The 144,179-nt window shown below is 38.2% G+C and overlaps 1 protein-coding gene and 2 long non-coding RNA genes across 4 annotated transcripts in view; 2 read left to right on the top strand and 1 right to left on the bottom strand.

Moving 5' to 3' along the window:
- Positions 1-3,284, bottom strand: part of LOC137854298 (uncharacterized) — a 7,048-nt gene extending 3,764 nt beyond the window's left edge. The window contains exon 1 of one of the 2 annotated variants that reach the window (XR_011095076.1): positions 1,651-3,284. This is a non-coding gene — a long non-coding RNA (uncharacterized lncRNA). The remainder of the gene's footprint in view (positions 1-1,650) is intronic. The other variant, XR_011095075.1, reaches the window with a different exon arrangement.
- An 11-nt stretch (positions 3,285-3,295) lies between these two features.
- LOC137854299 (uncharacterized) lies at positions 3,296-6,306 on the top strand. Its single transcript, XR_011095077.1, has 3 exons — positions 3,296-3,476; positions 3,572-3,664; positions 6,136-6,306. It is a non-coding gene; the product is annotated as an uncharacterized lncRNA (long non-coding RNA).
- Positions 6,307-48,096: 41,790 nt separating this feature from the next.
- On the top strand, positions 48,097-103,727 carry CLVS2 (clavesin 2). Its single transcript, XM_068677568.1, has 5 exons — positions 48,097-49,184; positions 58,122-58,296; positions 89,566-89,676; positions 92,778-92,998; positions 97,635-103,727. The coding sequence occupies exons 1-5, from the start codon at positions 48,796-48,798 to the stop codon at positions 97,720-97,722; spliced, it is 984 nt and encodes a 327-aa protein (XP_068533669.1). The 5' UTR covers positions 48,097-48,795; the 3' UTR covers positions 97,723-103,727.
- The last annotated feature ends 40,452 nt before the right edge of the window (positions 103,728-144,179 follow it).

The following is a 144,179-nucleotide window of genomic DNA, read 5'->3' as shown; positions in this document are numbered from 1 at the left end:
GAAATCTGAATCATGGGTATTATTATCTTTTATGATTCCAGGTGAAAGTGGGAAAGGTTAACCAAAATCTTCCAGCAGATGACTGCAATCCATTCTAATGCATTGAATACTGCTGATTTCTAAGTGTGCAAATACCTTGGTGTTGTGAGTTACAAATTAGATCCCTCAAGACATATGGGAGCAGACATATTTCCATTTGTAGGTTCTTAGGTTATCTCACTTCTACAATCTATTTGACTTTTTAGCAGAAAAGAATGGTTTCAAACTGCAGTTGGTTTATTTTGACAAAATACTTCTTAACTTTCTTTTATGGCAAAGAGTGTTTTTGACTTGTCAGCCTGCAGCCCGAGGCAGGAAATTTCACACAGGATCTTAAACAAAACTAATTTAATGGTGTTCCAGTAGTGGCTGTGAAAGGGTGAGGCTTTATCAGTTATGAGATTTCTCTGCTTTGCAATACTTTCTAGAGAAGAGATAGTATTTTTGAACCACCTGCTTGGAAAAAAAAAACAACAGTCTTCATTCCACAAGGCAGAAGCTCCGAATGATCTCTGCTGACATTCGGATTAAAGCTTGCCTTCAAGTTTGGTCTATTTTCTGCCCATCGCTTCTTGTCGGTGCTCTTGGCATCAGCTGAAATTACCAGCTCTTTGGGATGCTCAGCTGCTCTTTCTTCAACCTCAAAAAGGTGCAGAGCCTAACACTACTAACTCTACTTCAGCCTTCCTTTTCTTCTAGGAAAGAAAGCCCTCTATCAGGTGACACTACTTCTTGTCCCAGGTTGTTGACTAGTGATATATTCAAAAACATAAATGCAATCAAAGAAATAGTTCAAGCAAATAGGATTATGTTGCAGCCTTTGAACTGGAGTATATTTTGCTCAGTGAAATGCAGAGAATTCCCCTCCCCCAAGCATTTATTCTTAATTATTCAAAGTTATATACCACAGTTTTTTTTTTTTTTTTTTTTTTTTCCAGAAGATACTGGTTGGATTTTGTCTAGCATGCTGTGAAGATAGAGTAATTCAAATTTTCAAAATGAAAATTAAACATACTGCAAAAATAATTTACTGAAACTCAATATGTCATATAATAAGAAAATGTCATTGCTGTGAGTAATCTAATTCACTGACCAAACTGTTTATAAAACTAAATTACATTTCAGATTGCATATTACCTAGCTGTGTATTAGTTTACATGTAACTGTGCTTTTGTTTTATGACTGCTAATTCTTCTAGTTTGAGAAAGAACCTGATGATATTTCTGTATTAAGGTAATGCTTCCTTTAGTAGTAAATGTTGCGCACCTGAGGTAAAAGCAGATATAAGTGTTTCAGATATAAAGTTTTATTCAGATGCTATGTTAGAGATATAAGCAATTTATTCTGTTCAAAGCAGCAAAAGTTAACGAGGGGTAAGAATTACGTGTGAAGAGAGATCTATTTTTTACACATGTAAACCAATGACAGCCTCAGGTTATCTATTACAATGTCATTAAATATATCTGAAATTTATTTTCATTATGTATGTTTAGCTTATGTGATTCATTATAAATTATTTAGAAACAAAATTATGTGTCATGGGAATGTTGTGCAAAATCATGAAGGATCTTTTAGTGGTTCTCCTTCAGCATTTCTCTAAAGAAGTCTTACCTTTCTGCAGCACAGCACCAGACCACGAAAGTATTTACAATAGTCTGATACCAAATCAAATAATCCACTGTCAGCTCCTGCAAGTACAAAGAATATATTTTAATAGTAGAGTGGTCAATAACTGGTAGGGGGTACAACTGGGACAGCTCACCTGAAGTAGCATAAAAAAAAAAAAAAAAAAAAAAAAAGGATATTGCATGATGGAATGCCGTGTTGAGCCATATAAAGGGGGGTAGAGGAAGAAGGGGTGGGGTTTTTGGCTGACTGACTTGTATCAGGTGGTAAGTGGCTGCCTTTATGTGGTATGTTTTTTCCCCCCTAATTCCTTGTCTAATAAACTGTCTTTCTCTCCACCCATAAAGTTTCTCAGTTTTGCTCTTCCTCTTCTCTCTACTGTCCTGCTGAGGAGGGAGGGGGGAGTGAACAAGCAGCAGTGTAGGTTCTTGGCTGCTGGCTGAGGTCAGTTCAAACAAGGTCCCATGTAAACTTCGAGTACCTTTCAGCTAGAGACAGCAACTAGAACTGTTCCCCTGGATGCAGGTAGGACGTATTTTGACTTTTGCAGCTTGAGGTGTAATCAGTTTGGGAGCAAGGGCAGAGCTGGAACAGAGTCCTGGGTCATGGGCAGGGGTGGGGAGGCTGGGCACGGCCTATGTGCCCTTACAGAAATGGCTAGTGTATTTGTGAGATGTAGCAAGGTGAAATCACTTTACCGCAATGCAACTCACAGCTATTGCCAAATCGCAAAAGGAATAAACTGCAAACCATCCTTTTGGCACAAAAACGTCAGTAATCTTTCTGCCTTAAGAATATCTGTGCTGTGAGAGGTATCTGAAGCTACCTAGTCATATGTATAGGGCTTTGTTAATTCTGTCACTTTTTGCCTCAGACCGTAAGGTATTTTTTTCTAGCAGATTCCTTATCTCTTAACAGTAGATTGCTACTTTGTTCTCTTCTGATTACATCTTCTGTTTCCTGTAGCTGATGTTTTTCATCATTATCAAGTTATTGCCTTTGAGAGTGATGCTTTGTGTCTTTCAAACAGTTAATTTCCTTGATGTATTTTACTTTATGTTGCACTTTTGTCTAGCATTTATTGGGTTTGCTGAATTTTTTTTTTCTCGGCTATAGTTAGCAGCATACTGTTATGTATTCTTTTATCTTCCTCTGCCTCTTTTGTTCTAAATTTGTCCATAAAACTTCATTATTCTTCCTTTAGAGCCTCCTTTTCTGTTTCCCTATTCCTTCTCCCAATCAGCTGATCAAGCTTTCTTGAGATCTTTGAAGCTTTTGTTCCACTGGAAGTCCCTTGCTGAACTCAACAGCTTTGACCTAGTGATTAATTTACTTCACAATTACACGTCTTTTCTTTTTGTTAGTTTAACTCTGGCCACTTATTCTTCTCTTCAACTTCTTTCAAACACCATTTCTCAAAAGCCTGGCAACCTTGCCTCTGAGGAGATTGGACCATCTGCTGGTAAGCTCACAAGATCCTTCAACCCTATGCCATAGAAGACCACTTGGTTTCTTTGCTTTGGAGTCAGGCTAGGGGATCATGTTCTTCACGGCTAATAACATTAAAATAAATTGCTGTGATTTAAATCAGCTGAAGCTCTTTTTAATCTCAGCATGTGTACTAAGCAGCACAATTAGAAGTATTAATCTACCCTGGATGTTATGAAGATGTAGATTGCTGTGACTAAGTCTTTAATCAATAATTAAGAGGCACACACTGCCTTCTCAGAGACAGTTTACTCATAACTTCCGAAGGAAAGAAGCTGAGTTTTTTCAGTCCCATAGATGACTTTTAACTGATTTTAGCAACAGTGAGTGCTTTATATTTATTTTCAATAGTATTGTAGAGTTTTAGTCAGTTTGTTGTACTCTCTGATGATCATCTTATTGTATATATTTCATTCAGTTGATAATTTTTATTACCATTTTCAATGTAAGTTCTATTTCATGGCCAAGAAGTCTCCATCTGATATCTTCTTAAACCTATCTTGAACATTCAGTGAGTACTGCATACTCTCATTGAAGGTTTGACTTGTTTTCTTATGTAATACTTCATTCTTTAAAATTTGACTCAGAAATTTATTTCAATGCTCTGATACAGTTATTTTGTATATGCAGTTTCTTTGAACATGAAAGTAACTCCCTAAACCCTTCAATGATCACTAGTGCAAACTTATCACCCAACTTTGTGTATATCTGCTGCTCTTCTGTACTACAACAGATAGAATGTCTTGTAATAACAAGTGTTGTTACCTTCCTTTAAAGTGACAGAGATAATTCTGTCTAGGGATTGTTATTTTAGCAGTTGCTAAGCATATACTTCAGAGCAGAAAGCACATGGAAAATGATGCAGATGAAAGCAGATGGCCTTCTCAAACTATTTGTCTGTGAACTTATAAAATGACTTATGAAAATGCAATGTATGGAGATAAATTACAGAAGGACCAGTTGTGTTGTATGTAGAAACCATGCCTGGGGGAACAAAGGCAAGAAGACACAATTCTACTAACCAAAATACTATAAGCATGCTGAAAATTTGAGTGCCTTTATACTAAAACATTCTGGTATATGAAATTAATTCTGGAAAAAAATCTTTTGATTGAAAGCCTTAAAAAAAAAAGTTTCCTAAGGACCTGTTAAAAAAAACAAAAACAAACAACAACAACAAAAATCTACTTTGTCCCAGTTTTACAGATGATGAAATTCAAAAGACAAATAGGAGCATTTTGTGAGAAAGCAGAAAAGCTCCTCTGCCTCTTTCTTTAGCTATGGTATACACTCACTAGTGTTTCCAGATATTTAAGCCAGAGTCTGTATGCTGTATCCTTTCAGCAAATTTATGACCCTACATAAACTATGCAAGAACATGATATGAAGGTGGTATTATTAACAGTAATTATATAACTTGTATCATAGTAATGTTCATTAAAGCAAATAAGTGGCCCTCTGTTGCCTATTTAAACCCTTAGAGTATAAAGGGAAATGGCTTTATGCTAGTGATCAAAATGTACTTTTAAAATTTCATTAAAATGGTGTCTTTGTAGTCTTTTTTTATGTGGACATGGTGTCAGATTTTTGAGATGCAGGATAATTGCTGCAGTCAGCCATAGAATCAGTATTTAGGTACCTGAATACTAAAATAACTGCATACATAGAGTAGCAGTACAAACAAAAGCCATATTTTATGGTATTTTACTCCTTGTACCTGGGATAGACATGTGACTAGGGAAATCTAGTTTTCCTCTCACCTGCCCACAAGTTGTAGCCATTCAAATAAACTAATCACTAAGTAGTAGCAGTAATATATAGCTATGAGAGCTAGAAGAGAAGTAGCTATTGTTTTCCATTGTCGTTGCTTCTTATTCCTGCAGTTTAGCTACAACCCTTGTCTGATCATGTTATGTGTTGGAGGATCTGAAGTAGAGATCCATGGTTCATACTTTAGGTTGCATTTAACTAGTCGTAAAATGTAATTACCAAAACCAGGCCACAGTAAGAATACATCTTTCATGATATTGTTGGATATAGACAGTGAAGTTTAAGGAGATAAATAGATTAAAAACACCAAAATAAATCTTTTATTTTCTTGAGGAAATAAGTATATGAAACAATTAGAGAAACATGAGAAATGCTGTAGGTGGAAGGTTTCTAACCTTCTGACCAGGATAGAAGTTCAGGGTGTATTGCTTGTGTCACATGCAGTAAACAACAGATAACTGCAAGCATAGAGGAAGAAAATAAATATTTGACAACATGATATTAAAACTAAACAGACCATTTCTTCAGCTTGTATTGAAAAGTGTCCATCTATTGATTCTCATAGAGGTTTGCTGGTTTACATGTGGCTTGTCCTGAGAAAATGTTTCTTTGATTATCCCTGGGTGGTCAGAGATACTACGCATAGAGAATGAGCTAATCAACAGAATAAATATTTAGCCTGCCTCACGATACTTGCAGCTTGGATGTTGGTTCAACTTGTGCCAGAGAAGAGCTAGTTTTAGTGTTCATATCCTGAGAAGTTTGAGTATAGACGAACTGGTATGGTGGTAGACACTTGCAAGCTATCCTCTGTTATCTTATCTGCCGAAAGGGGAGCTGTTTACCAGGGCAAAGCTTTTACCCCTTGACAGTATAGAGATATGAACTGTGATAACAAATACTTGTATTGATAATGCTTATATTTGTTTTAATTAAAATGCCCCCAGCTGATCAAAATGTTACAAGAGAAGATTGAAGGGTTTATGAAGCAGCAATGCCTGTTTTCTTGTCTGAGTAAGTCAGACCACATGAAGTTTGCCACCGTACCCACGTTTTTCCCATTAAAGCTGCTCCATGGAAGCAGGAAGCATTCTTGAGGGAGTCCAGTAGGGTGCACTAGGAGGCTACTACACATGCAACTGCTGGGAAAATGCACTAAGATCAAACAACGTGAGGATTAATTTGTTTCTGCTGTCTTTTTTTCTTTTAAAGGTGACTACATTAAATTGGAAAACAACAGTACCATTTAAGAATGATCAAAGCTGTCATGTAAGAAATTGCAGGGAATTTTAACATATTCAAGACTATATCACCATGCTGGATTGGACTGCTTTCCTCAGAGAAGTGTTTTAAATACAATTTCATTTTGTGAGCACTCTACAATTGCAGCAGAATCATTCATAACGTGATTGAGGTCAGCGATTTTGTCTCAAAGTAGGTCCCACTAATCACTCGGCTTCATGTGTTATTGGTTGTGAGGAAGACTCTAATTACATTTCTACCCTGCAAAGGGGCTGGTTAACACAAAGAAATCTCATCTCCTTTTATGATGTGTTCAGCCCAGCAGTTACTTTTGTTCTAAATTGGGCCTGGCAGCCTCCAGGGTGAATGATTGACGTGTCAGTGTGCTAACAGAAGCCAGAACCAATTCTCTTGTCTGACACCTCCTTTCCTCCTCTGAATATTAATGATGAGTGACCCAGCTGAATGAATGAAAAGTGCATGCATCCCTCGTGGCTCTGTGCAGATGCTCAGAGATGACAGCAGGCCTTGCCCAGGAGAGGACACAAAACCATAAAGCCATCTGGTATTATGTAGTGAGCTTAATCTGTTCACTGACTTGGTCAAATGCTTGGTAAATCAAACGTTGACAGGAGAGGATTCATAATATTTATGCTTAAAAAATATAGTCAAAACATTGCAGGGAAAACTAGCAATCTTAGATGAACTCATGTAACAACACAGAGTATAGCTCAGATTTCGTTCTGGAAGGACAGGCAAGAAGAATATAAAATTGTTTTAGATAAGAGCAATAAGCCATTAATTTGCTTTAATAGTGTCTTCAGTTACACCAGAACTGGTTTCAAACAGCACAAGGTACTGATGATCACCACAGACTCTTATAGCACTTAATCACAATTTCCTAAAACGTCCAGAGAGCCAGTCTTGGAAGCCATTACAATCACTTGACATTTACTAGTTGATAATTAAGATTTGGTTGAATCAAATCTTCTGTCTATTCTTAGCCTGTATTCGTTGTTATATTACAGACTGATAGTAGTAAAGATATTGTATAACTGTTTGGACTAGGAGATATAATGCATAATCAGTGAGCAGATTTCTTTATTTGATCGTGTCAGTTGTATTTATTCATTCAATAAAATAGACTCCCTTTGGTATCATACTATTGAAGATTTCCTGCTTAAATGTTTTTAGTATCTCACTCAGAAATTCTGGCACAATAGACAACCAGAAAAAAATCCATACAAACATGCAATAGATTATTTCTCATTGTGACATCTACATTCAGCTCAAAGACAAAGCATCTTTTCTCACCACTTTTTGCATATTATCTCTTTTATTTCCTGGGCAGTAAAAATACAACCTCTTTCCACCTTCAGTGCCTTTCTCATCTTTTGTATATTCTGTGCTGAATACCCTTTGTGTTTTCACAGTATCCCAAAGAGCGGTGATTCTTTTGCATCCCTACATGAGACTCCTGTATTCATGCACTGAGCAACTTCAACTGTTACGAACTTTCCCCCTAGATAGCTTTTCTATTTCCTTTTCTATTTTCCTTCTTATATACCACATGACAGGCCAGTCAGACTTACCTGGTTGCTGCAAAATCATTTTGCCCTGCACTTCAAATCCTTTTGTGTGGCCCCATTTGATTACCTCATTTGGTTCTTTCCCATCTTCCATATTCTTTCCCATTTCCCCTTCCACCTCCCTTTTATTTCTCAGCAGCTGATGTCACTTACTTTGGCTGACCCTTTTTCACTTTGCTTGGCATACATCTCACCTAACTTAGATAGCTCCTAACTCTAGGAGATAAATATCCAGTCTAAACCAGGTAGTGGAGAGAAAGGACACCTTCACATTTATTTCATCCCAGTCAAATACAGGTATCTAAGCTAAGTGAGATGAATTGCCCTCTGGGTATTCTCTCCATATACAGGGAGACACCTAGTTACACCTAGTTTTTGTCTTACAAAGCAGGTAAAATGGATCTCAGTTTTAAATAGAGCCTAGAGTTTTCCCAAGGACCATATTCCCTTCTGCTTCAACAGCTTATTTCCTACTACCTTATATTTTCACCCTTGGGATCCATCCATCTACTATTATTTTCTCTAATTATATGTGCTTTAAAATCTATGTCTTCAAGAAAATATATAAACTTTGACTGTAAACATGCTTAAAAAAATAAATTAAGAAAAAGGTTTTTGTTAACAAACTTTTGCAGACAGAATGTTTGTTTCTAGGGCATTGTCTTGTTTCTCTGAGAGAGTGCCTTTTTGCTCTTGTTGCAAGTAGAGGTTATTAAGGCAAGGCTGTTCAAGTTTACAAATTAAAACAACAACTTACAGCAGACACCTGAATAATACCTGTTACATCAGCCCCATGAAGACAGGATTTGGCTGATGGCCAGGCCTGTGGTATACAGAGTGATGATTCAGGCCTGAATTTGTCTATGAGTTATTCAGAAGCAGCATGGGAAATGTTTTTTTTGTTTATATTGTTATCTGTTTGAACAGAAGTCTTTCACTACATTACAGTAATAAAATCAAAAAAATGGCCTGTAAAATTTGTTTTTCTGTTATTTTAGAACAAAATATCCATCAGAATATTTTAAGCTGGTAAGAATGATTTCCATCATTCCTTCCTTCTTTCTTTCCTTTTCTATGTATATACAAAGCTAAATCATAGTTGTGCCACAGGAACATTTGTCAGAGTAACATAAAGAATGTAGAGCTGCACTTCAGAGATTTATGGCAATTCATTGATCAGTCTTGCTGAAAAACAAGGAAGGTTTTTTTTTTTTTTAGCTGTTGTTTGCTGTCTAATGATGTGTCCCTTCCAGCTTAAGCAAGATGAGATGATGAAATCTTTAACTGCTAAAATATTTGATAAATGTCTTTGTTACTGTATGTACTTTTTCCAGATTTTAAAATATATCATAATTATCTTATTCCAGTGGACAAAGGCATTAACTCATTTCAGTAAAAAAAATTCCTTTCTCTTGGACTAGATGATCTTCAGAGGTCCCTTCCAACCTTGGCCATTCTGTGATTCTGTGTACCAAATTCAGCTTTGAAAATCCTAGAAAGGGCATAATTTCTCTCTTTATAAAGAGAATGTAATAGCCTTGCCTCAGCTGACTAGACTCCCAGATAACTCTCTGCTCTTCCACGATAGTGTTCCAAACAAACCTCTGGAGAAAACAACAGATAGGTCTCCAGGGCCTGGATCCAGGAAGGCAGCTAGTTGCACTTTGCATTTAGAGTATTGTGTTTCTGCAAAACCATTTTACTAGACTATTCTGTAAAAAAAAAAAAAAAAAGTCATTTAATCTTTTAAATGCTTTATTTTTTATTTTTATTATTTTTTTATTTTTTAATGGATGACAGCCAGTGGGTTATTTTGTAGTCTGTGCCTCCACAGTTTTCAGCCAAGGCAGTACTGACGCTGGAAACCTAATAGCAAAACAAGATTTTCTCACACTCATGCATATAAATCCTGTCTGTGAAAAATCATAGTATGTGTGTGCACCTATCAATTCTTCTGGCTAGGCCACGCTCCAAAAGGAAAACCAAACAACAACAAAAACAACAAAAAACTGGCAGGAGAACAAAGTTCAATCAGTGAAAGCTTTTATTACAACAGAAATGCCAGGCGCCTCCAACAAAGAGAGATGGTATTAAATCAGAGCCAAATTATTGAAGGCCTGGCTGCATCATTCCCCTATTGAATGCTTGTCGTGGTTTAACCCGGCCGGCAGCTAAACACCACGCAGCCGTTCGCTCACCCTCCCCCCTCCCTCTCTGGGACGGGGGAGAGAAATGGAAAGTGAAGCCCGTGAGTTGAGATAAAGACAGTTTAATAAGACAGGAAAATAATAATAACAAAATAATAATAAAATAATAACAATAATAATACAATGGTGATAATAGGAAAGTAATAATAGTATGTACAAACAAGTGATGCACAATGCAATTGCTCACCACTCGCTGACCGATGCCCAGCCTAACCCCGAGCAGTCCGGCCCCCCCCCCCCGGCTAGCCACCCCTATATATTGTTTAGCATGACGTCAGATGGTATGGAATACCCCTTTGGCTAGTTTGGGTCACCTGTCCTGGGTCTGTCCCCTCCCAGCTCTTACTGCACCCCCAGCCTGCCCGTTGGCAGGACAGAGCAAAAGGCTGAGATGTCCTTGGCTTAGTATAAGCACTGCTCTGCAACAATTAAAGCATCGGGGTGTTATCAGCACTCTTCTCATCCTAAGCCAAAACACAGCGTTCCACCAGCTACTAGGAAGAAAATTAATTCTGTGCTAACTGAAACCAGGACATCTATCCACCCCTTATTCCATACCATTTATGTCATGCTCAGGTTACACTTTTTTCCATACATTCTAATTAGTCACCTATAGTAATCATGGTAGTGATAACATACAGTATAATATACTATTTAACATGGTACAATTCAGTTCATGGGCTATTCTCACCCAGTATTAAATCTCCTTGAGGTACACACCGGACCTCTCCGTTCTTTTGCATCACCCACCAAGTGTATCCAGGTCCCTGAGCGAAAACAATTCCACGAATAGGTTTGCCTTTTCCTGAGGCAGGAGTAGCCCAGACTGTTTTACCCAGCATATTTTTTACACGCACTACAGGAACTTTATCCCCATCTACAGTACGTAACAGGTTTGATTGGGCAGGTCCAGCTTGGTTGGTAGATCCCCTAGTATTGACTAACCAGGTGGCCTTTGCCAAATGCGTATCCCAGTTTTTGAACGTCCCAGCACCCATTGCTTTCAAGGTAGTCTTTAACAGGCCATTGTATCGTTCAACTTTCCCGGAGGCTGGTGCATGATAGGGGATGTGATACACCCATTCAATACCATGTTCTTTGGCCCAAGTGTCTATAAGGTTGTTTCGGAAGTGAGTCCCATTGTCTGATTCTATTCTTTCTGGGGTGCCATGTCGCCATAGGACTTGCTTTTCAAGGCCCAGGATGGTGTTCCGGGCGGTGGCATGAGGCACAGGATATGTTTCCAGCCATCCGGTGGTTGCTTCCACCATTGTAAGTACGTGGCGCTTGCCATTGCGAGTTTGAGGGAGTGTGATGTAATCAATCTGCCAGGCCTCTCCATATTTATATTTCAGCCATCGTCCTCCATACCAAAGAGGCTTTGACCGTTTGGCTTGCTTGATTGCAGCACATGTTTCACAGTCATGAATAACCTGTGCTATAGCGTCCATGGTCAGGTCCACCCCTCGATCACGAGCCCATCTGTATGTTGCATCTCTACCTTGATGGCCTGAAGTGTCATGGGCCCATCGGGCTATAAATAATTCACCTTTATGCTGCCAATCTAGGTCCACCTGAGCTACTTCAATCTTAGCAGCCTGATCCACCTGCTGGTTGTTTTGATGTTCTTCAGTAGCCCGATTCTTGGGCACATGAGCATCTACGTGGCGTACTTTCACAGCCAGGTTCTCTACCCGAGCAGCAATATCTTGCCACAATGCAGCAGCCCAGATGGGTTTGCCCCTACGCTGCCAGTTGTTTTGCTTCCATTGCTGTAACCATCCCCACAGGGCATTTGCTACCATCCATGAATCGGTGTAGAGATAGAGAACTGGCCATTTTTCTCGTTCAGCAATGTCTAAAGCCAGCTGAATGGCTTTCACTTCTGCAAACTGACTCGATTCACCTTCTCCCTCAGCAGCTTCTGCAACTCGTCGCGTAGGACTCCATACAGCAGCCTTCCATCTCCGATGCTTCCCCACAATACGACAGGACCCATCAGTGAACAGGGCATATTTCTTTTCATTCTCTGGCAACTGGTTGTACAGTGGGGCTTCTTCAGCACGACCCACCTCCTCCTCTGATGATATCCCAAAGTATTTGCCTTCTGGCCAGTCCATGATCACTTCCAATATTCCTGGGCGACTGGGGTTTCCTATTCGAGCCCGCTGAGTAATCAGTGCAACCCACTTGCTCCATGTAGCATCAGTTGCATGATGCGTAGAGGGGACCCTTCCCTTGAACATCCAGCCTAGTACCGGCAATCGGGGTGCTAGGAGGAGCTGCGCTTCAGTACCGACCACCTCCGAAGCAGATCGAACTCCTTCATATGCTGCCAATATCTCCTTTTCAGTTGGAGTATAGCGGGCCTCAGATCCTCTGTATCCCCGACTCCAAAACCCCAGGGGCCGACCTCGAGTTTCCCCAGGTTCTTTCTGCCAGAGGCTCCAGGTGGGGCCGTTCTCCCCGGCTGCAGTGTAGAGCACATTCTTTACATCTGGTCCTGTTCGAACTGGCCCAAGGGCTACTGCATGGACTATTTCCTGCTTGATTTGTTCAAAGGCTTGTCGTTGTTCAGGGCCCCATTCAAACTCATTCTTCTTACGGGTTACTTGGTAGAGCGGGTTTACAATCAGACTGTAATTTGGGATGTGCATTCTCCAAAACCCCACAACACCTAGGAAAGTCTGTGTTTCTTTTTTGTTAGTTGGTGGAGACATAGCTGTTATTTTGTTGATCACATCCATTGGGATTTGACGACGTCCATCTTGCCATTTTATTCCTAAAAACTGGATCTCTCGTGCAGGTCCTTTGACTTTATTCTGTTTTATGGCAAAACCGGCTTTCAGCAGGATTTGGACTATTTTCTTCCCTTTCTCGAAAACTTCCTCTGCTGTGTCACCCCACACAATAATGTCATCGATGTACTGCAGGTGTTCAGGAGCTTCCCCCTGCTCTAGCGCAGACTGGATCAGCCCATGGCAAATGGTAGGGCTGTGTTTCCACCCCTGGGGCAGCCTATTCCAAGTATATTGGACTCCCCTCCAAGTGAAGGCAAATTGTGGCCTGCACTCTGCTGCTAGAGGGATGGAGAAAAATGCATTAGCGATATCAATTGTGGCGTACCACTTGGCTGCCCTCGATTCAAGTTCATACTGAAGTTCCAGCATGTCCGGCACTGCAGCACTCAGTGGTGGCGTGACTTCGTTCAGGCCACGATAGTCCACTGTTAGTCTCCACTCACCATTAGACTTTCGCACTGGCCATATGGGGCTATTGAAAGGTGAATGGGTCTTGCTGATCACTCCTTGGCTCTCCAATTGACGAATTAGCTTATGGATGGGAATCAGGGAGTCTCGGTTAGTGCGATATTGCCGCCGGTGCACAGTTGTGGTAGCAATTGGCACTTGCTGTTCTTCGACCCTCAGCAACCCCACAACAGAGGGGTCCTCTGAGAGACCAGGCAAGGTAGATAATTGTTTAATGCCCTCTGTCTCTAAGGCAGCTATACCAAAAGCCCACCGGAACCCTTTTGGGTCCTTGCAATATCCTCTTCTAAGATAGTCTATGCCAAGGATACATGGAGCATCCGGGCCAGTCACAATGCGGTGCTTTTCCCACTCATTCCCAGTCAGACTTACTTCAGCCTCCAATACAGTCAACTGCTGAGATCCTCCTGTCACTCCACAAATATAGATGGGCTCTGGTCCTTTATAGCTCGATGGCATTATAGTACATTGTGCACCGGTGTCTACTAAAGCCTTATACTTCTGTGCGCGTGATGTGCCAGGCCATCGAATCCACACAGTCCAATAAACTCGATTGTCCCTTTCCTCCCCCTGGCTGGAGGCAGGGCCCCCCTAATCCTGGTCAGAATCTTCTTCGTTTCTGTGTTTGAAGGATTGTCTGCTGGAAGTTGGAGCAGCAAACTTTTCGGAGAATCCTTTTTTCCTGATTGTTTTCTTTTGCAACTCACGTACCCGTGCCTCTAGGGTCGCGGTAGATTTTCCATCCCATTTTCTCATGTCCTCTCCATGGTCTCGTAAGTAAAACCACAGGGTGGCACGGGGTGAGTACCCACTATATCGTCTTCCTTGTGTGGGTGAACGCCTACCCCTGATAGCTGAGACACTGCTTTGTACAGGTGCGGAGGAGAATAATCTCTCTTCAAGTTGGTGAACCTTTTCAGAAAGTTTCTCCCAGGTGTTCTCTTTCGGTCGTTGGACACTGGTTGGTTCAGGTTGGGGGGAAGATAGATTCTCTTTAAGTTGGTGGACCTCTTCAGACAGTTTCTCCACAGCTGAGACGCAGGCCTGTAAGGAAGAGGAGAGACTTTCTTCGTACTGCCGGAGTTGTTTAGCCGCTTCATCCACTGTGGGTTCCTCATCCTCTTTCCAGGCCATTACTGCCAATGAGCTGGCATATGATGATGGTGCACTCCGTACAAACTTCCGCCACATGGGTCGTGTACACTTGACTGCATCTGGATCTTTGGATGTTTGTGTCTGGTCTGGATCCTCATAAATCACTTCCCGTACGGCTAATTCCCTCAGGTACTGGATTCCCTTCTCCATAGTGGTCCACTTGCCTGGTACACATAAAATATCTTCCTTGAAGGGATACCTTTCCCTCACAGCTGAGAGGAGACGCCTCCAGAGGCTGGTGGGTCGTGCTCCATCTGCAATTGCTTTGTCAATGCCGGCGTCTCGAGCAAGGGATCCCAACCGTCTGGCTTCCCTGCCGTCTAATTCCACACAATTGGCTCCAGAGTCCCAGCACCGGAGCAGCCAGGTGACAAGCTGCTCACCTATACAGCGACCAAAATCTTTTCGCACATCTCGTAGCTCGCGCTCGTTTAGGCTTCGGGTAGTTACTGTTGCTCTTTCGGCATCCTCATCTTCCTCCTCCTGAATCCTTGATGGCCCAGCGTCGTCATCATCTTCATCATCTCTATACTTAGTTTTGGCAGAAGCTTTACCTGGATTGGCAGAAGACTCTCTGCGTTCTAAACGACTTGAATTTCTGTACCATATTTTCACCTTCTCTACAGGGGCAGCTTGCACTGCTACTGCTCGTTTCTCTGACTTTGTTACAGGGTCTGCCACAGGGGTTGGAATGCCCTCTGCAGGGGCAGCTTGCACTGCTACAGCTCGTTTCTCTGACCCCGTTACAGGGGTTGGAATACCCTCTGCAGGGTCAACTTGCACTGCTACAGCTCGTTTCTCTGACACGGCCACAGGAGCTGGAGCGGCTGCAGGAGCTGGAGCAGTTGCAGGAACCAGAGCTGTAGCGGCTACAGGAGCTGGAGCTGGAGCAGTTGCAGGAGCTGGGACTGGAGCAGCAGTAGGAGCTGGAGCTGGAGCGGCTTCAGGAGCTGGAGCTGGAGCAGCTTCAGGAGCTGGAGCTGGAGCAGTTGCAGGATCTGGGACTGGAGTAGCGGCCGGAGCTGGAACTGGAGCGGCTGCAGGAACTGGGACTGGAGCGGCTGCAGGAACTGGGACTGGAGCGGCTGCAGGAGCTGGAACTGGAGCGGCTGCAGGAGCTGGAACTGGAGCGGCTGCAGGAGCTGGGACTGGAGCAGCTGCAGGAGCTGGGACTGGAGTGGCTGCAGGAACCGGATCTGGAGTGGCTGCAGGAACCGGATCTGGAGTGGCTGCAGGAGCTGGGACTGGAGCAGCTGCAGAGTCCACCGTAGGGGTCACAGTGGCCGTTGGATCTGTCACAGGGCTTGGAGTGGCCGCAGGGTCTGTCACTAAGTTGATAGCAGTATCAATGGCAGCTCGATAGGCATGAGCCAGGCCCCAGCACGTTACAATGATTTGTGTTACTTTAGAACTGCCAGAATCATGACACCTTTTTTTCAAGCATTCTGCCAGTTTTTGAGGATTTTGCCATTGTTCAGGGGTGAATTTCCAACACACTAGGGGTGCCAACTGCTCTAGATGCCTGCCCATATCCACCCATACTCCCTGCCACCCACAACTATCCTGCCTCCGGGCACATCTCCGGATGAGCTTCATAAGTAGTTGTTTAACTATAAGCAGAATCTGAAGTGCATTCATGAGGCAGAACAACAAGACTATGGTACTCTGAGTATTCCAGAAATATTCAATATCTTGGAGAGCTATTGTGACAAGCTCAGGGGATAAGAGGGTGGTGAAGGAGGAAGGCAGAGTGACCCAGGAGGATACAGGGGTGGTGAAGGAGAAAGGGAGAGTAAGCAAGTAAGGAAAAATATCCTCCCCTTTCCCCTCCACAGATTGACTCCATAATGGAAAAAAACAATAGGTATAATTACTAATAGTTTCCAAGATACAGTTTCCAAAGTACAGAGTCGACGATGTTACTGAATACAAATAACAAGTTAGAGTCATGACCACATATTTCATCGTCTCATAAGCCATTGCTACAACACACAGCACCATAATGATCTGAAACCAGGGCCCGGAGAGAATAAACAACACGACAGAGAGCAAATACGGAAAATAATGTACTATAATACTCAATTTGGAAAACAGGCGCAGCAGAGTTGAGATTAAAGCAATCAGCATTATGACAAGTGACTATTAAGCAGGTCTAATCCTTACACCAATTTTAGTTTAACACACTCTGATCAGATCTGCCGTTATCTCAACCTTTCGGGCCCCACGTTGGGCGCCAAAAAGGCTGTCGTGGTTTAACCCGGCCGGCAGCTAAACACCATGCAGCCGTTCGCTCACCCTCCCCCCTCCCTCTCTGGGACGGGGGAGAGAAATGGAAAGTGAAGCCCGTGAGTTGAGATAAAGACAGTTTAATAAGACAGGAAAATAATAATAACAAAATAATAATAAAATAATAACAATAATAATACAATGGTGATAATAGGAAAGTAATAATAGTATGTACAAACAAGTGATGCACAATGCAATTGCTCACCACTCGCTGACCGATGCCCAGCCTAACCCCGAGCAGTCCGGCCCCCCCCCCCCCCGGCTAGCCACCCCTATATATTGTTTAGCATGACGTCAGATGGTATGGAATACCCCTTTGGCTAGTTTGGGTCACCTGTCCTGGGTCTGTCCCCTCCCAGCTCTTACTGCACCCCCAGCCTGCCCGCTGGCAGGACAGAGCAAAAGGCTGAGATGTCCTTGGCTTAGTATAAGCACTGCTCTGCAACAATTAAAGCATCGGGGTGTTATCAGCACTCTTCTCATCCCAAGCCAAAACACAGCATTCCACCAGCTACTAGGAAGAAAATTAATTCTGTGCTAACTGAAACCAGGACAATGCTAAAAGAATTTTTCCTATTAGGATTAGATTTAGGGGGATGGGGGTGGGGAGAGGCCAAGTTTCCATCTGCTAGGGCCAAATCAGAGAAACTGTACAGATGGGATAGGTCTCAGCTGAATGGTAGAGGGCATGTAGATCTGTGATGGATGCATTTACACCATAGGATGCAATCCACTTAGTCTGCATCTCTAGGGTGCTTAAGATGGGATGTTAAGACATTTTCACTGTCCACTGCCAAGGGAGAAAAAAAATAAATCAGTGGCAGTAATTCAGGGGCGTGCCCTCAAAAAGGACTTAGCTCAGTTTCAAATGGTCTGAACCACTGGAGAACAAATTCGTCTTCTACTAAACTAATTTTAGCTTGAATTATTTGGTCTACTAAATGACACCCTCAAACATGACGGTGGGACCAGCAGGAGCAGTACAGGAGTGAAGTGTGGGTCATGGCTCTTTGTATCTGCTCACACTGAACTTCCAGACCCTTGGGAAACCTCATACCACCACTGTGCTTGTGGCTTTTGGGAGGATGCTACTCAGTGACATATGCAGGGGAATAGGGATCTCTGTGTGCCATGCCTCAAGAAAAGGCAGTCATGGCAGATCCACTCAAATATGGGTAAAAAACAGGAAAAAAAAATCCTTTTAAAAAAAAGGAAATGCAGAAAGAACAAGTATGCATTGGTTATGGTTAGGGTTATGATTAGGATTAGGGTTTGCGTTAGGGTCAGGGTTAGCGTTAGGGTTAGGGTGAGGTTTAGGGTTAGGGTTTGGGTTAGGGTAAGGGTTACAGTTAGGCGTTAAGGTCAGGTTTTGGGTTAGGTTTAGGTTTAGGATTAGGTTTAGTGTTACTGTTTGGGGTATGTTTAGGGTTAGGCTTAGGGTTACGGTTAGGTTTAGGGTTAGGATTTGTGTTACTGTTAGTGTTGGAGTTAGATTTAGTGTTACAGGAAATTTTAGGGTTAGCATTACTGTTAGCTTTATGGTTAGGTTTAGGGTTATTTTAGGGGTTAAGTTTATGGTTATGGTTAGTGTTTAGGTTAGGGTTAAGGGTACAGTTACCATTAGGGTTAGTTTTATGTTTAGATTTAGTGTTAAGGTTGCAGTTTGTGTTAGGGTTAGGGTTATGGTTACAGTTAGGTTTAAAGCGAAATGCTTTCTTCCACACAATTTTCTTTATCTTAGGAACTATTAATTAGGTTTTTCTGTCTGTTTGGGGCCCTTTCAGGATTCAAATGAATACATTAGCTATTGTCAGCTCTGAAGGGTGTATTTAGAGTTACAAATGAAAATAATTTATTTACTGGCATGATGAAGTCTGGAAACCTTCAATGAAAGACAGCAATTAAGGGACACAGTACTAAAACCAATCAGGAGGGGAGGAAAGAAAAAACAGTGCTGGAAAAAAAAAAAAAAAGATTAAAGAGGGTTGTTATTCTATTTTTAAAAGGGGTGGACACACATGATGAAAAGTCCAGTGTGGATTTAAGGCTGGGGATGGGAGGGAGATAAGGAGCTTAAGCCCTTTGCATTAGCACCAACTGGTGTTGTGCACGCACACTTGTGATATCAGCTGTGGAGCTGCACATCCTTCCTGCTGTGGCTGGGCCAGGTGCCAGGGAGGGAGGGGGAGCAGTCAGTTTGTCAGGTGGGCACACCACAAACTCTGGCTTTCAAGCTTGCCCTACAGGTTAAGTAAAACTAATTAGATCCTACCAGTGACTGGAGTAGCTCTGAAGTGCCATCCTTTTCCTGGCAGAATTATCCCTTCTGCTGGGGAAGGGGTCCTACCTGAAATAACTCATGGGGGTTGCTTTTGATTGCTGCTACATTAAAATCAGCACAAGGAGCACTGGGAATATTCTTACTCAGCTGGACAGCAGGTTATTTCAAATATTTATTTTCTGTTTATTTCTAAATAAAAGAAGCCATATTCCAATCAAACCTCACAAAATCATCAATCAAACCTCACAAAATTAAACAAGAAATCCCTACATAAGCAGTTGACAAAAAATGTTAAAAAGGTATTCTTTAGGTTAAACTAATGCAATTGAGAGAACAGAAAGGGTATCATTCAAGATAGAGATGTCTCAATATTTAGTGTCCTCATGCTCGCAAAATTCTTAATAAATTCCTAAGAATAAGATTTCTGCTTGAGTAAAGATTATAGGAGTAGGATCTGGGTCTTTCTGCTGACTGTGCTAACAGGAGTGTCAGCTTTGATTTTGGTTCTTGTGATATGGTTTAGATCCAAGCTGAATTTGATTTTTTTCCAAGTCAGTTATGAATTATCTGAGAACCAAAGCAGCCAAATGAAATTGCTCTGAACTTGAAAAAGAAATTAAATCACCTGTATATTTAAGAAAGAAGAGAAATTTGTAATTTTTAGGAGGTGGGAAACATATTTATTTTGTGGTTCTAGTTATTGATAAGAAGATATTCAGATATTATGGTGAAAAAGGGTCAGTTAGATAAATAGAAATTAAAGCAGAGGGGAAAAAAATAAGCAATTGAAACTTTTCATAGGCCAGTTATTGTGTAGCATTTCAAGTCATGTTACTTTATGAAAAAAAAAAAAAAGCCAACCACACAAAAAAAGAAAGAAACAAACAAAAACAACAAAAAAAAACCCTGTGCTGCTCTGAAAATGATACCTTGGGGCCTTGAAATATGAAAGAGATGAGTAGCTTGGGTTTGTTGTAGAAATACAACTGAACTTCTGAGTCTTTCCTAGTCATAATCTAGGGGGTAGCGTCTCTGCCAGAAGAAGCAGTGTTGGAACTAGCTGATCTTTTTAGTCCCTTTCAACCCAAGCCACTTCATTCCATTCTATGTTAATTTCTTTCTTCACTCTGCTTTCCTACACTTGGGGTTCACAGTCAGTAAAACTGGAAAAAATAATATATAAGGCAAATGTTAACAGATTCTAAACACGTGCATCTTTAACTAAATAATTTTAACCTCATCTAGTTACATCAGTAGAATGAGATGAAACAAAAATAGGCCTTCTTCCGATCTACAGTACAACTTTCACCATCTGCAGCAGTGATGCTGCAAAGCAGGTGAATTATGGTACAGTACTTGTTATTCTGAACATAGGCTAAGTGGCTGAAAAATGTATTGTGAGATTAGTAGATGAATTATATCCTGTTCATTTTTTTTTTTTTTTTTACATCCACAAAGATAAAGATCCAATTTTAGCAAGAGCTGAGAATGCTGAGAATAACAGATGATCTATCCCAGCTGAAGTTAGTGATAAACTGTCCTTTGGCTTCAGCAGGGTAACATTTTTACCTTAGATGTTTTTAAAGAATTTGTAAAGTTTATGTTTTGTTTTTATTCTTTCATTGGAAACAAAAATACAAAGGAAACAGATAAATTATATTCCATTTGTAATTCCATCCATGAACCCATTGCATCTACTGCATCTTCATTTTATTTCCTTCATATGATACACATAAGGAGAGTTTTATTGATCTCCTTTTTATCATTCTCTTTGTATTTTCCTGGGAATAGATCTACTTCTAAATGAGGCAGATATTGCAACTGTCATCAAATATTTAATGATTTTTCCAATCCTCATGTCTTGAAATAATACTAAAAAAAGATTTATTTGTCCATTAGTACAGTATTGTTTGTTCAGTGGTAGAGGTAAAGTTTAAATAATGCAACTGTAGCAGAATTTTAAGAGATTTCAAAGCTGTAATTTGTCACAAGTTGAATTACTAAAATATAACTTTATAAGCCATATTTATTATAATTTTTCCACACCTCCTTATATATTGGACTATGACGCGTATTTTTTTCCTCCGTCAACAAAGTTTATTACTATTTAATTTTTTCATCTTTTATCATAAAGAAAATACAACTCTATTTCCCTTCAATTTCTATATAACCGTGTTTTACCCATCAGATTTACCATGGAAACATTCCCTAGTATTAAAATAAAGAGATTTTCAGATATCGATCAGTTTATGTCACATGAAATTGATAGAAAATACAGTTCAGGAAGGCTGCATTAAACTAAATCACCCCTGTCCACAGTATGCTTCCTACTAATAGCTACTCATTTACAAATTCATGCTCTGCATTGAAGAAGAACTAATTATGCCGGTAATATCCAGGTAAATGTGCCAAGTTTATGGCAGTGATCATGCTATTAGTAGTGGGGGAGGCAGTGCACTCCAGTAGCAAAATTGATTTATGTGCAGATACCAACTTTCTCTTCAGCACACAGTAGAGAAAAGCCAGTTTTCACAGCCCCAAAGCCAGCCAGTTCTATCATTGAAAGGTATTTTATGTCTCTGTCTTTTGAGACACCCCTTTGTGTTTTTTGAGGTTTACAGATAAAATATTATCTCATTTCAGAACTCAGGAAATTTTGCATAGACCAAAAAGATGAGAAATCTACATGAGGTAGGATTGAATCCTTACAATTTGTGGATTATTCCAATTTTGAATAAGATCAGAGTCCATAAATAAGGATGGATTCCTGTTGGGACAAACTTTTGATTAGATCTTTAATGTCATCATTTCATAGACTCTTATCATGAGAGCTTTTGAGGGAAAATGAGACATTTCTGTTTGTCTGTTCCTCCATGTCCACGGCTGCTGACCAACTTTGGTTTGCTGTGACCAGATTTGTTTCTCCTAATAACAGCAGTGAAGATGATTTGGTAGTAACATTCGTTTTGAAGGAAAAAAAAATTGTTGGTGTGCCATAGGAATCCTCGTGCTTCTAATATATTGGTTTTGGAGGTAATGAACTTTGCAGCATACCTTGTAAGTTTTTCAAGTCCCTCAGTCCTAGTTATAAGATCATCAGTTTATGGAATCTGAGAAGACCGCACATGGACTTGTGCTGTTTAGTCCTACTGAGATATTTGTGTGATGATTTTCAGCTGAACTTGTTCAGTGAACAACTTTTATACGCAGGCTGTAGGTCACAGAGTACGTGCTCTGCTCTTCCAAACAGGAAGACTGAAAGGAACCACAAAGGTACCCAGAAGAAGCAGACAAAGGCCATGCCTGGCAATCTTGTCTAAGATTTATGGGGGATGACGTAAACAACATTCGGAGTCAAAAGATCCCACTATAATAATTGTTTGGCTCTGACGGTAAGCATTAAAAGTCCTGCACAAAAAACAGTCTGTCATTGCCAATCAAGAGGAACCCAGGGGACATAGTGAGGGCTCTGTAGCTGTTGTCACTTGCCCTCTGGGCTGCACACAAGGAATCCTGGACAGGCAGCTTGGACACATGCATCTTGCTGCCTGTAAGTGTGCTGGTTTGGGAAGACAATCCAGAGGAACCTTCAGAGAGAATATCACCTCTCCATCCATAAGATCTGACCCTGCATCTTGTTACATTAATCTCCCATTTCAACACTAGCCAATGGGACTAAAGGTACTCAGTAACCCCATTCTCCATAGCATCTATAATTGTTTCAAGAAATGCTGCCAAGATGTTTGTGAACATAATCAAAGCAAACATCCCATGGAGAAGCAATCATGAGTAGGTCTGGCTTCAAATCCAAGGCATTGCTTAAATCAATTTTGTGTTTTTCCCTTAATCGTTGTTTCTAGAACTGGTTTCATAAAAGCAACCCTCAAGCAGAAAAGAAACAATAAGAAAATAAATGGGGAGGGCTAAAACTTGGCAAAGTTAGAAGCAACTGTTCCAAATATTGAGCTTTATTAATGCTTCATTAATGACTACTTTCACTAGTAGGCAATGAAAGATTCTTGTTAGCTCATTTTCATGAGAACTCTGTGGCTTTAAATTTGGTTCCAAAATTTTCTTCTCAACTGCCACTCATATTTTTGGGCAGCACTGTACTCAACAAGATCCTGTACAGAACTACCTTTATAACTGACTAGACTGTATGCATTCACTTGTTGAACATTAATTTAAGTATCCCAAAATAGATCAAAATCAAAAGTTAGTAATGGTATGTCCTTCCTAATTAAAAAGTTTTTGTTGTAATTTAGCCTGAACTTATGGAAAATAAGTTCACAGCAGGAATTGTGGTGTTGTGCAATGTAAAACTTCCTTAGATTATGTAACACTTAATCAATAAGTTAAAGCAGCAACAACAACAACAACAAACTGGCAAAATATATTCCTAGCCATACAATATGCATACCTTTCTAAAAAAAGTATATGGTATAAGAATCAGCACCTCCATGCTGTTAACTAAGCTACTGATACTGTTTCTAATTTATTATCATTAAACTGTCAGGAATCTACAAAGCATGAAAATGAATGCTATCAAAGATGTCTGTAAATGCACTTCAAATGCTGATAATGCTGTATATAGAGGTCTTTGTTCATCACAAAATGCAGTTTTTGTGGGCTGTGCTCCACAGAAATTCTCTGTCTCAGCAGCTAAGTCTACTTTGTGTCAGCAACCAAAAAATCCATTTCACTGACTACAGTGAAGAAAATTTCCAAAGATGGGACATAACTTGATTTACATTCTTCCCATTCTTCCCAGTGACGCATACTTTCTTTAGGGGGAATTGTCAAAGATCTGTATATTTACATTCTGTTTTTTTTTTTTTTTTTTTTTTTTTTTTTTTTTTTTCCTCTTCATCACATTTGCCTGTTAGGGTATGAATCTCTAGAAGTTCAAAGAGCTCTTGAGAGATCTCAAAACCATGGTCTAGCCACAGCATCACAATATGAACACAGAGGGGTGACAGAGAGACTGAAGGAAAAGAAAAGAGGGAGGAAGGGAGGGAGGGAGGAAGGATAGAGGGAGGGTAGGAAGCAGGAAGGAAGGAGGGAAGGAAGGAAGAGACCAACATTTTTTTCTTAATCTCCCAGGAAAGAACAAAGCATATCTTTTTTCTGCCCTTTTCTGTCTGTTAGACTTTTTAACGGTTTCTTTTAATGGTCTCCAGTTTCTTTTTCAGTCAATTCTTTTTGCTTCATTCCACCCCCCCCTCCTGCCCACAAGAATGCATGTTTACCCGAAATTCTACATTTCTTATTGCTTATTTGCTGTGTGAAGCCCTATTTCCAAATGCAAGATTTACTTTCCCTCCCTGTCAGACAGTCTTGATTACCGAGTTAGAGAAATTGATTCATGAGGAAAGGTTAGGGAGCTAAATACAAATAACTTGGCTGCACAATGACGAAGACAGATGGGAACATCATAATAGGCTTCAGACCACTATTGGGCTGAGAAGGAAGGGCCTCAAGGGAAAGGCATAAAACATAATCTGGCTCATTTTGAACCTTCCAATTGTCACCAGAAACATTATGGTGAAAAGGGAAGCAGGTGGCCACTTTATGCACTCTTTTGAATTTAAACAAGTCTCAGCAGAAGCACTTTGTCAGTTATGGGTTATCATAAGAGTGCAACACTTGCCCTGCTCCTCTAGATGAAAGCTCTATCCAGCTGCGAATCCTGCCTCCTGCAAAGCTGTGTAGCAGTTGTTGTGGAGCTGAGAAAATGTGCAGTGTTCCTTCCAGTCTTCTTCCAGGTCTTTTTCCAGTCCCCAGCTTACGGTTTTCTTTAGGTTTTATGATGGCCGTGAGTTTAATAAGCACAAATTAATTTAACCCTCCATTATTTGCCTACTTTTGGACCTATTAATAATTTTGGCATTGGGAGTGATTTTCCCAGTTTAGTTATGTGTGGAGTACAACTGTTTTCTAACCAGGAGGCTGTGTGTTCTGGTCTGTTGTGTTGAAAGATTGTCGTCTTTCCAGTTGTTCAGACCCTTTTTTTTAGGTTTTCTTTCATTTTCTCTTTTCCAAATCAAGTAATAATGGTCTATGTGATCTTTTCTCTAAACTTTTAGTATAAATAACCATTCCACACTTTTCATTATCTTTATTGCAATCTTTTTTGTTTGTAGATTTTTGCCTATTGCTGAGCAAGGATGACTTATTCACAGTGCCATAGTGTGACCCAGGATGTCTTGCCTACATAGCAGTAGTAAATCATACTGTGTTTGTATTGATGTTGTTTTGTCCCAGGTGTCTTTACCACTAGATGTTGAAAATGTTATCCTCTGTCCCAGTTTAATATTTGTGCATGTGCAGCAGGGAGAGATTTTACTTCACTCCCACCGAGTACAAGGAAAAAGTTTTTTCTTTCCTCCTCCAAAAATGAAGTTACATGGAGATGGTGAGTTTCAAAATGGTAATTATTGCCTTGCGCAGGAGCTACAGCTACTGGAAAGCTGAACAAACAAGAATTCTTATTTTCTGCATTCCTTCTGTGTCTGAAACAGCTTGCTGCTTTCAGCAGCAGTTGTAACATGAGGAAGAGGAGAGTGGAGTATTTACATAGGTGGAAGAGAGGGAAAGATGTAGTGGAGGAAGATGGCAAGACAAAGCAGCTCACTGCAGCAATGCTTTTGGTGAAATACCCACAGGTTGGTTTAGACTGTAGAATGCATACATTGATATGGTTAGAAGCTATTCAGCACAGATATAAAAGCAAAGTTCAGTTAACCCCCTGTGCACATTGCCCGAGTTTGCTGAGAGCTTTGTCAGTAAATACACAGACCTTTCTTTTGTAATGAATATGACTTTAACCCAGGGAGTGGCAAATGTATATTATATCTAAAGTCTCTCTGAAAAAGCTGCTTTAGAACTGAAAGGACTTCAAACTCAATTTATGTCAATACCTTCCTAAACAAGGAGAATCTGTAGAAGAACATGTTCTCTCTAAAAATATTTTTTCCCCCAAAGATATTGGCAAGATTAGAAGAAAAAGAAATCCGAGAAAAAATGCATTAGTATACATACATAGTTGTGCTTTTCAAAAGCTGTCATATTATATTTAAAAGCTGATGTTCAAGCAATTAACATACCAATACTAACATCTCAAACTATAATTTAACTGGGGCTTTATGACTGAGACATAATAAAGATAAGAGAATGTCAAGCAATCGCTGTTCCTTAGAAAATGCAAAAGGGGGATGCAACTTGAAAATGTCATAATGCTCATTTCAATTAATAATATTCCAGTCGCTTTCCAGAAAAATCTCAAATATCAGTATTTCAATCCTTACATATGTACAAGAACATCTCCTATTGATATCTTTGTGAGATGCAAAACCCTAGTTGTGTGGAAAAGTTTCCTCAAAATTTTCCTATACCAAATCATTGCATAAAGTAACAATATGTAAAATTGTTCAGGAAAATCACGTTTCACATTAAATCCTAAATATAAATTATGAACTTAAACAGTCTCGATACATATATAAGTACTCATGCAAACAAAATTGTGAGCTTACATTGATAGCGTTACAGTGGGCATTGAAACATTTTCAAAAATTATTGACAAATGACTTTGGGTCATTTTGTAAAAACTACTTTTCCTGATAGAAACGCACCTTAGCATTCATGAAGTATGTTATACTTTTTTATTTTACTTTTTTTTTTTTCTTAATGTCTTGGATTCCATTTTGTAATTAAAAAAAAAAAAAAAAGCCAACAGTGAAAAAACATATTTTCTATCTACAAAAATATCAGAATGTTTAGTTGCTACCTCTTCTAACAAGCTGCTTTCTCTAAGTCTCTGTTTTCCTGTAATCAAATTTCGAATGGAGGCCATGTTTTTTTCATAATATGTCATTGGAGTCAGACAAAGAGATCCACTGTAATCTAATATGTTCTTAAATTCTGTGCTTTCCTCCACTATCTGGCCTGGTGGGGAAAAAGACAGACATATGCAGAATCAATTCCCTCGTTTCTAGTTTCATCCTTTGCTTTGGAAGGGAATTTATCTCTACAGACCTGGATGTCATTAGTATTATGATTTTGATTGAGAATGCTGGATTAAGGAACTGATGTACATGAATATTATTCTAGATGAAAGAAATGATTCATGAGTTATTTTTCTGTTTTGCTCTACTGGAGCAATTCCAACTCTCTTGATTCATATGCAGTATTTTGAAAAACAAAACAAAAACAAACAAACAAAAACCCCATTCTGTATGTAAATGATCTCATTTTGTAGCACATTATTTTAGGCTTTCATCATCTTCAGGATTCATGGACTATGTGGTAAAGGAAAAGCCTAAAAATTCGGTTGTATCCTCCATTTTTAAATCACTTGTAACTTTATATAATGCTTCAGAAGAAAGTTCAGCAAAGCAGCCTTACAATTACTGCTTTCATGTTACTGAAGCTACAAGAAATGATGAAATACAAGTGATATTGGGGTATATTTATGTATGACATACCCATGGACAGCTTAACTATTTACCCTTTGTGTTATTTTTAAAGTTCTTTCTAATTTACTGTATAATGATAGAATACCAGCCAATGAATGAGGCAGGAGAAATCAATTCTCCGTTATATCTCCACAATATCTTTGTCTATTTTATTTTTGCTCTAGACAAAATTGTGTGCTGTGCTATTTTTCTTGTGGATCAGGTTTACCCAATTCTTCTTTACACCCAGCCCTTTAAAAAGTGTAGCTTACTTATCATTTTCCATTTGGATTTACATTGTCAACAGCTGTGTCTACTTACCCCACAGTTCAAGCCCCCATAACTTGGTGTTTAAGTTTACCTGCAGGTATTTCATTCTGTCTGTTTTCTTGATGTAATATAATTTTGCGGTATTTGGAATGCAAAGCACATTTACTGTTCACTTTCAGGCTCTCCTTTGTGTCTGCCAAAACCTGCAAAAACTGTTAAGCTACTGCTAGGCTGTGGGCACCACTTCATCCATTGACTCGTGCATTAAGAAGTTGAACCTTTCTGAGAAATTCAGAACATTAGTGTGCCTGATGGTGACAAACAAAAATCGGTGTCAGAGCAAAGTGACTTTCTTTTAAGAATGAAACACCAAATTTCAGTAAGAGCAAATGTTGGTGAATGTGTTGGGTCCAATTGAAAGAGCCAAGGAAATGTATCTTAGAACACTTTTTTTTTTTAAAGCCAGGCTGTTGGACTTACTAACTTTTCAGTGAAATCTGGGGAATTCAACATACAACAGTCTGCTGGCATACTGACCCTGGAGCCAGCTGATCTGAATAATCCCTGAGCTCAGAAGGTCTCATTTAATAACTTGCAGGACTAACAAGGACCAGCTGTGACAAAAAGCACGTCTCTAAGGTAAAACAAAAGAGGTTTGTTCTTCCCAGGAACTTCCTGTGCTTAAAGACTAGCCCTTAAAGACTGAGCCCTGTTTCTAGGGTCCAGCTTTACCCCAAGCAACACTGGGTAGATCCACTTTGGCTTAATGTGTGCTGTTTTGGCTGTAGCTTAAGGGAAGAGTCAGTAGTTTTTCTGCTGTAAAAGCAACTTCTCAGCTTCTCTTTTCAGAGACACAGATAAGCAGGCATTTTCAAGTAAAAGGAAGTTGCTTCTTCGTACTTACCTCTGCCATATGCTTTTCCGGAGTGATCAAAGAAGCAATTGCCAGAAGCAAAAATCTTTATAGTTCACAATCCCTAAATGAGTCAGTAAGGATTTGGATTTTAAAATATTTTTGTTTGTTCGGTACTGGGGCAAAGTGTACAATATTCATAATGTGGAAGGAAATATTCTGGCAGCTACTTTGGTTGTTGCGGAAGGCAAAGGACATAAAGTGAACCTGTGTGGATTTACAATGGTAAGGTTCAGAGCCTGAGGCTGCTGCTCTTTGTGGAGCTGATCCCAAGAATAGGATAATGACTGTGATTTCAGGGTCAGTAGTCTCTTTCTACTGACTCTAATGGAAGTCCAAATCAGTCTTTGGGAGGAATCCATTTCCATTTGCTCTTCACGTTCTATATGAGCAATAGGTATCCCACAGAGGAAACCGTGAAAACCCTGGGAAAGATAAGACCTTGTTGAGGGGTAATATATTTCATCTAATTCAAGCTAATCTAAAAGGTCAGTATCTAACCTAAGATAATTATCTGGGCTCTTTATTATCAGAAAAATCACAGAGAGAGAACATTTTCCAAAAGGTGATCAATCTTGTGTACCTTGAACATCCATCTCAGGACAGATTGAGCGAATTGACCCTGGAGATGGCTCTCTTTTTATTAAGTAATGAGACTGTTGTCTTAGGCAAGGTATTTAATTTCTAAATGGCTAAGAAAATTGAATCCCACATACTCCATCTATTCAGCACAACATATTTTGTTGTGTCTGCTAGTTATGCATGTGTAATGTCTACTTGTACTAGATGTTTTGGATATATCATTGCTTATACAATATTTAAAAACTATCTTTACGCTTTGTCAATATTTTAAATTAAAATAATAGAGAATAACATAATTTATAACTAACATAATACTATAACATAGATTAGAAATTTATAAATTCTTTACTTTTAATACCTTTTTAAAGATAAAGAAAATATTACTCTTTCTAAGCAGCACTTTTTTTCCTGTTTTCTCCAATAATTGCAAAAACTTTGGAAGTCTTCAGGCATTTTGCAAGCGATATAAAGGGTACAAAGCATTACAACCATAGTGTATATATATATATATATTAGGTCTTTCCTCAACAAAGCACATCTGTTTCTTTCTTTTTTAAATAGGTGTGATCCTCCCTTAGGCTGACTGTGTTGTGGTTGGAGTGTGTTTTGCCATTAACTGCAGTAGGACATGATTATAGATAATCATCAGAGACAGACTGTATGTAGAAGGGTGGCTTGTTGCAGGCAGAGTAATGTGGGAGCCAGTTCTGTGAAAAGAAATTTACTTTCTCTTGTGTGCTGGCATATCAAGTCAGGTAAAGAGGCAAGAGATGTATACCTGGTTTAGATGAAAGGGTGCTACAAAGCTGGTTGATAGATGGGCTTGTGTTTGGGGACGGTCACTGGCAACAGATAAGGCGAATAAACAAAAAAAAAAAAACTATCAAAAACCAAAGGCCACTGGAGACTGTGTAAAGCCTGCTTAAACTTCTGGTTTTTATGCCTTCTAAACAGTCAAACTGTAATCATACAGTCCAATGGAGAATGTTCATCTGGGGAGTGAACAAGCTATGGTTGGAGCCCGGTGAGTTAGTACTGTCTATTTGGCTGGGGTTTCCAGATCTTGGGAGGCAACTGGGGAAGTGCCTGAGTCCCACAGCTCTCAGGCAGGAGCATTGGTTGGTCTACTAAGGTGAAGAGTCCTGGGCCTCATGTGTACCTGGATGCCTTGAGAGAAATGTGGTAAGTAGCATAGAGTTGGTGCCAAATCCCGTAACATCCCATCCATCATATTGCATCATACAGTTATGAATTATTCTATAAATCAAGGGCTTAATCCAGTGATTGGTGCTTCATGGGGCATCTCTGAAGACTTCGGCAGCACTGCAGAAATGTTGCAGATTTGGACAGGGAAGTGCCGAGGTAGGAACTATATCTGATCTGAGAGCATTCATGCTCCATAAGGTGCCAGATTTTTGAACTTCTTTGACCACAGCATGTGATTTTCTTCAGTGTTGTGCTCAGCTCTCTGAGACATGACTTTTTATAAGCACCCAACTGATACAAGAACACAAGTTCCATTGATTTTAAAGTGCTTGAAGTTCCTGTTTATATCTTTTCTTTATAGTGGGGAGGCTGGGGAGAGAAGGGGCAGCTATTGCACTGGTGTCCCTGCAAATATTTGATTTTCTCTTTGAAACAGTAGCTATGACTCTCAGAGGGGGATAGTGATTACATTCTTGGAATGTGTAAGTTATAAAACTAGCCTTGTGATCAGTTAAAAAATGTGCAAGAAAGTACTTGCATTCAGGAAAGTTAATGTTCAAGTTTCATTTCCTTTGGAGAAAAATATCAATTCAGAGGAGCAATAAAAGATAGAAAAGAATGGTAAACCAGGTTACTGTAAGACCACGGGGTCATCGCCATGTAATTCCAGACGTAGTTGCAAAAGCTGGAATATTAAATCTCAATGGGTATAGAGATAGATGCAGGCAGAGGGTAACCTACAGGGAAGTAAGACCGAACTAATGAAAGTTTGCTATCTCAGTAGTATGTAAAGAATGTCTCCAATTTTTTTGCTCGCTAACATAGTGTCTCTGGGTGATGTGAGAATAATCACAGGCAGAAATTACACTTGCCTACTAGGTTCACATGAACAAGAATAAAAACCTATGTATGAAAGAATATGATCTGTAGATTTCAACAAGCAAGCTGTCTCATTTTTAATGATATTTGAGTATCTTCTGAGATTTCCTAACATAATGAGATTTCAGACTGGAGTAGGTGATGTCTTTATTTCCTTGAATTCTTTAGAACTGTTGGTTACTGTCTGATTTTCTTTGTTCATATTTGATTTTGTGGAGGTTTTTACTGGAGTTGTTAAGACAACATATTTGACTACATCTATTCTGACAGACCTATAAAATATACTTTAATTGAAAGATTAAACTACATTTTACAAAAGTTGAAATAACTCCTGAGAATTATCCCTGTAATTTTCAAGACAGGAAACAAGAACAGTTTATGTTGTGTTCTAGATAGTTCCCAGAATTTTATAGGAAAGAGTTTCGGAGAAATGTTATCCTAAGGCTAAAGATCACAGAATCAGAGAATAACATAGGTTGGAAAAGACTTCTGGAGATCAACTAGTCTAGACCTCTGGCTCAGAGCAGGGACAGCAGGATCACCTTGCTCAGGGCCATGGCCCCTAGTTTTACTATAACAGGATTCCCCTGACCTTCACATCTCCAATCAGTTCTTCCTCTTTGCAGACATGAGGTTCAGCAGAGTTGTATCCCTCATTATGTCCTCAGTTGCCCATGTTAGGGAGTTGTCATCAATGCACTCCAGAAACTTCCAGGACTGCTTGTGCCCTGCTATGCTGTCCTTCCACCAGACATCAAGGTAGTTAAAACCCCCCGTGAAGACCAGGGCCTGCAAACACATGGCTTCAGTTGTCTGAAGACTGCACCTACTTCGTGATCACTTTTACTGATACAGGTCTGTAGGAGACACCCACCCCAACCTTACCCTTGCTGGTCTGTCTACCAATCCTAACTCATATAAACTACATGTATTAGCTGGCTCATCACCCCTCCCTAAGCAGAGCTCCATGAATTTATTATCTATAAATTTCTTGAACTTTCTAGAGAACATAGCTAATGGCTTGTGTACACCTCCCTAACAAGTCATAGACATTTAAAATGGAAATGTAGACAGAGACAATGTTTACCATGCCTTTTCTAGTAACTCGAAGGTCAATAATTTCCTTTCTTCCTGTTTTAGAGTGTGGTATTTCAGAGATGTCAATATCCTGATTTTGGCAAACTGACTGATATTGATAAGAAGTGAGAGGAGACCTCAAGCCTCTTCTACCAAAAGGACTTCATTCCAAATGAAATGCTACTCATGTGCACTGATAAAACAAACAAACAAACAACAACAAAAAAAAACTATGCTACCTAGCATATGGCTTATTTTCTCTATGTTCTTGCACTGCTATTCAGTCTAGTATGGTATTCTTGAGTTACTTCAACCATATAAAATGTTATATATTATGATACATATCCTAGGGGGTATAACTGCAAATGGATAAACATGTCTCAATCTGATCAAAATCACAGAATGTGTGTTCCCAGTGTTTTCTGCAAAAGAATTGAAGTAAATCCAATTTAAAGCTCCATTGACTAGTTTGCAATAAACATTTTAGAAGAATGTGGGGTAGTGTTGCTACAATATACCATGCATTCATCCTTTTCTGGCTTCATGAGAGTTTGTGGTCTGCCATTTACCTTGAGTACAGAGTTAACAATTGTGATTATTGACTGCATTAGCCCCTTGTTCTTGCTATGTATATTGTGTTTTAAATAGTTCGTACAGAGACGATCCACAGGATGTATCCAAATGGAGGATGTTACAGTCAATTGTTTTGGAGCTTGGTCTAAACTACATACAGGGACTTACATAAAAATTATCTGCACTAATAGGAAGAGGGAGGAAGATTTCATGCATTATATAGGACAACAAGAGTCAAATAGATAATGGAAACAAAAGTCCAAATTGTAAACATTTTCTTTACTACTTTAAATGAGTGAAAACTTATCATATAACTGTTGAGAGGGAAATAGGTACGTTTTTCTGCTCCCAAACCACGGAAAGTAGAGGTAAATGAAGCATTAACATTTCTGATCTACAAAAAATAATCCAAGGACTATAGATGATTAATGGAATAATTGCTGACAGCCTGAAGATACCTATCTGGTTTTTGGGTTTAATTTTTTCTAAGTGATTGGCTGCAGGAAAAGATAGGTGAAATCTACAGGGATGAATGTTGTAGTAATAGCTTTCTACACAACCCGTTGTTTTAATTTGTATATGGATGTTATATAACTATAGAGAAGAGAGGAGGATGATGTTTTCATGTATTGTAGTGTAGAAATTAATGACTGATGGATACTTAGAGATGAGCACTTTAAACAAACGAGGAAACAAGCAAACAAAACCAAACAGCTCAGCTTTAAAATACAGTCTGTAAATTGATAGGATTGAAAAAAAAGTCTTTCATCATTTTTTTTTTCTTGTTCAAGTCTTTAGGTTTTCAAGGAGCCTACCAATTCAGTGTTTGTCAGGAAGCATTTCTAGTGCTCTCAGCCCTTATTTTATTTTCTGTTCTAAAAATCTTCCCATCTTTTATTTTTATTATTATTTTATTTATTTTTCTTTCATATTCTTTCTGGGCCCTTTTATACCTTCCTACATATGGGTAATTATTCCCTCTGGTTCTTTAAGATGATTCTTTTAAGATGATCACCTCTGACCAACATATGCTTGTAATTTGCGGTTTTAAGTGTATGCACAAAACCACATGCCTGGAAGGGAGAAGGTCTTCCCTAGACTTACCCAGACAACTGGAAAAAAAGTTCTAACTGGATTGTATCCTTGTTGGGAAGATTTTCCAAAGAAAGTTAGTTACCCTGCACAGAGGAAAAGCCTGACTCTTCCTTTGTGGCTTTGAAATTCACCTCCTTCAGTTTTCTTCTTTTTCTGTAATCTGGCTGTGCTAAAGGACACCAGCAAGAGTCAAGTGTCACCTTGCAACTGGCTGGCAGAAAAAAATCTCTAAATGGAAAAGCGCAGTTTTACAATTAAGCATAAGTCTCCCTTTTTGCGATGTCTCCTTCATTTCTCTTTCTATAATTCTGCTTGTATTATTTTGACAAGGACTTCTGTAAACTCCCAAGATGCTAACCTGAAACTGACAGGAATGGTGGCAAAAGTACTCAGCACACAAATTCTTCTGACAGACTAACAGGAGACTGTCATCTGCTGGAATCACCTTTCTTTTTTTTTCCTGTGCATTTATTCTGCTCTGCCCTCCATACATACCTCAGTGACAGCCTGAGGGTGTCAGGCATAATTCTGCAAAGACACAGAGAGGGAAAAGAAAATGCCAAGTGTCAAGCCTATCCCATGACCTCCCAGCACTGTATAAACTGAAAATAGAAATTGTGGGAAAATGGCCTGTTAGCTCCTTTAGTCTTGATATGTTGAATTGGTTTTCAAGTGTTTTCATAGCTATTCTGAAGAGTTATTGGCATTTAGGATATTATGCAGTGTCTACTGAAATCTATTAGACCATTTATACTGACTTCAGCAGACTGAAATTTGACACTGGTTTTCATCATGAGACTTTTGTGTAAAAACAACTTACTAATGTGCTTTTGTAAAGGATCAATATAAAAACATTAATGACTAACACATACAATTAAGGAGTCAAGGGACATTCTGAAGTCTTTTGTATTGGAAACATAAATTCAGTAAAGCTGGATAGATGCCTCTGAGCTCAAATATGTGTTGTTATAGAATAAAAACAGAAACTTTTGCAGTTACTGCTGTGATATCATTTCTACTGTTACTGATCTGTTCCTGCTTTATGTAGTTTTTTGTAAGAAAATGTTTGCTGGTGTCACTAACCCTGACCATTCAGTTGTATTGCCAATTAAGTCCAAGCAGTAATGTTCAAGAGTAATATGGATAAGCATGCTGTGGTAATGGGTTGCTATGCAAAGGCAGAACACTGACTTTGATAAAAACGAATCAAACTGCAGCATGTGGTTAATCCATCCCTTTTAATTTTTACCATTCTGATTGGTTCTTCTTCTAAAATGGAGACTCTCCACTTCAGAAATGGAGAGTTGGTGTTCTGCATCTTTATCCACGCAATCTGTTGTTTGTCCTGTGGATACTTGCCTTCACTGCCATTTGCTACATGCTGAAGTCATCTGTATATACACGTCATAGAGGCAAAAAAAAGTAAGATAACAGTAGATGTTAATAAAATGATGATAAATATTCATTTTTTTAATGCATGAATTGTTTTAAATTAGTTGATGTTACTTCTGCTTTCACTTCTTCATTAGTTGGAGCTTGCATGGGGAGGAGTTGTCAGATGAAGTATGACATTCCCCAGGTTTGAAAGGTCAAGTTTAATTTTTCAAACATCTGTGAGTTTATTTTCAACACTTCAATGGCAAATAAAATTCACTTGAACAAACTTGTCATATAAATAACTTGCAGTACTGGAGATATGGATTCAAAGTAAAACTGGGGAAAACATAGTCCCTACCTTGCAAGATGAGCTAACAAATCCTGGCAGTCAGAAGGTGGCTGCCATATATATATATGCAGGTGTATATTTTCAGTACAAATAATGTGATATTCTTATCTAATAGTTTTATCTTTAATGTTAATATTACAATTAATAGTTTATGCCTTTGCAGGCAACCGCACAAAGGAGGAAAGAGAAGTGTCACAACTCTCAGATTCCCTGCAAAGTCTCAGCACAGTTTCTCGAGAAGTAGCTGGTTGCTTTGTAAAGGAGACATTTGGAGTACTTGGTTTATGAGCTGTCTGAATGCAAATGGTGCAGTCCGCACTAGCTGATGCTCAGGTGTCTGGGGAGCTAGGACACTGGCTACAGTTATCTATGGGCAAGTTCCTCACAGCTGCTGACTTCAGTATAGTTGTTGCAGTTATGACAGTTGTCAGAAGCTGGCAATCGTAGTTCAAGATGTAGGCTGCATTGGGATATACTGCCAAGAAGGAAATGGGCCCCATGGTCTAGCAAACTGCCAGCCAGATCTTCCCTGTCTTCCTAATCTAGCATTTATTTTGCTAGATAATGTCCTTTGCAGTTGGTAGTTTGATACCCAGTATAGTGTCATACGTAGCAAAGAAAAGAGATTTAAATGACCCCAGAAAATACAGCTGACCAACCTTTTCAGAATAATAGGTATTAAATATATAGATACATATTTTCCCTAATGACTTACAATATAAAGTTATCTCATGCATTAGCTTTTTCTTTTTATTTTCCTTCTCTTATTCTTTTCATTTTCCTTCACCTTCAAAGCTCTCACTCCAACTGACCAAAAAAAAAAAAAAAAAAAAAAGATGATGGTGGTTGGTCTGGAGAGATAGACAGCAGTAGCGGAAAAAAAGTATAGGATAAAAATATGGGAAAGAATAAGAGGAAATACAAAAGAAGAAAGCAATGCGTTTCAGAATCAAACTTCTGATGAAAAACATTAAAGAGACTGTTAAAAAGAAAATTTAAAAATAGTCTGTTTTTAAATGAACAGAATACAAAAATGTTAGTGGATAGAACAAAATTTACTTTGCCTGACTAATGAAGGAATAATTTTCAGCACTGTCCACCATGTACTTACTACCTTAGACCTCCAGTTATTGCAGCTCATCTTCGTGTCAGTTTTCAACAAGAACATATAGTGGATTGTCCTTAATCTGTATTTATGCTCAAGCAGAACATATTGGGTTTTCTTAGATTCAGTTTGAAATAACCACATGATATAGCAAATATTTAATTTAAGAAATCTTTGGCTTGATTCTTATCTCTTACTACTATAAATCAGGGATAAATTCTTAAGGCTGGTGGAATTACATGAACATAAATCCAGACAACAGAAGGAAGCGTTTGATCCTGCTGAATGTTTGTGACTTTCTAAGCAAGGCTTTGGTAATATAATCAGGAGCAGTGAGAAATCCTTAGCAGATACCTATTGTTCACAGTCCAACAGTCTTTTGGGTCAGCTGTTGAATTTGTTGAATTACCATGACTTACTAAGCAATGGTATCTCTTCCATTCAGTGCCTGGTGTTGAGTGGTATGTTCCTGACAAGCAGAAGAAAATCCAATTACATACTTTTCTTTCTTGATTATTCAGAAAATGTTTCCATTTTTAATATGGCAGCTGGCCATACAATACAGATGTTGTTAAAGTCTCTTTAAGCAAATTATATTTTTGTAACTTTCATAAGGGTTGTGAAAAACAAACAATTTGTTGCTGCAAATATATGAAGAAAACAGCATTAAATCTGTGCCTGGACAGACTCTGTAGGAGAGTGTCACAAAAAAGGAGTAGAAAACATGCTATCGCGTTTTTCATTCCAGTCCTTTTGTACCAGCCAGCTTGTGATAGGAGGGTTGTTGTAAATTGAATGACAAGACATGGGAGCTACCTGTCATAAAATAACTGTTTCTCAGAGAGCAAACAATTACTCTTTCACAACTCTTCTGAGACCAATTTTGAAAAATCCTTCAGAACCAGATAAGTGGCCAAAGAGTTTTGAGTTACAAGAGACATCCAGCTCCTGAGAGTAAGAAGACTTGTGTGTCACCTTTGGCTCTACAACAATGTGTCTCAGATTGTTTTGGAGGATCAGCTAATGCTTTTGATTAAAAAAAAAAAAATCTCAAACCCATTTTACATGGTGTCCACATATTCTTTTTTTCTCTTTTTTTTTTTTTTCTTTTTCACTTGTATGTGTGCAAAATCATTGGATTTCTTGTCTCATTTCTTTTATATGCATATATATATATATATATATATATATATATAACACAGATATATATTACCATTGCTTCATGGTAGAAACAAACTTAGAGAGTAGGATCTGGTGCAAGCCACACCTGTATCTCACCAAAGATTAGAACCTTACTCCTGAATCAGTCTTTTTTTTTTTTCTCCTCAGTTTGATTTTGTGGTTATTTCAAGAGTAAGTTGCAACAGAGTCTGGATGGATTCTTGCTCTTTTGACAGCCAGTGTAGTTTTCTGTTCTTCATAAATGATAATAAATGTAATTGGGAGGACTTCTGAGGCTCCACAACTAGATTTTCAGTGGCTGAATAAATAGTGCCCTGAGAATTTATTTCATTCTCTTCAAATGCCATGGTATCACTTTGACTTTTAAATGTAAACTTTCAGATTAGTGGGAAGAATTTTAGCCAAAAGATTCTCATTAGCATTTGTGGCAGTTAAAAAGCTGAATGCTTTTCTGCTGAATTAAAATTTATCTCATGGACTATGAAACCATATGGTGAAAGTCAGAAGAAGTGTTAATGCAAAATACACTTTCAGAATTCATTCTGTAAAGTTCTCTTGCAACAGACTCGGGTATTTTTTGGACTCATTTTGTGTGGTCCTAACAGTTTAAAACCTCATGGCATTTGGACCTAGATTTACTTAGTTTTCAAAGATTTACTTAACACTTCTGTGGTGCTGGAGTATCAAATGATTTCTGTCCAGTAACAAAGGGTGCCTTTTTACAAGATACCTCTGATTTCGAGAAGCATTTATTCAGAAAGGCAGAGAACCTGCAGAAGTACAGCTGCTCCATCAAATGTATTTTCTATAAATTCGGCTTCATTTTCTATGGATTTCTGACAAAATGTTCAGACCTTGAAAACACATCTGTTTCATCTGTTGATGTAGGTTTTGCCTTTCTCTGAATTTTAGTAATTCATTGGCAGGAGGTTCCTTAGTCAGCACTGTGGTATGTCTTTGCTTCCTTTTATTTCACTATTAACAGTGAGGCAGTTAACCTTTTCACAGACATTAAGCTTTATAGATTCATATATATTTTTAAAGCCAGAGGGACTTCTGTGTTAGTCTACGCTGACCTTTGTTGCAAGAAGTATTCTCCCTTTCTTGCAGAATCTGGATAAGTAAATGAGATCCCTTACTTCTCAAGGGCAATATGAAAACTCCCCTGACTTTGTGAATCAAGACTTCATGTCTGCATGACATTTTTCCTTGAACTGTGTGTAGAAACACATAAGCTTGTTTAGGTTTGATGCAATCACCTCAATAAGATAATTCACTGACAGATGCTGAGAGCTAATGGCCAGAAGGGAATCAGTGCATGTGCTACTTTCATTTACAGGAGCTACAGTGTCTTTCTAGGCTCAGCTGGTAAACTTGGCCAGACTGAAGAAGTTAGGAAGGTACCTTCCCAGTGTGAAGGGTCACCATGAAGTGCCCACATGCCCCACTATTGCTAACATAAAAAGGACTAGTGAGAGCAAGACCTACTGAGCCCTGGCCACACCAGGGTGTTACCTGTTTATTCCATTATTTTTTCCCCCTGCATTTTTGATTTGTTGACAGAGACATGAACTCTCAATTTATTCTCTTCAGCACAGAGTATGCACAGTCCTCTGGTATTTTCATCTGTTTGAAAGTGCATCTCTTCTGCCCAGTTGTTTACCAAGAACAACTCACAACAGATGCTGGAGTTTCTTCTTGAATAGGCTAAGTGCAACAAGCAGGATTCCCTTTGCTGCTATCAGCATTGCTGTGTGTCTCAGCGTGTGCCTCACCTATCCTCCTTTGCTCCCCCCGTCTTCTCTGCAATGTCTTTGTGAAGGAAGCTTAGACGTAGAACCCATGATTCTTTGCTGGTTGTTTAGTTCATCCAGGTCATTGATGAATAATTGAACAGGACTGGAACCCAGTACTGACCCTTGAGGTCAGTACTGGGGTCACCCTAGGTCACTGCTAGCTACAGGCCTCCAACTAAACTGCACTGCTGATCACAACACTGAGCGCTGCTGTTCAGACAGTTTGCAATCCGTCTGTGGACAGTCCATCTGTCCACAGATCTAATCCACACTTCCTGAGCCTACCTATGATGATGTTATGGGAAACAGTGTCAAAAGCCTTGCTGAAGTCAAGGTAGACAACATCCACTGCTCTCTCCTCATCTACCCAGACAGTCATCCCATCATAGAAATCTATTAGATTGGTTAAGCATGATTTTCCCTGGGTGAATCCATGCTGACTACTCCTGATCACCTTCTTAGCCTCCATGTTCTTGGACATGACCTCCATGATGAACTGTTCCATCACCTTTCCAGGGATGGAGATGAATCTGACTGGTCTGTGATTTTCTGTGTCTTCCTTCTTGCCCTTTTTGAAGACTGGGATGACATTCGCTTTCTTCTGGTCCTCAGGCACATCCTCTGTTCTGTGTCACCTTACTGAAATGATGGAGAGGTCTAGCAATAACATCCGCCAGCTCTCTCAGCACTCGTAGTTGTATCCCATTGGGGCCCATGGATTTGTGGGTGTTTTGATCACTAACCCGATCACTAACCTGATCCTCCTTGACCAAGGTGTGTCAGCATTTGATAGTGGTAACATTTGGTAGTGTTCATCTGTTTCCATCATTGCTTTCAAAGAAAACTGAACTTTAGTTGTCTGCTACTGTTACCATCTGCAAGATGTTGTGAAAACAAGCTTTCCGTGTGTAAGTTCAGAAAACAAGGCCACCTCTCTTCCCCTTTTGGTTTAATAATTTTCAGTGGCTCCATTTATTTTGAAATAAGTTACAGCAGAAAACAATTTTGCTACTCGATATCTTTTGAGTGCACTCTGTTTTTTACTGACTAAATAGATGAAGCTCTCACACTGCCTGAATTCTTTAATTGAAAAAAAAAAAAAGAAAGAAAGAAAAAAAAAAGACTAGACACAAGAGAGGTGACAACCTTCTTCATGTTTCATAATATTCTCAGATTATCATGAAATATAGAGATGATGTCCCACGTTTTCAAAGAAAGGAAGTAAACTGGAAAATCCTATTGAAATTGCCATATCACCAAGCACAGTTCATGTTAGTATACTTTACTTTGCCACATAAGTGTTTGTACTGTGATGGAGTACCAGCACATTTTGCTGAACAAGCTGAACATGCCGCCTTAGGAAAACAGGCTAACCTCAGCTTTATTCAATTGCTTTGCTTTCAGGTGATTTCTGATATTTCAAAGTGACTGGCAGAATCAAGCCAAATTCACAAACTCATTCATTCAAAATAATATAAATTTTGACTTACTGGTTTAGAATGGATATATCTGAGAAAATTTCTGGAAAGTACTATATTGTTATGGTAGATAAAAATTATAAACTTTTACAGAGAACATGCGGCTTTGTGCTTGCCATGTGTGGAAGGTGACATGAATGTTTATGAAGAATTAACCTATAGATTTTACCAAGTAATATGCTGATCAGTGGATCAGCACTGAAAGTCAACACTGAAAGATTTTTTATTGTGTCTAGATGTGAGAACTAAACACTGCAAGAAGTAGTTTGATGATTAATAGCAGAAGCTGCATCCAGCTTACAACTGACAGAGTCAGATGTACTGTTATTGCTGTGGGCATGATTTAAGTTAAGCTTGCCTAGAGAACATTGAAAATAATACTGTACTAAGAACTATTTATGCAACTGGGAATGAAATCTCATATTATGGGGAAATTATCCTAAAGAAGAAGCTCTATTGAAACAAAAAATTCCTGTGTGTCTTATCAAGAGACATGATGTGTTACAAAGTGCTATGTCATAGTGGTGATGCTATGCACACCAGCTGGCAACCATGTCACCCAACCAGTAAAATAGATTTCCAGTGAGGAAGTACAGAGGTAACCAACCATGTGGACAAAGTAGGAGTTAAAAAATATTGTAAAGAAATACGAGGAAATGAGAGCTTGAGAACAGGGTATAATAGTTCAAATAGGAAATGTTTACTTGCTTGGTAGAAAATGAGCTCTAAACATGATATATAGTTAGACAGACACACAGACAGAAAAGTGAGTCAGGGAGAGTAATAAGCCACAGAAAGCTCTGCAAAGGCTGGATTTTCATCAGCAGAAGACCATTCTTTATGAAAACAAATCACTTCAGTCTGCCCAGTCGGGTGAAACACACAACTTACTCCAAAAGCAAGTTCACCAAGAGACTTTACAGCCAGACATAATGAGGTTCCCCAAAATCACTATTAAAAAGATGAAAACATGTCCCCTTTAGGCAAAGGGGTTCTGGAAGTACCTTTATGGCTGTGAATTCAACCAACACCATCTCTCCCACTAGCATTTGAAGAATCCTAGCTTGGACAGTGCTCAGCTTCCTGAGCCATGAACAGAATGAGGTTTACTGAATTCAGAAACACCTTAATTTTGCGCAGCCAACCCAAGTGTTACCTGGTTTCCAATGCAGTGAATTTGGTAGTTACTCTGGCATAGGTAATCGGTAACATAAAACAGTTGAGATTCTTCATTCTACATTGTATCCAAAGGTGGCTTTCATCCATCTGGTGCATGTGTTGGTATATATTCAAGGACAAAACTGGTCACCTTCTACTTAAGTATGCAAGATTGGATATTGACTTCAAGAAAGCCAAGGCAAAGACCATTATCTGTAGCCTTTCAGACTTATATATCTTTCTCATACTTGCATAAAAATGATTTAATGAATGATTTTATTCTATGACTACATTCATCCATTTTTAATAAAATGAGCATTTACTCCAAACTTAGCAATCTTCAACATTCTGTATTAATTCTGTACCTAAATTTTGGAATGTTTAATGTCCTAACTCATCATTTGACTAAGCTTACTGAAACTATTGGCTCAGTTATGAATTCATTATCTTTTATTTCTCACATATCTCTGATATGCAAATTTTTATAGCAATGAAATATGTCTGACTGCTTTGCTTCCAGTTAATGTAGTATTAATATAACAATGAACTTCATTACATTTCCAGATACCTTGTTACTTACAGTAAATTAATATTCAAACTTGCTTGATAAAGAATCCTACAGTTGCCTATTTTTTTTTCCAGATCAGTACAAATATTAAGATATTTTGTGGTGTCACACACACAAACTTTTACTTTTGTCTATCACCTGCTTGTGGGATACTGACTTTTCTAAATCCCAGGTTCATATTTTCAATCTAGAATTGCACCTCAGGAATATTGTCTATTGCAATAGTAAAAATGACATGGCAAGTAGAAAAAAGAGGAAAGCCCAGCAAAGTACTGTCCCCATCATCCTCACACCCATCCCTTCTTACTGTCATACATCTCATGTATTTAAAATGCCATAAATTGCAAGTACAGAGGTTTTGCAGCCAAATAAATAAATAAATAAATTAATAATAATAATAATAAAAGACATTTTTACCTGGGACTTCGTAGCAACCTCCAAATAAAGAAAATGTAGCTACAAAATAAACTACTCTGTCAGTCTATAGTAGATGAGATAAAAAGCAGTGGGCTAAATTGCAGCAAGTGAAAGACAGGCTAGATATTAGGAAAAAATGTACTGCATGGATACTGAAGCTCTGGGACAGGCTGTCTAGTGAAGCTGTGGAGTATCTACTGCTGGAGGTTTTTAAACACCATTCAGACAAACATCCATCAGGATGGGGGACAGATAAACTAGGCAATCTCTTAAAATCCCTTCCAGTTCTATCTTTTATGATTCTGCAGTAGGCTTGTCATACTGAAATATTTCTCTGATTAAGGTCTAATGCTATCCCTTGTCTACTGTAGGGCTATTTATCCTTACATTGTTAGGGACCTATGATGATGAATAAAAGACATGGATGATAAGTTTGCTTTCTGAAGCCAATTTTTCAGCTGGTCAGCATTTTGAATTTGCAGACAGATTTCCAACAGAGCTCAGTTCTAGAAGTTCTCTTTTCTTCAGTTGTAATGGGATTTTATAGGTCAAGCATCCTGATCGTTTCTCCATGTATGCTTAATTAAAGGCACATGGCTACATTCTCATAACTCACCTAGTTACAGAGTGACATCTAGGGTGAATCTTACATGTAGCATAACTTTCACTGAGGTTGAAACTAATATGTTTTACTATACACTAAGAGTGAAACAAAATCATGCATGAGATTAGTTACTAAATCTCAGCTGTCATATTGGAACTTCAATGAATTACTTCAAAGATTATCTCACATTGAAGATAATACCTCAGGACGCTGGGAGACAAACGCACTCCAATACGGTTCCTTAGGCCACCATGTTAAGCCATTGTAGAGGCATGAAGATGCTTGTTCCAGCCCCCCTACAGATGTTCTTACGCTCTTAAAATGTTTGAATGCAGTTTCTAAATCAGCTCTGAAAATGGGACATAGTCTTTGAATTTAGCTGCTTTTGATTAAGTTGTCATTTAGGTGTGCAGTTATATTTAACCCTTTTCAAAATCTTCAGTGACATACTTAAGAACGTACACTTCTGTAAATTGTACTTTGTAGTTTGATGAAGAAGAATAGATGCAAGCATGTGTTCCTGGTTTTATATCCTTTCAAACATGTTACTCATCTCTCTAGCTAAATCACAGTGAAATGAGACTAACTCTCTTGGAAATTTGATCTTATATCCACAGCTGTCCTGAACCCAGAGCAGGATGCTCGGGACAATATAACCGTAGTCAAAGACAACAAGCAAAAGCTGTCCAGTTTTTGCCCCACTCCACAGAAAATAAGATATGAACATTTGTATTAATGCATTTTTTCCTTATCCACCATCTAGTATTTATTTTGTTTAGCTTCATTCTTGTTTTATCTCCAGTTTTGTTCCTGAACTCCCTGGTCTAAATGTATTACTGATTTTAAACATTTTCATTCTGAATGTGAATTAGCATCCTGATAACATCTACACAGACAACTTTGTACCTTATTTGTGTTTTATTTTTCTTTCAAATCAGATGCTTAATTGTGCTTGCAGGTTTCTCAGATTTTAATTGTATGAAGTTCAGGCAAAAGTGACTATAAAAACATCAAGGAAAAATAATAGGTAGTAAGCACAAGTGAAAAGATGCTTAGATTTACATAATGGATTTAGTCAGACACCCCTACTGTTTCATAAAGGGAAAAATGCATGTGCACAATAAATAAATTACATTGTGCCATCAGTATGTTGTATCTAACCACATTAGCAGCTCCATTTTTTCCCTCATGACTTAGGTAGGATGACATGTTGGAAAACACATATTTCTTCATTATAATTTTTAAATGCTTTGGTAACTCTTTTTACTGATGACAAAAAGATTTTTATTGCTTTTACCATGTCATTTATACCTAAAACAAATCTTTCATGTGTTTATACTATACACAAGGTGTAAAAATATTTTTAAATGTTATTAGCTTAATATGCCTCATCTGTGGCTCAGGTAGAACACGACCATATTGTTCTTTGACTTGTTCTATCTTCAGACTGCCTTGCTGCCTCCACTTTTCTTAATGAGATCCTTCTAAGTCTACTCAGGTCAGGAAAGAACTGTGTAAACCCTTTTCTTCATGATGAAGACATTCTGGTCTAAGATTTAACAATTAATGGCAATTTTTTTTTTAAATGCCGTTAATATTTGGTGAATTTAATTTTAATGTGGCAAAGTATTGGCTAGAATTTTTTAAATTATTAATTCAGTTTTCATGGAGACTGAACCTTGCTTTCAAAAGGAAGCTTATACATATGTATATATATTTAAATGAAATTAATTACTGTATTTGGCTTCCATTTTTTTTTTTTTATAAATCCTCTTTCTTCACACTCTTCCCTACGGTATTTTTGTGCTTTTTTATTTAAGGAAGGGTGAGGAGAAGAGTGAACAAATTAAATTTGGTCAAGAAGAGGGAAAATGAAAAAACAGAATTATACTGCAAATTAATTTTCAGGTAAAATTCGATGTAGTTTCTTAATCAAATTAAAACAAAAATCTTTAGAATTAGCCTTTTATGTAGTTTCAAAATCGTTAATATTTTAATTTTGGCCAGCTCAGTTGTTGCCTTGTTCAGTGCATCTACGCACTGGAACACATGAGAAAGCTATTATATGCATGTTTCTATTTGTAAAAGAAACATTAAGCAAATTAAGAATGTGTTACTGCAGGTCATAGGATATATCATGAACTTTTTGGGGGGAAATCTGTAAAAGCCTGCAGCTCACCTTGCACTGAGTGTATCTGATGCACTTGTCACATGACCAGCTGTTCTGTTAGCTTGGTTGCAGTGGAAATGGCAGAGCAGTAGCATCAGAAATGGGAAATGGTGACAGGAAAAGTCTGGTTGGTGTCCCTATGGGTGAGGGAAGCAACTATTCTCAAAGGGTCTCTCCTGAAGAATAAATAAAAAAATAAATAATATATATATATAATATATAATACAATAATAACATAATTATATATTATATATTATTTTATATTATGTATATAATATAATGTAATATAATATAATATAAAAATAAATATATAAATATAGCTAGATAACAAGAGCAAAAGAAAAGGAAGATTTAATAATGTTAAAAAATGTCACAAAAAATAAAAGAAAAGAAAAAGAAAAAAAGGCACGAAACATTTCTGGAGCAATAACTGCTCTAAGAAAAAGTTATCAACCCAGATGAATCACATCTGTGTAAGGAAGCTACTTTAAGGGCATTTAGCATAGAAATATAAGAATTTTTAGAATGATTCATCCCTCGGTTAGACTGTGCATATTCCTCTCTAGTAAGGCATCTCAAATAACATGGTGCAATTTACATAGAATAAATCTGGGCCATGATCACTGGGCACTCATAAACTGGTCCTACCAACACTTTCAGCTTTAGGCTGTGCCACTGGAAATTTGGTACCCAGCTGAGTAAGAGGTGGTGTTTCTGTCTGCCCTCCCATCTGTCCATGCTGCAGATATTTTGAGACCAGGCTGCTATGAAGAAACAGTGAAAACTTGACTTGATACAAAGAAAGAGATCTGGTGAAGAACAATACAAAACCCTGTAGAAACAAAAGGTCCATTAACTCCATGAAAAAATAATGATTTTGCCACCTGATGACTACTGCTCACTGCATGGCCACACACCCAGCACGTGCTCATGGCTGAGGGCTCCCACCAGCTGCCGAGGTCATCTTTGTCATCTGATGAAGGTCTGCAGAAAATACAGGGTATCATTTAAATGCTTTTATGAGTATCTTTATTTGTCTTAGAACACCAACTATGCTTCCAACTGGTGTAATTCCCATATACACTCTCTGTAAGGATCAGTGACCTCAATGCCTTTTCAATAATTCAGCCTGTGTGCTTTAGCTACGTAATCTCAGGAAAGAAGCCCAATGCAGTATCAAAGAGCTGTGCTTCCTACAGGAAGAAGGAGGAGGTACAGGTTGTAGGCTTCCCTGTGCTTTCTCTGTCTTTGGTGTAAGACAGATTTTCAGGCATATTTGCATCAGGAAGGTCCAGTCCCTCGGACAAAGGTCAGATGCTCTTCAGCAGGAACTTTTCTCGAAATCAGACCGCAGGGGCAAACTTTCCCGCATGAAAAAGGCATCTTTCCTCACTGATGCTCAGAAATCAGGATATTTTTGCCCGTTGCAACACCACGCCAATTTAAATCACGCAGCCTCCGACACTAGGCAAAAAATAGAGGGGCTGCTCCATTTTAAACCCAGGCTCGCATCCTCGCGAAGAGCGGGCTGGGAGGCGAGGCCTCTCTCGACGAAGGGCATTTCTCAGGGGCTCCAAGCCTCACTGGGACCCTCGGTCTCCCCGGGGGCTCCGCGCCCCTGCGCGCCGCGCCGCCACCATCTTGTTGCGCGCAGCCCCCGCGCAAGCTCCGCGCAGCCCCCGGCCCTCCTCTCCCCCGGCCCCCTCCGCGGCCAGGGGCTGAGCCCCCGCGGTGGTCGCTCCTTGTGTCTGTCTGTCTGCCCGTCCGTCCGTGTGTGTGTGTGTGCGCGCGTGTGTGTGTGTGCAAGGCGGGGCCGTGCCGCCCCGCGCCGGCTGGTGCCATCTGGGAGCCGGGGCGTGGAGCGGAGGAGGGCGCAGGAGGGGGACGAGCATCCTCAAGGCCGAGGCTCCGCTCGTCTTGGCGGCGAGCGGGAGGCTCCACGGCACCGGTACCAGCGAAGTACCTGCGGACCGGCTCGCATTCTCCTCCTCCGTTTATTTTTTTGGGGGCTTCCCCCTCCCCCACCTTTTTCTTTTTTCTTTCTTTTTTTTTTTTTTTTTTTTTTTTTTTCCTTCCTGCAGTCCTTCGGAAGCGCTGCCGATCTCCCCTAAATGGTGCCGCTGCGGGAAGGGCAGCCCCCCTGCCAGCCCCGGGCCGGGGGAGCACCCCGGGGCGCTCCTCGCCCTGCCTAGCGGCACCGTCCCCGTCCCCATCCCCGTCCTCGTCCCCGGCGGGGGCGGGCGGCAGGCGGCAGCCCGCAGCCCCGTCCCCGGCGGGTGTCGGCGCCTCTGCGGACTGGCCCCGGGGATGCTGCGGGCCGCCGGCCCCCGCCGCGGGGAGGGCGCTATGCCGGCGAGATAACGCGGCTCCGCCAGCAGCCCGGGGGCGTCGCGGTGCCGGCGGGGGGAGCCAGCCCCCCGGGACCCGGCTGCCGGCAGCCGCCGCGGCGTCTGGGCGGCCGGAGCGAGGCCCGGCGGAGCGGGGAGCGGAGGCTGCGCCGGGGCCGGAGGCTCGCCTCGGGGCCGGAGGCCGGGAGGCTGCGGAGCGCAGTCAGCAGAGGCGGGGAGGAGGAGGAGGAGGAGGGCAGCGCCATGACTCATTTGCAGGCAGGTCTCTCCCCCGAGACCCTGGAGAAAGCCCGGCTGGAGCTGAACGAGAACCCCGACACCTTGCACCAGGACATCCAGGAGGTGCGGGACATGGTCATCACCCGGCCGGACATCGGCTTCCTCCGCACCGACGATGCCTTCATCCTGCGGTTCCTTCGGGCCAGGAAGTTTCAGCACTTCGAGGCGTTTCGCCTCCTGGCCCAGTACTTTGAATATCGCCAGCAGAACCTGGACATGTTCAAGAGCTTCAAGGCCACAGACCCGGGCATCAAGCAGGCGCTGAAGGACGGCTTCCCCGGCGGGCTGGCCAACCTGGATCACTACGGCAGGAAGATCCTCGTCCTTTTTGCTGCCAACTGGGACCAGAGCAGGTAAACGCGGAGCCACCCGCCTGCCTTAACCCCTTCTTCCCCCGGGGGATGCATGGGAAAGGCTGCGCCAGAGCAGAGGGAGGTGGGTGGGCAGTGGGGACACACCCGGCTCTGCCCGCGGGGGCTGGGTACCAGCCTGGGAGGAACAGAGAGATAAGACAGAAGAAATGTATCTTGTGGCTTAGGGCCTCTTCATCCTTCTCATGCTGCATTTCGGGAGGGATGTGGGAAGTGCTCAGCTGCTCTTCTCAGCAGGGTGATTTGAGGTTTATACCTGCCTGCCTGCCCTCAGCCCAAGTGAGCTGGCATGGTAGATGATGTGCTTAGCCTTCTGACAAAGGCTGGCTGCATTCCCTGTGCTGGTCTTTCTGCTTCAGCAAACACAGAGCTGCCCAGGTACAGTAGGATGAAGTGGGGGTAGTTGCTGTTTGCAAATCAGGAGTATCTATCACGGTTCTCGAGCTGAAAAGTTTGCTTGTGCAGGAAACGGAGGCTCTGAATCCTTTCCCTCAGCTAAAGAAAGCTCTTCCTGAGCCACCTGGAAATGCCAGGATGGGAGTTACAGCAACCACTTCTTTGACTTCTTGACGTAGCAGGCTGACCCAAAAGCTGTCTATCTTCAAGGCCCTTTCTTTTAGCAATTAGCTTGATAATATGTGACTATCAGGTGCCGTGCGCATTTTCTCCTGCAGTGTAAAATTGCAGTCACCAAATAGCTTGACTTAAATGTAAATGAATGAGTCCATAAAGGGCGGACTCTCTAAAACCTGCACCTTTGAGCACTGCAACTCTAGGCTTCTCTAGGTTCTCAGCTGGGAGCAGGTTTAAGATCTGCAGCACTTAGAGAACTTAAAATTTTGCTAGTTGCCTTCATCCACATTGTCTTGTGCAATCAACACAAGCAGGGCACTGGCAGGGCTGATATAATGAACTGTGCACGTATCCCAAGCTCACCTAATTTGAGTTGGGGAGAACACAAACATCTAGCAATGTGGATAGAAAGACCGCAGTCTGGGGGATTGTCATGCTTGAGCCTGCCCTCAAAGTGTTTGTGGTAGGTGTCCTCTCGCAGGCTGTGTCAATGGCCATTGCAGGGAGTGATCACTCCACTCTTGGCACCAGTGGGTGCTCCAGCTAGGGATGGGTCTCTGCCTGGGGGACCATCATGCCTCTCCTCCTCTCCAGACAGGGTGGCCACATGCACACTGCTGACTGGGAAAGCTCCCTGGCCCTTGCCAGTCCATGAATTGTTCCCAGGGACCAGGAGGATGTTGTTTGGCACAAATCAAAGCAGTGCTCACAACCATGCTGACAACTAAAAAGTGTGCATGCACATAGGCAGAGCTGGGGCCAGTGTCCTTTTCCTGCTTTGTTTTTCTGGCAGAGGGAGATGAAGAAACAATGACAAACAGAGGTGGTACAGCTAAGGATTGAGTAGCTTCACTGTAGTATTATTTTCCCCATAAAGACCAGGTCAAATTTTTATTTAAAACAAACAAACTCCAAAAATTCTTAAAATCCCCAAAGGAAGAATTAGAAAAGAAGTGAATGTTTAGGCTGTTTATTAAATCATGCATCTACCATGAAGGTGTTCCCTTGTTACAGGTAGCATGGCCTACTGTATTCCCTTATTTCTCGATAATGAAAACAATTCTCAAAAGTTTATATGATATTTTTAGACCAATACTTCCTAGTCAAAAGAACACCAAGAACTTGAGTTCAGACAGAAAGTTGCATTGCAGAAAATAATTGCCATGTGAAATGAATAGCTTTATTTTCTTCTTGGATGTGCTGATATTTAAACTTACCAGCTGACACAACAGGAAATGTATTGTGATTTTTTCAGGAAGTCCTATTTCCTAAGAAACTGTCATTCCTTTCTACAGTCCTTTTGCTCTATCTTATAATAGCAAAGTGACTGAGGTCCACCAGAGTACCTAAGGGCCGTGTTTGCAACAGGGTCCCCAAGGCTCTTCAGCAGTGCATGCCTCTCCGCCAGGGCGAGGGATTTGCTTTCACACAGACCCTGCAGACAAAGGGGAGAGCACTGAAGCCCAGACATTGGGAGTGGCTTGCTCCAAGGCACACAACAAGTCAGTGGCAGATCTGGGAATAGAGCTAGGCCACTTTCTTTTCTAATTAATTGCGTGTCTTCCATTATGTGATGTTCACAACTGGACCTGGGGGGGTATTGTGTAGGGAGCATAGTGGAGTTGCTGCACAGTATGCCTCAAGCTTATGCCTTAGCTGACTTGAGGTACTGCAACATGTAAACAGCGCTCCCCTGACAGCATCACTGGGAGGATTACTTTTCAAAGTTTGTTTTGTTAGGACCTCATCACATGCTTCATAAACTAAGTAAATAGAACACAGCAAGCCTCCAAATTTATCATGTGTGTACAAGTTATTATGGCCAGCATGTAACCATTAGAAATAAAAAGTTCCAATTTGTTATTTAAATGAATTGCAGACATACTATAGATGATTTATATAGCACCAGCAGCCTATGATTTACATAGTTCCAATTAGAAAGAAAAGCGTGGGAGGCAAGAATTCCTGTGGTAAAACAAGCCTGTGTACTCAATGTTAAATCACTAAATTAAAGAAGGGCCTGAAAACTGTACCAGATGTCCTACCATCTGAACAACCAAATCAGACATGTATTTAAAGCAAACAAACAAACAAAAAAAAAAAAAAGAAAGAAAAGAAAAGAAAAAAGGAAGCAAGGTGAAGGATAAGGCATGGAGTAGCCCAGCAGCTTTTCAACAGGACCCTGCTGAACTCTCCATCCTTCCTCTACTGTTAGGGAAGTCAAGATGGATAGCATTCCTGCCAGGATAGCACTCCGGGGGGAATCAGCCTTCCGTATGATCTTCCAGACTGTTGATTCATAACTACATTTGGCTTGTAGGTGTGTACTTGCAGTTGAAGACTCCTCTTTTTTAATATGTCCAGCTGGTGAAGGTTTTTTTTTCAGTTAATGGTACAATTAACTTCAGCTTTTGCAGCAAAGGATCTGTTTCCTTGCATGCTCTTCTGTATGCTTCACAGCATCTGTACGCAAGTTCCCCCATGGAAATTGGTCCGTTTTGATACTGTTTATTTGAAATCTTTCCCTGCATTAATTATCTCAGAGCTTTCCTAGAAAGTGCAATAGAAAACTGCAGAAGAAAAATCCATCGTTTTTGTCTGTGTCATAGTGACCCAGTAGCTCACAACATCCTCACTGCATACAGAAATCCACTGCACTTATTATCATTAGAGCTGCTGTTGCCTCAGATAGTTTAAAGCAAAGGCTGAGTCCACTGCTTTGCTTTCAAAGATGCACTTTTATTTGCAGAAATGCTAGAAATTTTTCCTTCGGTTATATGAAAATTTAAATTCTGTATCTATTATGTGGCTGCTCTGTTCCTCAGCTCGCTATTAACCAGCTGAGTTGGCAGGGTATTTTTCAAGCTCTGGTGGAGGCAGTGTGACAAAATAAATAGCAATACCAACAGTAATAACGTATTAACAATAAAAAATACCTGGTTAATAGAATAAATTTTTGTATGGAAGTAATATATTTCAATTATTATTTATTAACTAGTGCAAATTCATTTATTTCTGTAGCTTCTCCTGCTGAATATCTTATGTTTCCTAGCTTTTCCTCATGTATCCATATCCACCTATTCATATGTGTATTTGGATTGTGTTTTGGCTAGGCATCTTTATGATCAGTGTGTGTGTAAAACTTAGGTCAGCTGATTCTTTCTCCATGGTTGTGGCTCTTAGACACTGGGCTACCAGAAGGAGTAATGAATGGTATTAAGTATGAATCAAAGAGATTGATGAAATCTTATAAAATCTTTGACACATTTTTTTTTCTTTCCTTTTCCCCTGTACATTTGCATAACACTGGTGATGCTTTTCTATTCTGAATAAGGGCCTGCTGCCACTTTTGATCCCTCATCTTCTCAGCACTCAAATCTATACCCAGACTGATGAATCAATGTGATCATTTCTAGACATCATTTCTAGGTACTCCTGTGTATATCCTGAGAGCTCTTTCAATAAAATTATAAAAAATATTAAGCCAGAACAGTAGGTTAGAAATGGGATGATGGCTAGTTTTCTCCTTTAAATCTCAGTGGCACTAGGGCTTCCTTGACAGAAATGCTTTACTTGCCCTGACAGTGGTTATCTTAGAATACAGGTTTGTGAATTTCTTACATGTTTGGGACCTTCAAGAGATATGTGACTTAAATTCAAGTGAAGATAAACTACCCTTTCTCTCTTCTAGTTAACAGTTTACATCCTGAGAAGCAGAATCATTCCACTCAGGCTTAATTTTACGATTTACTTAAAATTTCATGATACTAGGGATAGGGTGAGGATGGGGCAACAGAAGCAAGAAGGCAACCTTGCCAAATTAGATAATCTGTTATTCAGTTTAAATGTAAATTGGCTGGGACCAAAAGCTGCCTAAACAGAAGATAGGGTGGATGTCACCTATCACCAAGAACATTAAGTATTGAAAACAGCTGACACAGCTGGATTTGACATGAGACTTCTGCCTCCTGTGTGTCAGACTTCTGACTCCTGCCTCTGGGAGTGGAGAGAATGCATAGGCCTCATAACCAAGAATCGAAGATGAAAGATCATAGTGAGGTACTACCAAGAACTGATAAACTGATAGCAGTGTTTGCCAGGCAGTTTTTCCTATGATAACTTTGATGCTGTTTGTGTCCCATAAAAAAAAAAATCAAAGAAGTTTTCTGTAAATTGTTGCCACTGATAAATTACAAGACAGTGAAATGTTCTGTAGTTTGTGATGTTCTGTTTTTGATAAATCAAAGCCTCAGTGAGGCATTACTCTAGTAGGCTCTGTTGCCATTGTGGTAGAAATGGTAACCCTCTTGTATTTGTAAGAATCTCTGTCAACATAAGTATTAACTTGTCAGGCCTTTGCAGACTCATTGCCTCAAAGCCAACTGGAATGAAAAATTTCAAGAGAAGGAGACACCAGTCCCCACCTCATTTGAACTCAGTCTGGGACTCACACAGAAAAGGAACATTATAAGTGCATTATGTATGTGTTGACGTATTTCTAGCTTGTGTTATTCACATTATCATCTGGGCTAAAACAGTTGTCTAAACTTTACATTGAATTAAGCACAGTTCTATAAATAGAGGGCATAAAATATATTTAAATTAACCATGAATTCTAGATTATCCTATGAAGTAGTGCTACCTTGCTGGATAGAGTGAATCCTGTAAGTGTCTCTTCAAACAAGTGAATGTGACTGCAGTTAGGCATAAATAAACCAGGACTTGTTTGTGCACAGCCCAAATGGCCACAGGACACACACTGCAGCAGGTCTGCCCAGCGCACCCTGCTTACTCGGCTGTGATGCTGCAGTCGCTTTGAAATGGGCCAGAGCAAAATGAGAGGCTCCTAAATAAACACTGTAACTTAACACCGATCAGTAAGAATAAAATGGTAGTGTCTTTCATTCACACTGAACACCACATTCTCTTTGCATTAATGTTAATATGTTCATTTTTTTTTTTCTTTCTTCTTTTCTTTTCCCCGTAAAATATAGAAAAGCAGTCAAAGCCATCTTGGACCAAATTTATTTCATAGTCACTAGCAGCACATCCTTTTCATTAGTCATATTTCTGTATCTGTAGAGAAAATAATTTCAGTCTTCAGCAGTGCAGTCCCACGGACAAGGTTGGCTCTCTTATGTAAGGAAAAGCTTTTTCTAAGAAAAAAATATACTACCTTCTTAAATCATTTTTTGCGAAAGTCTGCAAACTAGTCTGCAAAACATTAAAGTATAAGCACACCTTAAACCAGTAATTTTTGCGTCACCTTAAAACTGTAATTTGTGCGTCAACTTTTACATAGTGCTCTGGGTGCTCTATTTCTGCAGAAGTAGAACATATGAAATGCAGACTAATGCAGGTCTCTGGAATTGGTGTTCCAGCTTTCCAGGGACTTACACTTCAGGAAGGACTGGATGATCAGCTTTCAGCAGATGGAGTTTAACTTTTAGCTATGAAGGTGTGAGATACATTTCATCACACATCTGTGAAAGCTGATAAAAGACTTATTTTGGCAAATATTCCTGTTGTGGCTTTGTCTGGGATAGAGTTAATTATGGAGAGACAATTGCGCGTTTAGAATAACTAATGCAGGAATAACATAGCATGGCTATTGTGCAAAACAGGTCTCCATGCTCAGAATGATAATTTGTCCAGCATAATACTGCAGTCACCCACACCTACCTACTGGTTAAATTTCCAGTGTTTGTCTGGAGACAGCCCATAGCAGATAGTTTGTGTGAGACTGTGTAAACAAGTTCAGTGGAATTTGGGTTATCTTGTGGTTACCTGTGGGTAATGGTGTACCCATAGGTTTGCTTGATGCGTGTTTTTTGTATATCTGCACCAAGTAATTTTTCCCACCTTTTGTATACAGAGGATTTTAATTTCCCTAAAGTCCAGCCAAGAGCTGAGCACATATTTTAGTACAGCCTGTGCATCCTGGTGCTGATATGAACAGCAGTAGCAGGGAGGTGAAAAGTTTCACAACATGCAGGTGGAGTGGATTTAAGACGAGTCTGTACATAAATAACTATGTGCTATTGGAAAGCTTTAATATATTTTCTTTAATCATATTTCATTTGCTTGTACTGTTCAAGTGATACCTGCAGTATTCAGATTGCCATTTGTAGCACCTAAGTTTCATCTATTTCACCAAGTTTACATTTCTGGCTTGCCTCAGCATGTGTCCAGAGGAAAAGAAGCTTCAAAAATCCACTAATGGATTTGTCTTTTCTGTTTTTCCCTTTTGTACTTAAGCAAAGTGTCAAAACCAAGAGAAGATGTCCATTACAGAATGAAAGATAGCTCCTATTTCCAACTAATTGCTACAAAGGGTATTTGAGGGGAGAAGCTTCTTTCTTAGTGACATGTCCCTGCATTCTCTTAATATGGCTTTTTAGACTTAAAAGAGTACTTCAAGTACCTTCCTTTGGTAGAAAATGTTCTTGTTTGCTTTTAGCTAGATCTTTGTTCTTCAGGACTTGTTTTCACTGAGAGGACAACCTTTTGTCTTTTCCTGTGGGAAAATATACAATATTGTCATTGCACTGTGGACTGTATTTCTTACACTAAGCAAACATGAAATAGGAGTTATGCTGAATATGGCACAGATTTGTGGAGACCCAGCTCTGTGACTATTGGTTACTCTCTGTGGTGTCTGAAGTCCTGGCCTCATTGGTACCTGACAGTTTTTCCATTGTCTTGAACAAATTAAGAATATTGTTATGTATATATGTGTTTGCACATATACATCTCTACATGTATCACTTAGGTATACATAAAATATTTTAGGGACTGTCTTAGAGGACTGATCAAAGCATCCTTATGTCTAATGCATGGGATTTCTAGCAGCCTTATGCTACCAGAGAACTATTAATCCAAAGCATGTGATGTGTTCATAAAGTTCCTAGGGAGGATGTCAGAGATCTATATTGGGAACATGGGAATCTTCTTGGACTGGAGGTTGGGTGTTTGCAGCAGCCATCTGCTTTGAGGAGCTTCTCTCCTGGAGAATGAGTATTTTAAATGGGGTGGTATAAATGGCAAGTGGGGTTAAGCTAATTTTATGATTTGAGTATTTCTAATGCTTTTCCTGTAAATATGAGTTCTAGTAGATCTTCCTCATACTGAGGACATTTGTAAATAGCTCTCCCAATGAATCATCAATTGATATAATTTCCTCCTCCGTGGCACCTTTCCCCTGGGAAGGTCTCTTACAGGGTGTATTTCCAACTAATTTTATTTAAAAAATACTATTTATGAGACCTGTACCACCTTCTGGAGCTAACCAGAGGGTTTGGAGGCAGTTGGCCACTCTCTGTCCCAGCCCCTGCCTCTGAACACAATGCTCTACACCTCACTCCCTCAGGGTAAGCGCACTTTAATCCTGGTCCTGGCAGTTGTACAAAATGTAGATCATACAGGGATTTTTAGTATGCACTTTGATTAGGTGCCTCCACTGCCTTTGCATGGGGAGCTGTGCTGCTTGGAGAGAGGGGGAGCATCACCTCTGCTATTCCTGAGGCTTTGCCCCTTCCCTGCTGGGGAGTTTTGCACAGGGCAGGCAGGGTGCACCAAGCTTGCTTTACTGTACCTGCTGCAGAAACAATCAAACCTTTGATCCCTCAAGGAAAAACTTCCATTTTCAGTAATGGCCTTTTTTTTTTTTTTTTTTTTTTTTTTTTTTTTTTTTTTTTTCCCTGCCAAAGGGAAATAGAGAATTTCAGAGTCTTGAGGATTTCCATAGGGAAATTACAGAGAAGAATTTTGCTTGTGCAGTTCACTCTCCCTGCTGAAAAAAATCTGAACAAAAAAGAGGGAGCATACCAAACTACCTGCAAACTTTAGATCTCAGAAGAGTAAAATATTAGAAAAAAGTTATATCTCAGAAAAGTGGAAAATATAGAGGAGAATATGAAAAATCTTATCCTAGTCAAACAAATCAAATTCAAACTAAAACTAAAACTAAAACTAAAACTTTCTTAAATGAAAAGAAGAATCATGGAAAACAAAGCTTCCCCTATTATTTCCTGGGGAAAACAAACCTTCTGTTGTTTACTTGTTTTAAATTTGTACAGACAAATTGGTGTTTTATATTCTTGTATTTTTCTTTTGGATAGCTGATGGTTTAGATGTCTATAATCCTGCTTCAGAGGATGAAGTCAACTAACTGAGCTTTTGAGACTTTCCTGGCTTTACATACCCCTAGCTTCTGAGGTTACATGTGCATCCCTTTCTGTTCGGATAAGCAGTGCAAAGGAGGAACACTCAGAACTTCTCCCTGTCTGTGCTCTTACCCTATCTTGGCATACATGGCCTAACTAATTCTCCGCTTCACATTCACAGGTACACACTGGTGGATATTTTGCGCGCCATACTTCTTTCTTTAGAAGCCATGATAGAAGACCCCGAGCTGCAAGTGAATGGGTTTGTTTTGATTATAGACTGGAGCAACTTCACCTTCAAGCAGGCCTCCAAGCTCACACCAAGCATGCTTAGATTAGCCATAGAAGGCCTTCAGGTAATGTTTTTCTTTTCCTTCTCTTCCTAATACCCTCCCCCCTCCCCCCCACCTTCTCTTTTTGGATGAAGCTAAGTTGTGAATTCAATATGGTAACTGCAGTAACTCTTAGTGTAACTCAAGTGCCTTCTTTGCAATAACTAAGAGGTAACTTCTCTGTCTTTATCCCAACGTGGCTGACTTCCTGTAAATTCAGACCATAGCTTCTGGAGCAAGTTGCAAGTAATCAGTTTATCTTGTCGTTTTGGACAGGACTAATGGAGTGTGTGGTTCTGCTGCCTCCCCAGGTCATTTGTTTCATAGATTCCACTGGAGACAGGCTCACACTATATCACTTGCCCTGAAAAGTGTGGCACACTGTGAAGAGACAGGTAGCTGGGACTATTTACTCACTGAAAGGTCAGCATGTGCTTGACTTTTTTGGTCAGGATTAATTTGGACAGCAGCTTCTAGGTTTGAGCATGTAGTGATTTAAATTTATTTCTACTCATTGTAAATGTCCTTTACACAGCACAGGCACATATGTGGAAAGGATACCACGTAGCTCTTGACCCATGATCTTTAATGCTTATTAAAATGAAAACCTGGAATGTGTGAGGTAGTTGTTTACTGTACAAGCTTGAGGTGCCGTGTTAAAAACACCCGTAATTCACTGCCACACATGGCAGTGTGCTCTGGTTTTACAAGGACATATATTTCTTTTCAGTGATATTTTTACCATTTATACATTTTTATTACTTATAAAGCAAAATAGCAACCTAAACTTTGAACTTTCTTCACTTTGATATTGCTATTTTTGAAGAAACATGGAGCAGGAATATGGAGTTTTGATCTACATCTTGAAATGGCTTAAACAGCATCCAGTCTGCTGTTGCACAGAGAAAGGTGGTGACAGTCATGAAATGAAGATTTGGACTTTCATTTTGTTGTACTTCCATATACAACAGTGTGATTCCATGGTCTTGAGATCTACATCATAAGACAGCAGAGAGATCTGTACTTTAATAGTGCTGTTTTCTTTTATAGTTTTTTAACGTTGTTTTCTTTGTGCTGCTTTTAAAAGTTAACCATTGTTTTCTCATTTAGATCATGAATAAATACTTTAGTAGTCTTTGTTTTTAAATGGTGATGTCTCTACTTGGACATGAATCAGAGTTTTTTTTGACGAGAGCTGCAGTGAATCTGAAAGTATGATATATGACCTACATCTGAAAGTATGATATATGATCTACCAAACTTCAGTTGGACTTTGGAACTCTATTCTCCAACCACCATATAGTTTATTGGTGAGTTGAGGTGAAGTCTGTAATCCCCAATATCTCCAGTCTGACAGTGGCTATTACCCAGGGCATCATTTTTTTGCCCACAGTCTCCAGTCCTGTTCAGTCTAGGGATATAAAACCAGGCACAAAATACTGCAGAAGAGGGAATGAGAAAGCGCTGAAGTGGCAAATATGAGGTAAAACTTACCCAACACTTGAGTAGTCTGACCTAATGTGTGACGTGTTTTCTGTAAGCAGCAACTTTGACAAGGCCTTTTATCACAATACTTTTTTGTGATGGGAGAGGTTCAGATTGGATATCAGGAAAAGATTCTCCACTGAGAGGGTGGTCAAGCACTGGAACAGGCTCCCCAGGGACGTAGTCAAGGCACTGGGCCTGACAGAGTTTAGTAAGTGTTTGGACTGTGCTCTCAGTCATATGGTCTGAATTTTTGGGTAGACCTGTGTGGAGGCAGGAGTTGGACTTGATGATCCTTATGGGTCCCTTCCAACTCAGGATATTCTATGATTCTATGATTTTGCAGAAATCAATTAGATGGGTTCTTTTAATACACTCTTTCATTTTGGGTGGAGAAGGACTGAGGGATTGAGGGCTAACATTCCTATACTAGCAAAATTAACTGATTTGCTAGCCATGTTTTGCTAGTTATACTACCTAGGGACTTGTCTTTATTTATTTATTTATATATTACTTAAATAAACATTTTTTATGTAGCGTTATATTAGAATTAATGAAAAAGGCTGAAGACAACTGTGCTGAGCATCTTGGACAGAGAACCTCCCTTCAAAAATAATTATGATCAGGAAGGAAATAAGAGGAGAGCATGGTGAAAAGATAGTGCAGAGACACTCTGGGCAAGGGATGCATTTATTTGAATTTTACAATATTTAATTCTTGAAATATTCCATTTTCTTACCCTCAACAGAGATTACTTTTTCTTTCATTTTGGACAAAAATATGTAGCAGAATCATCTTTCTGAATGATATTAAATTTAAAAGTGCTTACTCAAGGAAAAGAACAAGAAAAACTCATGAACACAGTTTGTTTATGATTTTTGTAAGTACTTTTGGTTTAATCAGAGAAATGGAATTTACTTTGGCTTATAAGGTTTAACAGGGCTCAAGATGCTGAACTTTACCATTTGGGGAATTTAAACATTTGTTTTACTTGGGTGGGAAGGGACAGGGGAAGCGGGATTAGTGACTGCTAAATTTGCTGTTGACCAAATCCCTTTGCCTCTTCCATGAAATCTACTAAATTTGCGTTATATTTGCTTAACTTCCATGGTGAGCAGAATATTGAATATGACATGTAGCAAAGCGAACTGCTTACAAGCTATGGTGTTTCTGGGCTCTTCACAACTGCTTATTTTTTTAGGAAATTGCTTTTGAAAGTATAGTAAGTAAATATATACAGTTTTCTAATGAAGACAGGTTCTGCTTTACACTTCATCTGCATATATGTGTTAAGTGGGAGTATGAAAAGAAGCATACTCCTAAAGGACTTTAATACATTAGAAAAACATCCTAGGTATCTGCAGTTGTTTTCAGGAAAAAGGCCTTTTGGACATGACATTTTTAATCTTAAAGGCCAGTGATCATCTGTGATTCAATGATTAACTGATGTGAATTTCCAGCATATCCATCCCAATTTTGCTGTACCATTCAACCGTTGCAGTTTAGACCACTTCTGATTTTTAGGTCAAAGAGGTTTACTGGCCAAGAAACAGTGACTGATTCCTGTGGAGGTTGGGGCACTCAGCTGGGATTCTTGATGCTGCAGTTTCAGCTGATTCATTGGCCTTGTCCTAATGGAAGAAAGTGATACTCTTCCTTTTTGGATGCTGGTGGTTACAGGATTTATGTTGCTCCTAGTCTATGAGAAGGAGAATTAAAATGTAGATCCCCTATACTTTCTGTAGTGAAGAATAAGCACATAAGCAAATACATGTGGTTTTCTATTTTCTGAGAAGGATCTGTCTGGATTAGTTACCTGGGAGTACCTAACAGTTGAGGGCTGTGAAACCTGAGTAGATGAGAGTATCAAACATTATTTGAGGAGTAGGACCTAAACTTAAACTCTGACTCTGGTACCTTGTCTTGGCTCTTCCCAGAATATTCAATAGGCTGGTGTCTGTGAATCACAGTCTTTTGTTGCCCACTTTTCCCCATTTATTGCTTTCTGAGTGCTGAATTTGGGCTTGTGAATGAGCTCATGTTACTCAACAGCTCAGCTCCCGAAAGCAGGAAATGTTTTATCTTGTTACAATGCTCTGGTGTCTTGAATAAGTCCTTTTCAAAACTAAAAATTTTACAAAATTTTGTCTCTTTCTCCAGCAAGGTGCTGTAATCTGAGTGCTTCAGCTACTTTTCTCATAGAAAGAAAAACTCTTGAGAACTCAGAACAGAGTCAGTCCTATCTTTAAATAGGTAGTGATGAACTCTGAGCTATTAATACATGAGAATGAAATCTTGCAGTTACAGTCTTGTAAATAGCTCTAAGAAAATATCGTCTCAATATATAACTTTGGTCAAAAAGCAGATCAAATGTTAGCAATTATAAGGATAGAAATGGAGAGAAGAAAACATGCTGAATCCACTGCATACATCTGTGCAATTGCTTCCATCTTGAACTTTGTGGATGCTTTAGATTTTCTGTCTCAGAAAGACTATTTAGAACTGGAAAGCATTAACTGAAAGAAAATAATCAAATGTATGGTCTGGTATATAAGGAGCAACTTAATTGTCTGGGATTCTTCAGGATGAAAGGAAAAAAAATGTGGAGGGAAACTACAGGTATCTTTAAAACCATAAAACCACAGGATAATCCAGGTTGGAGGAGACCTCAGATCATCAACACCAAACTCTTGCTTAAAGCAGGGTCCCTCTGAGGTCAGACTGGGTTACAAAACATGTTTTGGGTGGCTGGAAAGAGCTGACAGGCTGCAGATGGGCCAAAAAGATCATCTAATTTCACCCCCCCCTGCCATGGACAGGGACATGGTGATTTATATGACATGGTGATTCTTTATACAGTAGCCAATAATTTGTGGTACTCCTTGCTGTGGAAATTCTGGGTGATAAATATTGTGTTCAGGTAAGATGGATAAGTTAGTGAAACAGAAATAAACTGAGGATTACTAACTACACAAAAACCTCATAAAGGATTGAAATTCCTTGGGCTGCATACAGCTGGAGATGAGGTGAATGCCAATTGCAAATACAACATAAGCTGTCTGTCTTGTATGTGCTTCAGACACTCATTTTTGGCCTCTTTTAAGGAGAGAATGTAGGGTTAGATGGACCTTTGGTGGGACATAATTAAGTCATATGTACTTCTTCCCGCCCTTATAACCTTTCTTTCATTTTACTGTTCCTGTCTCTCTGATGATCTCTTTTGCCTTAATATGCTTAATATGTAGCTGGGGACACGGGCAGGAGGGAAGAGGTTCTATGATTCTTTTCTTTGTGATTGCCCTTTTATAGCTACCGGGGCTTTTTCTCAAGTATTAGGACACCACTGTTTTCAGAAGTAATTAAAAAAAAAAAAAAAGGTGACAAAGACCAAAAATGCAAATTTATGAAAATTATGTTGAAAGTTCCATTTTAGTATTAGGTCCAATAGGCAGCTTGGGGGTAACTATAAACGAGTTTTGCAAAACAGAAAGTTGTGGGCATGCACGAGACACATTAAGTGATGATTGATTAACTGATATTCAGGATTCTAAGACCTGGAACACCAAATCCTTCTTAAATGCTTGATTTCTATTTAGCTCATAATGGTAGTTGCATACATGACAGACTCATTTTTCATGTTGTCACTCAGGCAGGCTGTACCTCCAAATGCTTTGCAAAATTGCAGTTATTGGTGGCTGAGCATAGTTATTGGTGGCTGAGCATAGTTATTGGTGGCTGAGTATTAATGCTTTTCATCTAAATGAAACAATGGAGAAAAGGAGATAATACACATTTGTATTGGAAACTGAACATATATCAACAGCATTGTTGCAGAAGACAGAAGAATCTTGCTTTTGAGTTGAGGATGTTTACAGGGACAGACTGATAGTGTTTGGGGGACAAGGCAGGTCTTTCAACTGATTATGACTAATTTTTTGTTACAAAGGAAGGATTCATAAGCTAAAACATACTCATTACTCTGAATGTGAAAGCAAAACAGAAAGAACACAAAGACAGCATGCTTGCAGCTACTATTGCTATCCAAAACATCTTTAAAACAGTTGTTCTTGTGAATTATAAGCATAATAACCCCAATCAGATTTGCTGCAGCAGGGTAAGATGGAACAGCCACCTAGTTTTGGACTACATCTCTACAACCAACAGGTTGCAGCGTCAAGAATTTGTAGGTCAGGAACTTCTAGAACAAAGGATGCCTCTGAAAACAGTATTTTGACTTCACATAATTACATGGTCAAGTGCTCTGTAAAACACACACACAGACACACACATGACTTTTAAATATCTTTTAATCCCAATTTAAAAACAGCAAAATAACTCAGAAAACTTGACTTTACTGCTTCAGTTTTCAGTCAGTTTTTGAGATTAGGGTCCTGCACTGGGGAGGACATTAAAAAGTAGTAGGCTCAGGATAGTTAAACTCTTTGTAAATGTCAGAGTCCCCTGAACCCAGGACCAGCTCAGAGACTCAAGGAATGTGCTTGTAAACAGCACAATTCGTATCAGTTCAATTCATGTTCTGCAGCAGCAGCAGCAGTAGCAGAACTGGGTATTTATACTAAGAGTTCATTATTTTAAAAGAGCTTATCTATATTTGATCTCTTTTACTTTTAAAAGGCCATCAAAAAGGCTTGCTGGCAATTTGCTGTGGAAAAAGGGTGGGCTGGAGCTGACTGTTAGTTCTGGCTTCTCACCCCTGGATGGGCTAAACCTGCCAGGTAAGAAAGGACTTGATGGCCAGAGCTTGAGTTCAATTGCTTACAGACATGTCTGTATTGACATAGCCATTATTCAGCATGGTCCAGGCTGTTAAAAACTTGTTCTTTGAAGCAAGAATAATTCATTTCCTTGCCAGATTCTTTTATGATGATCATCAATAAAAAGTCATCGAATGCCTTCTAAATGGTGATTTATTTTCACAAACATGTTTTTTTTTTTTTTTTTTTAAGATGAGGGGATACAATTATCTATCAGTTATTTAGTTATTTACCTATTTATTTATTTGCTTGTTTATTTATTTCAGCTAAGAACTATTCAAGTGAAATATTACTGTTAAAAGCATCTGCTAATTTGTGGTGCCCACTGTGACAGGCCATGAGACAGTGGCTTGATTTTTAGACATACATGTATTTCATATATTCCCAGTCCAGCTGCCATTGACTTGCCATCAGGAGGATTCAAGACGTGAAGATTTGATCTCCAATGTTCAAACCAGGAGCCTGAATTCTAGCATGGCCTATATTTAGAGCTCCTCATTAAATGCTCTTTGAATATGACTCTGTGTGGGCTGTTGCCTCTTTGAAACAAGTAGTAGCAAGCAATAAACTGAGCTCCTCTTTCACCCCCAGAAACTCTGCTGTGTGGCATCTTGCTGAAAGCTGCAAGGATCCATAATGAAGTTAAATATCCACCACAGAAACACTGCCACTGGAGTTAGCAGAGTAACTGACTGTAGAGGGTTGCCATCATCCCTGTGAAAAAACATGAGAAAGAGAGTGGGCACTTTGCCAGTGTTTTGTAGATATTTGTTGTAAGCAAGGCGTGATGTGTTGTGGGGATCTTGGCTTTATTCAGTCTCTTTGATCTAGCTGGCAGAGACTCTTGTGCCCGTTCCTCCTGCCCTCTGAGCAGCCTTTGTTCTAGCCCTATCACTTCCTCAGATCCTCATCCCACTCTTTTACACATTGCCTAGTTTTGTACCAGTCTTCACTGATGTGGGCTTTTGTCTCAGTGTCCTGATGGCATGCCCCAATATCTGTTGTTGTGGGTGATTGCATGGCATGCTAAGGTCATCTTAGATTCCCAAGGAGATCTGAGCATTTTGTGGTCTTCAGATCTCCTTACAGCCAGTGTTCCCATTGATCTTCATGTCATTCCAGAAAGCAGCACTAGAGAGTGTGTCCTGATCATTTGACATTTGAAGTGAGTCCTTTAGGCAGCAAGTGGTTAAGGAAACTGTCGCTGCAGTTGCTCAGACTGGAGCTGGTGTGCTTGGTATATATGAATCAGTGCTCATGGGGCCAAGAAGAAGATGACAGGAACTTCTGGGGGATGTAGTGGAATGACATGGTATGATCTGGGAAAAGATTTACTCATATCCATTTTTTAATTCTGCTTTAACAAGCCAGCCATGATTAGTTTACACACCAGTGAAATAGTTGCCATTTTTCCATCAGTTCTCTTAACAGAAAGGAGCATCCAGTTAGACTTATTGCAGCCTGAGAAAAAGATAATAGAAGAGTTTCTTTTTGTACATGCATATTATCTCTCTCTCTCTCTTTTTTTTTTTTTTTTTTGGTAAATGCTAACCACTTTTTTTCCCCTTGGGAAACAGAATCTATCAGTATTAAATAATGACAACAAATCCATTACCCTGATTAAGCTGAAAAATTAGTATTATGCTGAGGTGAGTGGCACCAGCATGAAAAAAGTAGGGCTTGTAGCATGAACTTGGTGTAGGGAATTAAATTTTGGCACCATGATTGACTTTCTGTTGTCTCTGGTAGTCCACAGTTCAACAACTATACAGTAACAACCATTCCTTAATTTCAAAATATATAGTTATTTTTGGAAGTGATCATCCTCAGTCAACACCTACATATTTCTCTTTGCTTCTATATCATAAGTTCATGAGGGATATAAATAATTTCTTTCCTCATACGGTCACTCAGAAATAAAGCTTTTTCTAAATCGTAAAGACAGAGACCGAAGACGGATTTTAAGATCATAGTTCACCTTCCTGCTAAGGTAAGATTAGCTCTTATAAGGATATGCTGGATCATTTTTGGATAACCTTTGTTTTCTCTGATGTTCCTAAATCCTCTGTGATCTTATTTGGCTGTGCACAGTTGGGTTTCTGTTACTGTCTTCTGTATATACTGCCGTTGCACTTAGTCCATGGTATAACAGCTGAACCTTTGTTGCTCTTCAAAACAATACGTTGTAATTTATTGTTATTTTTGTTGTTGTTTGTTTATAGTCCTTCAGAAGTGTTCAGCTCCTATGACAATTATTTTAGTGAATCCAATTTGACTTTGCTTCTAAGCAAAAATTTTACACTGGCTATAAGTGATTGTCATGCAGGAAAAGCAGTGTTATGATATCTCCCTAATGTTGAAAAAGCACACATGGGAGATTCCTGTAGGGGTACTGCCACAAAAACATGAAATTATATTGTTTGGCTGGTGATGGTTTTCTCTCATGTCATGTTTCATAATGAAAAAAAAAATAGGACAATTCAATTCTCATATGTTTTGATTGGCATAACTAAGTTTAAATAGGTGCTAATCCAGTGCTTTAAAATAGTTCAGGATCTGAAAGTTTAGATTTATAACACATTAAAAAATAAATATTTTTAAAGGAAAAAGTTAAATATGAACTTTTTCTAAAAATTCAACTTTCTAGAACACTCCCAACTACGATTGGAATATCTAATGGATAATACATTAAAAACAGCAATAAAAGCGTAACAAAACAACAACAACAAAGCAAATAGAAAAGAAATAAACCCAAAGCAAAACAGATTTTTCCATCCATTTTCTGCATATTTTGCAAAGATCAGAGCACATTTTTAAAACAGTCTTTTGAGTTATTATTGCATGGAATGAGAAAGACCTTGTAACCTTTTCCAGTGTCTTCTGTAATAAAAAGATTGAGCACATATGTTTGTCTAAATTTAATGAATATCCAAACACAGATATGGACTGAAATCTGAGGTGGCTACACTTATTATCCCATTGGTGGATAATTGGGTGTAGATTCAATGAAAAAAAAAAAGTTCAATACTAGTAAAGCCTTATATCAGCATCTCACTCAGAACAGTTCTGGCTCTTGTCAAAGCGTTTGCAGTTTCTTGGGTTACATTTTATGTTGTGCCTCACAGTTTAGGCTTGAGTTCTGGCTATAAAATAAGTATTCAGTCCTCTTATGATTGACACTAATGCCACAAAATCTGTGGTTAAAGATTGTGTTTTGTATTTGTTATTAGCTTGCTCATGTAAGTTGGTTCTTAAGAATCAGCGAGGAGCTGGCTGATCCCTTTAACCATTTATTTTCCCATCCTTTATCCCTGGTGGTTTTAAGATATAAACCTTTTAAGCAAGTAAGGTTTGCTGCAAGTTGGGTCTTGTGTTTCAAAGCTTTTTGTTAGGAATATTCAGCAATTGATTTTCGCTAGAAAACCTGAGGGCATCTTCATACTACTGCTATCAGTATGATCCAATTCTGTTCTCCACAGAAATTCAGCAGGGGTGCAATTTAATGAGACCAATGAGAGGAATCTGACCACTCTATTTATAGAACACTAATTGATCAGGGTAGCCATGATAGTAGGAAACTTCAGAGAAAATCAATGTGGTATCAAATGAAAGTAGCACTCAAGCTCTTAAAGAGACCTGCATGGAAAGCCAATTAGGTATGAATCTATTTGATGATCCATGGGGACAGCTAGGACCATGTGTGTTTTTCAAGTTTCAAAAAAGAAATCAAACTGAATAGCATCTTACTTGCAAGGTTACCCTTACTACATATTTTCTTCTTCATCCTATTGATATACTCTCTCATTAAATCTTGATGAATTGTTTTACTTTCATATGGTGACTGTAAATGCCTTCTTTTAAGAACCCCCCTTTGACAGCCTTTACAGCATTTTTGTAATGAGCTCTGATGTCCCTCTCTGAAGAAAGCAGTAACACTTTGTAGCAGGACTACATAGCCTCTTGGCTATGTGTCCAGGGCTCCAGCACAGTCCCAAGTCTCAGGGTTTTCACTTACATACAGGAAGAAAAAGGTGGTCCTTCGATCTCCATTTTCATTCCTGTCATTCAAACACTTGTGATTGTGGCAGATATACAAAGCTTAACCATTTATACTTATTGCTAGTGTTTCTTAAAGGCCATGTAACGTATTTTCTGCATGTACAGATCTCTGCTTTCTCCTCTGATTTCATTTTTGTTTCCTCATGATATCTACTGGAAGTCCTAAACAAACCCCCATGCCCCATCCCCAAGATTTTTATTTTTTTTATTTTTTGTCAGGTATTCTCCTTAACTGTGTGTATCTGCATGACATGGGGCTGGCTGCATTTCAATACAGTGTGTTTGGGTTGCTGTAGCAAGGTGGAGCAAGGAACAACCTCCTGTAACATGCTTCTGAAGGATCCAAAAGGGGAACACACATGCGCTTTGGTGACTTACCTATTCTAAAAAAAATGGTGACAAACAGCAAGGAGGAGAATCACTACTTAGACTTACATGCAAAGCTGTTCAAGCTAGTAACGTGTCTCCTTTCCTTTCATGATTAAATGTGCTTACAATTAAGTAGATAAAAATCTTGCTTCATTTTACAGCATATGGGATACAATGAGGAAGAATTCTGAGGAAGAATTCTTTTTTTTTTTTTTTTTTCCCAGTAAGATAATCAAAGACATGGCATTTGAAATAGCTGCATAAATAATTCTGTTTTTCTGCTGCTGAACAGGAAAGGAGTAAATAATCTGTACCTTCCATGAACAGTTAATTTCTCTGGGCTAAATTTATATAATGGCAATATCTGAGAATGTTAATAATGCTACATTTTCTGTTCATTCAGTCTTAAGCATAGGTGGAGGCAGAGGGTTGTGCCTTAATTAGCTAGATGAATAATGTTAGAAATATTGTCAATTATCAATATGGTCTTCATCTTTGTTTAAGCCCCAATTGGGAATACAGTTCCTGATGACATCAGCAGTTGCCGTGGTGAACTTTCATAAGCTAGTCTTTAATCTTTCATTAAATCACAGACTAGGAAAGCAGACATGAGGACTGCAATGAAAAAATCATACATTTGCAGCATTGATGTCTTCTCTGAAAAAAATATAAAAGGCATGACTTTGTGTTTTTGGAAAGAAAAATTTGCCGCATTGGTGAGCACACTCTATCAACCACATATATCATCTAAGCAGTACCATGAAGGCATAAATTGCAGGATGTAAACAGAGCTGAAACATGTGGTACTTGAGTGTGGTCAAAATCAAGTATGACACTAGGGCCTGAGTATGATGAATAGCTCAGCACCATTATGCTCAGTGTTGGAGAATGGAGGTAAGAGTGGCAATTTTTAGTGGCTCTTCTTGGTACATTGGGCTTTAGATAAAAGCTAGGCATTTTTTAGGTTTGGCCAGAGCAACAGGTGTAATTTTAAGTTATTGAACAGGAGGACACTAGAGAAGAGATGATCTTCATGTGAGCTACCAGTACAGAGATGATTAAATTCATATTTGTGGAGGTGGATGTCGTGGCTGAGAGATGGGGAGAGAAGAGGAAGGGAGTGAGGGCAGAGTACTTTGGGGCCTGTGCAAAGGAAAGTTGTTTGGGAAAAAAGCTCGCCAAAAGACAGACCTGGAAGGAGCTGAACCAGCTGAGTAACCAGGTCAGTTTAGGATAACTGCAAATTGTGTACAAATCAGATGTACCAGTAGACTTGTGTAGGAGGACAGGACAGGGTCTGAGTTTCATTAAGACCAGAGTAGAGTATGAGTTGAAACTCAAAGCGGTTGAAACTCAGAAAAATTTAGGACCTCAGAATGCAGAAGAGCAGTGAGTGGGCTGTAGAGCATCTAGACACCACACAAGCAATGTGCACAGAGTTGGGAGGGCAAATGGAGAGTAGGCTGTGACTGACAAATTTGTTGCACTGAGCTGAGAACTGAATTAAGAGCGGAAATATCTGCATCACCATTGAGGGACATAAATGTGCCATCTAAATCTTTCATTTTCCAATAGTCTCCAAAAATAGCAGTTTGGGTCAATCTGTAATTGTGTCATTCTGTGCTATCTTGTCTAATAAGAGAAAACTCTTCTTCCCCATGAACCTTAATGTGCTCATGCTATTACAGCATTATGGCTCTAAGAATAACATCACTGTAGTTATTATTTGCACAGTTCTCAGCGGTTTGTTTCTGCCCAAGTTTTGCTCTACCAAAGCAAATCTTTGTTCTCTGTTTCCTTGTCCTCAACTAGTAGGTGCCCATAGACAGGACTAGATATTCAGCCAGTGCTTCTCTGTCTTTTATCTATCTATCTATCTATCTATCTATCTATCTATCTATCTATCTATCTATATCTATCTATCTATCTATCTATCTATCTATCTATCTATCTATCTATCTATCTATCTATTCAGTCTGTGATGTGCTTGCTTTTTGGGAAAAGAATCGCAATAGCAATTTCATATTTGTTTTCCTAGATTAGAAATAGAAAAGCCATAGTTTTAGAGTTTGGAAATGTAGAAGATTTTGAAAAGACATTAAGGAACAAAGCTACAACTGCTCTGCTTCATTCTGAAAATACATTAATTGAAAAAACAAAACAAAACAAAACAACAACAACAACAAAAATCGAAAATATAAAAGCAGAATCTATCTGTCTGTCTGTCTATCTATCTATCTATCTATATTTAACAGATAGTTTGGATTGATTTTCTTTAAAACCATGAAGTGTAGCTCACAAGCCTTTTATGTTTTCCTGGAACTTTTCCTTCCTAGAAACATTTTTGACAATTTTAACTTAGTCAAAAGAAGTACATTAAGTGGTAATTTCTGTTGCCAAGCATTATTTGCCAATGCCTTGCCTTCTCACACATAGGTCTGTACTGGTGAAATGGTGCAGAAGTAAAATTGCCCAGGTCACAACAGGAGAAATGATCTGTGAGAGCATTCTGTTGTTTTCCTACCAGCACCAGGTTCACACTTATGTCCTTGAAAAATACTGCTTGCATGGATGACAGACTGTTACAGGGCTGCACATAGGTTATTGCTATGAGAAAGGAGCCTCTCGGAGATCTTCTGAGTCAGTGGTACCATCTGTCCCTATTCCTGAGGTAAGACCGGATGGTGTGAGCAAAGCTCTGGCATGCAGTTCAGCTTTTTATTTGGCATTCCAGAGTTTGAATCAGCTGCAGGCTGACGGGGAGGTTGCTTTAGAATAACCTGTTTTGCTCCATGTTCTGCAGTGAACTCAAAGCATAATCTGCTTTGATTCACATATTGTACTGCAGGAGACATATTTTTTCTGCAAAGCAGACAGTTTAAAAAATTATATATTTTTTTCCTGCTGTTTAAATTGGGCTAGATGTTACTTAGTTTTACCCCTCCTCACTCAGAAGTTTGTTTTCCTTTTGAGAACTCAATAAAAAATAAAATGGGAATTCAGTCAGATTCAGTCAGGATTTACATAAACCGCAAGCATTCTCTTCCATATAGTGCCAGCCTGGTTTTCTTCCCTGTTTTTTCTTGTAGAAGCCATGTTCCCGTAATTCCTTTCTTAGGTTTGATCCTTCCAACATAGACTGAAGTTCACAGCTTCAGTGAACACATCAAACCTAACGTGATCAGAAAAAAAACACACACCAACCCTTAAACTGAATAATTAAAAACAAAACAAACAAACAAAACAACAACAACAACAACAAACCCTGTGTCAGTAGAATAGAAAGAAGGGTCAAGTTCCCTACAGTGTTGTGTGGGGGAAGGTGGTGGCCTTGCAATGGGAGCAGTGGTGTTAGAGGAGAACAGGACTTTACAGTTAATAACAAGAATGTTTTATTAGCTGAGTGTCTGGGGGGATTGCAGTAACACTACAGAAAATAAAATCAGAGAATTTGAGCTTGGTGCTATTAGTGAGCTTTCAACCAAGTACTATGAAATGTTGGGCTTGTCTGTGGAAGACAGAACATGTATAGGGAAGTGAATTTTAGCATGGAGATGACAGTTAAATACTTGCAAGTGAAGTTAATTCTGCAGAGATGACACAATGGGAAGAGAATAGGGGATAAAGAGAAGTCTTTGGCAGTGTGGTAAAAACAGGAACTGGACAGTTGCTGAAGTTGAAATAGAGTTAACAGATGAATCAAATTAACAAACAAAAGTAAGGGGAAGGCTGCAAATGGATGGGTCACATACAGCGTTGTGGGGAGAGCAGTCTGTGTGGCATGGGGAAGCTGGGGAGGAGTGGAGAGGAGAGAAAAAGGGGTAATGCAGTAACTGAGGGCATCCCATTTCTTGAGCATTAACAATTAACTCTCATTAATTAGAGAAGAATTAATTAGAATAGAGGCGGTATGAGCAGTGATAGAGATATTTTACAGTGAAAGATGCTGTAATGCATTTATATGCTAAAGAAAATGACAAGGGAAGAAGAGGGGGTGAGAACAGGAGCCGTCACTGCAAGAAAATGTCATCAGGAGTACAATTAGAGGAGCTGGTGCTGAAAAGCCACATCACTGGATAGGTTTCCAAGGTAACAGGTGGAAGTGTCAGGGGCACAGGTGAAACCCAGGCATGGAGCGTACCCGCCGTGCGGTAATGACTTGGGGTAGAGTTTCATTTTTGTTTGCTGTTTGTTTTGCCCTCATTTTCAGGTTCCTAAAATAGATCCCAAGTTTCCCTTAGCATTACATAACAGTGAGTCAAATCCAGCATTTAAAGATCTTTAATTAGTTTTAACAATTGCATTTCTAGTTAACACGAGCAATATAATGAAGGCTGCTTTCCACCCCAGCTGAAAAGGCTCCCAGCTTACATGCACACAGGCAGCTTTTGCCAAAGCTCATCCACACCTCTGTCACACTCTTCCTTTGAAGCAAAATACTTCAGTGCAGGAGGTCAGAACTTTCCTGTGTGTACCGCTTGTCTCATTCTTTGTCAGACATCCTTACATGTTTTCTTGCCCTGTACCCATCTGCAAGCTTTTGTGGTCACACCATGTGTGATCTTTGGTGCATCACAGCATCCGCATCCTGCATCCTCCTGTGCTTCTGAAGCCCTGCAGCAGTTGCTTGTCCACAGAGATCACCAGAACTGGTGTCAATTTGATGTGGATTTAAACAAAGCTAGGCCTACCAGATTGGACAGAGAGTTACTTGCTTGAATTTCAAAATTTTGGCTTCTGGTTTGATTCTTGCTTCAGGCATTATTTCAGATCCAACGTCTCAGAAAAAGGTATCTTATCTTCCTGGCTAGGAGCTGTATTCAGGGCAACTCAGTATGATCTTCTCTGGGAACACTTTTCATTTGCAACAATGGCAGATAACCCACTTACTTGTGCACGTGCTTTGAGAGTGAATATCATCTGTAATTTTTACTGCTTTGTGTGGTACTGAAAAACACATCTCAGTATGATACAGAGCAGGGAAGATTCATAGTTTATGTGGACTATATAAGCTATACATAGCCTGATAATCTTACCATGATACTTTTATTTTATAAAGTTGATGCTCTAGTACAATGTGCATAGCAAGCTTTCTGCACTGATGCTGGTTCTATTAACCTGTCACCACTTGTTTAAGAATAGCACTTTAGAAAAGATCACTTTTTGTTGTTGTTTTTTTTTTTTCTTTTTTTTTTTTTTTGTGAACATATCTACTTTTATGTCAAAAAATACAGTGAGGGAGAGCTTTACTCCAACAAATAAAATACCTGTAAATTGATTTTTCTTCTGTGAATTGCAAAACCATGAAAAGGTCTTGATCACAGTATTTGTTTACTGTGAATTCAACTTCTCTGTTAGCCTAGCTTATATTCACACTAGGGCACGCTTTGCACCCTGCTGATGATAGGGGATAAGTTATTTTTATTATTATGCTTATGAAGCCTCTCATACAGAAAAAGCATTCAGTAGATAGTAATAGTGAACCATTTCCTGACAGGTATGTAATTTTGAATAAGAAGAATCTCACATCCCAGGTAATGTACTCTTTAAGACCATCAGAAATAACTGTTGGTGTGAAGATGTACAATGCTACACATGGATTATTATTGATTTTGGATTTGTTAATTATGTAATCAAACTGGGCCTGATTCTCATCCAATGCAGGGTCTATCTCCCCTGGATCAGGTATTTGTGTTGCTGTAGCTGAGGTTCTCTGTGTGCTCAGACCAGTCAGAGAGCACTGGCGTCCTTCACCTGTGGGTGATGAGCATAGCTGGGCTCACCTCCCACAAGTACCAATTTCCTTATCAATCCTGGTTAAGGTTGAAATCCTTGAGTTACCTGTTAAAAATACAGTGTCATCCATGTATCAGTTGCTCAGATTATAGTGTTTTTTTAATCTTAAGATTATCTGGTTAACATTTATCTTAAGTAAAAACAATTGTTCAGTCCTGAATACTCAGTGCTGAAGAGCTAATGGATAAGACAGTAACAATTAGGAAGTTCTTTGCTTAGAGAATAGTGTACATCTTGCAGCCATTTCCATTCTGCTTTTCAGACTATACAGAATAGGGACAACAAAAGTTTCAACAACATACAATATGAACATAGGCATTTTTGTGATAAGATTTTTCTTTAGAAAAAGCTATTCAGTAGAGATCACTATGGATCACCGTGGATGAAAACTCCTCCCAGGACATCTTAAAAATGTATTTACACAATTAACCTCATAGTGCTTGAGTAGCCACTCTGTTTAATTAGTGGTATCTAAAAGGTTTAGTCTGTGTAATCAATAAAATTTAAAAGGTCTATAACTTACATTTGAAAATAAATGTATTTGCTTTGTATGAGAGATCATAATTTTATATTACTTCATATTTTTATTAATTTCCTGCTGTTTTATAATGGGCAGCTGCCAGTAGAGAATGTCTCTAAGAGAGAGCAGCTATACCCGTACCAATAAACTAGGCATTACCAGGACTGCTGCCTACCGCTGAGGCTACAGAATGGATACATTCTGTTAAAGTTGTTATCATCCTAAACAGATGGCTACATGTGAAGAGCCTTTTGGGAGTGGTTCCTGGGGTGCAAGACCCCAAAGATCTCAAGTGAGTGAGCGCTATATGACAAATATTTCTTTGGAGATATTTGCACTTACAGTTGTGGGGAGGTGGTGGAGCTGGACTGGAATATCACAGAGCTGAGCCTACCAAACACGCTTGCTATTAACTGCTGTGGATCTTCCATGGTTAAAGTGTTTGCAGCGATAACATGAGCATATCTTGCATTGAATACATGTCATGTATGGTATCTTTCAATGCTTGGTGACACTTTGAGGCAGCTGAAAGATGCAGTAAAAATGTTGGAGTCAGCTGAAAGTGTAGGGAGGATTTAGATAGGCAGAATGAGATTACTCAAGTTGTTATTTGACCAAAACATTGGGGTTAATACCTCCACTTCTACAGTGGCACCATGGGACTTTATAGAAACAGAAATGGTCAAGACCTTGGTTGCTTTTTTCTGCTGAAAGCTGGCAACTCTGGCGAGCACAGCAATCTCACATGATTATGTGGGAGCTTTGGGGCAGAGTTGAGTCAGAAGGAGAAGAACCACTTACTGAAGTGCCAACAACCACTGTGCAGCACTGCAGCTTACACCAGGATTTACCCTTTACAGGTCTTGTGTCACAGTCACAGTACTGAGCAATAACATTTCCAACAGTGTCACAGCTTAGAGTAACAAAAGAATCTGTTTGAATACTGAGGGTGTCTTAGGACACACAGACAGTGCTTGTCTGTCCTTTTTTCATCACATTTTCCCACATTAAATCTACATGAAATTCAATTTCTGATCTTGGTGTATGCTTGCATTTTATATGATCACAATAAATAACAAAGTGGACTCTATTAGTATAGCTCCAAGGTGCTGCATTCATACACATAAAAACATGGATGTTCTACTCCTTAAAAAAAAATAAAAATAAAAATATTATAACCTTTAAGACTACAGCTTTTCTAAGAAGACTTGCAAATTTTAGTGTCTTCCTTCCTTTTTTTTTTCTTTTTTTTTTTTTTTCTTTTCTTTCTGCAGACAAACATCAAATGGATCAAAACTGAAGCATTTCAGTTTGGGAAGGCTGCCAGTACTGAATGGAGTGTTCAGATACCTCACGTTCCCATTTACCTCTAGGCTCTATCTGTTCCTGTCTCCAGGAGAGGCTACTGTGCACCACAGGAAATAGACTTCATCCAAATAGCATTGTCTGTATAAGGGGATAGAAGCCTACAGCACTCAGACTGCAGTTCCTAGGGCAATAGTAATAACCAGCAAGCTTTTAAGCTTTTTGAGATATTTTCTTCCCCTCTGTCTCTTTTTTTTTTCTCTCTCTCTCTCTCTCTTTTTTTTAAATTTAATTTTATTTTATTTTAATCCCCCTCCATCGTGTATTTCACTGAACTCAAATTCTAAGGTTGCCTTTGCCTTTAGTATATGGCAGATTTATCTACTGCATTCTTATCAAAAAACACTGAAATATTCATGCTGCTTTTAATTTTAGTGCTGCAAGGCTGTAGTGGATACGATGATGCAGGAATTTGTGCTGAGAAAATGGAAGACTTTTTAGTGCTTCAGCTATGTGTGAATATTTTTCAGCTGGGCTCCAAAGTGAGCAAAGCTGACTGGAGTATTGCTTTAAATTATCTATTTCAGTAAATATACAGCCAGGATCTTTAAACGGCTAAGCATACAGCTGGTGTCTGATATCTAGAATGTGGCTTGAAATGTTATTCATTCAGGAGGAGAACAGAAATTGGATTTATTGTACTAAAATGTACACATACATACACATCAGCAGATTCCTTTGCCTGAATTACCAAAAAGAAGGGCAAAAATGCAACATATTAAAATTGATCTGATGTTTATTTCAATTGAAATGCATTACATTTTAGGTAATTTAAGTGAATTATCTTTGCATTTCTTATTTTCCTGTGCTGGCAGAAGGCAGCCTGTCTCTCCATGGCCGGCATTTGGCTGACTAATTGGCCCCTTGCTTGATTTGTTTTCCTTTCTTTTTCTATATAGCTTATTCTAGTCCTTTCTCTTTTTCATATGGTAACATCACATTTGCTCAAGGTCTGTGAACTAATGTGGATTAAAAGTCAAGCAGCTGCTCTAATACATAATTGATCTACCAGTAGGACACAAAGAACTGATTCTGGTTCTGAGATAGGAAATGCCTTTTTGTTGTTGTTGTTGTTGTTGTCCTATGCTGATGATCTGAGCTCTTTAATCTATTTCAAATTAAAGCGAATAGGCTACTGAAAACTGACCCATGGTAATAAACTGTTTAAGATATTAATTTGATATTTGAGATATAATGTTTTTATATACACATACAGATTCAAAACTTTGACTTTTTTTTTTTTTTTAATTTCAGTGTGAATTTTTTCAGTTGTTGTTGAAAATACCTTATCTATAGGACTCTGTATTTATCTCTTGCTGTGATCCCACATCTGTTAGTACCTAACAGAATATTTTACTTGTTTAACTGTTTTTTATAGTGATGTGAGATCATTGTACTATGCTATTCAGAATCCCTCAACAACTACATCCCTTTGTGAGTGGACAGATTGAAAAAGGCCATGTCTGCTCACATTAATATTTGCTCTGATTTTGCTTCAGCTTGTCATATGTCACTTTTCTCACTTGCTGAGGAATGACTCTTGACTGTTCAGTTAAAAGGAGGTGGAAGCTTGTTTAAGGCTTAATGTTTAATAATATTCTCACTGAAGTGTGTTCTTCTGTATTTTCAGGCTCCTGTTAAGGTACACATGGCAGTCACAGCAGGGACATTTGCAGCTGTAGCATAAATGACAAGTGGATGATGGTTGCATGATTGTGTGACTAATAGCATGTACGTGCCGGATGGTGGGGCATGGTACAGTGGATGGTGCTAATGGATGGGAAGCAAGTGACAGCCTTCAGGGTGTCTCTCCCTTACATTAAGTCCATTCAGGCATGCCATATGCCACCATGCACTGGGTATTTAATCTCCTGTTAGGATCAACCACTAACAATGGAGTGAAAACAACATAAGAAAACAGAAAATGTAATCCATGCTGTAGAATAGGGCTGCAAATCAGAAGGTGGCTAAGTCAAAAAAAGTAGTAAGAAAGGGGAGGGAAGTAATACCTTTTTGTGTACTTTTAAGGCCATTATATTAAAAAAAAAAAAAAAAAGTTACACAGGCTTAGCATACTGCATTAGACTTAAGATCTGAATAATGCTTTAACATTAGAGCAATAAACATCTTACAAACTACAGTTATAAACATTTAACATGTTACATGGGCAACAACAATACCTTTCATTAAACAATTGCTACATTTGTAAAAATGTTGTTGATTACTTTCAGTTGCAATCAACCTTTGTTAGGTTGGTAGACCTCAGAGCAGAGCAGTAAACAGTCTCAAAATGAATACTGAATTTCTTTCCTTTGCTGATGAAGTTAATTAGCATTTTAGGCTTTCCCTGGTCTGTGAGCTGCATGCTTTCCCCTTTTTGGCATTTCTGTAAATCTGGACTCCCAGGTATGTGTTGATCCAGAACTAGGAGAGCAGCTCATTCCAAGCTTTTGGAAACTGAACCTGTTCAGCCTTAACTGCAGATAGTTTGGCGGCAGCATCAACGTTTTGTAAATCCTTGTCCAGTGAATGTGATGTATGAACCTTCAGAGTAAGGTAAGACTTTAGGTAGGTGGAATAAGCCATTTACATTTTCTGCAGGCACTTCTGATGAAAAGATGAGCAACCTCAGGCAAACCAAGATCTTGAGTACATTACATGGGGTAAATATTAATGTATACCTGCAAAACTTTTTTTTTTTTTTTTTTTATTTAGCTTGAGAATTCTGTTGTCACATTGTTGTTTTGGCTGGTGATGAACTTCAAAAACAGCACAGCTTAGGAAAGTGAACAAATTTTGGAAAATATCAGATACAAAGATGTCATGTAACATCAGTGGTTTTATATTTTTTGTCAGTGACTGACTTGTTCAGAGCTGCCAGTTCTGAAAGAGAAAACTCCTTAATTGTTTTCTTACATTCAGGAGGAACACCTTGTGTTCCAGTTTGTGCCCATGGCCTCTTGTTGTGTCACTGGCCACCCTTGAAAATAACATGGCTCTGTCCTCTTTGAAACTACCCTTCAGGTATTTATATACATTGATAAGATGTCCCTTGATCCTTCTCTTCTCCAAGCTAGATAATCACAGCTCTCTCAGCCTCTCTTCAAGGTTATATGCTTCAGCACCTTCATAATCTTTGTGGCCCTTTGCTGGGCTTATTCCAGTGTGCCTCTGCCTGCCTTGTACTGGGGAGCCCAGAACTGGACTGGCACTCCAGATGGTCTCACAGTCCATTTTTTATTTATTTTTTTTTCTGTATTAATGTAGTATAGAATGAGGCTACCAATATTTTCTCTTCCTGAGAAGAGATTCGCATGGTCTACACATCTGTCTTAGCAAGAAGAGGTTTGTATTTCTAATTTTCATCTTCTAACTCCTTTGGGCATACATTTTCAAGAGTTTCAAGTGTGATTTCAGGATAGATCATCATCACATTTTTTCATTATTGAGTCAATAATAGCACAGTAGGTGTATTAACTGTGTCCTAGATACGTATAATAAAATAAATAATAGTTTATTTGCCCAGTTGTGAACTTCTGTTTTTTACTGTTAGAGTTTCCTTTATAGCAACTAACACAGAAACAGCCATGCTCATATAACTTAAAAAGACAGGGGATTGATGTCTGAAGTTAGAATTCAACAACAGTGATTTGCGATCCTCCAGAGTAATAACCAGAATGACAGTTCTCCCTCAAACAATACTGAAATTCCCTGGGCTCTCAGGAGAATTTTACGTGTGTGTACTATCAGTAGTCATTTAGGAGTGCAGAAGAAGAGGGAAGCTGAGGTTCACTTACCTTATAGGAAACCATACCTTTTCAAGTGCCTTTGCAAAGCTAAAGCATAGCTGGGCCGTTCAGACAGAGGTTTTCTTAAAGCTGAAAGGTTAACATAAATCTCCATTCTATATTATGATGAAGACATTTCAACACTCTTTGGAACTGGAATAGTTTTGCACTGCTGAAAACTGACCTTTTGAAAATTTGTATGCTGCATAGTTCAAGATACCTCTACTTTTAATAAAATATAACACTTATTAATGGATCTCTAGTCAGTTTTTCAATTTCCCTAGTAATTTAAAGCTTAATTATGCTGCATTCTATATCTCACTGGCTGTCCTCAGCTGATTTTTCTTAAATCACTATCCCTCCAATTTTACAGTTCAGTTCAATTCTCAGGACTCTCATTTGCATAGAGTGACAGATTAATATTGGATGGCTAAAATGATTACTGCTCTTAGTGCCTACTGCAGTGATGAAGATTGATTTCTCATAGTATGAGGAAATGTGGTTCATGAAATAACTCCTGAATCACTGCAGTTTTCAGTCTATTGTGTTATTGTTAATTGCAACTGGTAAAATGATAATCCAATTTTAATTCATCCTGTCTGAAACTAAGAGTTGCATGTCTTGGAGAAATTTGGAGAATAAAAATGTAGGCAACAGTTTAGAAATTTTCTATTTGTAGGGAAAAAGTGATTATTTTGGTTGGAGAATTGGTATCTTTCAGCTCAATCGTTAATTGTTGGCACTGCAAAGCTATGCAGCGTTGCTTGAAAACTGCCACAAGGAAACTTGCTTTTTTGCCTCTATGCAGTATCTCTGTACACCTTATCCGTCTGCAGAACTTTTCACCCCAATGACTGTACAGGTTTACTGGTATATCATTAAGGATGTAGCTTCATCTTTATCATTCAGATGTATATGATTCAGATGTAGCGTGTTGCAAATTTTGTCTGAAGACAAAACAGAATTAAAAATCTGCAGGTAGGCTCTGGTTCTTCTGGAAAATTGTCAGTTGGCATGATAAGCTGAAATTACATGGAAGCCATAAGGATTGGTATTTAGTTACCCATTTTGAGTTTAGGTTTTCAAAGTCATTTCAGTCTTGGGTTGTGATTAAAAAACGTGTCCTCCATTTAAGATCACTATTCATTTCTCTTTCCCTGCCTTTCTGTTCAAATTTTGAAGAGGGTTTAGAAAAGAAATATGAAGAATATGTTTTTCTCTTGTGCATCATGGTAATTTCTCTATATTTCTTTCTGAATTAACTTTAATTTAGTCTCCTGTTTTTCATTTCTACCTTATTTCTCTGATTTCTGCCCTCTTATTGTTTCTTTCCATCTCTAACATTTTCTTAAGGTTTCCCTTCCTTCTGCTATGCAGGAGCTGTGAGATAACACAAGAGATCATGTTTTGGTTATACTACACAGAACAAATAGGTGTAGCTCCCCTAAGGGAAATCAAGGTAAGGTGTTAGCCTACTCACATTTGGAAGTGATCACTGCACAAGGCAGAAGCTATCTGTTTCAATCTGTGACAATTTGTTCTCCTCTTTGAATGGCCTTTGGGCTGTGGGAGGCTTTCCTCATCATGAAAAGCACCATGACAGTCATTCTGCAGTCAGTGGTCTCAGTAGAAACCATGGGCTGTTTGGAGATGAGGTTAGCCTCTCTAACTGAAGGATGGTGACTGAAGGACCAGAAGCTGAGATGCTGGTGTGGCATTTCATTCTCTGGTACACAGTTCCTAGCCAAAGACTTTTCTCTTCAGGAATTTGAGTATGGCATTTTTTATGAATAGTAATTTCCTAAATTATTTCTATTCCACCAGCATTATGAAAGTATTGTTGCTATATTTATACACTGCACAGTTTTCAGTATAGTGTTTTTCCATTTATCTGTAATCTTAATCTAATAAGACATTCACAAGCTGCCTGGAAAATGGATTTTTCTCCCCCATGGGAATTTCCATAGCACAAATCACCATCTGATAATTGCCTATTGTAAAAAACGATTTTCATCACAGGAAAAGAAAACAGTATAGAAGAATAGAAGATCCTATTGTACTCTGTTTCTTACTGTTTTTCTGTTTTTACCAATTTGAGGACAGCATTACACTCTGAAAAGGGATTTTTTTTTTCCCTTTATAATATCATCACATATTCCAGACTGTTGAAGTGATACTGAGAATTAAAAAGGAGACAGCGTTTACAGCTGAAAATAGAATTCTCCTTGGAAAATGGCATTTTTCATTTACTTTTTAAAATTAAATCATTCATTTTTCCAAGTTCAAAATGACAAATGAGCTGAGGGGAAAAAACACCCCAAACTCCAACCCCTTGTTAAAATGAGCAACTTAAGAAAAAAAAAAGATTTTCACACAATTTCTAATGAAACTTCAAACTCTTATAAAAAAGCAGGCCAAATTCTCTTGAAGTTAATTTTAAAAAGTAAATAATTCCAAATGAAAAGTAGAGCTTTTATGCAAAATATTTTCTTTATCAAGCCCATATAATTCAAAACAAATGAGTGATCTGAACCTTTTATCCAAATAATGAAAACATAAAATCCATGTAGATTTTATATTTTATTATATTTATATATAGTGTAGACACGTGGTCAGATGGCTTTTCAATCCCTTTCCTCCTAATTAATCTAACCAATATATAATTTTTATGAGTAGCATATTGAAATGAAAGATGGAAGATTATTTGAAATTAAAACAGATACTTAGTAAAAAGAGCAATATTCTCACTGGATAGATATCATCTCTCTCTGTTCTCAGTTCATTCAATTTAACATATTTCTATATGAGCTGTAAGATAACATGACTAATACAAATGAAAAAGAGGACTGCCAAAAGTCAAATTGCCTCACTGGAAGCTTCTTAGCAAAATGACAACATCCAGTTCTAGATAATTAAATCTTATTTTGTGGAAATGCCACTGAATGATGTTAATTTGCCTTTAGGTAGTGCTCTTTTAGTTGAACACAGTAACAGAAATTTATCTAGGCACTTTTAGTTTGTCTTGAAAATGGTTTAATATTGTTTAATAAACAAGGAAAGCTTAAGCTAGGAGAGGACAACACCGTACTCCTACAGAGGGAAATTGTTAAAGCAAATAATTGTAGCATATATATCTCATAGTCAATATCCCTATCATTGAACAGTAGTTTTGATCCAGCTTTGTTAGATTTTATAACTATTTCAATGATCCAGAAAAATTTCACCACCATTGAAACCTGAAAAATGAAATATATTTGCTGTAATAGACTGGAAGTAACCATCTGCTCTAGTATGTTTACATTAGCAAATTTTTGGGGTCTAAACCTTAAAGAGCTTAGGACAGAGGAGCAGAAGGATCACAAGATGAAGTCTCCTGTTGTTACAGACAACCTGGAGCTCAGCTTCCTCATAATTTAGTAATTTCCACCTCAAAGTATCTCTTGGATTTGTTAATCCTTGAGAGTCCCTTCTAATTCAGGATATTCTATGATTCTATGGAAATAAGCTCAGATGCTTATTTCTCCCCAAAACTTGTTGGACTTTTGTTGATTGAAATCTCTCTACCACTTTCCAGCCTAGCTGTGCTCATGTGGACCTTTTTCTCTTTTGTTCAGGTGTCAGTGTTGTCTTTGTTTTGAATGAGTCTTTCTTTACCTGTCATTTATTCTCCCTAGTGTGTTTAAAGATAGTATCTGCCTTCTGGTATTTTGTGAACTGAACAGTCCAAATTCTTTTAGACCCAGTCTCTATCATCCTACCATACCACTTCATACAGTCCTAGTCTAAGTTCATGTCTTGAACATAGGTGATCTGTCTTGACACACAAGTTATTTTGTTTTGAGACATTATAATTACACTTGTCATGGATGGATGCCTGCAGGAAGCTTGGTATTAGAAATGGCTTGTTCTTTAATTCCTTCAGTGAAAGTTGCAGCTTGGGAGCAAGACTGTGGTTTCCTTTTCTCGTTTGGACAACAGTGGCTCTTGGTTTCTCTGGTACTTTAAATCTTGTAGTACCAAGGAAGTGAAGGTTTGATCTTCTAATTAGAGCTTTTCTGTCTTTGATTTTCCATAGTTTCCTCTTTAATTTAATTTAATGCTAAAAAATAAGTTTAGTCACACTGCATCTTGCATTTCTTACAGAATGTAGAATGTTCCAGTATCTTTCTTGGGGACTTTTCCATTACAAGTATACTGTTTTGGTTCATCATAATGATTTTTTTTCTTTTTCTTCTCTGAAGTGCATGACTTTTTTGAATAGCTGGAGGAGATCTGAATTTGTTATCTTCAGGGATAACTCTTAAATGTCTGTTACAATATTAATAATTTAATACGGTATCTTTGAACTTGTAATTTTTGTTATGAAGAAACATTTTTCACAGTTTGGACACGGTGGTCTCTTGTTGCCCGCAGATGCTACAGTCTGAATTCATCACAGCACTCAAACAATGCCTTAAATGCATGTGAGTGCGTTCATTGTATTAGTCTAGACAGCCCTTTGAAGGATGCCTTAAGGCTGCCCACAAAAACAGTTTCACTGCCCATAAGAACAAGAAACCCTTGGGTATAACCTCAGAGCGCACGTACCCAAGAGCAGTGTTAGTATGCGATACAGTGTGCCCAGTGTGGCTATTTGCAGGTGACAGGCAATGTGCTCTTGAGGTCATGGTGTGACTGGGCTGTGGGTGAACCTCTGGGCTTGCAGTGGTCCCAGTGGCATCTGATCTCCACTTCTAAGGGATGTGCAAACAGTTAGTACTGATTTCAGCTGGGGGAGCCGATTCTCTAAGAGTAGACTTAAGAGATTTAAATGTAGACACAGGACTCAGCGTGGAGAGTACTGTGGGCTTTAAGAAGCTCTTTTATTTTTATTTTATGATAATGGTGGAAATTTGTATTACCTATCAATACAATAAAAACGATGACACCTCTAAGAAGACTGATTTTCAGTGGTAATTTGGAAAGAGTTTCTTCAGGTCTCAGCAGAGAGCAGAGAACCCTATGAAACTCTTGGAGCTGCTTAAGATCATGGTTGTACCCAGGAGAGGGTGGGATGTGGTGTCCAGCAAGAGGAAACGTGGTCTCTTAGCATGTGCTGTGGGTGGTAGAGGCAACATCAGCTGACTACTTGGAAGTGAAGCTGGTAGACAGGTCATATATATTATGTGAAGCAGAAAGAGAAAACTGCTGTGCTGTGAGTGAGCAAAACTCTACTCTCAGGGTTGGAAACCCAGGAAGGTAGCTTGTGTGGGGTCATTCTCCATAGTTGGTCTGTGGACATCAGAGAAAAGATCAGATACTACCATGCACTGGTAGTCACCTAGTCCTGCAAACAGGGTAGAGGCCTGCCCCTTCCTTGACCCCCCAGTGCTTACTGTCACTTGTAAACATTGAATCACAAGGACTTCAGGCCCTAATTGTAACCACCCATTTTCCTGCAGGTGTGGTGGAACTGCCATGTCCCATGTTCATCAGGAGTACCTTTAGGTTGTGCTCTTCTGCATCATTAGAGGTTATTGTAAATGCTAAAAAATCCACACATGGAGTATATATAACTAGGTCTTTTAGCGGTTTGGTAATACCCCATTTGATTTGTTACTTTTCCAGTCAAATGTGTGGCTTCTTTTATGGCTCATCTCCATTTGTTATTGTTTTCTGGCATGGGATATCTTTTTCGTAAGATTCATATGATTCATGGATTACAGGTTTTTCTGCTGAAATGCAATATGTCTACAAAGGCAGTTGTGACTGCCACCCTGCCTGTGACTTAATCTACATTAAAACAAAACAAAACAAAACAAAACAAAACACCACTATCACCAACAAAAATAATGTGAGAATCAGTGATTTGGAAGAAATTCTTACCTGCTGTTTGTGTAGGATGGCCATCTGTCTGGAAAATCCCAATGAAGAACTCAGATACATTTGAGAAGAGCCAGACAACCTTCTGACACCTGTTTCTCCAGAGGCTGTTGTGTCTTATTCTGCCTTTTTATTTTCTTATCAGATACTGATGAGACTGGTGTTTTTGTTGTTGTTGTTGTTGTTTTATCTGCATTCAGGAGCTTTTGATTCTAAGCCCCAGAACTCTTGATAATGCTAGGTCATTATGACAAAATCACTCTTTCTCTTTCTGGGTCTAAATTTTGGAGGTTCTTACAGTTCATATTTCAGGAGGTACTTCTGAAAATGGGCATGAGTATGGGCATTTTGGGCAGCCACAGAAATTGATAAACACCCAACATTCTTAGTCAGTTTTGGGAAAGACATTTAGAATTGCTGAAAAACACCAAGACAAACTGTGTTTTAATGCCAAGTCCCGTGTTGTATTTGAGGATCATTCCAGATATATGAGTGATTGTCCATGTAAATGGATTCCAAGATGCAGGACAATCTGAAATGTCAAAGTGATACTTCCTAAAGACCCTCCTTTTATCTCTTAGAAATGTAATATCTTCATATATCACCAAGTATTGACAGAGCTTCCATTTTGAGCACACAGTAGAATATAAGTACCTCTGCCTCTCTCCTCCAAGTCTGTATGTATGGTTATTGAGATCCTATTCACAAATTGTCCTCAGTTTCTGTGAGAGGCTTTTTCTGAGCAGTAAAGATCAAACACTCAATTTCTTTGTGCGTGTAAGTTTAGGGACACTTCTATTAATTTAAAAGCTTATAAAAGTATTCAGGAAGGCATTATCTACCATTAGGAATATATTGTTTACTTTGTTGTCTTCCATATTACCTGCATTATAGAAAGTGTTTGATTCCCATGAACGTTAACACAGTTACCATTCCAGTGTTAATTCTGAAGATATCTGCAAGGACAGTTAGATTAAACTAGTAAAAGTTTAATCTTCTGCAGATATAGTGTATGTTCTTTTGTGTGTGCAGCATGTTGCACTACACTGTGCTTCCTTCCTGGAGTAGCAGCTTCAATAAACCAAACACAACCTTCTGTAGATGAATAGTATATCCTGCAACTAAAGGTTAAGGTGTCATCTAAAGATTTATCCTTCCTAATGGATTCATTGGGTTCCTGTGATAGGCACATAATTTACTACCTTTCATATATCAGAGATTGTGTTCTCAAAATGGTGTTTGGGGATTTATGATATTGAACAGGGTGAATTACATGTGAAATTATCAGCCATCCTGTTTGACATTTAGTCAGTGTTGACAAGAACTGGGCATTTAGCAAGTAGCACAATCTTCCAATAAGGTTGTTTAATTTCAAGGCTGTTGTTAATCAAATGGTTCTGGAGAAAATCTGTAAAGTAGGCTGTTAATCACATTGGCTGTTGAGCTGTGACCAGCAAGATGTTGGTGGTGTCTGTTGTAGCTGTCATACTGTCTGCAGAATATTGTTAAGGTATTGCCTCCTTGATGGGAAATATTTCATCTTTCAATCCACACAGACATCACAATTTAGAGGTGGGTGGCACACAACAAAATGGTGACAGAGAGGTGGGAAAAAAGACAATACTGTATTAATCAAGGAGATTGAGATTTTGGAAAACTAGTTTTGTATAGGTGTGTCTGCATGTGTCAGTGCTATGCAAGGCACATGCACATGTACAAGACAATTATGTCCTTATTCTTATTCTGCCATTTTCCATCATGTCATGTTACTTCTGTATGGATAAGACTCCCTGAGTTAGGAATGCCTGCTGTACTTTTGAAAAGAGCAAATGGCCTCTTTAGGCTTCGTTATTGCTGCAGCTCTGTACACACTTGCAGAACTAAGGAGGTTTCTTGACACATGCACTTTTCAAAGTATATTACTGTCTGGAAACATTTCATTAAAGATTTCATTCCTGCAGTTCCTGCCTTTCTCATTTGAGAGGTCTTGGTTGATATATGCTTATGTGCTTATGATTTTTTTTCCTTTTTTTTGTTTTTGTTTTTGTTTTTGTTTTTGTTGGGCAGTTTGGCTTCAAATGACACTTTGTGTGTTATGTCTACACTGTTGGATGCTTCTACATGGCCTGCTGTCTTGTCTCCAGAGGAGAAAAAAATATACCTGTTTGTTCAGAGGGTCCTGTCTAACCATTTGATCTCCTCCTTCTGAGCCTCTGATCCCACTGACACAGGCCTGAATCTGCCATTATTGCAGCCACACAAAAGAAGTCATAGCTGGCAAGCGTGTCCTTGTCTGTACCTGTATTGTCAAGCCAGACAGACGAATTGCTGCTGCTGTGAGAAAATTTGGTTTTGATCTAAGTGACTGCCGTTGTTGACTTGTCTGGAACACCTGTTGAATAAAGGTTCAAATAGAAGCCATTCATTTCATAAGTCTGTATACCCAACAATAAGGGGATTTGCATCAATTAGATACCTGTAAATCTAGGCAACATGGGAGACAACAGCAGCTTTTTGCATTGTTTGAGCATATGATCAATCAAGCGAAACCAAATTGAGGATATGTAAAGAATTTGGCTATTGCCAAATAGTATTCAAGGACGGAGAGGATGTCCCCTTCAAACTGACAAGCCCTTTGGCATATTCTTTTCACTTGGAAGTTGAAAATGCTGATCAAAATCTTTCTGAGGGAGTTATCTACCCCTTGTGTTCAGTAAGAAAAAAAAAAGTTATTGCTTCAACACAGATATTCTGTCCTTAAATTTAAGCTCCCAGGCCTCTCACAATGTAAGAAGAATTACAGTCATAGATATTGCACAACAGTTTATGCACAATATCTAATGCATTCTCAGTTTTATGAAATATAAATAATATTGGAGACACTTTGACTGGTAGTTTAGATTTACATCTGCTTTCTTAAGGGGAAATGAGGGACATTTCCAGTGCTCATTAGTGACACTGGAAGAGATAAATGAATACAGTGAATAAAATTCCATAGAAGTGGGAAGGAGAAAAATATATTGCATAGTTGGATTATGGAAAAATCATAGATGTTTTAAACATTTCTGGAGGTTTTTTTTTTTTTTTTTTTTTTTTTCCCTTGACATGGAAGGCTGGAACACTACTGAGAGGACATGGTTTTGAAGAACATTTATTCTCCTTTAAGGCTTATTATGAAAATTAAAGCATTCAGCATAACAAAAATGATTTGATGCATGTGAGACTTCTGTTATGATTTATCTTACATTGTCTGTTTTTGTTTTGTGACATACAGGACAGTTTTCCAGCTCGTTTTGGAGGAATACATTTCGTCAATCAACCATGGTATATCCATGCCCTCTACACAGTTATACGGCCCTTTTTAAAGGAGAAGACAAGAAAAAGGGTATTTTTCTGTTTAATTTTCCATTACCTGGCAATTATAGTAAGCAGGTGTATCATGCCGTAAATTAAGTAGATATGCACAATATACCAGCTTGTTATCAGTGGAAAGTGTTTAAATGCATCTTCATTGTAAAGAGCATCCTTACCCATTTTAGAGACAAACACACATTTATCCTTCAAGGACACAGTCAAGCTGTGTACTTAAACGTATTTTTACACACAAGCATATACTTTCTCCTGGGCTATATAAAAATACTGTCAACATTTTAATTTTTATAAGAAAGTAATTGCAATAAAAATTAAAATTATTCATGTTTTTATTTTATGACAGAGTTAGTGAGTACCAAGTCCTTTCCTACTGATTTCCTTGACATTAGCATGAACTAAAAACCACAGCTGGTACATAGGAGCTTGTACATAGTGACCTGAATGAAAAGCAATAAAAGGAAATATGTGTGCATGCATGAGCATTAGCAGTCTTTCAGATGTTGCTTACTTTGGAGCATTTGCATCAGTGCAATTAAATTAGAGGTTGGTGGTAATAACACATAGAAAGTTAGTTATTATTTCAGAAACAGGAAATTTGTCATCCAGGAAAACACAATCAATGTTGCATACAAAGCCACTGAAAAGAATATGATGATTTTTGTTTTTGTTTTTTTTTTTTATGGGGTCAGCTCTCTAAGGAACTCTATTTTCTTTCCTCAAACACAGACTACATGGCCACAATAATTCTTGGTGTTTAGCTGCTTTTTGCTGACAGATTATGCTTGAGAGGTCTCTGGCATTTTGAACTATAGATCACAAAAGCTTTTATGTAATATCTGTTATAAATATGCAAATGAATACTCATTCTTCAGGATCCAGTTGCACTCCACCAACCACAGCTTCAACAAAGAACATTACAGTGCCAGATATGTTTGAGGCCTATTTAAGTCAAGCGCTGCATATGCATAACCAGGGAGTAAAGTAAAGCTCCTGTGTGTGTTACAAGATTAAAAGTGAGAAGGTAGTTGAATGTGAATGCTTATCAGTTAGGTATCTACATTTTTATTAAGATGCCTGAATCTGTATTTTATATTTATAGAAAAGCTAACTTTTTACAACTGTTTTGTCAATTCTGAATCAGGTCGTTAAATACGTATTTGGAGTTCAAAATTTATTTTCAAAATGTGAAAGCTATGAAAGCTATGACCACCTCTTAAAAATAAAAGCAGCTTAAAAGAAAGAAGAGAGAAAGGAAGAGAGGAAAAGAGCTAGGAAACAAGGAAGGAAGGAAGAAAAAGAAAGAAAGAAGGAAAGAAAGAAGGAAAGAAAGAAGGAAAGAAAGAAAAAGAAAATGAATCACAGAAAAAAAATCACACAGAATTATCTTCATAATTTTATTAGGATCTCATTATTTATATTGTATTTATCCTGAATTATTTTTGCATTTTTTGAATAAGTCTTGTAGATTTACAACTGACAATTATATTCAAATGAATGTAGTACTAGGTATGTATAAAAGTAATTGCTAAAAAGTGAAACATCCAGTTTGAATGACATGGTAAACCAAATTACTTACGCCATGAATATTTGTTCCCTCACACAAGGATACATGCCTTTCTGAGACGGAAGAATATTACTGGGTTTGCATGTTTATATTAAGCTTCCTGTATCTGCAGTTGACTGGAAGGTGGGCTAAAATACAAGACAAGCATATATTTGGTATTTTTGTCTTTCTGCCCTTTGAATTTAACTGTGGATAAATCATTCTAGGGATACAGCCGTCCAGAGAAGTCCTTGCCATGTGAAGTGGGATGTGAATTGGTAGACACTTGATATTTCTGTGTGTAGACCCCTGCTTGCCCCACGGGGAGCAAAAGACAGAATTATGAGGCAACATCCTACCTTGCCTTTCTGGCTACTTTTGCACTAGTAAATTAAAAGAGTGCTGGGCACTGCTATTGTTGCTGTTTGATTGTACAGGCACTCGCTGGTGCCAGCTGGTGCCTTCTTACACAATGCCTGGTCCTAAAGGACCCATGCTACTCACTGGTCCTTGCCATCCTATTTGGACAGGTCCTTTTGGTAAGGACCAGTGCGCAGCATGGATGAAGTGAGCCTCTTCTAGAGATAAAAGAAATTTAACCATATGTATGTGAACTGTGCCATGACACTTTCTCCTAGTGCCTGAAGTGAATCCTGAATTGAGTCCTGGTTCATTTGCTAATCTGGTAATAACTACTGTGAGCTTTCTGTGTAGCCAAGCCCAAGAGCAGGTATTTCCTTTTAGTGGAAGTTCTGCAAGTCCTCTGAAGTGGGAGAAGGCTATTGAAATCCAGAGGTGCTTTGTTTCTAGTGCTCATCTCTCACATGTTGCAGATCTCTGAGGAGAAAAGATGAGTTTAAATATAAATAGAAGTATAAATATGAGTTTACATATGCATTCTATACACACTTTATCTATATAAATGTAAAGCATATTTGAAAACAATTCAGTCAATGAAAACATTGATAGACAATATTAAGTAGTGCATCAACTATTCACTTGTGGTCACAGAAATTATTTTACTGGTATTACTTACTTTATATATTGTCAAGTAAGGATGCTGGCTAGTTGTGGTATCATATAAAGGAAGAAAATCTTTTTCATTACATTGTTATTTACCTTATTTTTCATAGGACTCAAGGCCAGATGCTGAAAGTCAATACTTTCAGCAAGTCCTTAATATATAGAAAGAATGCTGATTTTATTTATTAATTTATGTACTTAATTTATGTACTTTATTAATTAATACAAAGATTAAGGAAAACACATTACAAAATGTCAGCACTCTGTCTAGTCTTCAGTCTGTCTAGTTACCTGAAATTAGTTCTTACCCTCTTTAGACCCCTTGTCTTGCAGACATTTTAAGTCACTTATGCTTAAATCAGCTAGTTTGCAAATGCAGTCTGACTGTACTTAAGGCAGAGGCATTGTGTACCTTGGTGGCCACTGCTGTTAGCCCAACACAGTCAGAATACTGAAACCATAAAATATCCTGTAATAATGCTGATGTAATTTGAACTTTGATGATTGTTGTGATACTGCTTTGTTTTTACCTGGTTATGCACATACAGATATTCCTGCATGGTAATAACCTCAACAGTCTACATCAGCTAATACATCCTGAGATCCTGCCTTCAGAGTTTGGAGGAATGTTGCCCCCCTATGACATGGGGACGTGGGCAAGAACACTGCTAGACCATGAATATGATGATGACAGTGAATGCAATGTAGACTCCTTCAATGCTCCTACAAAAGATATAGAAAAGGATCTCTCTCCTAAGTCCATGAAAAGGTGGGTTAAAGGTACCATCATATTCTAGTATTGCCATGAGATTAACATTTGTCTTCCTCCTCTTTTATGAAGCTGTAGGTATTTTCCTCAGCTTATTGTGTACAAGGATTTTTTTTTTTTTTTTTTTTTTTTTCCCTAAGTAGATTGCTGTTGAGTATAGCCCATAATAGGTAGTGTATACAGTACTGTTTGGAATAAGCTGATATCCCACCCCAGCTTACATCAAGTATTAGAGAGCCAATGAGACTCAGTGCAGAGGATGAGATGGGACCAGTTGTCCAGCTGGAGAGGGATGATAACTCCTGCCTTTCTCCATCTCATTTTCCAGTGCCTGATGTATGCCAGCCTGTACATACAGGCTGTATGTACAGCCAGTGTAAATGCCAGTCATTTACACTGCCTGACCTGTCCATCACAGTGACTGCACACAAAATGAGAAAAAGTAATGAGGAGAACCAGGACAAAATTAGTGCCAATTGTTGCTCCCAGTTCTGGCGAACTTCCTGAATTAAGATGTTTTTCTCCTAGAGGAGATGCAGTATAATTACTCGCCGTATTTTACCATTCAAAATCAAAATATGGTGAGAGGTTAGTTACATCTACTGTAACTATGGAAGCAGAGATGTTATTCACATGGGAGAGGTGAATGTGGTCCAGCCTTCTGGCCAGCAGAAGAGAAAGGCTAGTAGAAGAGAAAGGAAAAAGTTACGACAGGGTAAAAAAGGTTGAGTAAGGCAGCAAAAGTCAGTGTGCAGCTCATAGTGGGTAAGGGGTAAGCTTAGCAATGAATCAGAGAACATACAGGGCAGAAAACTTTATATATAAAGTCTTTCAAAGTAAGTCAAAATATGTTAACTTAAGAATTCAGTTTAAGGAGATGGTATTTCATGTAGAAAGGAGAGAGACTCTTGGAGCAGATCAGAAAGGAGAAAATATTTTGAGAATCATCAGCCAGGAAAATAAGTTTGATAAGTGAATATCTCATAGATTTGGAAGGACAGTGCAGTTTGAAGGAGAGATTTTTTTTAGGAAATAAGAGGCAACAGGATATTGCTGTAGAAATAATTAAAAAACAAAACAAAACAACAAAAAAACAACCAACCAACCAACCAACCAAAAAAACTCCACAGAACAGCGAAGTTTAAAGATTTTGTATCAAAAAATCTGTAAAACCTTGAAAATGAGAAATAGCAAGAGATTGGCTGGGAATGAACTAGGATAGGACAAGGAGAAATTAAAGAAGATTTTGAATCCATGAGAAAAAATGAAATACAAGCATTGAAGAAAATGGGAAAGTGAATAGCCTGGGAAGAGGTGGGGGGGAAGTGAACAATACATTTATGTATGATTTGCACAATATACAAGAATTATAAACAGTAGAGAAGCTACTGAAGGAAGAAAGAAAAAATGGAATATATGAGCTAAAATGCTAAAGTCTTACCGATGCAAAAGGAATTAATGAAAGGAAATTGCCTCATCCAAGGATGCAGCAAATCCCCAGACTATTCTGGAAAAGTGTAGTAGAAAAGCAGTGCATTGACAAATTCTCCATATTTTCTTAAGAGGAGAAAGCACACATATTATTCCCATTTAACTTGTGGTTGAAAAGTCTTTCATGCAGAATTACACTTCAGTGTAAACTTCTAATCTGCAGTTTACTGCCAGATATTCTTTCAGTCTGGGTTAGCTGACACAGTAGGAGGCCTATTGCAGAAAATAAGCATGTTGAAAACTGTATCTGCATTATATTCAGATGAAATTTTTTCACCTTCTTCATATTCATTTTCAGTTAGCATATCTGCAGTGCTTGCTGAAATCTTCCTTCCAAGTTGCTGGATATAAAAGATACCAAGCAGATTTACTGTGCTAGTACCAAGTAGAAGGGACTGGTAGTAAGATTCTGAACAGAAAGTCCCAATACTTTCTTATATTAAGTGCACAGACTGTGATAAAGTAGAAATAGAAAAGTTAAGGTATAAATAGATAAATCAATTCCATTTAAATTTAACTTGAATTTGGCATCTGAAGGATTATGTTTCTCTTGGCTTAAAACCACACTAAATGTGATACATTACTGCAGAAGAATAACATCTAAAAACCATGAATTAAATCAATGAAAAGTGCTTGACTTCACAGACCAAATTTCACAAGGGTGTAGGCTTGGCATTTTAGAATTATAGTTTATTGCTCTGGAACAATATCCTTCTTAAACCCAGATCCTGTTAAGAGTTCATTTCTTTGTTATTCATTTCTGCCCCCATGTGAACCACTGAAGTTCCTTCAGAACTCCTTGACCTTTGGGTGAATTGGATGACCTCTGCTAGAAGGAAAGGCTGAGCATGAGGAGTGTGGTTGAGATAAAAAAGAAACCAGAAACACAGACCTCCTAAATGAACATGTTCATGTTGTGGCACTATTGCAGCTGTCTCAGCAATCATGTATAGTCTGTGGCTTTGTCCACACAAGGCTATCACAGCTGAGGCACCAGCTGCAGCTGCAGGGATATGCATCCTGCTCTCAGCTAACTACACAGGGTCGATGTCTGTTTTGACCAACTTTGCAATGTATCGGTGTGTGACTTTGGTTACTCACCTTTGCAATGGGACTTTGCATTACAGCTCTGTCCTACTATGATTTGTGAGAATTTAATCAGCAATGTGTTAAAGTTATTTGGGAGATGTAAATAGAAGGTACAAATATTTTGTGTGCCTTCACACATAAATTGATGTTGAATGGAATTACAGTAAAGGTTGATTTAAAATTAATTAAAATGAAAGCTATGTCTTCTTCTACAAGGTATTTGAGCTCCTGAGCTTGCAAGCCATATGATCAGGCTTTGTGCAGTTTCTTTTTCACATCTGTCTTGGAACTGGGAAGCTTGGGTACCCAGGGAATTTATGGTCAAAATTCCCTCCCTGGAAATTTGAGGCCAGGTGTATAGTTTTTGTCTCCTCTTCAGTTCCCCAGATAACTGGAAACAATGGTTACTCAGACATTGTCAGCCTAGGAGAAAGCTTTGTCTCCTGTTAGTACTTCTATTACATACAAATAGGAATTCTTTGAAATTAGCATGCTTTGCAGCATTACTTATTTTGAACTGGATTTTCCGTGAGTATAGCTTCCTACCAGCAACATGTCAACCAACTTTGCACAGTGCCTTGTGGAGACAAAATTAAAAAAAAAAAAAAGTATTCTTAATTCAGTGGTTTAGCTTTCTGCCTGATTAACTAACATTCTAGATGGGCATTATTGTACAGTCCTAAAAATAAATAAATCATTATGTATATCACCCCCCAAAAAAAAAAAGTAAGATATTTAAAGCTATTTTTCTTGAATTTAGCATCAGGAAGATAATGTCATAACTGTTATTTGAAAATAACAATTGTATTGTTATTATATTTAAATTTTTGGTGTAAGGTTTGATTCAGATTTTTTTTTGTGTTTTAAAGGTTTTCTTTATAATTTTTGAGAAAAAGACAAATAATCTCTTGTTATCAGCTTCATTCATTGGTTTCAGTGGATGGTGCCAGTTTATGAGAATGGGTTACTGACTGCATTTATTCATGTTAGGAGAGATCAGAATTTGTAAAGATTTTTCTCTGCGCTGTAGCCTGGCAAATGGACAAATCTGTAGTAGTGTTGCAGTCACAGTGTTCTTCTGATCAAAAATTCATGCCTACATTGTAGTGATGTACACATACTCTAGCCATGTCAAGTCCTTTTTATAGAAAAGAAGAGATATACACATTTCTAGTGTGAGACTCATTTTACTTTAAAAGAAACATCTAACAAAGGTCTCTTTTACTGTACCCTAGAAGTGCCTATTTTTTGACAAGCTGTGACATATGTGATGTGAAACCCATTCTTACCACTTCAGATTTTGTTTCTAATGGAGCATTTTGATTTTGCTGGAGGCTGAGATTTCCTCTTTCTCTCTCACACATGGCTGTTGAAGAATATCAGTACCAGTGTTATTCTTCTGTGCTGAATCAGAGAATTTGGAGAAAGCTTACAATCACCATTGAACTAGCCCTTTTGCCATCCTTCTCTGCTGTGTTTAGCTGAGCTGACAAGTGAGTTTGACAGATGTGTCCACTGCTCCAGAAATCCTGCTGGCCATGGCAGAGTTCCCCAGGGTTGTCTTAGGCATACACACTGTTGCATTTAAGGGCCTTTTGGAAAAGGAGCAAATATGCTTCCAGCTAACTAATTCCGTGCCACTAATTGCAGCATGCCATTTTCCATCTGGGTGGCTGAATTACACCTTCTTTATGAGCCCACTGCCATATAGCCTTCTGGTAGAGAGGGTTAGTGCTTACATCAGTACAAAAGACTGCTTAGTTTGCCCTCTATCATGTGCTAAGAATGTGCTCTTCTTCAATGCTTCACAGGAGAAAAGAGGAGCTGTTTTTTCTGCCTTTTACTCCTATTTCCACAAAACAGCACAGAGTCCTTTAAAGTCATGCAATCACTTCTTGAATGTATTTTCTGACCATTTGTGATGATCAGATGCCCAGAGTACCTGTATCATCATTTTTAAGCTCTGGCAGAAATGAAACTAAACAAACAAGAGCTGAGATTTACCCTCATTTGTCTTCATCTAGAAATGTTAAATAAGTGTGTTATCCTCCTGCAGGTCTCAGTCGGTGGTGGATCCTGGGGTGCTAAAACGCATGGATAAGAATGAGGAAGAAAACATGCAGCCTTTGCTTTCCCTTGACTAACAGTTCCTGAGCATCGGGCATGAACTGAGGTGGAAGGCATTGCCTCTCAGCAACAAGCAAACCATCAGGAAGGAGTGTACCAGCTGGAATCCTATTTACTCACATTAATGTAGCATAATGGAAACGGGCAGAAGGCTTTACTATTCTGCCTGAATTCTGGATGCCCTGGGGTGAAAAGGAAGAGGAGAAAGAAGGAAAATAAAATAAAAGGAAATAGAATAAAATAATAATAATAAAAAAGGAATCAATAATTTATTCTGTAAGTGCCAACTTGTTTGTAAATACGATATAATCCTCCACTTTGACTTTGTAAGTTATGGTAAGGAAATGTGATGGAAATAAATGACTTTTAATTATATCATTGAAGTACACCATACAAAAGAGAAGAAAATGTGTGCACACACATGCGTGTATACACATAGAGAAACACATACTGGACAAGGAAAAATATCAAAGCCAATTAAATGTTGTCCTTCTTGTAGGAAGCCATACTGCAGCTAACATATTGACTGCTGTTTTGTTCTCTCTCTGCAATGTTCATGTAGTGTGCAAAGATAAAGAGGGAATATAAGAACTTGGAGATGCTGTAACCAGTTGAGTATTTCCTCAATGTAGGAATTTATTTCCAACTAACATTGTGGCTTAGGATTGTGATTTAACATAAATCATGTAGCATCGTGAAAAAGATAACAGATGAGCTGGAACCAACTCTTTGACAGCTTTGTTGTTTGGCTATACGAGTCTGTGAGGTTTTTTTCCTTAACTATTTTGTTTACAGTTTGCAAGTAACTTGGCTTGTTACCCTAATCTGGGTGTTGTAATATGGGCCATAAAAGAGTTCTCTTGCATTTTGGATGCATGTCAAGAATTTTTCCAGAATTCAGTTCTCCCTTGGAATGAGAAAGTAGTGTAAGAACCATTATCTGAAAGTAAAGCTTGACAGCAGAGCTTAAACGTTAAGCACTGAATCCTGTGCACTGGGAGACTTGGATACATATATATATATTTTTACCAATCTCTGACAAACTTATAAGGTTACATTGTTAGACAAGTATATTTCACTGAAGGTTTATACAGGAAATCATACCTATTCAATGTACTTAGATATATTATAGATTGTATATTGAGATGATGTCATGAATAATATAATACAACTTTCCATAGAGCAATGGCATTCCACTCCAAACAATATGAATAAGTTGTAGTCAAACATCTCAGCCTATGTTTCTGGGGCACTTTTGTTTTGGTTATAGTGTAAATGTATATATTGAACATGTGCCATAATAGAAAAATACATTTTACCTCAAAAAGGCAACAGTTTTTTCTAGGGATTAAGTCAGCTGAAATGCAGGGGCTGTGTCATCTTTTTTGTGTGCTGATGTGTGTGCAATCTATTGTATCCTGAGACAAGAATACATCCTTTAAAATAGCCATGCATTTCTTATTAGGACTTAGCTTTGCAATCAGAATGAGAAGGCACAGGATACTCACCAAAACATCTGAATAATTAGAGATATAGAAACAGCATGATCTGGACAATGCAGGGACTAGTTGAGAATATGCTCAACAGTTGACCACAATGGAGGAAATAGCTCATAGCTACCCTGCCTCTGAAACTCTGTGGTTTAAAGAGTTTCTTCTATTACTTCAGTGATCATTGAAGTTTTAATGTTGCTGGTTGTAGGTCACCTTTTCCTTCCCAGGGTGATTGCAGATGTAAGAATAAGTAGGCTGTAAAGAGTTAAGAGAGTGCAGAGAGTGAAATCTTGGAAATGTGTCATCCCAGAATTTAGCTGTAACTCCTGTGGTGGCAACTTTGGTGTTCCTCAGTGCTGAGACAAGCCAGTCTCTTCCAGCATTAACCTTGATTAGCTCAGGCAGCATGCAGATAAACCTCTTGTCCTTCAAACATTGCTAAGTAGAGTATGCCCCAACATGAAATCATATTCCAGAATCTTGTCATCACCTTTCCACTCTCTTGTTTCTGTTTTCATGATGCATATTATGAAATGCAAAGGGAAAAGATACGTAGCCTGAACTGGAGAAGTGTTTGTCAGAGACAATTCCAGAAGGTGTACATGGGAACTGTAGGTGCCTACATTTTTGCATTTCATCCTACAAGTTTTCAGTAGTAAAAACTTTTGTATTAGTACTTCTGTGCTTTGAGGGGCTTGAAAGACCAATGATTTCTTATCAGCAATTTTATTCAGTTTTGTTTTTCATGAATCTTGTAACATCATGTTGTATAGGTAAGATATAACTCTAGGGTTTATGTAAGTGCCATAGTTGAACGTATGTTATACATACCCATGCTTATGGCTAGTAGAACTGTGTATTGCCATAGATCTGGTTCTTAAATCCTTGTCAGATAAAACTGTAACATCGATAGAAATTTTCTCCTTTAAGGGCTTCAGGTTTTAGTGTTCCACATTTATGCAAACTTTGTCAATGGTGATCAAAATCTTAATGGATGCTTTTGTATACACGAGCCAAACCTTGGTGTAAACCAGCACAATGCTGACTGCAGAGTACACTGGCTGCCTGGTCAGAAAATGCCTCTTAAATCCTGATGGAGTATCTTTGTAGAAAAATATACCTGCTCAATTGTATGAAGCTTCTGCACACCAACTGATAAATTTGTTTTGTTTGTGAATCCTTTACTTATGCATTTATCTGTAATTTATGTAATGTTTTCTGGTGCCTGAGTTCAGCTTGCAGTAATGAGTATTAATATATTATTTTCAGATAGCGAAAGTAGGATATACTAGAAATTTGCTTAACTGGGTCGTCATCTTTCACCAAGAACAAAAGTACTTTTTCAGTAAGATCCTCACTGTTAAAGAGTTGGGATAGAGGTCTTCTTGGCTGCAGTTTTCATTTCACTGAAACAAATTCTTGCAGTGGTAACTGCAGTTGTGATAATGGATGAGAATCTGAAAATTGGTAAGAAAAATAATTATCCTTCACATGTTCTCAGTATTCTTTGAAGACATTTCTCTTTTAGAGAAATTTCTCTCATTAGAGTACATAATGGGTTTCCTCCTTTCCCTTGCTTCTTGTAGAAAATCATTATACGTAGGTCAATTTTTAATAGCCGAAATTTGGACTGAAAACTTTTTCCAATCTTTATTATTGTAGGAGTTGATGTTGAATTCTATAGCAGAATTGAAGTGCTAAAAATAGAATTCAGATGCTTGGGAAGGTCATTTATATTTCTTACCTTTGATGTATATTGGGTAGAATAAATCTTGTTGTGCTTATGCATGCTGATATGCATATAAAAAAAATAATCCTGCAGTATGAGGAACTTAGTGGAAAGACTTGATACACCTGTCCAAGCAGCTAAGTAAAATAAATAAATAAATAAATAAATAAGCAAACAAATAAATAAATAAAGGACAGGAAAAGTGTAAAATAGTTATATGCCTTTGGTAAGATCCCCAAATGTTCCCCTAAACAGTATTTCTTCCATGAAAGACTTGAATGAAAATATATGGAGGAGTCATGGAAACTTTCATGCTCAAAGACTTGGTCCTGTAATCACAGATGTACAAGTCTATTGGCTTTATAAAGACAGGTAATCAGTCACTCTAAGCTCCAATAAACATGCAGGCTCCCAATAGTTATTAAATGTAAAATAGCTTTAAGATGTCTTTACAGAAGTGTAAATTTATTGTATAGCATATTTAAAAAGATGTTTTGCACTCTGCAAACATACTATGCCTAGACACAAAGGATATTTACAGAGGTGTACATAAGCAAAACACAAAATTAAAGAAAATAGGAGTAGAAGGTACCTCAGGAAGTCAGCTGCATTGATGTGTGGAAGAGCAGTTTTGCTTCAGTTGTGTCTCTCTTAAGGAATTGTTTTTACTCAGTACATTACATAGAATGTTCTTTGTATCATTTAAACAAATCACAGCAAAGCCTAAGCACAATACCTGATAAAATTGTAATTTGAGAGTATTTTGTTAATGTCTTTTATGATTTACCTGCTCTCTTTGGGAAATGAAAAAGTACTCTTGCCAAGAGTAATAATTCTACCATTTAGAATTATCTGGGAAACATTTTGCAATAAGCTCTGGTCATGTCCCTGTTATTATACTTTTTCTGTTATTATCAATGTAAGTAATTGTCCAGATTTTTGAAAAAGTCATGTTTGGAAGAGCGTGCAAGAGAGAAAATTCAAAATAAGGCTTCAGAATTTTGTTTAGAATATTAAAATATTATTTGGGGCTGGGATGATAATCTTTATTTGCCTCTGGGGAAAGTACTTTTGAACTATCAACAACATTGGGTACTGGGACAAATATGTAAGCTGAATGTCAGTGCAAAACAAAACAAAACAAAACAAAAAACAAGGGAAAAGGTCTCAAAGGATTGTACCAAAAAATCACATGATTGGCTGTGTAATGTCATTTTAATGAAAGGTATTTTGTAAGTAGTTTTAGAGCACGGACTTGTGGTGCTGCGAATAGTACTTTCATCCACAAAGTTCAAAGTTTTCTTGGTTTCACACTATGAAATCAAGAAAATAATAGTTATCCCATTTCTCAGGTAGCAAAATAGAAACACAGCCACTTAGATATATTCAAATCTCAATAGAAGACATTTGTGTTAAGTTTATGTATGGCAAAAGTGACACTTTGATCACTCAGACTAGTTTGAACTCAAAGAGAGAAAATATCTTGTATGAAAACAATGTCTGGCTGCTGATTCAGTCATGACTAGTTTCCTTAGAAAAACCCTAAATATTATAGCTTGAGCCCTTTACAAAATAGAGATGGTCTGTTTGAGCTATATCTGAATGTACATGCCTTTTGCTGAGGAATTGGTAAAAAGGGTATGTCCCCAAAATGCAATGCCTTTGTTCTCCATGTAAGTGATGGAAAAAATATAAATTAATTCTGAAGACCTGATCCCGAAGACTTCACATCCTGGTTGCCTGACAGAGAACTCTGAACTTGGCAAGGGACGATCTCCTCTTAAGGGCCTTGAAACATATTTATGTCCTATTAATTATACAGGGAACGTTGGCATTTAATTTAAAGGCATCCTGAAATGACCTCAAAAGTGCAGGCTAGGTAGGTAGCACCCCACATCCTGTATTGCCTTGTAACCTTCAATGATGCTGTGTCAAGGGTCTGTATTTAGCATATTAACTGGAAATATCCTTTAGTCTGTATTTCAACTTTCAGTTGTGTGGGAATTTTTTCATATCAGATTTTGAGACCTTGATTTGTTTCCTTCATATGGGTCTGTATCTGCAAAAAAATGACATTGACCCCTGTTGGAACGCACAACTTGCAATATGATTTTGCTGTTAAAAAATAACAACTCGTGGTATGCTGGGCATTGGTGCAGTTGAGACATAGGTCAAAAGCTCCCACTACTTTGTCATTCATTCTCCAGTGTTTTGTGTGTATATACTGTTTTGATTGATAGCAGGTATACCAAACTCATATGATATGAGTTAAAAATAATAAAAAAAAACTTTCTGCAGTGAGTTCAAAACCCGAGTTGGTGCTATTGCTGTGGAAATTCATCTGGAAAGGAAATATTGTGTATAAGCAAAACAGAGGGAACAAGGGAAGATGTTGATGCTTCCTTATGGCACACTGTTTATGTTAAAACATGGCCAAAGTATTTGTCTACCAAACTCTGGTCAGTCAGCTCTTTTGTTTCAGAATCAGTTATACACAACAAATCCTCTCTAATAAAGGTGTTACAAAACTTCTATTTGCTGTTAGCAGAGAGTTCACTACCACAGCATTGACATTATCTGAACAGCAGACAGAGGGGGTTAATTAGGATTTGTATTTGATATGGAAATGTTGCTCTGATTCCTTAAGAGGCTGCTGTGTCATCAGCAATGCACAGCAGTGCCTGAAGGCAAACATCTCAAGTTGTGTCCCTTGGTTAATAAAAATTTAAGGGGAGAAAAAAGCAAAGGGAGAAATAATAGAAAAAAAAAAAAAGGTAAAACACATTAATTAAAAAGAGAATCTGGCCTGCACTGGAAAGTCAGATGAATGGCAAAAATGATGCAAGGCAATTTGTATGAACACAGAAGAGAATCTGTGTCCATCTTGTGTCCACCATCTACATTATGAGCAGTGTTCCCATTTTTCACACTGCTTCACTTGTATGGTCACGATGGACTTTTCTGAATCTTTAGAAGATGCTTTGAATTACTGTGTGAAATCACAGGTAGAGTGGCTGAGCTTGTGAACATGGCTTAATGGATCAGTGCATGCCACCAGATCCTCACCTAGAGATGGGCCCTGGGCTGTCTCAGACTTGGTCACCTGGAGAAATACACAAACTGCAGTGTCCTGCCTGGCTGAAGAAAGCATGCAGGGAGAGAAGGAAAGGAGCCACATGCCTGTATGGAACAGTGGGAGGCCTGTGGAAGAAAGGACGATGGGTAGACGGAGTGAACAGATCAGTCAATGGAACATAATGGGGAAGGAGGCTTTCACTTGCTCTGCAATTAATTTAAAAAAGGCCTTAAAAAGCTCAACAGCGCATCTGTCATCAGAAGAGAGAGAACTTCTTTCTCTCTTTCCAACACAAAGTTGGTTTTGATGCATTTAAACCTCATGTGTATGCTAGGCCTGAATTGTCTCTGCTGTTGTCGTTTTCATGGAGGGTGTTGGGATGTGAGTATCACATACATGTGACATGCAGGAACAGCAAAGCTCATATTCATAAACCTGTCCAGAGGAAGAGAAGGAAGAGACATGCTCAACAGGTTCCTGCTGTGGAGGTAATGTCACTGGAGAACTCAGCACTTGTTTGGATTAAAGTCTGTCTTGTCCTGACATCCACATCTGCACCTCCTCTGTGCAGAAAGCTGTGAGTGTTTTAAGTGGTGTGGGGACCCTTCAAATGCACCTCGGTGTCTTGTGCTATTTATGCAGCCTTCAAGCTGTGGCTGGTGATGTGTTCTGTGTCTTTAAACAGGTTTGCTGGTGATGTTAATAGTAGCCATTAGTCACCAAGAGTGGAGATGATTTAAAGAAAACTGACAATTACAAGCATTCCACTTAAATCTAAAAATACTAAATTGGTGATTACGACAAGTAATGCCTAAGATTATAATAACATAAAGGGGTTTCAGGGTTTGGTTGCGCTGTATCATTGACAAGACATATTGCTTGATCACTTTCCCTGAAATATGTTTTTTCCTGATATATATAGGTACTTTTTTATATACATACAGGATATACATACAGGATATACATCTTTCATGCATCAGTGGCTGAAGAAACTAAATAATAGAAATTGTGATTCTAAAACTGTAAATATATTCTGAGGGGTAGATGCAGAATACCTGACAGTTTTAAAAAATGTTTTGCAGGTAACTATCTTTCAACTTGACAATACTGTCACTTTAAAATCAGTTGGCTCTATCTTTTTCATCCTATGGGCTCTTGTGTGAAATGCATCCTGCAAACCTTTCCCAGATTTGCATCCAGTCTTCTCTTACCCCCTTGCATTGCAGAATGTTCTGTTTTATGTACATATTTTATTCTGTGAATAACTGGAGAAAACTATAACAGACTAACAAACAAAAAATGCAACAAACAAAACACTAATGATCTGCAGACTGGAGCTTGAGAATTTCTGTTTAAAGTATTTCCCTTACAGAAATCCCTGGTAACGGAGTGAAATGGGAAAGGAGAGCAGTGGCTGACCTCCCCTTATAGGAATACAAAAAAAGATTCTGACTAGAAGTCCACAAAAAGTCTAGATAGACAATCACCTGAGACAGCTCTTGCGATTTAAGATGTTGCCTTTCTGAGACTGCTAATTATCACTCTTCAGCTGGGGATCACTGCCCCAACATGTTAGCAGCAGTAGATTATGGAAGTACTCCTGTTCCAATGAATGCTGTACACAGCTCACACTGACTGTTGGTTCTCCTCTCATACACATATAAAATATTCATATAATCATTAAAACAACTCTGTTATGAGAATGGTGATTAACAGCTAGTCATGGCAACATCTGAAACTGCAGTAGCTAGATTGCCTATCTGTGCCTTAGGGCTCTCATGATCTGTAGTACTTGTGTAGCAGCAACCACTGAATAATTTTTTTTTTTTTTTTGCATGCAACAATCTACTTTGGAGCCTTACAGAAAACCCTATAACACCGTATCAAGAATTGAAAAATTACAGAAGTAGTTTTGAAACAGCTCTTGTGTCCTCAGGATTAGTTTTGTTTGTTCATTTTAATTTAGTATTATTAGGACTCAGGGGGTCTGAGATCTGTAAAGCCAGGATGAGTCTATCAATCATGTTCTCTCTATGTATATTTTCAATAAGTATTCTCTTTTCAAAACTTGTTGTCAGTTTGAATTTCATTATTGGACCTATTAAGATTGTTAATTTTGGTTTGTTGTGTTCCAACATGAAATCAGAAGATTAAGCAACTTTGTGAAATATGTCACTCTTTATATTGTATATTTAAATATCATAAGTTCTCTGTGATCAATGGGCTGCTTTGGAGAGTACTCCTACAATCATTGTTGGATACTGAGGATGGCATTGGATGACATTCTGTTAAATAAAATATGACCAAATGAAAATTAAAATACATATATATTTTTGTGTTTGTACATGGGAGTGTTTGTCTAGCTTGCTAGCACTAAACTAATTGAACTGATTGGTAAATCAGCATGTACATTTTTTCCCCATTATTTATTTCATTTCATTTTATTTATTTATTTATTTATTTATTTTTTTTTTTTCTGGTAACTATCTCTTTCTAGCCTACCATCTCTTTTTGCCCTATAGTAAAATTTAGAGAGCTAACATATTGCACCTTTAAAATGATATTGTAGATTGTACCTTTTGGAAGCCTGCAGGTCATGAATGCTTTCTCAGATGAAGCTCATGAAGAGGAATAGTAAAAGAAAAGCTTATTTTTTCCTCAAAGATTCTTCCTTCTCTTCTGTCTCTAACATCTGTGCTGTGTAATCTAGCATGGTTTTCATGATCATTGAGATCATTGACTTGACTTTTGATGTTGCACCAGGAAGAATTGGTATTAGCTCCAAATAGAGCTAATTCTTTTTTCAGGTTAATGTTCTCAAGAAAGAGTAACCAGAGCAGGACAGCACAGACTATGTGAAGTTGAAGCAGTGCCAGTTGAGCAGCCATATTTCATTCTAGATTTCATTTTCCTTACGAGTGGGAAAGACCATAAATAATAGTTGTGTGTCTATGTGCTTCTCCACTGTTCTTTCTGTGCCATTCCTCACTTCAGGCATAAAGACACATTTTCTGTACATTTTTGATATCTTTAGTGTAGAAATATTTTTATAAAAATTGTGCTGAAGGAACTTTCTATTTCATACACAATCTCAGCTGTATACTCAAACATCCCTTACACAAATTCTAGAAGGTATAAATTCCCAAGAAGAAGTACAGATTTCCTGATTACTTTGCTGAAAAAATATCCACAGTGTCTTATCTACGTGGGAATGTAATCCTTCAGTTCCTGGGCAACGTGAAGTCTACGGTATAGAAGCCGTTGCTGCACAAGGGTTCATTTCATCATTACAACTGTAACAAGACAGATCTCAATACATCTCTCTGCTCCCTTTGAAATCATTTGCTCACTATCTCACTTGCTCACTCACTGACCTCCCTCATACTGAGCAAACTTACAGCTCCTGTAAGCTGGTGTGGCTTTATGCAATACCTCCCTCAGTACAGCACTTCAAGTTACAGCCACTATTGATTTGTATGTTTCTAGGCTGCTTTGCCCTGAAAACAAAGTGACCCCACAGTGTGTATGCAAGTGTGTGTGTGTACGTGTATGTCTGCTTGTCTACTCTGATCTCCTGTTTTGGAGCCGTATTACCAGTTTCAGTTATTTTTTGGGAAGAAGACAAAGGCCTCAAAGCTGGCACATGACAGCACAGAGTGACATGCCCAATTAGCCCAGCCCTGCTGTGGGAGCTGCCTGAAGCATCCCGCAGCTTGTGTGCAACTGTGGTACCTTTGTTTCCTACCAGAGATGACCAGGCTGTGGTCTGGAGGATGGGGAAGCCTTGCATTTGGCCTGAGGGAACTGGGTTGCAATGGGCACCTACAGTAGGACAACAGGTATAGTTTAAATGTATGGTACCATCAAAACAGGTGGGTGGGCAGAGGACAGTGATGCTACTTTCTCCTCTAATGGCAAGCACAGCAAACCCTTGCTGTCAGACACCAGTGTTTCTATATGGGCAGGAGGTTGTACAAATCTTCCAGCCACAGGCAGAGTGTCAGTGTTGCTCCTACCTCCATAAAAACATGGTGTATCAAAGACTCATCTGGAGGATTAATTACTGATCATGCGACCTCAACTTTGGTGCAGGTTACAATAGCACTGTAATGGTGTAGGATTCAGGAATGGCTAGTGAAACCGGGAGCAGTGCTATTAATTTCAATAGTACTGGTGGTGTTTGAACAACTCTGCATGTTTGTATTATGTGCAACAGACACAAGTAAATGTTCACAAAGCTGAATGTTCTTTATGCCAGTAGAAAATAAAGTATTTTGCCTCATTGCCTACATGTGTCTTGACAGGGCTGGTTTCATTCTCACAAGCGGAGTAGCGGGAAAAAAAGAACATTTGGCCTTCTCGACATGTACAGATGGTTGGCTGGTCAAAAGCACTTCCAGCACCTGAACCCTGACTGACAGAGCGTTCCTTCCCCTCTGGATAGATTACCAGGCTGTCAAGAAATTGTTCTGCCCTTCATCCATCAATTTAACTGTTGAAGACTCTGGAGATTAACAACTGAGAAAGTGTATATGCATCAAAAATATGTCACGCTTATCAAAATGGAGATAATATTTTAAGAACTACCATTCTCTTCTATTCATATCTGCAACTTTTTTTGATTTTTTCTTTTAGTGAAAAATTTAACACCTTGTCTCCTACCGAGTTAAGAAAAAATTAACTAATTATCTTTATTAAAATTTTATTTCCAGCAGTGGTAATGTTAGAGGATACAATTAGTCATATGATTTGGTAGCAATATTTTTCATTTCAATCTCTTGAAACAAAATATATTTTGTTAGCAGATGTCATTTCTTGTTCATAAAGCAACAAATTAGAAGTCAGAATGACAGTACCATATTCAGTCCTCACAATCATTGCAGAAAGCCTCACCCTGATGAAGAAGCTGGGGTTTAAATACTGATCTTACTAAGAAAAAAAAAAACATCAAATTTTGATTTTATTTTGATGTATAAACTGAAAAATTGTAAAATTTGAATATGAAATATGAAACATTTTATTAAGCTTCTAAATAGACACTGCTGGAAAATGATAACAAGTTCAAAAATTTTCCAGTGATTTTATTTTTTTAATGCATATCAACTTTTACAGTTCAGACCAAGTTATGAACAAATGAGAAAATAACCTGAAATATTAAATTGATCGGCATAAAATATAAAGCACAGCTGTGCATCAGACTATCAAATGTAGCAAACTAAAATATTCTATCTATTAAAGCTTTACATTATTATTTGATTCTATTAATACTTATATAGTAAAGACCTCATGGAGAAATAAATCATCTTGTTTGCAGAAAACAAAAACAGAAAAGGAACAAGGGCAGGCATATCATATTCTGTGCTGATCTCTTGCTGATTTTTGATTTATTCCTCATACATATGACTTTATCTTCTTTGAAAAATTGTAGCCATGGATATTAGCCCATTCAGTATATCAGGATAATCTCATTTGGAACTTGCATATTCCTCCATACACAAGCATACTGTAATAGTGTCTTACAGTATGACAGTATCATTACATCCAAGCTATTTCAAAGTATTTATGGACTAAACCTGATCATGAAATAAAGCTGCAGCACAGAAGAGAGGGTTTGGAAAAAAACATTGAAAGAACCCTGGCTGGTACATAGTTTCTCCAAGATGTATGGTCTGCAGTTACCTTAGAGCATGATGTTCTTCAAATCCCAAGTGAAGAAAGCAGAAAATGAATATATCCACTAGAAATATATGTAAATCTGATAACTTAATAAGCAACCTTGTTATGAAAAAGTGGCTTTAGCCTACTGTTGAGTTCTCACTATGAGAAAACTGTTACAATGTAAGGCTTTGGTAAAATGCAGAGGCAACTGCAGCACAATGTAGATTGATTAAAATTCAGGCACTAACTGAGATTAGCCTCGTTAGGATTCCTTTGAATAACCATTGTGCTTTAACCTCAGCAAGTTGCTCAGCCCCACACAGCTGCTCACTCACTCTCCCAGGTGAGATGGGGGAGAGAATCAGAAAGGTAAAAGTGCAAGAACTCATAGGGAGATAAAGACAGTTTTAAAGATAAAGACAAGCCAAGCAAGAGCAAAGCAAAGAATCCATTCTCTGCTTCCCATCAGCAGGCAAGTGTTCAGCCACTTACAGAAAAGCAGGGCTCATCATGTGTAATGGTTTGACGGGAAGAAAAGTGCCATCACTGTGAGTGTTCCTCCCCCATACACCTTTCCCCCAGCTGCTGTTGCTGAGCACAGCACCACATGGTGTGGGACATCACTTTGGGCAGCCTGGGCCAGCTGTCCTGGCCTTGTCCCCTCCCAGCTCCTAGGGTACCCCAGCCTCGTCTCTGGCAGGGCAGCACCAGGAGCAGGAAAGGCCTTGGCTCTGTGTGAGCAAGGACTGAAATATCCCTCTGTTATCACCCCTATTTTCATCCCAAATCCAAAAAACAGCACCGTATGATCATCTACAAATAAAATTAACCCTGTCCCAGCCAAAATCAGGACAATTACATCCTTAGACTCTTGTTCTTTTTCGAGAGGATCTTATGGAGGTTTTCAGGGAAAGTGGGAATGTGAATTATTACTACTACTTCTTCCCTTCTTTATGTTCTTTAAGGCTCATTGCCTTTTAATTTTTCTCTACTAATGTCTTGACGTTATTAAAGGAAGCAGATGGATCTCATATATAGAAATTTACTTATTTACCATTTATTGCCAGTTCCTTGTCTTCTAATTCTATCAATGCTGAGGTTATTTATTTTATTTTATGTTTTTTTTTTTTTTTTTTTTTTTTTTTTTTTTTTGGCATGGGGGAAAGGTGGGTAAATGAATCATTTTTTCCTTGTCAAGGTAATTAATCAAGTGATGTTTTCATAATCCAGCAGCTGCAGACATTTATTTCTGAGTGTTTGATCCCCTGGTTTATTATTCAAAGATCAGCTGTTTATAATTATTAAATATAAACATCTTAGATATGCATAATGATGCCAATTTTCTGCCTAGTTTCCCTTTCCAGGAAACACCTTATCAGTGCAATATAAAGTACCTCTGTAGAAACAATAAAATGCAAATAGCATGGTTTAGCTTGAGTATTTTGTTCTGGAAATAATTAATTCTACTTTCTCGTTCTTTTCCTCTGTGCAAAAAATATGCACCAAGATTACAGCTTTTTAATTTAGATATTTATTTACTTGGCTCATATAAGAATTTGTCTATTACAAATGACTATCAGCAAATATCTTGTATTTGTTGGATGTCACATAATGATCAGGCACCTGTCCCCTGCCTTTTGTGACTGCTGGTTCATTGAGTGACATTTGAGGGTTTCAGATTACTGAAGTGATTTTTACTGAATTTGTGTTATGGGCTGAAGTCACTAAATAATGAGGAGCTACAAAGAGTGGATGAAGCACATATCCATGGTCTGGATTTGAGAAACAAAACCCTTTTTTTTTTTTCTTTTTTCTTTTTTTTTTTTTTTTGTAAACAGTACTTTATATGGTTCTTTGTCTCTGTGGAATTTTTGTCACATAGTGAAGGAAAGTACTTCACCCTAGGGAGAAAAGTATTGGTGCTATCAGAAAAATCATATTGGAAAGGCAGAGAACATAACTGTCAGCTCTCCTGAGCTCAAAGATTCCCAAAGAGACTTTTTATTTTGTGAGAAAACTACCACAGGCTTGTAACATTACTGGTATCGATTTCAGTATTCTAGTTTGCTGTGTTTTTGCAAGCACATTTTGTTTAAAATGGTATGTTAGTCTTTGATTTTCCTTCTCAAAAAGGTTTTAATTTTAAAATGATATCTGGACAGTTTATACTATATAGCTAAAAATGGTTAAAGTAATTTAAGTTTTTATCAAAATCACTATTCTGATTATTAATATTGAAGTTGTAGTAATATTAACGAGTCTGAATTATTAACATTTTTTGAAGGAAGTCTCAGGTCATGTTTTGTTTGGTTCTGTGTCAGAATGAATTAAATTATCACACTACCACAATGGAAAAGGAATTCTTAGATTGAAGCTGCTCTGTTGCTTAGCTTCTGCCAAAATAAGTCAAAGGCAGCAAACACATATTAGTTGCTTTCACCAGTTCGCTCAAAGAAGATTAAAGAGAAAAAAAGGAGACTGTAAGTCACTTACATGTATTTGCTGATTGCCTGAACTAGAAAAATGATCAGATCATTAGCTCCTGTCTTAAAATGTAAGACTGGACTTCTGAAAACATTAGCTAATGCTTGCACCTGCTTTATGAATTTGAGCAACTCATCCTTCAGCTTTATTACCTCCATGACACTTACACAGTGAGGTGCGTACTTCCAGAGCAGTGATGATTAATGTCACTCATTGAATTCCATGCAGTAGCCCAGTATCAGAGATCAGGCAGAGAGGAAGGGAATGTTTTAAGCATTTTATTTTATTTTATTTTATTATTTTTCCCTTCATGATGCTTTGCTTTCCCTATTGTCCTGAGTGAAACAAGTCAGTGTTTTTCTAAGAAATCATTTTTCCAATGAAGAGTCTGGATATAGGAAAGCCTAAACACTCTATGAATCATTCCTCTTTCTCAATTCCATTTTCAGAGTAAAGTTTTTAAACAGTTTAAATACTTTTTTTTTTTTTTGATGACACAGTTAAAATAAGGATATAAAACAATTCTGTTTCAATTTGGATATTTTATTTTATTACAATTTTTCAGATCTTCATTAGAATTTAGGACAAACATAATTTAAAAATCCATAATATTTCTGAGGAACAAAATTTCCTTTTTTAATTTTTATTTTTGGTTTGCATCAGCTTCTCCAGTTTGCTGTAGGTAACTTTCAAGAAGGTCATGATTTGATCAGTACCTGCCTCCAGAGTATCAAAATATATTCAGACATTCAAAGTTTTATTCTTTTTTTCCTTCCTCTTCATCTATCCCAAAGTTTCTGCCTCCTCAACTCTTACCTAATGTATACACCAAAAGATCTTCTGAGTTTTAAATTGAATAAACAAGATGATGGGTTTAGATCTTAAAATCTTAGTATTATTACACATGTCAGAAGCAATTAACCATGCATGAGAACAACATTTCTGGGTATCATGATAGACGAGGAACTCATGTATATCAAGAAAGCAATAATAACCACATACATCAGATACAGACCTGACAGTGATGGCTAGGAAGTAAAACATCAGGATAAATACCACCAAGCTTTATGTGTAATCCCCATATGTAAGGGTTTCCTCTCCTGTCTGATCAGATAATCATCTGAAAATCAATTTACATTAGCAGAGAGCACGCCACATGCTGTTGTAATATTTACAAAAGAGATTGTCTCCCCTTTGCAGTGTTATTGACTGCCATCAGCAGTCAATCTAGAAAGGATTCTGTGTTGGCTTGCACGGAAAGGATACATAAAGCTAAAAATTCACTAAGATGGACAACAAAGATGATGTAACAGTATCTGCACATGGAAAGTAAATGCTAGGACACTTCAGCCCTGAAAATAGCCTGTGGGGCATAATGAAAGCCTACAAACTCACGTGTGGCTTGGAGAAACTGAGCAGCTTATTTATATATTTTTATTCAGTATACACAAAAGGAGACGTGTTTTCATGTGACCTGTAATTAGAATCTTCCCCTTATTGCCATATGGCACTGTAGATACTGAAAGTATGTACGATTTCCAAAACTATTTTCTTAAAAAAAAACAACAATTGTTGGGTCATTACAGGACAAAAAAAAAAAAAAAAAAAACAACAAAACAAAACAAAAAAAAAAACCAAAAACATAAGAAAACAGACAAGCAAAAACACAAAACAAACAAACAAACAAAATAACACTGGCTCAGGGAGAACTTGAGACACAAGGCTTCAAGAATATGTACAGTTCACCAAGGGAGAATTAATTTCTTCTTGTAGCTATCATATATCTTTTTTTGGGCATCTACTGCTGCCTGCTGTTAGAAACAGGACCAGATGGGACTTTAGTCAGGCCCACTATGGCTTTTCCTACATTAACTAAAATAACTAATGTGAAGCAGATTTATATCATTTCCAGCTCTGAAATGGCTTTGAGATTTGATTGTATTCAATTGTATGTGCTGTCTTCTATTGTGGTTCTTTGAAAAATGCTGTGCTATAGAGGTTTGCTATCATTTAAGACAGACTGAGAATTCATCTCACCCAAATTTAGGTTGTGAGGTAAATGTCTGAACCCTTGCTCTGATCCGTAGAGAAGAACATTCTTGGTTAGGGTCATCTCACCTAGGAGATGGGCTGTGAAATACAGGGCCTATCACTCTCTGTAAAGGGAACCAAATAACTAACTCCCATTGTGGTGGTTTTACCGTACTGGGCAGCTAAACCCCACAACCGCTCTCTCACTCCCCCTCCTTTAGATGAGGAGGGGGAGAAGTAAAGCAAAGAACAACTCACGGGTTGAGATAAGGATAATTTAATTAAAGGGAAAATAATTATAATAATAATATAAAGACTACCATGAACTAACAATTTAACTAAGGGGAAAATAAAAAGGGAAAGGGGAAAGGGAGGGGAAAAAAGGAAAATAAAAAGAAGGGAGGAAAACAAACAAACAAAATAAATGAAGGCTATATGGAAGTGCAGAGGAAAGAAATTACTCTCTACTTCCCACAAATGAGCGATGATTGACCACGTCCTTGAAGCAAGGCCTCAACGCACGCAGCCGGTGTTCGAGAGGAGGACCGACGTCTTCCCAACGAGAGCCCACCCCTCCCCTCTTCTTCCTGTTTCCACCTTTTATTGCTGAGTGTGACATCACATGGTATGGAATATCCCTTTGATTGGTTTAGGCCAGCTGCCCTAGTGATGTTTCTCTCCTCACCTTTTGCCCACCCCCTAAGAGGGTTAGAGAAAGGCCTAATACTGTGCCACTGCTGCTCAGCAGCAGACACAACACTGGTGTGATAACACTGCTGTTCCAGCTACAACTGCAGAGTACGGCACTGTATGGGCTGCTGCTGGGAAAGTTAACATTCCAGCCAGACCCAATACACCCATATAGACGCCTACACTGCAGTTATTAAAATTTAGACATATGAATCACTCTGTCCAGACCTAGGTGATGGACTAACTAGGATAAGTGCACTTGACTGGCTGTCTACTTTGGAGATGATGTGAGAGGAGAACTGGTAAAGAAGGGAAGCAAGTAACCAGAGATCTGTGTCTTGGTTCTGATTCCTCCCTTGTGGAGCTCATTGCATAAAAATTGAGTTTCTTTTTCTTTTTTACTTTTATTTATTTATTTATTTATTCATTTATTTTTCCCAAAAGAGAGACTACTGTATTGTCAGCAGTAGAAGCAGTGGAAGAGCAAACCATCAGGAAAGGTTGTCTGACATACAGATTTTAACCAGATTTTGGGTCTACAAAGTTCTAAGGACAGGCTTTTTTATCCAGAAAGATTCTTTATTTTCTTCCTGAGTGTAATTTGTCTGTGGAAGATAAATATGACTAGAAAAAATATAATAATTGCTCTACTGTTGTGTAGTTCCTCCAAAGTCATAGCTCTGCTATTCAAATTGCTGGGAGTGAGAAAAATGCATTTAAGTCACTCCTGGCTCTGCAGTTGGGTTATGGAAAGAAGACTGCCTAAGAATGGTGTTAGACAGGAGATAATGCATATAGCAGTACATCTGAAGGTCAGCACTAGGAGCAGTGGATGGCTGTTACTTAGGTTCAGGGGAACTGGACTGTATGTAGGCTGGAATTGGTGGCCAAATCCATTCACAATAGAATGGTATTAGAGGTATTAGAGCTATTAGTAGAGCTATATACTTCTGTAGATGCAGGCTTCCTCTATCACACAGAGGACAGTCATCTTCCATGATATATTGTTTCTGTTTTCTGGCTAAAATTATCTGACCTTCTGCCATATGCAAGCTTGTTTGTTACCTGAATATCTTCCCATATCACTAGCAAATTTTAGCTTCCCAAAGTCTGTTGGTATCTATACTTACAGTTATAGCTATGCCTTTATCTATATATTTTTTTCCAGGTTGTCAATCATTCTCTTTCCTTAATGCTTGTCTGCATGTATAATAGGCCATTGTTTCTTCATGATGACACTTAAATTAGGAGACGTTTCTTCTCAGAAAGAGTAGTCAGGCGTTGGAACAGGTTGCCCAGGGAAGTGGTGGAGTCACTGTTGCTGGAGGTGTTCAAGGAAAGGCTGTACTTAGGGACATGGTTTAGTGGGTGACATTGGTAGTAGGGTGATGGTTGGACCATATGATCTTAGAGGGGTTTTGCAACCTTAATGATTCTATGCTTCTATGAAATTGTTCATTGATCCTCTTTCAGCCAAATTAATTGTACCACAGTGCTTTGAAGATACCCCATCTGTCCTGAAAGAGGGTTGTTTATAAAATCTGTGCTCCAAATGTTGTGTTTTGAACTGTGAATCTGAAAGGAACTACTTGCTATCACAGTGTGATCTTTTCATACAAAGGTACAGCTACTGGATACTTATGTGAAGGAGAATGCACAATAACATCAGCTAAGGATTATCATTTGGGTCAAAATGGGTAGGATTCATTTGACCAAATGTCAGCTAAATATAAGCTAGCTCTATACACCCTAGCTAATAACAAGAAAAAGTTACTTCTAAGACATTACACATCTCATCCTAAAGCAGAAATCTTAGGTATGGGAACCATTGGTATGATTGGCCAGGAAGGAATACTGGGAAACTGAAATTGTATACATGCTGCACAGAAACAGTACAGAAGAGAAGAGAATGTTTCCTTCACAAATTATTAAACACTAAGAGGAAGCCTTTTCATACATTTTAAGTGTCACAAAAAGGTAGGTCTCCAAATGAAAATGCTTTCTTAGTAAAATACATGTAATCAGGGCCTTAATGTTCAAAGAGACACTTTTAAACATGCTTCCCCCCTTCTCCTTCACAGACAACATGACGACTCATATAAGTACTGCAAGATTTCTCAAGCTACTGTTTCCAGAGGCAAGGAAAAAGGAATGTGCTACATCCTAACATAAAATCTTTCCAAGCTGATATTTATTATGGTGAACTATAAAGTCCTCAGAAGTGTGAGGGATGTGGGCTTGGGCTCTCAGAAAAGTTGATCTGCATGGTAATGAATCAATAAAAGACACCACAGTGGATCTCAAGAGAAAGTGCCTCTTAGCACATTCTGTGTACACTGAACATTGAACTAGCTTTTCGGATGTATGCATACCACAGTCTGAAGTTTTTTCTTTCCGTAACAATAATAATAATAATAATAATAATGTCAAAATTGTAGGTTACTGTGACAGATCTACGTCACGAATATGTAGATATTCATATTCATTACCCATAAATCTGGACTGGCTTGTATGTGGTTAACCAGATCTCTTCCCAGCCTCTACTCAAACATCAGTGGAGACAAACCCTCAAACCTTCTACCTGGAATCCTTACTTTAATGTCTCCCTTAAAGCTTCCTTAAAGCGGAGCTAAGTGAGTACCACAACTCAGAGATCATGAGTGTTTTTTGTTTTGTTTTGTTTTATTTTGTTTTTGGAATGGGCAGTACTTGTACATTTGAAATTGTGGTTACTGTACTTTGGTTAGGTGTTATCAATAACTTAGACCTCTGCTCTCTGAACTATGATTTAGTGAGCATGATCACTGGCTGAACACTGACTGGTGTGAACAAGGAAAAGAGATGCAGTTCTGATTCTTGCCCCAACAGTTTGCACAAGAAGAATTATTGCTCGCTGCTTGCAATGGTCAGCAGAAAAATATTTTCATACTAGTTTGTACTGTAATTTAAATGGACAACCATTTCCTTACATGCTGGCTTCAAAAAGGCAAAAGAGCAAAAGGAAAGTGAGAGAAGAGATGACAACAAAGCATTTAAAGTATTAGGATGTCTATTTTGGTGTGTGAGTTGGAACTTTAATGTCAAAAGCTCCTCTCATTTAACATGTTTGTAAGTGTATACCTGTCATTTGTACAGGGTGTTGAAAGCAACCAGAGCTGTTGCTAGCTGTGCAGACACAGAAAGCTGGAGATGGCTCAAGATGTAACTCCCCCAAAAGAGTCAGGCTGCATATCCAGAGCCAAATCCTGAATATTGCTGATGCATCCAAATTTGCTACTTTTCAGAATGACTGAGAGTACCATCACAAGACTTGGGATCCTGAAAACTATGTGTGGCCAAGCAGTATCTATTTCATCAGAATTCAGGACAATCTGAGGTCTGAGTTTAATCCAGAAAGGCACTTGATTCTCTTAGAAGTTTAAAAAATACTTCCCTGTCTTATCAAGAACCGGCTGTGCTTAAAATGTAACAAATTCATGTACATCACAGTACTACCTTCTTCAGACATGCAATTGTCTATTCTCAGTACATGTTGTACCATTCTCTCCTGTCACAGTTTTGTGGAGGGGTGGATAGTAACAATGATTACTACACAAGTTTGAACAATATTTTCTTGGTTTATTGGGAGAGTTTTGTTGTAGGGCCATCTAAGGTTAATTAACAAAAAATAAATGGTGTCAGTAGTGGTTAAAAGGCAATTTAAAGAATTCACAGCAGGAAAAGAAAATGCTGTACACAAACTAGCTTATAAATTTCAGACATTCTTCTTAAAAAGAAGCAGGTGGTAGCTTCCCTATTGTGAATCCAAGGATTTCTTATTGGAAATCAATCATTTTTTCCATGGGAATCCATTGGACTGTGTTAATCATAGCAATCTATTGCACTTCACTGTTTGATTTTTCAGCAGACTGTGATTTCCTGGACTTGTATTTACCAACAATTTAGGATGGCTGGCATCTCTAAAATACATTAATTAGCAGTACTCCTACTGTGTTTAAATTCTTCCATAAAGACATTGTATATTAATCATAGTTTGCCTCTGGGATTACAGGGAACAAACTTGGTATGTTTAGAAGCTATCTTGCTTTCATGCTAGAGGAGTAAGAATAACATTATTAATAAATAAAAAAACAACCGTGAATACAAGGACAGGAAGAATTTATAGAAATGGTACAGCTTTCGATGATTTTCATAGAAGAATACTGCAGTATTCTTTTGAGAGGGTTTGCATTGTGTTCCCCATCTCCCATGGTGTTATAATTAACCTCTTCAGTTCATGCGTGAATGTATGATCTCTCCAAAAATGGTTCAGGAGAAGAGAAAGGCTATAAACCAAGTCTTCAGCTTGGATGGCATGGAGCTCCTTGAAGAACTGGAAGGCAGGAGAGGACTAGGCCTTCTCTGGGTAGAGAAAGCTCATCCTGCTCTATAAGAAGTCTGAGTATATGCTTTAATGCAAAGTCATGTGTGCCTGCTCTTACACATGAGCTCATCAGGAGTCAGATTATTTTTTTCTGATGTGGGGATGACCTGAAGTGATTTTTCTGCCAAATCCAAGCATGTAAAGGAAGAAAGTTGTACTGATCACCTTCTGATATTTGTCAATATTTGACATTATAGTATTTATGAAGATATTACTAAGATTATTTTAAACAGTAAGTGTACAAGAAAAACAAAACAAAACAGTACACTTTTGCAAGTACTGAAAAGTTTTCAAGACAGAGTATTTGGATTTTGAGTGTATGGGAGACTTAAATACGTATTTTAATTTAGTGGGAGAAAAGGACATTTTTCCTGTAAGAGTAACGAAAAATAGTTTACTGTGTGATGTATTTCTGTATGTGACTGAAATGTTTGACTGAGCAGTCTAGTTAATTGACAAGTTTTAGCAACAAAAGTGTTAAAGTGCACCATATAAGACATTCCTGCATTTTCAAAGAAGTTAAAAAGGTTAATCTCCAGCAGTACTGTGATTCCAAAAACATTAAACAGTAGATGGATATTTAATAATGTGTAATATTCTTAATCAACAATCATAGTCTACGTATGCTTATTTCAGTTAGGTAGTCTGAGGAAAATAACATATTAAAGGAGGGGAACGTTTCCTTGTAGCAAAAGCATGTAACATCTGTCATTTATGTTGTTAGTAGCAGCCAAACAGAAAACTCATGTGTATCAGCTTCTTTTTGATAGAAAGCTTATTTGAAGATTTATTATAAACTTTCACATTACTGGTTTACTACATTAACATAAATATTTATTATAAGAAAAATCAATAATTTGGTGTGTTTTAAAAGATCTATTAATTAAAAAAGCAAAACACAAAACACAACAAAAACAAACAAACAAACAAAAAACAAAACACCCTGTATTTAACTAGTTTATATCTATCCAACAGCCCAGAAATATGCAGCCATACATCTGGCATCATTTTACAAGCAAAATGCATGCAGATGTTTTGATTAAAAATAAAAATACCTTTCCAGTTGTCATGTAATCAGCAAGTTGAGTCTTGTTGACAAAATGCAGTGTATTTTTGGCCTTGCTGTGCAGTCAAGAAAGGGTTGGAAGACTGAGCAGATCCCCAAGAAAGTCTCTTAAATCCTACTCAGGATCCACAGTCTGTCTGCTAATGGGAATGTTCTACACCCTTTCATGAGAGTGAGAGAGAGGGAAAAAGAGAGAGAGAAATTCTTAGCCTTCAAAAACAGTTTTCCTTGCCCAGTCTTTGAGTAACAGGGTACTTGCAACAACTGCTCTTAATAGCGAGGAGACTAAAATTTGGCCTGAGGTGAAATGTCCTATGCATTAGATCAGGCTGTGGGGAAGCACAGATATGGGGACACTGGGGCACTTGCCATGACACTGACCAGGAGATGGGGCACTGAGCAGCAGTAATACCAAAGATGAAGGGGAAGGGAAGAGAGAAAGGAGCTGTGAGTGTGGTAATGCTGTGCTGCCCTGTGTTTATTATGTATGACACTCCCCTGCTCGTGAAATAACTCATACTCTTTACCCGATGGGTATCACACAAAAGCAAAATAGAAATAGATGTGATGAACAATGGGCAGTGAACAAGGTAGCTGATTGTGTGTGAAGGCAATGACAATTCTGGGAAGTTTCTCCTATAGCATTCTTGTGTTGGCCTCACCTGTGTCTCCTACAGAGGTAAACTCTTCTCCCCAAATTCTCCCCCGTTATTTACATAATTGCAGTAACTTCGTTAGACCCCTCTCATGGCATCATCCTACTGGAAGCTCCTGCTCAGTTGCTCATTCAGTGTGATTCTCACAGAGCTCCTGTTCCATATGCAGTATTTAATTTGAGAGGCGCAGTCCAGATGCTTTTGTCTAGAAATACTTGGCATTTAAAAAGATTGTTTGTTCGAGTGTGCCCAGACTGACAAGTTGAATGTCTTTATCATTATTATCATTATTATCTGCCACTGGCAATCTTTGTGTCATCCACAAATGCTACCAGCAGTGATATTGTGTATTATTCCAGAGCATTAATAAAACATTATTGAATTAATCTCTGCAAAGGGATGATCCTGTTAGAATATTCCTCACTGGATGATGACTTGCCATTGACATTTGGGCATCTGCCAGTTAGTGAATTCTTAATCCATTTAATGTGTTCTCTACTGGTTTATAAAAACTAATTTTATAATAAAACTCACATGTGGTACTAAATCAAACACCTTACAAAAGGCAAAATTCACCAAGTACTTCTGTCAAATGAATTAGAAATCTCATCAAGGAAAACCATAAGTAGAGTCATCTTCCAGACTGAGTTAGAGAATTTGAATCAAAACATCTTCAAAAGAGAAAAGTAGTTAAACATTTGTTTCTGGCCATTTTTTCCCAGGAAATTAAGAACTGGAAGCTAGAAGTTTAACTCAAGTGCAGCCTTCTTTCAACTCAGTTCCTGATCCACCTACATAAATGAAATAATATCAGGTGCAGCATCTTCAGTGGGAAGAAATGAAGATACCTACTCTTGCTTTTCTCTCACTGGCAGTTTCCTTTCTGAGTATTTTTGCTACTCAACCTATTTACCACAAATTGTGGAAGAGGCTTTAGTACACTGTGCTTTGGACAGAAGTGTTGGGGGACCTGGGGTAGCAGTGCAACATTCATTTAAACTCATATTACATTTTATAAATTTTGATTATATCTTTCAATATTTTAAGAAGAGTTCTACTCTAAGTAATTTGTTCTCCTACAGAGGTCACTATATGTTGCTGATAATCCTTGTAACATTTCTTTGTGTCTATTCTGATTCTTCTTTATCTTTTTCTGATATCTGATTTCTGATATGGAGTAGCCAGAACCACACACAGCATTTTAAAACCTAAATTCACAAGGGTATCAGTGACATTATGTAGCTCTCTTTTCTTTTTCCCTTTCAGCTTCTTTCCTAATCATTCCACATACTCTAATTGTTTTGCGACTGCTTGTGACCTTCAAAATCATCAAGTTCAACTATCAGTCTGACCCACCAAGTCCCTTCACTAAACCATGTGCCTTAGTGCCACATGGCACTCTTAAATACCTTCAGGGATAGAGACTCTACTACTGCCTTGGGCAGCCCATTCCAATGCTTGACTGCCTTCTCCATGAATCAATTCTTCCTAAAATCCAATATAAACTCCCCTGGCATAACCTGAGACAATTTCCTCATGTCCTATCACTTGTCACCTGAGAATAGAGCCTGACAGCCTCTTCACTACCATTGCCTTTCAGGTAGCTGAGTAATGAGGTCTACCCTTCAGCCTTCTCTTTTTTTCAGACTAAACCACCCAGTTCCCTCAATTCTTCCTCATACCTCATATTTTCTAGTCCCTTCACCAGCTTCATTGCTTTTCTCTGCACACATTTGAGCAATTCAACATCCTTTTTGTAGTGAGGGGACAAAGCTGAACACAGTATTTGAGGTGTGGTCTCACCAGTGCCACATACAAGCGGACAATCACTTCCCTAGTCCTACTGGTCACCCTATCTGATACAAACCAGGTTACCATTGGCATTTTTAGTCACTTGGGCACACTGATGGCTCATGTTCAGCCAGCTGTTAACCAGCATCCCTAAGTTATTTTCCCCTGGACAACTTTTCAGCCACTCTTTCTCAAGCCTGTACCACAGCACAGGGTTGTTATGACCCAAGTGCATTTATCCTTGTTGAATGTCATGTGATTAGACTTGACCTATTGATCTAGCCTATTCAGATCCCCCTGCAAAACCTTCCTACCTTCAAGAAGAGCTACAGTCCCACCTAACTTGGCATCACCTGCAAACTTACTAAGGGTGTGTTTGATCCTCTCATCCAGATCACTGACAAAAATGTTAAACAAATCTGGCCCCAGGACTGAGCCCTGAAGAACACCACTGGTGACTGGCCACCAACCAGATTGAATTCTATTCATGACTTTTTTTTGAGTTTAGCCATTCAGTATGCTCTTCACTCAGCAAACTGTACTCCTGTCTGAGCCAGTTTCTCCAGGAGAATACAGTGGAAAACAGTGTCAAGTACTTTACTAGAATTCAGGTAAATAATGTTCACAGCCTTTCCCTTGTCTTCTGAATGCATTGTCTTGTCATAGAAGGAGTTCCTGCTAATCAGGCAGGATCTGCTCTTCATAAACCCATACTGGTTACATCTGATCACTTGATTGCCCTGCATGTGCTGTGTGATGGCACTTAAGATTATCTGTTCCATAACCTTCACTGGTATGGAAATTGGACTGACAGGCCTGTAAATTTCCTGGATCCTCCTTCCTGTCCACATTTGCTATCCTCCAGTTAACTGTGACCTCCTTGATTAACTAGGACTACTGGTAAATTATTGAAAGTGTCTTGGTGATCACTTCCACCAGCACCTTCAGTACCCTTCAATGACTGGCCCCATAGACTTATGAACATTCAAATGAAACGTTCAAATGTCTTTTCATGTATCATTATATCTTTCAGATACTTTCAGCCACTGTACCTCTGACTAATATCAGCGCAGGAGCTAGTACTGCACCACAAATATTAGTGCATTTCTGATTTCTGATACAATGGATCTGTATACTTACATATGTTGTTTGCCTATATGCACAGCCACTCAGAATGTATGTGTGTGTGCAGATACCTGGTTTATGATTACCCATGTGACATTTATGCACATAGATCAGACATCCATAAACATCTGTGTTTGCCTGTCACAGAAAATCTGGTCCTCAGTGAATTAAATGCCATCCTCATTAAAACATAGCTTCATAAAGTGGTATTTGCACATGGTACAATTGATGAGTCCCGGGACTAAAAGAAAACCCAGTCATACACTCTGCATGTTAGTGCTGTTGGTGCTGAGTTACTCTCATGAGTTTAATAGATTGCTGTAGAATGGAGTCTGTAAACTGATTAATGACAGTGTTGCAGCCTGGTAAGGCTCTGTATAATATTCTGACAAGGCTGAACTGAAAAAAAATATAGCTTATAACTGATGCTACTGTGTATGCTGCTCGTGGGCTAATGTGATTCCATTTTGTTTGATTTTTAACTATGAAAGAATGATTGTAGAGCCTTCATTTAAAATGATAAAGGTAAGCAGAACATTAGAAAAATAATTTTCGAAATGAGATGTGCCCAATTAGGTGTGAGTTAGCTGAATGCCTGATTGCACACCCAATTTGCACATTAAATTTATCATGGTTGCTTATTCAGTTTGGGTAATTGTGCATGCAAATGAACAGGTAGTCATGTAACCCATCATTTAAGTAAGTAATTGACATATTTACATTTGTAATTACTTTCTTTGCAATCAAAACCCAAATTTTGACTACTTTAAATTTCAAGAACAGGAAATTTCAACAAGAAATGAAGGTTAATGACCACTGAAAAAGGAGAGTTCACCTCACAAAAATGAGGCATTATCTTGTCTTGTCTTTATTTACTTATTTATTACTTAAATAAACATTTTTTATGTAGCATCATATTAGAATTAATAAAAAGGGCTGAAGACAACTATGCCGTCAATCTAGATTATTTTAGAATATTTAGAAATATTTTCTTGACAATTTAGGACTAAGGGATTCCGCCCTGTATCAGCTATTATAGGTAACAAGGTCTTTGCTAGGTGTAAGCAACAAGGACCTAGAAACAAAAAGATTATGTTTAGTGGCCACCAAGTCATTAATATTATTTTTAGGGGAAATAAAAATGGAAAAAACTGTTCAGCACATCAAATATTTCTTTACTACATAGCATAGACACCTCTATATTAACGCAGGAAACCTAGTCTCATCTCTATAGTGATGTAACAAGCATAACAAAGATGGAATAATTTATATGACTGGAAGATTAACTTAAATTGGTATAGTATAGTATTCTCAAGATGGACAAGCAAGGGAGAAGGGGAAATATGTATATACAAATAATATAGTGGCTGAAAGTGTAAAGTCTATGCCAAAATTCTCTGGTTAACAGTTAAAGAGAAGAGGGAAGAAAGACTGCAGGTATGTTGACAGATCTTGACAATTTTGTCTGAAAAAAAAAAAAAAAGGATGAAATACCATTTATTTGAGACAGGATCTAGGATTTATATTGGACCACAAGCAGTACATAAGTTAGTAAGGTTGTACATATGTTGACATCGTGACTGAGATGTAGACTCAGAAGAGTAGCTCACAGAATATTTACTTGTCTCAGACCTGTATGGCTAGACTGTATTGCTGTGGTCATTGCACATTGACAAAGGTGAAGCAAATGGAGGGAGTCCAGGAGAACTCTCTAGAAAAGATGTCCTTTCTGGAAATATGGAAAGAACAGGACCCACATAACACACAGAATAGGAAATGACTGGGGAAAATAACGGAATTTAGGTGTATAAAAGACTGCTAAAAAAGAATGAGAGGATAAGCTCTTTTCCGAGTCTTTGACAGACAGAGAAATGGTTATTTTCAGCAAGAAAGGATTAAGTTAGGTATTAGGAAACACTCTCTAATTATAAAGGAAAGTGATAGTATTTGCCAAAAATACAGCTTTGTGCTGTATAAGCAGGCATCTGCAGAAGTTGCAAAACCTTAATTGCTAGAGATATTAAAAACAGTTTAGCCATGCATCTGTTATGAACAACATAGGGATAATTGATCCTGCCCGGGTAGGGCTGATATTCTCAGGGCTGATCCCAGATGTTCTTTATATAGTTCCATTACTTTATAGTTACACTTAAAATAATGCATCTTCAGTAATTGCTTAGGCTTTTACAAAACCAGAACTGAAAAATTTTAATAACTCAACAATGTATAGTTTCACAGCTACCATCGATTTCTGATCTTCTCCTGGACTCTTCAGTTAGTGGCTGTTTCTAGAAAAACAGTGGTTTAGTGGCTTAATGTGCTAGTCCCTAAGGAAGAACCCTAAGGGGAGGCTGTATATAGTATCAATGTCCAGGAGAGAAACAATCATGAAGGCTTTATTCCTCAGATTGTTGACTAATCCAAGCAGCCAGGGCTGTCTAGGTTGATGATTTGCAAGGTCTCCCAAGAACAAAATGACACTTTCAGTATATTATTAGTCATTTCTTAACCTGACTTTGTCCTCTAAATATCTGGAAATGTAGCAAAACCCCCAGACTCATATGCTCCACTTCTTAGGGGAGCTCCTTTTGAACCTTTGAGCCATAAATCCAAGAGGTGGAAACAGATATTGAGGAGGGAAGACAGATGGCCACTTATGTTGTTAGTCTTTTCTGAAATCTGGATCTATAATAGTCATATCTAATGACCAGAGAAGCTGAGAAGACATGAAGTCATAGTTTTAATAAAACAGTCTTATATTTTAATGAAGATTATTGGGTTGAATTATTTTTAGCAATTTTGATTATTTTAATGAAGATTTATTAAAGAATGTTAATAGAGATTAATTGTAAAATTGTGTAGACCTGAAAACATTTAACAATACACACTAGCTAGTATGTATTTACAGTGAGGATCAAGAGACCTTTATTACCTTCCTCAGTCCTTCCCCACCCTTCCCACACTGATAGTGGCTGGACTATGCAGGCTCTGTGGTTGCGCTGCTTGGAGCCATGCTATGCCTGCACCTGGGATGCAGCCTAGATGGGGATGGCACAGTGTAGAAAATCTAAACTGCAATAAAAATGCAAAATGTGAGGCAGTGAGATGAACATTCACTCCAAACTGAAGCTGGAAACCAGCTTAACATATCTGGGGAAAAGAGAGAAATCCTTCATAACTTGGTGAAATGCCTTGACTGTCATTATTTCATGAAAGAAGAACATCTGTTTCTCAGGTCAACATACAGCACAATGGCCTAGTGTGAAATACCCATTACTGTTAAGAATAACAATTTATATCACCTGTGCTTGCAGTCTTGTAGATATAATTCTGAATTTGATACCTTCAACTCTGATAAATAAACCTCTGCATTGTGTTGTATCAGGCAATGTAATTAATCTGAGTGAAAGCAGCAAACTGAGAGGGCCTGCTCTGACAGAGGTAGTCAATGAGCCCAGTCAGAACAAGGAAGCAGCTTGGAGTTGCCCACCTCCTGGGGTCTTGCTCAAGGAGCACTCTAGGGAACAGACTGCCAGACATGGGAGGGAGCGGAGAGGGAGGTTTTCTTAGCGGCCACTAAGTCTGCAGCATGAGGAGACTCTAGAAGTCACATCTAGGAGCTCTGCAGGAGTCAGGCAAAAGTGGATGCCTGTCAGCCTTGGAGCTCAGCTGAGCTTCCAGAGTCATAAAACACCAAGGCCAGAGCCTACCGGCCACCACACTGCAGGAAATGGGCTGCGAGGAGCAAGTTTTGAGGAGGTTATGAGTCAGTGAGAACTCATGAAGTTATGCAGGGGTTTGCCTTACCCAAGGCTGTTGTGCAGCCTAGTCAAGCAAGTGTTAGTAAAACTCGTGATCTCTGAAGGATTGTTGAGCAGCAAAGCCAGACTCCTGTACAAGGAGCTCTGCTGGGTCTATGACGTCCTGTGTGAGTCAGGAAGACAAATGTATTTGCCATTTGTTTTCATAAGAAAAACACTGATATTTGCAAATTCAGACACAAAGTTGTAGCCATGTTATTCTAGCTGCTCTGCTCTTTTAAACTCTCAAGGTTCTCTACACTATTAAATAATAAGGTATACATTCACACAAGCTCTCTCTTCAAAATATGAAGCAAACACACCGATGCTGGAAACTCAGTTGCATAATCTCTGTGTGAGAGAATTTTATGTGGTGTGTGAATGGTGCTTTAAGACTCTTTTACAGCTATCAGGATTCCTCTTAAGAAGTGTATGTCTTTCCTCGGCTAAAGTAATAAGATTTAAATGACAGTTTTGTCTTGATGAATTTTGATGAATTTTATCATGGTAGATTCATTTCAGTTCCATTTGCAACACTGTGATTGTTTGAGGAAGATCTACAGAACAAAACTGTTGTATAGGCTATGAAAACACAGGCAGGTCCTACTTTCCTTCTAAGATTTTAGTCAGGATTTTATTCCACATTCAAACATTATTGCTATGAATTATTTTTTTTTTTGCTATTTTGTCTCAAAATATATGTGCGTATGCACATGGCCAAATCTAGGGCAGTATTTCAGCTGTAGAAAACTTCTTGCCAGTCAGGAAGAAGTGGCACAACATAAGACCACTAAAATTCCTCAGTTGTAGGCAGTGAATAAAACTGGACTGGGAAGTTACAGGTAGGTCTCTTCTTGAAGTTGTCTCTGAAAGAGTCGTTATGTTTTCTACAGAAAGATGTCAACTAGCATCTGTCCAGAATATAAAGCAATAAATATGATGGACTTCAGTTTTAAATCTTTTTCAGTGAGGGTTCTTTGAAGATTCAAGTGAATCAAAACAGATCTTTCCCTTAAGTAAATATTTTACTTAAGAGTAGCTAATAAGAATTTTTGTACATCATATTTGTATTGTATGTGTAGCTGTAGAAGTAATGGTAAGAACTTAATGACCATCTCTCTTCTACATTACTTTTGCTGGGCCCTTGTTTCTGTAAAATTTTTCATTGATAGGATAGCTTAGTGTGTTCATTTCCTCCCAGTGTAATTAAAAGTTAGGTTAAATGAATTGTTCTTGATGTTGTGGGTAAAAAACATAGACCTTCTCTTTCTCTAAGTTGTTCTTAAAAGGTTTCCTGTTATTCTCAAGTAGTGCATTAACACCGACAGTGCCAACTAATGGTGAAGGAAGAACAGGAAAACTTCATGTAAAAATAGGGATACTTTGGAACAGAGAATCCTGGGAAGTTTTTGCAGATTTATCATTGGAGCATTGGAGTGTTGTAAAAATATGGTAGGCAAGAATCTGATGGGAATGGTTTAGACATAGTTTATCTAGCATACTAAAGATTTCTCCAAGCACTGTTTTCTATCATTTATTGATTTTTACCACCAACCTCTCTCCCTCTCTCTTTTTTTTTTTTTTTTTTTTTTTTTAGTTCTCCATCTCCTGGCACTGTGAGAATCTAAACTGTCAATACAAAATAAATAAATAAATAAATAAATAAATAAAATTGAAGTTCTTACTGTTCATATCTGCAGAGAAAGGCTGAAATAATTGATTCTATGGTAGCCTGAGGACACAACACAAGCAGGCTTTAACAATAAAAGCCCATTCTTAAAACAAATTGCTCTGTGAAGAGCAGAACCAAGGAAGTCTAGTTTCCTGTGGATTTTAGCACTTCATTTCTTGCCTCTCTATCATAATAATCCCAATTCTCTGAAACTACTCCATATCATTAAACCTCCAATTTTCCTTCAAGGCCTCTTCAGTCTGTCAGGACAAGACCTTCAGTTTTCTCATAATAGAAAGAGATACTAATCTTCTCCAAGAACCTAATTTGCTTTATCTGTCAGCAAAATGCTGCTTGAGCAAGCAACAACATTCAGTGACTGATCCAAAGTTGTGGAAATGTTGACTGGAAGCTCCTGCTGTTGGGCAAGATAAGCAAGAGTGGTGAAGTGCCTGTGTCTCCACCAGCAAGCACACTACTGGTGCACCATCTAACTGACTGTTTTCATTGCACTTGCAGAACTTAATCTTTTGGAGACCTCAGTACCTCTGTCAAATTTGATTAATATTAACACCCAAAAGTGATTTTGAATGTCTGGCAGACATACAGCATGATCACTGGAGTCTCAATTAAATTAGCTAAAATAAATTTTAAGTATAATGACATTTTTGGGAACCTGGCTCATGGTTTTTGAACTGCTGGCAGTGGAAGGTCTGAACAAAATGTTCTTTAAAATAAATAATTCTATAATCTGGTATCTTATAAGTACTCTCACTGGCTGCTTTAAATCAGCCTCTTTCTTTGCCAAGAGTGTAACTCCATTCTTTCACTTTACTCTCAATGATGTGGAATTGTTCTGAAAAACTTAATATTTCTTTCTCTGGAATTTAGTAAACTACCACTGTTTCCAAGTGACTTAAAAGAAAAGATCTAAAAGCTGATAAAAGATGTTCTGCTGGTGTGACTAAGAATATAAACACTGAACAGTTATGTGTTCTGTTATCAGAAGGTGTTTCAGAAATACAAATGTATTCCTTTACACCAACTGCTCTTGTGAAAGCACAAAACATATTGACACTGGTTCTTGTTACAATTCCTTGTTTTCTTGTTTTGTCAGAGACTATATGTTTTCTTAAAAAATATTTTTAAATTCTTTGATTCATTGCACATAATGATTATAAACCCAAAGATCAATGGAATCTAATAACTTGACAGTAGTTTATTAAATGTTGCAACTTTAAAAATATTTTGTGTGTAGAATTTTGGTTTTGATAACTAAAGAGAAAAAATATATAACTTGAAGAATATACATGAAATATTAATTTGCAGTAAGATCTAAACTAATATTTATGAAACGATAACTTCAAAGACTCAGAAATAATACTCAGAAAATTATACAGAAGAAGGAAAGGAAAGTATTTTCCAAAAGACTGTAGATATATATTGTGTAATCTTCTTATTCAAACAAGAATTCTCCTTAATGGTTTTTATTTCTTCACCATCAGTTATTTCCCCTACAGTCACATATTGTTGTAGGATACCAGTGGTGTACAGGCACCTCAGCAGATGTGCTAGGAAACTAGGTGATGTGGAAAGGCAGCGTCAGCTGCTGTTTTGCTTTGTTTCCTTACAGTTCTACAGCAGCCAAAAACGTATTTTTAAATTTTTAAGTGTCCAGCCAGGCACAGCTGTCCTGTTATCCTACCGTGTGGTAGTGATCTTTACCTTCATTTACTGTAGTATTCCCACATTCTTCTGACCTCTGATAACAATTCTCTGGGTAAAGATTAATTTTAGGGACAAGACTGAATGTGGCATTGCTAGAATTGTCTACATGACAAAGGAAAAATCAGTCTGAAACTCACAGAGCCAATAAATCCAATAGTTGTGTGATTCCAGCTTTTGTTATGTTCCTGTCCCTGTGAACAACAAAATATTTGTCCTTTCTGCAGTGGCCAAATTGAAAGTTTTGTTATCAAAGGACAGATGGGATCTGTTTCTTTTCATCAAAAGATTCAGTCACTGGTATGAGGAAAAATTCAATTAGGGTTTTAAATTTAATAAAATCTCTCTGATTTAGGAGATCTGAGAAATTAAGAAATTCCAGATATTTTTCTGGTAATAAAATGACTACTCATGATTTCACTCAGTGGATGAGGATGTCTGTAGACAGCAGCTCATAGACTTTGACAGTGGACTGTGAAGAACTTGACTCTGAAAAGGTAATAGAGGCCTTTGCTGGTGTAGTAGGATGTCTTTTTTCCTCTAAGTGTTAGGCCTTTCTATGACTTCTTTTCACTGTGGATTACTACTCATTCAACCCAGTACCAGTGTTTTCTTTGCCTTACATAAAAATAAAACTATGGGCAATTGGCATAAAAAATAGCACATTAGATAGCTAACAATCACTTAAATACCTTATCTGTTTTTAAGCAACTGTATGTGAGCTATAGGAAATATACAACTATAGTTTCCTCAGGCACTGAACTGAGATGAAAACAACATTCACACAGAAAAGCTTGAATTACAGTACTTACCAGAATTGCTTTTGTACTAGTACTATCAATAGTGGAAGTGGTAGCATGGACATAGCCACACAGAGGAGAAGTGTGCCTTGTCTTATCAGTGCGGGCCTGCTCAGAAGACAGTGGAGAAAGCTACAATAAACCTATTCTTTTACAGATATGTGTTTTATAAATTGTACCTGTTCTCTTTGACGTTGCTGACAAGTTCTCCACTGAGAGGAAGGGTGATTTGCAGTAAAGATTACCACTTAGTTGGGAGAATCCCCACCTCCCCCTTCCTAGTCTAGGAGGTTCATGGATGACTCTATAACCTAACCCCCTGCACAGACCGCAAGTTATCTTTAAACCCTAACTGCTACTGCAGGTGATAGAACTGTTCTCTGAAATACATTAGCATGCCCTGGCAGTAGTGATTTTCTCCACTGCAGAAAAGCCTGTGCAAGATTAAGGAATTATCATTCACAAAGAGCTTTCAGAGAGAAAAACAAACAAACAAACAAACAAACAAAAAAACAACACTGGCATTTTATTTGTAATGAAATGGGTCAGAGAACACAAGAGAGTCCTGTTTTTAGGAACTGCTTGCACATACTGCTATTCATGCATTCAGCACATTACATTTGAACTGGCATAGGGAGAAATGAAATGACAGGTATGGCTAACCTGGTCTAAATGCAGAGTTGTTAATGGCAAGGCTGTTCTGCTTTCTTGCCTTATTTTCCTCTGCAGCTATAAAATGATGAGCACTTCTTAACTATTTTTGACATGAGCCTTGTGATTTTTCTTCACAACATCAACATATCATATATGAACTCTACAAGTGTGTGAATGTTTTGAGGAACATAGTTCATTACAGAAGACACTTCTACAAATAGGTTTCATTTACTTTTTCATCACAATAACATAGGATTGTTATATCAAATCAAACCACTGGCTTATCATGTTTTAGCGTCTACCTCCGGTGATAGTATCTAACAGTTTAAAAAGTAAGGATAAAAAAAAAGTATAATGTACCTGGACTGTTACACAGTACTCTGAATCAGAGCTATGCATAGACAAGATCTTTCTGATCTTTTTTACAAGGTACATCTGTATGTCAAATATTTGAATATCTTTTACTTCACATGAATCATTGCTGCAGTTACACAATTCATTCTTAAAATAAGTCTATAACATTAGATGCGATATAATGGGTTAAAAAATATCTACAAATCAATGTGAATGTACAAGTGACTTTTAATTAAGTACTAATAAGTTGGAACAGGAAGGATGATATTTTACATATAGAGAAAAACAGAAATACATATATATATATAGCTTTTTCATTTCAAATGCAACCTATCATTGTTATCTCTGTTTCTTTATTTAGGCAGAGCTTTTTGTCTACTGCTCATATCATTTTGATTTGCTGAACCAAAATAACTTATATCTGCTGAAGGGGATATGAATGAATTATTGTTATGCTGCTAACTTTTGTCAAAAACATAAATATATACTCAAAACCAAAGCAGAACTAGGCAACCTAAACCTACCCTGGTGCAACTTGAGGCTATTTCCTCTTGTCCTGTTGATTGTTCCTTGAGAGAACTGACAGACCCTCACCCTGCTGCTACTTCCTTTGAGGTAATTGTAAAGCATGATGTTTCCCCTGAGCTTCCTTTTGCCTAGACTAAACAACCGCAGTTCCCTCAACTGGTCCTCACAAAATTTGTTCTCTAGACAAATTTTTTTTTCTAGTAAGATGCCCAAAATTCAACACATTATTTGAGGTGTGGCCTCACCAGAGCTGAGGAAAGGGGAACAACCTCACTTCCCTAGTCCTGCTGACCTCATTATTTCTGATACAAGCCAGGATGCTGTTGGTCTTCTTGGCCACCTGAGCACACTGCTGGCTCATATTCAGCCAGCTGTTGACCAATATCCCCATCAAGGTGATCTGCCTTCCCTGGCACTGAGGTCAGACTGACAGGCCTGTAGTTTCCCCCAGGTCCAAGAGGTTTCAATAATAAGCATAGCAGGGTTAGAGATGGAATTTAGGCTGAAGGAATCAGGCCAGTTCTGGTTAGAAGGCAGTGCTGCTGGTCATCTGGTCCTACATCCTGCACAAACCCGAACTGTTGTCAAAGTTGCATAACTTTGTTCAGGAATTTACTTTTGTTGTTGTTGTTGTTCAGGAATTTGACATTTTTTGAAAATCTTCCACAGCATCCCTGGGCACCTACTCCAGTGCTTACTACTCTTATGGTGACATTTTTTCTCTTGACTCAGCTTGTCACCATTACACCTCCAAGAAGAACATAGATTTGCTTTGTTTGTAAACCCACTTTAGGTAGTGGAAGATTGCAGTTAGACTTCACCCTTAGCATTTACTTCTGTGGGATGAAGAAACACTATTCCCTCAGCCTGTCAGCATGGGGAACCATGCATCATGCAAGAACTCAGCCAGCTTATTTGCACTCCTCTGACCTCTGTGCAGGTCAGCTTTCTTGTAACAGGGACAAGAGACCCTGTAACTGGAGACAAGACACCACATATTTCCTCACAGTTTCCCTAATAACCATTTTGTGCAAACTGCTTGTCAAAATCTTGCTAAAGCAAGCCAGCATGTGGTTAACCTTCATCACTTCAAGGATGCACTGCTGCCTCAAGTTGAACTTGATTCCACCATGATCCCCATTTTTTTTCTTTCTGTAGAAGTATTACCCAGCCAGCTAGCAACTAACCTGTAATATTGTGTTGGCTTTTCATGTCTCACAGCACTGACATTTATCAGGATCTTTGTTGAAGATCCTGTTGTTCTTTGTCAATTCATTCGTTGAGGTCCTGGGGAGAAATCTGCCCTCCAGTGTATAAATCACTCCCCTTGATTTAGTGTTATCTCTCTCAGGACAGATTTTATCTCCATCCTCCAGGCTGTTGATGAAGAAGTTACATAGCACCATCTCCAGTATTAAACTTTATGGGTCAAAACCAGTGGCCAATTAAACTCTGAACAGTAGTCACGACTGTGAGCTAGTTTTTAGTCCAGCAATTCACCTTGTAGTTTAGCCATCTAGTCGATCTCCCCTAATCTTACAGAGATTCTTTATTATTATTACTATTATTTATTATTTATTATTATTATTATTATTATTATTATTATTATTATTATTATTATTATTATTATTATTACTGTTATTGTTATTATTATTTCTCGCCGATTATTATAACTTAAAATTTTGCTCACTGAGCATGTGACAGTAAAAACACACAGGGGAAAGAAGTTTTCCCTTTTCATTTAGCAATAAAGAGGACTGATGTCAGTGTTTGAGTAGGCTACCAAGCAAAATCCATTCTGGGCAATGTTTGCAGCCCAAATATTGCAATTTTATTGAAGGAAGAGAGGAATCCTGAGTCAGGGGGAATAAATAGTGCCACCTCAGTTGCTGTCAGGGGACATCACCAAGGATGGGCTATGACAGTTCTGGCTGAGAGGATGACGGTGGAGTACTTAGTATCTGAACAGGGGGTCTAATTCAGAGGATTCTAGATATGAACATTTTGACATATCTTAAATGCAGCAGGGTAATTAGTCCACAAGCTATGAGTGGATGCCAAAGATTAATTGTCACAGCCATCTCGTTTACTCTTTGCTTGCTGCCCTCCCTCCCAGTAGGTTGGTTATCATTTTGTGCAGCTTACTCGTTGGGCAGTAAACTCCCAGAGGGAGATGATATTAGCAGGAGTTAGCACATTCAATTTTCCTGAAGCAGGAACACTGAAACATATACATGCAGTTCATTAAATTTTGTTCTCATTAGAGTTCTATTAAGCTTATTTATTTGACTCCTATGGCTATTTATGCTGCTGTTACTGGAGTCATGTATTTACAATAAAGTATTAATATTATTGATCAAGTCCTCAGAAAAATATTGTTAATTTTTCAGTGCTATTCCTACTATATTTTTAATTCATTTAAAGGTCTAACCTCAAGAATAAGTCAAACAAATTTAAGAGCAATGGCCTGTTCATGTTAAATGAAATTAAATATTTGTTGTAAATGAGGAATTTCAGCACTTAATGTTCAAGTCTTTGAGCATATATTTCTCATAATGGAGAAAGACTATGTTTAGAGAACACAGTGGAGTACTTTTCTTTTTGAAAGAAAGAACTCTATAAAGCATGTTAGGAGAGGGAAGCAGAACATGTAAAAGCACAGCTGCCTGAAGGAAGAGGCAAAAGGAGACAACCATTAAGTAATTGGATTAACCTCTATTTGGCCTTTTTCAGCTGAGTGAGATTTATTTTGATAGCATGCTGTTGGTTTTCTTCCATGTTTGCACACAAGATAGGAACCTTTCTCAAAGGCTGAAAAAGAAGTTGAAGTATGCATCTTAGTAAAAGTCCCTTCCTGGGTATAAAATAGTACGTCTTTCAGTATCTTGGAATCTGAAACAAGGTTGTCCTGGTAGCCATATTCTGAATAATACACTAATGGAGAGATTGTCTTATACACAGCTTCTTTCCAAATTGCAGCTACAAGGATGACTTACACGAAGTGACAATGAATCACCATTTTCATTTACCTAGGCTATGCATATTTTACGTGAGAAGAACTTCAGGAGGGACATATCACATTTTCCATTTATGTGGATGAGTTATATTAAGGTTTTCTTTGTCTGTGCTGGATGTGGATCTGGTGTGAAGGGGACCAAGCTTATGACCTTGAGCTGTATCCATCCAAAACACCCAACTCAGCCATAGCAACTGCATGTATTATAGAGATGAGGATGGGTTTGCAGCCAAGGGCTGGCTGGCTGATGTCTGATTTGAAAGAGACCAAAGTGCTGGCTATGGGAAACAGCATGAACTGATGGCAAAGATAATATTGCTAGTTTTGACTTAGAAAAGACAGGTAGGAATGAAGTTAGTCACTGCCAGCATTAAAAAAATAAATAAATCAGAGTACCACTATAAGATCTAGTTTCCCTCCTTTCTCTTTACCCTCATTTAGTTAAGTAGTTGGGCGCTTTTTTTTGTTTGTTTGTTTGTTTTTCCTGTAGGTCATACATGTGGTAGCTATTACTTTCAGCTTAGATTTTGCAATGTATTTTACTCAGGGCTATACTTTTCAACCATCTGGAGACTGAAAGTGTAGCAGAATTCAAGTCTCTACTCATTAACAGCGTATCTTTCTGGAGCATACACACTAATGTTTTTGTATTTGTACCATCTACTCAGTAGGAACTAAATAGGATTTTGCTTAATTTGCTGACCTGGGACCAGCTTGCTGTAGTATCTCCTCTCTCCTCAGGCTGATTTGTTATTGCTGTAGTTGGAAGGAGACACAGTTTAACCCTTGCCTCTGAACAGTTCAGTATCCTGCAGAGAACATTGCAATAACCTGCCTGCCTGGCAGGGTCTTGCCTTCCAGTGGCAAATGGGGAGATAACTTAAAAGAAGCACAACCCTGCTTGCATGCTGAATCCTTGCCCAGTGCACTTTCAAATGCCTCTCAAAACTCCAGGAGGATAGCTACTGCAATCAGAAGCTTTGAAGTACTGTCAAAAAAAACAAAGGTGATGCATGAATACCTTGTGTGAACATTAGAAGGATCAAAATTTAAATGAAACTGGGTCAGAAAAGATCCTTATGATTACTTAGTCTTGTATCCCAATACCACAGGGATAAATACAGCATAACATTGTATTCATAAAATAATTAAACATTTTTTTTTTTTCCCTCACAGAATGTCACCTCTGGAAGGGCTGTTTCAATCCTTATTCTACTGGCAATTCAACTTTTAATTTATTTACCTATGTATAATTGCTACCTGTAGTCCTCCGCAATTGTAGGGCCAGTTCTGTTCAACATTTTTATCAGTGACCTGGATGCAGGAGTTGAATGCATCCTTAGCAAGTTTGCTGCTGACACTAAACTGGAAAATGCTGTTGACTCTGTAGAGGGACAAGAGGTCTTGCAGAGGGATAAAAATACATTGGAGAATTGGACAATTTTCAATGGCATGAAATTCAACAAAGGCTCATTTCACTATATATAATGGTTTGAATTAAACTATTATATTTTTGATATGTTATATATATTTTACTTAGCTAAAAGATTCCTGCTTGAGTTGCCTGGAATGGGATATCATTTTGAATCCAAAATATTATAAAATATCTAGAGGTTCATGCCTCCTTTGTGACCTCACAGATTTAGGTATAACACTGAGCAAAGCTAATGAAATCTGCTTATGTTTTATGAATATTTTTCCACTGTACATTTTTTCTGATGACACTGTACCACTAGAAAATGTCACACTCCCTGGTTTTATGCTGAAGATGGAGTTCTGGACTAACATCTGAGACTGAAGAATACAGAATGTAAATGGTTCCTAGAGAAAAATCACTGCTAGGAGTGGAGTGTAAGATTTACAACTTATTTCCCTCAAATTTTGTGCAGAATTTCAGCTCAGAAGAAACAAGAGAGTAACAATGTAATTAGAATGTCAGAAACATTATAAATAGAACAATTTTAAACAATACAGTCTTCTATTGCAAAATCTCTGACAAGGCCAAAGGAAATTGTTTGGAGTTACATGATCTCTCTCTTGTTAGCAAAGTGAAGCAGAATCTGGGCTTAAATTGCAAAACAATTTCTTTATCCTTGTGATTGTGTTATGAAACAAAATCAGATGTAACCACCCATGCATACAAAGATATGCACTAAACAACCTTTCTAGTATTGTCCTTATGTTCTGCATGGAAGTTCTCTGATGTAGGAATAACAATGGAGAAAAGTCTCTGTGTCTCCCTTGGATTCTTGTCATGAGTCTGATAGATTAAATGTATCCAGTAAATATAAAAAGGAAATGCAGTTTTAGTTAAATGTGGTAATGTAGGATTTTACCAGAACCTTTGCCCAAAGGGACCTTAGTAATAAGCACTCCATTCAATTTTCACACAGCAGAACCAGGAATTTGAGGTTCTTGTTTAAAGCACTGTGTGTCATAACCCAGATGGAAATGCTAACATTTCACTCTCCGTCCGTTCATGTTTTGGTCTAGAGAAGGAGTCACTGATGCACAAAGTGGGTGAACTATCTACTTGGCAGGAAACAAGCATCATTCTCCTTTTTACTCTCGCCTAGCCTGTGCCATCATTTTTCTGTTCCAGAATACTGCTACTGACATATATTTATGTTTTTCTCTAGAGCTAAACATATTTAATTGCCAACCTAAATACTAAATAGCTCGAAGATGCAGACTAATCTACTATCCTGAGCCTTGTCAGTAGAGGCAATTGGTCATTTCACATACTTCTGCTATTGCTGTGAATAAGGTTGCAGAAAGAGACTCCACGAGAACCTAAGAAGCCAGAGGTTAAGAGTTGATAGTTTGATGTCAGGAAGTAGCACTGAATTATTTGAATGTTGAATGATTTATAGAGAATTTAAGGGTTTTCTTGAGGCAAGAGTTGTCAGGGAACATCATTTGTTTCACATATTTTGGGAGAGAATAAAACAGAGGGAGATCCTTACTAGATCCCTCTCTCCCTCTCTCTGAATTATTTATTTTTCAACAGAGGACACCAAGACACTGAACCCAGTTTTTCAAATGTGAAAGACTCTTCACAAATAACTACTTTGAAAGCTAGCGTGGTGCATAGGTGAGATGCCCTAGTTTTGCTTAATTATTTAAGTTAACTTTCATCCTTTTTTCTCAGTATATTTAACAATTTTAATGGGAATTTTTAAGAGGGACTGTAAAAAATATAGTATCTTTTTGTGCTCTCATTAAGGCATTGTGTTTCCTCATTTTGAAAATATTTTGTCTAATTTTGAGAAATGGAAAAGGATAGGTTCATTTCTCAGAGAAAGATTGGACTTGGATTCTCTTTTAGCTAATAACTGGACACTACATATTAAGAAAGATGTTCTGAAAATCCACTAACAGAAAAATGGCTTGAATGATGGGACCTGGGTGAAACAAAAGTTTTTCTAACAACTTATTTCAATCGTCAAATTGGTCCATTGTAATCACACAAACACATATGGATCACTTCTTGGCAAACGATAGGTTCTAATAGCACAGACAGTGTGTTATGGAACAAATATTATGTAATGTCATAATTCTAAATCTGAAGCTGTATTCCAGCCAGGTCACTTAATATTTCAGACAAACTACAGATTTTGCAGTTAGGAGAAACAATGGTGTCAAAATCCAGAGCCCTCACTCTTTTCTTTCTTGAGAGTAGACAAAAATGCATAATATTTGCTTTAAAACACGTTCTTTCATCTACATAAAGAGATACAATCTACAGTCTCTCTATAGAGATTATATATGATTTTAGTGTTATTTACAATAGTTGCCTTGTAAATGACAATTTCTTTTTATTAAGCCCCTTTTTTTTAAGTCTTTTTATTTCCAGAGGCTGTAGAAAACTGAAAGGTAGAAAGAAACAGAATGATATTTTAAGCATTGCAAATTTTCATGTTTCCTACTATTAAACATAAAATCAACATTGTTCTGATATATATTTTTTTTCATTCTTAAGAAAAAAACAGGCTTCTGTTCCAGTGATATTCATGTTACAAATAATAAAAATTTCACCACTTGTAGATATTCAATCTGAGTTAACTTTTATATGGAGTAATAAAAGTAATAAGTAACTTGACTAAAGTCAGTAGAATTTTGTTAAACTGAGTAAAAATGTTGTATGTTTCAAAAAATTGGTCCTTGTATTATAAATTAGTTACAGAAACCTTGTTTCTCCAGTTATTTCAGTGGGATTATGCCACTTCCATGCTAGCAAAACTCCAAGGAGCCAGTCTGCAAGAGTCACACCTAACATTTGTCTTTATTATAATAATAGGTGATAGTACGGACTTCTGAATCTAGTTTTCATGTGTTCCTATATGAAAGAAGACTTGTGTGTTTTGGTAAGAATCAAATAGTACTACTTTTAGGTACTGTATATTTCTTGATTTTTAGTATGATAACTGATATCAGAATGATAATGCCTATTTCTTGAGTCCAGATCTGCCTATGCTATAATGTAAAACGTCATTTCAGAATATTTTTCTCAAATAACTTAACAAATCCTCATATGCTTTTAGTTTAACTTTTTCTATTTTGTTGACAGATTCCACGACAGAAGCCAGAAACATTTATTTGAACTGGATTTAATTTCCACCTTGGAATAAATTCAAAACTTACAGAAGAAAAAAGGACATAAAGTCCCTTCTCCATGGAAACAATTCAGGTCAGAACTCTGAGCATTAAGGTAAATTAGGAAAGACCATCAGAGTTGTTCCTTCATAAGCCTGGGACACATTTGGCATTAGTATTCTAACCAAGAAGGAACTGTTTTGTTTATCAGTAAAGTACACACCATCAGTTTCTCTATAGAGTCAGTATTTTTCACCACTATTGGTTTTGTCTGTTACAGTCTTAGAATGGCAGACTTTTCAAAATCTAATAGTTCATTGAAGAAAAAACCCCACTAGGCTCTCTGCTGTTATTGAGAAAACACACTATACAGGAAATAAAGACTGTTTCATGTCTCAGGATGAGAGCAGCCCTTTCAGAATGATTCATGAAGCTTCTGAAAATTAAGGTGGCATCAATTAATTTTTTTTTCTTGGTCTGATTTTTTTTTTCCAAGTCAGATCAACAGCTATAGTGATATTGTTAATCTCTGCATGTCTCTACAAACTGCCAGTTTGCCCCTCTCTGCTCTCACTAGGCAGCTGAATTGGGGAATGTGATGTCAAAAATCACCAGTCAGTAGGAATTGTCTTAAGAAATTTTCTGAGGTGAAAGGCTTCTTTAAAAACTATCAGAGTTGGCTTTTTTGTCCTGAGTTAGAGGACTATAATTTATTTGTCATTAATTTATTAAAGAAAGAGAATGTAAAAGTGATATGAATTAATACAATTGGAAAGTGGAAACTTACCAAATGCCCTACATAAGTGGCAGCACATCAAAGGATAAGACATTTCCATTTCAATAGCACATGGGAAAGTAGAGGTCACCTTCTTTAAAGAATTAGAAATTTAAACCATTCTGATGGGAAACATGTCCCATGTCACAGCTCAAGCCAAGTCAGATCTGAACTTTATCTACTCATACATTAGTTTTTGACAAATTTCTAATCCAAAGAGAGACATTCACAGAAGACGGACTATGTGAATGCAGATATAACAGGAACAATAATATATTATATCAGCAAAACTTTCCAGTTTGGTGTAGAATCATTACTGATACAGAGGTCTAAATTTCTGATAGACAGAGATTAGCAACTTCAAAGTTGTATGTAGAAACAAGCAAAGCCTTGTGAGCACTTTTTAAGAAAGGTTTCTTAAAGAAGCCAATCAGACTTTATGTCTATTCATGTCTGTTTTCTTCATCCAGTTTTGAATTTTTGGGCAAATTTCAAGTTTGGTGGAGAAGATAGTACTTAAATTGACTTTGTTCCAGAAAATGTCATACAAAGTGGTGCGTAGGCAGAGGAGATGTGCCCACATTGGTGCCTCCCTCAGTTGAAATGCAGATGAAAATCAAAAACAGAGGTAAGCTGTACAAGTGATGGTGCAAATCAGTAGGTTTTCAAGAGGTAGAATCCACATCTGACTCTTGCTCTGCAGAAAAAATGAAAAGTGTGCCATATAGTCATAAGTGACCAAGGGAAAGTTGATGGCATCATGGGAGTAGGCTATAACAGGTCTGGCAGGATGTCCTGAGACAGAAAGTCACAGGAGTGTGAAAGGGAGGTACTGTTGTGGAGAGATATGGGAGATTCATTAGTTCGACTGCTGCAGAACAACGCTTGGTTTTATTTCTTTTCTTTATTTGTTCATTCAAATAATTCACTAATAATGTTTATTATCTCAAAGAAATTTCTTCACTCTCTTTGTCCTTAATTTCCCATATATGCAGACATTGATTTTCTTCCCTTATCTTGGAAACTCACAGATAACTTTTAAAAATTGATGTTGTTATTAATCTTCTGGGAAACATCCATCCAGGTAAGTCTAATTAAATAAATAGGACAGCGTGCAGAGATGATTTGAGCAAGAATGTGGCATGAAAACTTTATATAGAGAGAACTAATTAAGATAATGTGTTGCTGGACTAGTAAAAATGAAAGTCTGATGACAAAAGTGTTCTGGAAAGAATCGTCCTGGCAACTGTGGAGAGATCTAAAACTTTCAGATTTGGAAGAAATAATACGCAATTTGACTTGCTTAAGAATACAGAATAGTATGATTACCATTTGAATAAATGAATGAACAAATTGCATGGAGTGTATATCAAACATCAAATGTCAATCAAGTTAGAAAGGCATCTAGGTTCAAAACTGTGCAAATAACCACAATGATGAATCATTAACATTACTTTTTGAAAGGACTGGGTTAGGTTTTCCTAGCACTTTTTGGTTGCGATCCTTCTCTACTTCTGTCCTGTAAATCAAAACTCAGGTTATACAGGCTAAAAAGAAATCATATGTGTTTCAGACACTTCTTTGCCACAACTGTGTTGATAATTCATTGGGGATGTTTCAGGAACCTAATGGATGTAGCTAAATTAGCTAAGTAGCCTGTGTTGCCTACCTCTCTAATCCATAAGAAGGGTTAAACAATTTCAGAAAGTGATTCAGAGCAATCAGAATCAACTCCTATTTTAACTGGATATGTTAAATATATAAAGTAGTGGATATAGCCCAGTCTGGATATATTTGGTGGGAGGTGATATCTGTATATTTTTCATGCTTGTGCACTAGAAGATATCAAGGGGAAAAAATGATGCATCTCTCTTACCACTTCTTAATATTCCTTAAAATTCCTTATGGAATAAAGGTGGTCATGTTGTATTCAGGCTAAAAAAGAACAAAAGTTTTCCCTTAGCAGAGTAGCATGGGAAGAAACAATGACTCATGACATCATTTCTTCTTGAGATTCTGTTGGACCTTCTCAGCTATATAGCATCGCATGAGCAAAACTTGTTGAAATACACAGGTCTTGTTGAGAGGTAAGAGATGGAGAAGACAGTTAATCTCTTCTACAATGCACGACTCAATACAGAAGCATAATCTACATATTTATATATTAAAGTGATGGATCTTTCTCTGCTTCTTGCGGATCTGTTATCATATGATACATTTACCATTGGGCAGCTTTCCCTGAGACTAATTTTTAGTTCCTACCAGATTTTAAGGGAGAGTCAACAAAAGCACTTGATACAAATAAACACAGCTCAGAACTGGGAGTCAATAA

This window comes from Anas acuta, chromosome 3, assembly GCF_963932015.1.
Source record: "Anas acuta chromosome 3, bAnaAcu1.1, whole genome shotgun sequence".
NCBI classification, from domain to species: domain Eukaryota; kingdom Metazoa; phylum Chordata; class Aves; order Anseriformes; family Anatidae; genus Anas; species Anas acuta.
The sequence above is the reverse complement of the archived record's forward strand: the minus strand, read 5'-3'. Positions and strand labels throughout refer to the sequence as shown.

What these genes read in the sequence shown, in the direction of transcription:
- CLVS2 (XM_068677568.1), top strand. Translation starts at nt 48,796, where the DNA reads ATGACTCATTTGCAGGCAGGTCTCTCCCCCGAGACCCTGGAGAAAGCC. An exon ending in TAGCCATAGAAGGCCTTCAG is followed by an intron (nt 58,297 to 89,565) that starts GTAATGTTTTTC and finishes TGTGACATACAG; the next exon opens with GACAGTTTTCCAGCTCGTTT. An exon ending in AGGAGAAGACAAGAAAAAGG is followed by an intron (nt 89,677 to 92,777) that starts GTATTTTTCTGT and finishes ATGCACATACAG; the next exon opens with ATATTCCTGCATGGTAATAA.